At 40.7% G+C, this 113150-nt stretch overlaps 2 protein-coding genes across 3 annotated transcripts; one reads left to right on the forward strand and one right to left on the reverse strand.

The window, feature by feature from the left end:
- Nucleotides 1-12676: 12676 nt before the first annotated feature.
- ALKBH8 (alkB homolog 8, tRNA methyltransferase) lies at nt 12677-56189 on the reverse strand. Its single transcript, XM_059465886.1, has 13 exons — nt 56155-56189; nt 53090-53225; nt 52096-52236; nt 50016-50256; nt 48932-49063; nt 47972-48067; nt 46432-46536; nt 43402-43472; nt 26521-26627; nt 23354-23508; nt 22269-22534; nt 14585-14734; nt 12677-13392 (listed from the first exon to the last, which is right to left on the reverse strand). Exons 3-13 carry the CDS (start codon nt 52225-52227, stop codon nt 12823-12825), a joined length of 2025 nt encoding a protein of 674 aa, XP_059321869.1. The 5' UTR covers nt 52228-52236; nt 53090-53225; nt 56155-56189; the 3' UTR covers nt 12677-12822.
- Nucleotides 56190-64654: 8465 nt separating this feature from the next.
- On the forward strand, nt 64655-108030 carry ELMOD1 (ELMO domain containing 1). 2 transcript variants are annotated; one of them, XM_059466592.1, is made up of 11 exons: nt 64655-64809; nt 80017-80111; nt 89921-90066; nt 90213-90241; nt 91418-91515; nt 96994-97123; nt 100190-100323; nt 101524-101592; nt 103938-103988; nt 105463-105596; nt 106436-108030. In XM_059466592.1, exons 2-11 carry the CDS (start codon nt 80095-80097, stop codon nt 106606-106608), a joined length of 981 nt encoding a protein of 326 aa, XP_059322575.1. In that variant the 5' UTR covers nt 64655-64809; nt 80017-80094; the 3' UTR covers nt 106609-108030. The 2 variants fall into 2 exon arrangements, with proteins under 2 accessions (XP_059322575.1, XP_059322577.1); XM_059466594.1 differs by having other exon boundaries at nt 64801-64990.
- Nucleotides 108031-113150: the final 5120 nt, after the last annotated feature.

Raw genomic sequence — 113150 nt, forward strand, 5'->3', positions numbered from 1 at the left:
CACACCAAGTGACCTCAGCCACTCCTCAGATGGCTTCTCCAGTCCCCTCACCATCTTCATTGCCCTCCTTTGGGCACTCTCTAACAGCTTTGTATCTGTCATATTGTGGCACCCAGAACTGCCCCCAGCCCTGGAGGTGAGGCTGCCCCAGAGCAGAGCAGAGCAGAACAATCCCCTCCCTTGCCCAGCTGGCCGTGCTGTGCCTGATGCCCCCAGGACAGGGTTGGCCCTCCTGGCTGCCAGGGCACTGCTGGCTCATGTCCAACTTGGCACAGACCAGGACCCCCAGGTCCCTTTCTGTGGTTCTGCTTTCCATCCTCTCATTCCCCAGTCTGTCTGCACATCCAGGGTTGTCCCATCCCATGCACCCAGGTGGGTTCCCCACGCCTTTCTCAGAGCTCACCAGCCTCACAGGTGGAGGTCACAGCAAATACCATGTCATGGCACAGCAGCTTATTGGAACCCTGTGCTGCTTGACCAACAGGACCACACAATCCTGCAAATGGCATTAAGGAAACTTACCTGCCCACCCACCCAGAAACCACTCCAGCAGTCACACTCGTACCACCCAAGCTGCTCTGGCAGCTCCACACTCCATGGTCAGACAAGGTTTCCTTACTGGCTGGACCCCAGGATTCTCATAACAAAGTCTCTGACATTTCAATCCTTAAAATAGTTTAAATCACAATACCACAACAAAATAACAGTCTGAGCTGGGTGCCTTCAAGGAAGGACCCCAAATGAAGAAACCTCAGGGCTGTTATACCCTCACAGTCCAAGCAGAGTCATGTCTGGAACCCTTGGCTCCTTCCTGTCCCTGAGTGTCTGAGCACCTGGCTGGAATCACACATCTCTGTGCCCTTTGGGAGTTTCCCAGTATCTTGGCTCAGGCTTCTCCCCAGAGCTCAGCCTGCAGCTGCACACCGAGCACTCAATGTAATCCTCAACATGGGGGATACTGAGATCCAGGCTCATCCCTCCTGCCAGGCTGAAATTCCCTTGCACAGACCCAGGCCTGCATGTCCAGACCAGCATTAAGAGAGTGAGCAAGGAAATGTGGCCCAAAAATGCTCACAGGCGCCAGAGCCATGCAGAGCCCAGTGCTCCCCACTGCTGTGAACAGCTCCAGGTGATCTTCCAGGCACTTTCTTGCCCAATTGCATCCACTTCAGTGCATCCATGCTAGACTGTGACCTTCGTAATGTCAGCATGCTGGCTGCTCAGAATGTGCCTGGATGAGCAGAGGGAAATTCAAAAACACGTGCTCAAGCACTTGAAAGTTGCAGTTGGCCAACAGTATTGACAGGGCTTCTATGCCTCTGGTGCAACAAATGTTTATCTGGGAAATAATTTCTTTGGGGTGAGATCAGAGCATTATTAATGTGTCTGACACCAAGTGTGTCCACAGCTGCCAAGTAATAACGTTCTTTAGGCCAAGGTCTGAGTGAAGATCTTGGGTAATTTGTTAGCTATTTACATGGGACAGTATGTTTTCAAAGTTATAACAGTAATTTAATCATCATCTCCATGGTGGTATTAAATGTGTAAATTGAATTTGCATATTTGTTCAATTTATGCTGACCGTTAACAGCATCTCAAGAAAACCCTGTTGTAGATCACCACTAGGAGTAGAATGATAACTGATAGACTTTCATAGGCACCATTTGGAAAAGCAGCATGTGAAACCTCTCCAGGGAGCCATTTACAGAGCAAACAGATGGATACAGAAGATGTTCCAGCAGGATTGACTAATGCTACTTCCAGTCCTTGGCTATATGCAGCAAAGTACACTGCTTGAGAGAGGAGAAGCAAGAAAAGAGCATGTTTGCCCCATTAAGGAAAGCCTCTTCTCTGATTGTGATGTGCTCTTCTCACCAACAAATTGGTTTCTTTCCATCCCAGTGCTACCACTTGTTCCAGGCAGGCAGCAGAGGATCTCAAGTGGGTGCTCTCTAACTCGCTCAGCACACAGCCAGGCATATGGGCTTAATAGATGTGTATTAAATCTAAACAGAAAATTGATAGTCCATGAGCTGAGCCAACTACTTGTGACTGAATCAGTTTAGGAAGTATTTGAGAATGGGAACAGAAAGTCTGAAAACTGTGGCATAACGTGAATAGTGACAGATGTGGACAATTTGGGAGTGAGAACAGGGAATGTATTTTCTACAGCAGAAAGTTACAGACAAAGAAGAGGATTCAAAGCACGGGATGAGCTCTTGCAGTGTTATGTGCTATTCTTCATACCATATTCTGTAACCCTCCATGTCATTAATAGGGTGGTTCTGTAAATTTTAATTTAAAACCATTTTCCAATAGTCCCGGTTTCAGGAAAGAATCTATGACACAAATACGCTCTAGAATCTCAGAAACTGAAGAACAGTAAAACATAGAAAGTTATATCTGAGAGCTGACTTTAATTTTGAAGTCAGTGGTTAGGGAAATGGTGGCATAATTTAGTTTCATTTCCTCTCCTTGTTCAAGGTAAGTATTTCCTCAAAGGAAGCAGGTAAAAACTAAAGTTTACCCTTATTTCTTTCAAGATATTAGTATGTCTGAGAGCTCCTCACAGGCTCAGAAAACATCAGTGAGCCTAGAGAACTACTTCTTGATATACCACTTTTAATGATCAGCTGGGCACCTCTGCTCAGTTGTCTAAATCTCTGTGCCAAAATGAAAAGGCTAAAAAACCAGTAATGCCTTGGAGATACTGATTTTTGATGAACTTTAGGGAAGAACTGACCTTTAATAGTGAGGTTTTTATTTTCCATTTAATGGTGAATTTTACATTTTCTCTGAAAGAAACTGGTGGGTGGCTCTCCAACTGACTTGTGTTATAAACCTCCATGCTTCTAACTTTCACTACGTGCCTTCAACTCTCAGCTTGATGTTTTATTTTTATTTCAAAAAGGTTAAATCCTCTCCACTCAGTGTGATCCTGTGCAGTTTTCTTTAAACAAGAGGCAAGGTTTCACTAAGGGGAAAGATGTTCTTTTTTTCCTGAGAATACAAAGTCTTTTTCCACTGTGATGCTGGAGAAAATTTCTCACCTCAGTTATAACAACACATTAAGAAGTTCTCATACTAAAGCAAAACAATGTCCAGTAAGATGCTGATAAGAAGACAGAAAGGGGACACACCCTAGTCAAAATGTACTTAGTTTCAGTTAATTCTCATTCTGGTAATTTTTAAAACCACCTAGTTTTCAGTTGCCATTGGGACTATTGAGCAGTCCTTTACATTCAGTTATGAGGCATTACTTAGACTCGGGGAATTTTCGTTGTCTTAAATAAAAATGTCAGTCCTCGGAGAAATTGCAGCAGAAAAAAACCAAACAAACATAGAATGATGCAATTACAGGGAAAAGCATATTTCTTTCATAGAAATTTCATTGTGTTTACTCAGGAGAAAATTAAAGCAACTGTGTCTATATTTAGTGCCGTGAAATGATAGAACACCTCACCCAAAAATCAATGCAGCAGCAATGCCCAGGTTATTAGCTGCTCTTGCCTGAATTGTGCTGTGAGTGCCTCAATTGTGCAGTGAGCACCTGAAGTGAAAAACCAGACGATTTTCTGCTGTCCATCAAGAAGAGTGCTCCTGGCAGCAACAAAAGAGCCCCAGTGACATTGAGGCTCCTGACAGCCTCGACTGGAAAAGAGAGCTCAGCTTGCAATGAGAACAAATGAAGAGGCTGTGGTGGATCGAACAATGATTCACCCCTTGTTCCATATTCAATAGCAAATTGTGAGTTGTCTGCCCCTGAGCAATAGTTATTTTGTTAATTTCCTCAGCTTCTTTGAAAAGAGATTATAATTTCGGCCATAGTTCAGCAGACCAGGGGGGTGTGGTTTAGAACATCCATTTTCACTCTCCCCACCCAAGTTTCATTACTGTAATAAAGTGAATCCTTTGTCTGGGAAATTCTCCAGTGACAATTTAGCAGTTCTGGGTTAGTGATTGGACTTGGTGATCTTGGATTAGAGGCCTTGTCCAACCTAAACAATTCTATTTTTCTACTAATAAATATTTTGTGAGGTAGCTGCTACACATGTGAAATAACTTGTTCAGTTCATTTCTTGGGAAGCATTTACATGTTTTGTTTGTTTGGCTTTTTTTCTTTTGAGAAGTTGAAAAGAGTTTTATCAGACAGGAAGTTCACAGCAAGGATAACACTCATCCTGTCTGTGATTTGTTGAGACTGGTAACACACCTTTGGGGAGAAATGACTACATCTTCTTGTGCCTGCTCATCTTGGAGAGGTCCGGAGCTGCACATGTCAGGGAGCTTCAGATCAGCTACTTCAAAAGTGAGACACAAATACTGACTCAAGATCATCTGGCTGGGGCAGGGGATCAAAGCCCTGGGCTTTCATTTATCAGTCCCTCTCCATCCGACCAGTGCAATAGAAACTAAAATACTCTTAGACAGACTTTCAATTCAGTGCAATGGGTTGGTTTTGGTTTTAAGTGAGATTAAAGCACATTTTTTGCTATTAAAGGTAGGCCAGCTCCAGAGGCCACGTTGTAGCCTCGTCCCACAGAATTGTATCAGCTCATTTGTTGCAAGAGCAGCAATACCTTAAAGTGATGTTGGAGACACTGTACAGAGTAACCACAGCCTTTGGCTGCTCTTGAGACCTTGGAGCTGTCTTTGTCATCTTCTCCTGCAGTGCTGTGGCTCAGTCCAACACACACTCACATGGGCAGCACACAGCAAACTGAAGGGACCTGCAGAAACTGTCCCAGCTGGACTGTACATGTGGAGTATTGCAGGAGAGTCTCCTCCTTTCACTGCAATATGGAGAATAAAAATAGTTGAGAGCATGTCTTTTTCTTATGAAAAGGTGAACACTTGTGGGAAAAAATTGTTGACACCAGTGAGGTCTTGCTCCATGGAAATGGCTCCAAGGCACTACAGCACCGTGATGATAATTGTACAGAGAATTTGACTGCCACACAGAGTGTTCATAATTGTCTCTTTCAGCAGCAACTTGAACAATTTACTCCTCTCCAATTTTCACCCCTCGATTCCTGAAATTGCTTTTCATTTTTCTTTGTGTTATACTACTCTATTTAGAGAGAAGGGCAATTTCATATCCAATTCTTGTCTTAGCCCTTGACCCAGAAATAGCTGTAAATACTGAGTAATATGCCTGACATCCCAAGTCACTGTCTTTGTCACTGTTCTTGACAGGAAACCCTCTGACAAGTGCGACACTACCAGCTTGTCTTCCACTCACCTTCTGAAGCACAAAGGCCCCTCCAGGCCTCTGCTGATGCTAACACACAGGCTGCACTAAGCAAGTATATCTCAAAGCATATGCCACCATGCTGGATACCACCAAGCTGGAAAAGAGACCCTAAGTGGAAGGACACTGGATTTCTTTTAGTGTGCTTCTTAAGCTCTTCTGTCCTAGAAGTTTCAGAATGGGAGAGACCATAGTATGTCCCATAGCCAAATTCCATTTAATATTTCCCCATGATGTGGTTTCAAGCCCTCACCCTGCCTTTCAGAAGCATCTCAGGGAGCTGCTGACACAAGCAAGATACAAACACATCCCTGCAGGGTGTCCTGCCAAGAGGGTGGATTCAGAAAGGGATTGTTCACACAGGAATAATGTCTTATTATGAAGTCTTTGTGCCTTGTAAAGCCAAGTGCTTTTTATACAGGGAAGATGGGCAAGAAGTGATTTTTGACTCTATGTTTCCTCCTGCCTGTTCTCCCAGGAGACCACTTGGCATGTCAGTCTGAACAAGTGGATTGACTCAGACAGGATGAAACTGAGAGGATTATTTGGAAAGAACAAAGGTGAGGCAAGAACTCTGGCCATCCTAACAAACCTCCTACCAGGGATATCGGAGTGATAAATCTAGCTGTGGCCTGCAAGCTGGCTCCATGTCTTTCAGGTTTTGTAACAGAAATGAGAGAGAATGGGAACAGCACCAGAGACTGCACAATTGTGTTTATTTAATCTGCAAGATATCAACAGAAAGAAAGAGATTAATCTCAGTGATTCCTCTAATTTAAAGCATACAGATAAGCTACATCTGCATAATCAGCATTTCTTCATTAAAAGGAATTGGTGCAAATGTTTTTCACTTCAGAATACCTTCTAATTTACAACCTTGCCAGATACAGCCTGAGACTCAAGAAGAAATCAAGATAAATAATTATTTTTTTCTTTTTTAATGTATTCTTAATACTCAACAGTTGGGTCAGAGGAAATATATCCTCTCATTGTGGTAGTTTGGTGAGAGGCATTGATGAATTCTAAATGAAACCCCCTCTGAACCTCCCTCAGAATATGGGATGAAGACAAAAGGGTCACGTAGGAACTGCTAGGGACTGGTTCTTAGATAAATGAAAACCAGCATCAGGCTAGTTACCAGATGGTCTCCTTATTAAAGGGCTTTATGTCAAAATCTTCCAGACTGTGATGCCTGTAAGAAGCCCAGAGATAAATAACTGAGGAGAGGATTTGAATGGGAAATATAAAGTGTTAGGATTTTCAAGGACTTGAGCATGTCATTACTTATGAGTCAAGGAGTTATTTCTGTATTGGTAAATTAGGAAATCTAATGTGGGTGAGAATTTAGAGGCCATGAGACCAGAGAGGAAATACATAAAGGAAGGTGAAAAGATGGATGGCACACACAAACAAGTCCTCAGAAAGGGCTGTTGTGCACAAAAAATTGATTTGCAAAGGAAGAAAGGGGGGGGGGAACCCAGCAGATTTGTGTTAATAGATTTAGAGAGGACAGGAGAATGTGTAAAGGCCATGTACTGTGCAAATCCCTTTTGGAAACTAAGCAAGAGGCAAGCAGGAAAAAAAAGAATGAAAAACAACTTCTCTGTTTCTTATCCTTGCCATCTTTAACTAGAAGAATAAGGCAGTGTGAAAAGCAGGGGAACTTTGAAATTGGAACTGAAGGCAGGATTTGCTTTCTAATAGCAGGAACGTGGGATTCACTGTAATTGTTCTAGCAGAGCTTCAGATATTGCCAGATTCTAACTTGAATTTTTGCCAGAGAGAGCTGCAGCATACTGTAAAAGACTGTGCTTCCCTGAGATGAGTGCTTTAGCAGTTCCCTGGTTGCAATTTTGTGCCTTGACTTCATCCAAGTGTATGAGGAACCTAACATTATGGACTGATGTGTGTTTGAGCAGTTGTATGTGATAAGAAACATGCTGCTTCATCTTCTGCTCTGCACAAGGCATCAAAGATTAACTATCTGAGGAGACAGGATGGTCAGCAATACACTGTGAGCTACTTTAATTGTTAGTAATTTCTAAACTCTCTCTAGGCCTTGGAATCACAGTTTCTATTTGGATCTAGAGTCTGAATAAGACATCACATGAAGAAGCACAAAATGATTTATAAAAATTAATTTATCATATTGATTTATTCTACTGACTTGTGCTTTGGTTCAATAGTTTTCCTTTAAATTTCAGTAGGGATATAAGACAAAGACATAGCTAAAAATAAATACATCTATATTGTTGTGATTGAAGATTGGTTTTCTTTTTTATTCTTTTTTCAGATAAAGTGCATCAGTTTTTAACAAAAGCAAGCTTGTCATGTTAAAGTAATAATACGGAGCATTTCTGCATTGCAGGGAGAAAATTATTTAATCATATTGCACTGACATATCTATCCACCTTATTTGCTTGTGAATTAGAATTTTCTGCTACCATTTTCATAAAATCAAAGGAAAAAGTACTGCTGTCATTGGTTGCTGTTTTGCTATGGTAAAGTATAAGCATAGACTGCTTAAGGGGTAGAGAAGAGTTTCATGTCAGAGCACTCTCTCCGTGTCCCTGATCCAATTTAAACAAGGATACCTTTAAAATAGCTTACAATACTGGTAAAGTTTCTGAGAATTTTACAGTATTTGCACACCAGTGGTGGCTAGCTGCAAGTGTAGAAATGTGACAGCAATACTGTACAAAATTATGTCAGACAGATAAAAACAATCCAGGGTCTTGCTGTTGACCTGAGTTGCAGTCTTCAACACAGGTGTCTTTTACAGTTCAGTGAGGTAGCTTGGCCAAGAAATTTGTGGATGGGAGCACCATCAGACACAAGAACATGCTGTCTGCATTCTTCAGCTCCATAGCAAATACCTGTTAAGGAGGCAGGTGAGAGAAGGAAAATGTTTCATTTGCAGCCACTTGAGATGTCAGGCATGGTCTTTCAGAAAGTTTGGACAAAGCAATGCAATTCTGATTCTGCCCCAAGAGGACATATACTAGTTAAGGCAGAGCAAGTTATCTGCATAAAAAGTTACGGTCCAAAAGCTGATGTTGTCAGCATAATCACTTCATATAAAGCACATTAACACACCTAAAAGAGATTTGTAATAATGAATGAAATGTCTTTCCCTCTTTTCTCCACAATAAATTATAGAAAACCATAGTGACACACAAAGTGATAATGACAAGAAATCCTTAATTGTAGCAGCAAGAAGAATACACAAAACAAAGCACACTGGAGACAGTAGCTATTGATCTTCTTTAGTATTTTCATTTATCATTTCATTATCATTTTCACTTTGCAAGTGGGAAGTGTTTCTGTGATATTTACAAGTGTAACAGAACTGGAATTCTAAAACTAAAAGGTTTTTTTTAGATTCTGGTAAACATGAAAATTTTGTTATGTATAGAAAATGGTATCACTCCAAATCTCTCATAATTTAAGTGATTGGGAAGGCTCCCCGTCCACCTAGTGCTGCTAGGGGAATAGTTTGCAAAACTCAGAACATTTGCTGTATGCAGTGACAGCTGCATGACATTTATTTCTGGCACACAGTTCCCCAAACGTGCTCATTGACGTTCACTTTATACAGAGAATGTCTGACATCTGTATTTGTACTTACATGATTAGAAGTTTCATATTCATAATGCTTCTGTGAGAGGAAGATGATTCCTAATCCTGGTATGAGAACAGGAAGCAGCTGCAGAAACATGTGATGAAGTGACCATAATCCCTATTCCCCATCCCTCTGTGTCACTGCAAGGAGTTGTTAGAGGATCAGAAATACAATTAAGACTGGGAAGAAGGGAAGGGTGGGAGAAGGTGTTTTTAAGATTTAGTTTTACTTCTCCTTTTTCTACTCTGGCCCATGATGGTGATGGGCAAGTGATCTCTCCCTGATGATATCCCACCCACGAGCCTTTCATTAAATTTTCTCTCCCCTGTCCAGCTGAAGAAGCGCTTGATTGAGTGACTTTGGTGGGCTCTTGAGAATACAAGAGTTCATCTTTTGCTCATGGTGCCAAGGCAAGTCCTTCGAGCTCTCTTAAGAGAAGCTGTGGTCAGCATTCAGCTTTTTGTGGCTCTCATTCAGCAAAGCAATGCAATCAGCATGTTGTCCCTTGCCATCTGCTGTCCTACACCTCTCCCTGCTAAGCTTAAGTTGAACACTTCCAGGGAAATCCAGCCTCTCCGAGGTCTGGAGGAGTTTTTGTCACGGGCTTGGCTGCACCAGGACATCAGTCTGAAGAATCTCTATGAAGTTAAAAGAAGTCCTCCATGTTTTGCAGGTTTCATTTCTTGCCTGCCCTGGAACAAGAAATCACTTCATGTCCTTTGCTTTAAGCCCAGGGCAGGACAGTGCAACACAAAATCTGTAACATTTAAAACCAACTATTGACCTTAAAGAGTTTCTTCTCATTACCACTTCCAGGAGGTAAAAAGGGGCAAGTCAGTACTGCAGAGGGCAGGTGTGGTTGCATGTAATTCTGTGTTGTAAATCTCTGCAATATTTTGTTAGCATCTACCTGCCCTCCTCCCTTGTCATTTTCTCCTTCACCACTTCATCCCTCTTGGAGCATCTGAAGAGACTCTGACTTTAACCAAAGAAATATTTCATAATATTTCCAGGCCTCAGAGGATTTCAGAGTACTTTTAACTTTTCTATTGTCTTTGAAGAGATAGCATGCCGCTGGGATTGTCCTCTGGCCCACGGCCCTCAGAAATGCCAGGAAAAGCCTCTTTGGTAAGGAATTATGTTCAACCCAGTCTACCTGTCCAAGTAGTGTTGCCCGACCTGGTGCTCCCCATGCCAGAACCTCCTTCCAGAACCAGGACCCACTGGAACTCATCACCCTAGGTGATGAGTTCCAATGGGTCCAAGTTGTGGAAGGAGGTTCTGGGCTGCCTAGGACAGGGAGAAGAACACTTTCTGCTCTGAGCCAGCATGAAATGGATGAAAAGCAAGTCACAGCATGAAAAGCTGCTATGACTCAGCTAAAAGGAATACCTTGCAGAAGACTGATGGTCTCCAAAAGACTGACAATAAAATTTGACTCTCCTCTCAGACATCCCAGGTGCTTCACTGCAGACCTGGTGAGAGGGAAAGGGACCTATTCATTCATATGGCAGTCAATAAATGATGTTAATCAGCCCAGAAGGCAAGAAATGCTAAGTGTGACCCCAGACACTGCCTAATGCTGCCTCTGCCAGGGAAACAGAGGGAAAGCAGGAAAGCTCTACAGGAGCCACAGGGCTTGCAAAAAATAGATCAGTGTTACATAAAGTCCACATTTAATTATTCCGGCTTTGTCTACTTGATGCATTTGAGCCCCAGGTTAGAACAGTGCTTAACCCTGTGTGCAGTCAGAGCCAGCAGTGAATTTGGAGGCAGCACCTCTGAGCTATCCTCAGTCAGAACAAGGGTACATTGCCTAATCAAGCACAACTGCAGACTGATTCCTAATTTGTCACACAAGGTCATGATATGGCAGCACTTCAGAAGGACTTTCAAGGAGTAATTGTTCCTTTACAGAACACTGTATATTCTTTTAAAAATGCAGCTACAGGCAATGTAGAAACCCAACAGCAGCTGCTGTGTGCTCAGCAGGAGTCCTGGCACCAGCAAACACAGGGCCATGCAGGCACAGAGCTTCAGAAATGTGTCTTCCTCCTTTATTCTATATAAATGCAATCCACATAATCAGAAATAATAGGGAGCCCAGGTTAGTGAGTTAGTCACTGCACAGACACCAGGCAGAGGCTCTCCCTGCCCTTTCTCACCAGTGACACACTGACATCGTGTAGAACTGGTTAGCTCGGGTGCCACAGTCCAGCTGGGAAAGGAGTGAGTTCTTGCACCCAAACACTGTGTCCCAGTACTAAAGCCAGCTCAGGCCTTTATGCAAGACATGTTTCCAGCTATGGGATATTCATTGAATATGTGCAAATCAGCCCCTGACCATGCCCAAGAGGGCTCATTGCTACAGATATGTTTCCTTTGTTGGCCAAAGGGAAGGAATCATTAGGACAAGGCTGCTGCTACATGTGCAGCTGAGGAATGAGACCTTCTTTCCCAAGGCTCTTTGGAAGCAGACAGCACACAAAGCACAGGCCAGGTGAATTGTGGTGGCAGCAAGCTCCTCTCTTACTGCTCTCGTTCCCCTTGGATTTTCTCCATTACAAGATGGGAGCCTAGGAGAAATGGTGACTGTGAGTAGGCTGCCAGCACAGCAGCCTTTAACTTGCACATGGGAGGCAAGCAGGAGTAAGCCAAGGTGTCCTTGAAGTCCCCACATGATTTAGGATGGGCACCTTGGTTTGAATGCCATTATTTACAGCACCACAACCTGCCAATACCGTAGAGCTTGCTACAATTACAGGTGATCAATCAATATAACAGCATAGTTTAGTAGCACTGGTTTCCACAGGCACAAACAGCCATTCATCCCACAAAAGCCAGCCCATTATTTTAGCTTCAGAAATGCATTCCAGGTGTCACACTCCTTTGGTAGCGCAAGAGTTGTATCAAATAAATTGCACTAGTCCTTGCAGGCCACAGCCAAAAGAGCTGCTCTGAGTCAGTCAGCCCAGCATCAGTTCCCCTCTACTCAAGTCCTTTGCCCTTTTGAAGTGTATTAAACAAAACTTGCTCCACTGCCAACATTTAGAGGTTGAAAATACCCACCAGAAAACCTGTGCCAATATTGCCTTCACTTTAATATTTTTCCCTTTTTCTCCTGGGAAATCTCAGTGTCACCCCACCCCCACAGCTCCTGATGCTACAGGCACAGAGATGCGCACTCTGAAATGCAGGTGTGTAGCAGAGCTGGTCTGGCTGCTCCAGCTGGGCTGGAACTCACACCTCACAGGAGCTTTCACAAACACTGCAATGAAGAGCTGAATTGTGGGTATTTGAGAGTCACGGAAGAGCAAAGCGTCTGTGCTATCCCCAATATCTTTTCAGTTCCCTTTGAGGAAATCATTATTACCACAACCAAGAGAGTAAATTCCAAACTGAAAGAGATCTGTCACCACTCACGGACACCAAAACAGGCAAGACCAAACTTGAGGCAACAGTTTGACTCTTCAGTTGAACTGCTTCATGTGCCAATCACTCCCTCCTCCCTCATCCACAATTTTACACAGCAAACAGCTCTGCCTTTCCTGCCCAGAGCTCCATTCCAATTAGCTGTGGACTGCAGGGAAAACACTGCAGCTACATCAATATAAAATGGTGTAACACAAGGGAGAACTAGGCCCTCTGTCTTAAAAGCTCAACATTGGTCTTGGTGATTTGCATGGGCAGTATTTTCCCACGTAATCCTCTTCACTGTAATTCAGAGAAGTAAAGCAAACACTGCAGAGGTAGTAGCTGAGTTTGGCCATTGTTTTGTTAACATATGCACACAGTGCTAGCCACTGTTATTACCTCAATGCACAATCTTTATTCTGCTATTTTAAAAGAGGCAACAGCTGCAGCCTGCATTAAAAATATCTTTCACAAAATATCTTTCACCTTAAAAAAACAAAGAAAACTCTACAGATAGTAGAGAAAGCATCACAGGCTACAACTTTTCTAGAATCACACACCAGTTTCCCTGATCATAGTAACTCTTTTGAACCCTCACACAATCCAGGGATCTGCACACTGCTTCCAGTTCCCCTTCACAGAACACATGGTAATAGCGGTGGAAAACAGGGCTGAGTTCTTGCAATTCTTTGGAGCCACCTCGAACCACCACTGTATCAACACTTTCCTCTTTCTTTTTTGTACCACCTTTCATGTGCCAGGGAACCAGCAAATCTTGAGAGTGAAAGGAAGTTCTGTTAGTGTGAACAGGCAGTCTGAAGTCTGCTGCTGGCTTGGCACCACAGCTTTCATCCTTCAAGTCATTAAGGAGTTGGTCAGAACATGCTGAGTCTTGGCTGCTGTTATCAGGCCCTTGGTCACTAAATGGTCTCTGGGCTATGTCAGCATTTACTTCCCTGTCTTTGTTTTTACTACCATTCTTTTCCTTAAGATATTTAGACTTCTGGTTTTTGTATTCTTGTTCCATTGCCCAGACATAAATGAGTGCTGTTCCACCAGGTCTTAGAAGCCGAACTAGTTCCCGGATAGTAGCCAGTCTCCGCTCCTGGAAAGGAAAAGCCAAAGTGTGAAGCTGCTACATAAATAAGAAGACAAGAGAATGGAATGGCAGGAGTTTCTCCTTACCCAAGATACAATAAAACTTGAAAAGGACGTGTTTTTTCCCACTATTTATTTTCATTCATAATATAGCCCATCACTGTGTGCAAGCCAAGACATTTTCCTAAACACAATTTCTTCATCAAGACATCATTCATGTCAAGCACTGGAATAAGGCTGTCCAGGGCAGTGGTGGGTTCACCATCCCTGGAGGTATTTAACCACATTGCCCTGTAGATGTGGCACTCAGGGACATGGTTTAGTGGTGAACTTGGCAATGCTGGGTTAACAGTGGAACTTGATGATCTTAAAGGTCTCTTCCAACCTCAATGATTCTACTAATCTCTTTCCATTTGAAAATAATTCTGTGCTGAGCATGATTTCTTGGACATTTCAGCCCACCTGGAAATGACAGACACCTTTTCAAGAAGGTGATTCAGTATTTAAAATCCCAGATTGAAATCTACCACACCTGATGATGCACAGGCTAAGTTTGCAGCTGAAGGAGTCAGACTTACAGCTTAAACACAGGTCCTCTGACCACACAGAGATATGTCAGCCTTCTCCAAAACAGAGTTCCTTCTACTTTTTTTTTACTGGATTTGGAAACATTCACTGCATTTATGGTATGGAAAGCTCCATGGGGCCCCTCTAAGATAGTCTAAAAACTTGTTACCATGGCACAGTTCCTGCCAGGAGAACCTTATCCAGCCCAGAGATACAGCAGTCTGGTGAGCAGTCTCCCTTTTGTTTGGAGATGGACAACCAATGCACAGATTAAAAAACACAAAATCACAAGATCTGTCCAAGAGCCCAATATCTGACCCAGGAAACAATAGATGTCTTTACTCACAAAGCAGAGCCCCCTTCTCCAGTGTCATTAATTACAAGCACATGAAAATGAAACCCAAACATAAGACCAAAGCTTCAGGGGGAGCAAGGGCATCTGAGAAGCAGGAGGAGAATGTGAACAGAAAGTCTAAGAAGCAGCAGTAGCTTAACTCTGCTCTGACCACTGCTTACACCAAATGCAAACCTTGGATTTCTTCCCATTGTGTTCTTGCCTTTGCTTGCATTGCAGTATTAGCAGCTCTGCACAGCAACCCAACAGTACAGTGGAGCAGAGGGGGGTGACTTACTGCTGTGGAGAAGTGGTGGATGACAGCAATAGAGATGCAGGCGTCACAGGAACCGCTGCGGATTGGCACTGACAGGGCATCACAGACAAACGCCTGGAAATGCTTTTCTCCACAAATATCCACCAGGTTTTTGCTGCGATCACAGCCAACCTAGAAGAGAAAATGTTTCATTAAGCTTTTCATGAGAGGATAATTACAAGACTGGAATATGATTTTCATTTGATGCTTATAGTAATAGAGTCATCACAGTCTCCTACTGAGGGAACAGAAGTGTGAGAAAATAGCCTTAAGAGGAGTATATAGTTCCCAGGTACAGACAAAAAGAAAACAACCCTGATGCAGACTGAAAACAAAGATGAAAGACTGGATGTTAGACAGCTCATTATAGCACCCTCATTTTGAACCAGCTTAAGACAGACCAGGTTTCAACCTAACTTTACTTCAAAATTCATTCAAGGTGTCTTGAAATGAGCAAAATGAGATGTGACCTAATCTCAGTATGCTCTTTTCATTTCAACTGCCATTTTTAACTTGACAACATTTAAAGCACGCAAATAGTGAACTCACAAAAGCTGATCTACAAGTTTAAACAATTATCCAGTGACTTTGGTGGTATCACTAAAGTATGGCATACAGCTTCAGTCGTCACCCAGGTTTTGTCATTTCAGTGGGAGGAAGTGCTCAGATGTCTTTCTCTTACCCCTCATTATCACAATGCACAAAAGATTTGAGCTCAACATAATTTTACAAGGTTCTATACAGTCCAGTGAAGTGACCCCTAGAACCATTTCTGAATACCTAATAAAACATTGGTTTTTTTCCCCTTTTAAACCCCTCAGTCAGCCCGCTATGTTTGCCCAGGGTCCACATCAAAGGCGTAAGACAAAACTTACCATCTTTGAAAAATCAGCATCTAGAAGTGTTTTTTACATGCTTGCATAAAAACAATTGATCAAAACACCTTCTGAAAGAAATAGTGAGGCATGTGCCACCCTTGCTTTCATGTCTGCCATGCATACTGAATACGCAAACCAAAGCCCTGCTACCAGGTTGTATACCAAACTCTGCATGTATCAGAATTATAAATTTATTAATTTATCATTTGTTTTCAATGACTAGCAACAAGTAGATAGTAGAGAACAGGTTCAGAATCCTAAATAATTACTGTTGACAGTGTTTATTGCATCTGACACTGAAAGAATACCAAACCGTCTTTGACGCAGGAAGAATAGCAAAAAACTCACCCTGCTTAATCAACCCAGAAGAGACAACAGCACCACCAAAATTAAAAACCTCTTTTGCAATGATTAATGAAAACATATTTATTTTCCATCATAATTTTTCATTTTATCTGTTCAAGTCCTTTTATCTTTCAGCCTACCACCACAGTTTTGAAGAAAACCAGAATTCTGCTCCAGTGAAAGCTTACCAGTGAGCTGCCTTCTACTCAGGTCCCTGACTTTTGATCCAAAGTAAATGAAACAGTTGTGAAAATGCCAACCTGACAATACAGAATAATCCTCCACTAAAACCTACAAATATGTACATATTAGCCAATTAACAATAAACAGACCTGAAAAGATCAATCCTAACATTGCTTTCTTCACACTCATTCCTTGGTCTCTTGCATTTACTGAAGAACTGAGTGAATTGTGTTGTTTATGAATTAAAAAAAGGAAACCCTTGCTTACTTGAATGCAAACAAATCCCCATCATTTTACACTGGCAGCCAGCTGAAGTGTCTTTAAATTACTCTGACAACCTGCATGTTAGTGATTGCACATCTCATTACCAGTACCTTTAACGACTTCTGCAATTAAGACATTGGCTTGCAGTACTTAATAATAAAACTCAAAGCATCAAATTCACTGCTGGCAGAAGGACGAAGAAGAAAACTTGGAGCTTCCACTGATGTCAAGCTTTCCCAGAAAGAACTGCTTTGGACCTCCACATCTAGAGTGAAAATGGGCTGGATAATGGAACACAATCCCCCGTTCCCAAAATGACCTTGAAAAGGACTACAATGTATGTTGATGAAATCCAAAAAACTGAGAATGAGAACAAAGGCATGACTGCCAGATTGCAAAGTTCTCATTTGCATCTAAATTATAGCAAATATTTTGAGGTCAGGTTTACTTGTATTGACATACTTTCTAAAGCAAATATAAATCCAAAGCAAAAAGATGCTGTTTCACAGTGAAAATGGAGACCTTGAAACAGAACACTTTGAACACACAGCTGCTCTGCAACAGGTATTCTAGGCTAAAACTTTACGTGGTTTTATATGTAAACAGGTCACTAGGTGCTATACATATATGCATAAATGGTGAACAAAAGAATCACCACAGATGCCTGGCATTGAGACTAGGTAACTTTAGCATCTTTCTAGAATTATCTCTAAGTGATATTTCAAAATAATGATAATCACCACATTCCTGCATTTTCTGACTTACAAGAAACATGCATTCATTAAAAACCAAAATACACTTGTTTCAGTCACTTAAAAAACCAATAAGGTAGCAAAAAGCTACCTTAAATTAGTCTATCTGTGGTTTTTATGAGTACAGAAAACATTTACAGCAAGGGGCAGAGATCCCAAACTCAACTTTTCCCAATACCATTACGAACCAATTTTTAAATTTTAAAGCATGAAAAAGCTTTGATTTGATGAAATTTTATCTACAGAAGAGTTCAAAGGACTGTTTTAATTGAGAACAGGCTTTTCTCTCTCTAATTAAATATATAATCAAAACATTTAAAACTAATCTCAAAATATAGCTGGAAAGCTTTCATTTTTGCCAGTTCATATCTCTATTTCCAATGCTCAGGACAGGATATTTAGTGTCTTTGCTGGCATCTCTTCCAGAAGAGTGGAGAAAGGCAGATGAATTAATATTAGTCCAGTGTCTAAACCCAGAAGAATCTAGTACATCTGTTGGTGAGTCAAGCTATATGTGTATGTTCTTAGGCTTTCTATTTCTTATTATCTATGATTCTTCTCAATCATTTCTTATACCTCAGCTTTCCAAATCAAATTCCTTTCTCAAACTCCACAATTTCTCATATATATCTCAAATAGCATGGCTGATTATTCAGCTGAGTCTACCTCAGCAAGTCCACCTCTCAGCAAGTCACTCCACACCTTTCAAAATTCCCATAAAGGAGGCTGGCTTCTCAGATTTTGCTCCAGACATCCATTCCCACATCCCTTTCTGAGAAGTACCTCTCTTCACCATCTCTTCACCACTATTTGTGATGTAAACAATGGCTCACAGGAGCTCAAGAGTGGCCACTGACAGTTACCGTGACTGAAATCCATTTGGATTTCAGGCACTGATTTTCAGTGTATAAGGATAAATATTAACTGCATCCAACTCTTACCTGAAGACAGGAAATCTGTATTAGTATATAACACCTGTGACTTGTCTAAGTGTTCAGCAGCTCTGTACTGACTTCCTGGAAACGGGTAACATAGGCATTTATGCCATCCTGCTCCTTCATGTTCCCATGCACCTTCACCTCCACCTTTACAGCAAGGAGTAGCTAAAGTAGATTTTATAAAATCAATTCAATGCAGTGGTTTGGTATAGATCACTGGGGGAAAAAGACACTAATAAATAGCTTGCTTTGTAGTTATGCTACAAATCTGCAAAAGATAAACCCTCTTACATGCTGAAAAAAAGATAAGTAAAGACAGGTTGAGGTTACCCACCACTACGTGTTTTCTTTCTATATTATCTCATTATAACTAACTCAGCCTGGTAGACTTAGTTCATGTAAGTATCTGGGAACCTGATTTATTCAGCACATTACAGAGCAATGAACAAAACGACATCTAATTCTGAAATACAGCCACGAAATGGAATTATGTCGCTCTCCAGAGACAAGCCTCAGCTATAACTGACAGCATGAGAAGCTCAAGAAACCAAATTACATTCCAGCAAACAATTCATCTGAGCCAGGCTTTCAGCATTGCTTTCATGTAGTGTTTTGCTTTTCCATTGTATGTAGTCAGGGTATCTCTGAAAGCAAAGTGCTGTGCCTAAGACATGGAGTTCATTTCTCAGTGACAGAGCAACAGAATCAAGTTGAGCAATTCAGCTTTTATTCTAGTTTTGTGCTGCTCTTGCCCAGTTTCTTCTGAGCTCTCTTCTCAGACCTCTCACCCATTTAATGACTCTTATTCACTGAGAGAAAAAAGCAGGAAAGGTTCATCTCTGTCACCCTTCAATTGCTAAGATATGGTGAACTTACTCCAGGTATACATTTACTAATTGGTTTTGTCCCTCCTGCTTTTACCCACTACTAAAAAGTCCTTGGGAGAAGAATCTATTCCCAATTTGTACAAACCCAGTGAACTAAAAGCCACCCAACTTTATGCAACTATACCACAGAAAATATTCAGTCTCTCTCCTCCCCACACCCTGGAAAAATCAAATTTTTATATAGTTCTAGTAGATCTCAGTTTGGGACAGTAATGAAGAAAACAGCGGTGCACATCTCAGAGCAAAAGTCTTGTGAAATATAAACTGTGTTACCAATTACCCCTGAATGACACACACACACAACAGAAATAGGAATATCTGTATTAAAGAAAATCATTCTGGCTCTTCTATTGGCATTTTTTCCCCTATCATCAGTACTCTGTCAAGCAGAGAAATTTCTTTATACAAAAACAAAGCATATCTACCCTATAGCATTTTCAGTTATTTGCCACTGAATTTCCCAGCAATTTATCAGTTCAATTAAAAATGTAAACCACAAATTTGAAAGACTTCCATGGCTTTTCATTCACGCTGTAGCCTTGCGAGGATTTTGAATGTTCCTGCAGAGACTTACACATCACCACACCTACCTGAACACTGGAAATAAGGAGACAAAGCTAAAGTGCATAGAAATTAATGAGATCATAGCAACAACATCAATGAAACCCTCGTGGTAATCAGGGGAATGGCTAAGGCTGGAACACACTGTTCCATAAAAAGAAAAGCTCTGCTTACAGAGATGATTATTAAGCTTCAAAGCACCTAAATAAAATCTGTTAAAATAATTCCCCCAAATGAGATTAAGGGAGGAGAGAATTGTGGAAAAACAACACTAAACCATGTCTCTTTTTTGCTGTCATTTAAACAATAACAAGGTGTGCGAGACAGAAAAAGTAATCTGAAACTGTTAAATTCAACATTTCTCCAGCCTTTGTGCTAGCTACATCAGACATGGATTCCATCTCTAGCTGATACATCCTTAATCTGAATTTGTTTGGCAGGGGATTGCTGCTCTCTCACTGTGTCAGAATAATGCAGCCATTACAGCAGTGTCACTTTTGCTGAGCACGGATGGACTCGTGCATTTCATTGTCACACGGGATACTCAAGTAGATGAGGCCACCTTTAATCATCCAGGGAAACTGAATCAACTACAACAGCACAGGCTGCAGTGGAGATGTTTTCAGACACTACCTGAAAAGTAAAACATCAAGAGAGCTACCCTAGCTGTGATCTACCAATAGCACTGCTACTTAAAGCATAAAAGCATATTGCTTGCCTTCAGGAAATGCTTGCCTCAGGTTTTCAGTACTTCTGAGTCAAAACACCCCAAGCTGCAGAACTGTGCCAGCAGTGCCTTTCCCAATTCCTACACAACTCCTAATTTCACAGCACTGCTTTATTGCTTCTTTCCCAACAGGACCTGGGCTCAGAGCTCCATTACACTGTGCACAAAAAAGAGACCTAGAGTTTACTAAGTTATGCCTGGATTTTATTCTTCCAACTAAACATGAGTAAATAAGGAAGAAAACTGATGCCCTGCATCTAGAGACCATTTCTTTTATCCCAACAATGCACCTGATACATAAAACATTCTGTAATCCCTCTCCCTCAGCTACATGATTAAACCACGGTAGGTGGAACAGCACTTGAGATACCTTGCCAAAAGTTTAAAAACATCTGTAAACACAATATACACAGGGTTTTCTTTAACCACACTTAGGCTGCTACAGAAAAAAAAAATCTGGTAGAAAGGAGGAGCCAAGCCCATTCTCCTGAGGCTCTGTGCTGACTTGTAGATGAAAACAACCAAATGCAAAGCCTAGAGTCTATCTCCATTTAAGAACCACTAGTTGTCACCACTGGAAAATAAAATGTCAAGGAAGGCCAACTGAATGAAGCAATTCCCAGATTCTATTTTTCAACTGTTTCAACTGCTTCTTTAATAGTTTCCTCCCTTTCATTGTTATTTTTTATGGTTTTTATTTCTCCTGCAGACACACATGAAATTAGGTAACTCCTAAAGTAACAGAGAGGATCTGGCTTTACTTTTACTGCCAGCCAATATGTGATCTTTCCTTTCCTTAGCTGTTAATTGTGTCTAGAAAACAGACTGATGCTGGCAATTTCTGAATACAGTATCTTGCATTAATTTCACTTTACAAGTCTACCACAAACCTCAGCAACTGCAATTTACCAGATCGATTCTAGGAGCAGTCAACCCTCATGATACTCTAATAAATGTTTCTCCTCTCTAGTTAGGCTTGCTGATTTTTCTTACAGCAGTCAAGACTGAAAGACAAAAAGACTGAAACATACTGAAATTAATAATTGGGCTGCAGCAGTCAGGCTGCAATAAAGATGCCTACTTATTAATTGGTTGATGTTGTTCTAGCCCATAAGAACAGTAAGGGAGATAATTTACTAATACAAACAGCATTGTAAATAACAACTTCTCTTTTTTAGCTGAATATAAATAACAGGACAGAAACTCCTGAAAAAGACAAACAACTCCAAGTTTTACTATCAATAATGAATGCCTTGCCCTACATAGAAGTTTTCAAGTCTGACGGATTTCAGAGTGTTACACAGGACAAACATGTGAAAGAATCAGACAATCCTGGAACGAAAGAGAGCAGATACCATAACACACACTTCTCTGAGATTTCTCTTGGCTTAAAACAAGGGCAAGTTTGACTCTTTTTGAATTCCCCCAAATAGGATCTTTTAAATATTTGCAGTGAAAGCTATCTTTTGGTTCATATTTGTACATACATAATCTTGTAAAACTGGACTAAGTACAGACTGTAAGACAGTGAAAGAAAGAAAATGAGAAGAATTATGTCAGAACTGTCTAAAAGTGAAGAAAAGGGAGTGAAAGGCCAGAAGTCTGTACCGAAGTTGAAAGCTCCCTGTGAATTTTATGTTGGCATATTTACTGGGCCTGTGCAAAGAGGCAGAGGTAGAACAGCCAAACATGACATCATTCACAAGTGAGACATGTCACCAGGCCACAGAGGTTATGAAAAATAGCATTGCCCATGAAGATTTCACCCACTCACCAAACAAATGAAAATTTCATTGGAAGCATTCAGATTGTCCAACCCTTTAATAAATTTATTCAACACCAATGACAAGAAAGGCTAAACCATCCATTACAATTTTTCAATCTGCTGCATCCATTACTATATTTCTCAACATATTTTGAATTATAAAGCAGCAGTGGCTTTGAAAAAAAGAAAAAGGTAAAGCACATAAAGAATACAAGTGGAAACTTTAGACAATTGGTACTTGATCTTGGACCAGGAAATAGCTTTCTGTTCTTGGCATTCTTGCAATGCCAGCTTGAACTTCCAGCAAGTGCATGACAGAATAAATACCAGAACCAGTGAAAACAAATGATAGGAGCTACTACTTACCATGTACAAATCCTCATTGATGCCAAGGTACTTCCCATTGCCACAACCAATATCAGCCACTATTGACCCTGTTGGCAGGGACCTGAGAAACTCCACAATTTGGGGCCATGGGCTGTGCCTGGTACTGCTGAAGTGTGTGGCAATCTCTTCATACACCTTGTGTACATATTCTTGCTCCAGCTTTGAGGCCTCCATCTCATTCTGGGGAAATGAGGGCTGCACTGGTCTCTGCTGTCCTTTCTGGCTGTCACAGACAGATGGGTAAACTAGATACAGCAACAGATACAAAATATTAATTTTAAATCAATTCCTCTTTGATTAAGAATATTTACTAAAATTAAATTAAAAGTGAAATATTAAAATGCAAAAAATGTTTCAATCCTCCTGTATCTTTCAAAAACTGAAACACAGGTCAAACTACATAAGTGTTTGATGACCTGAAAATAAGTAACCAGCCCACATGTACCAGAGGCTGTTTGCAGTGATCATTAATCTGCTATGTTAATGATGTTTATGTTCTCAAAACTGAGATAGTGCTCTCAATGCCAAAGACCACGACATCATTGCAATTCAGCTCTGAAATTCTGTTTTAAGGGCATAAATGGACTTCAGTTCCATGTATTCATTGAGCCACCTGTCTATTATTATTTCTACTGCCCTAAGGCACTTTACGTGGTTCTGTCACAGCAGATATGACTACTTCTTCTTCTCTAATGTACCTATTTTCTCAAAATTAGAGGCTCCTTCAAAAACAAAAAAAATCAAAACTGAGGAAAAAACTTGAAGAATAGTAATTATTTCTATTTTGTTACATTATTAAGCACTTGAAATGCCAATGACACAGAAGACTCCAGATTACTTGCCTGGCTCTGAAGCAAGCCAAATGCTTTTCTGTATAGAGAAACTCCAGCAACCACATGAATGCAAGCAATTCAAGCCATATAAAATGCTATGAACCATCCAGGAATACCTATAATGACTGCCAAAACTACCCAAAAGAATCAAATTATTTTCCCAAAGCAAAAAAAGCTACCTATTGGTGACAAATAGCAATTTTGACTTGAAGCTTGCCTCAAGACACTTACTGCAATTGCAAGGGCTTCTCCTCACTTTCCTGAATGTAAATGAAGTCCTTGTTTCCCTTCGATTTAATGTTAAATCCTCAACATCAGCAGTGATTGTTCTAACCTTTTGCCCAAGTTCTGATGCTTGAACAACATCATATTTTCTGGGTGTGATCCTAAAATAAAGAAACACAAAGTAAAGGAATAATTCCATTTGCATCAGAAAAAAAAACCACAATCCATCTTTGTAAGAAGGGAATCCCTACACTGAGAGAAATATGATTACAACGTCCTATTTAACATATTTCTGCCTCTCAGTTTTCAACTTATTCAATTTCAGAGAGAAAAGAGATGACACATTAATAATATGAATTGAAGTGTTGTTTAATTGCATGTAATTACATTTCCCTTCCCTCCCTCCATTTTCTTCCATAAAGCTTGATTGTTTATTTGTCTAGTACTTTTTTAATAAATATTTTTTAAAATATATTTATTTTTGTCCTGTTTTTGGCTGGGATAGAGTTAATTTCCTTCTAAGCATCTGTGCTAACAGCAGCAGTGCTGTGTTTTGGATTTAGTATGTGAATAATGTTGGTGACATACTGATGTTGCAGTTGTTTCTCAGTAATGCTTAGTCCAAGTGAGGACTTTCCAGTTTCCCATGCTCTGCCAGTGAGGAGGGCACAAGAAGCAGGGACAGAGCACGGCCGGGCCAGCTGACCCAAACTGGCCAGAGGGATATTTCACACCAGAGAGCATCCTGCTCAGTGTATGAACTGGGGGACGGGCTGGGCATCAGTCACTGGGTGGTGAACAACTGCACTGTGCATCTCTTGTCTCTCCTGGGCTTTGTTCCTCTCTCTCATTTCCTTTCATTACTATTACAAGGACTTCCCAATGTCAAAAATAAAATGCTGCCACCCCCTCTTGCTCAGCACAGAGTGGTTTTACTATTGCAGCGCCAAGGAATATAGTTTTGCCAAGTTATCCAACCAAATATGAAAAACATGACTAATGAATTTCATCAGAAAAGTCAGAATTCTACTTTCACCTATGAGTCAAAAAGAGAATACATCTTTTGTCCTCCTTGATGACACTGCATAAGCTTATTTCTAAACCATGTGTTTCCCTTTCACAGAGAACTGAATAAAAATGCTTCTCCTGTGCACTTTGTTAATGGGGTCAAAAGAAAGTCTCTAATTCCTTGGCATCCAAGCATACACACTGTAAACATGTCCAGATTAATTTCAAAACTGACTCTTGTGCTCTTACAATTTGACTTCTGAAGTGCAGATAAAAGGCATCACAAATGTTACTAAATCTATTTTGACGTTATGTATGCAAGTGAATTAGTTACAACTTCGTGCTGATGATTTTAATTTTGATTACAATATGACATTCTGGCGGCATCATGCAAAGCTTACTCCAGGTGAGTATCTTGACCCATTACTGCTTATAAAAACATATAGAAGAAATATATTTAGGAAAGGTGGACAAAAACCAGCACAGAAACCATTTGTACATGAGTAGAAAGTTCTGGGACCTTCATTTTCTATGTAGTTTATTCATGAAAGTTCTTGAAAGACAACAATCACTTGAAGGTACAAGGGAGTTAGGTAATAATCTCATTCCACGTTTCAATAGACAGATACACTATTCCAACTTCAGTGGCTTCTGGCCAGTATTGTAAGTGCCCAGCATGTATCCTTCTGCCTCCTGGGAGTGTGGTTGCCCAGGGCTGGCTTGGAAGGAGCAGAGCTGGTAGCCCTAGAGGAAGCTGAGGCCTCAGAAGGGGCGAGCCCTCCTTTCCCTGTGTTTAAATGGAGGCTGTCCCCCTGGCCCTTGTTCCAGTTACAGCCTCAGATGCATGCCCAGCTCTGTCTGTGCACAGCCACTACCCTGACCTGGGGCTGGTGTTCCAAACTGGCCTCAGCACAGCCCATGGAGCTGCCTGATGCCTGGGGTTGGGGACCGGCCACCGGCTTCCCTGGTCAGCAATGGCACTGACACGGAAACTGCACTGTGTTCTCAGAGCTGTACGTGACCTTTCCAAAAGGCAGCTGACGGTATTAGACAGGACAGCATAAGAAGATTACAATGCTGGTATCTGTATTCAGTCCTGTATGTCCAACAACAAGGGAGTTCACTGCCCTGGGCTTCTATACTGAGGCACATCAGAAGTATCAAGTGCTTTTTACAACTTTATTTAATTTAACAAGGGAATATACAGGTGGTATAGGAGCTCTCTAAAATTAACACTGTAAAGGTTATTAGGGATTTCATATTCACCTGTTTTCATAATACATATTAACCAGCAAAATTAAAAGGCAGAAAAATTTCTGCCAATAAAAGGATTTGGTGTTTAATTGACACAGAATGTAATTAGTGCCTCCAACTGACTGCTAAATCAGTGATGGCTTGGGTCAAACAAAGGAAGAAATGCTTACTATGGGCATTTCTGTCCAATACAGGGTTGCCATATGCTCCTGAAATGCATTACTGTCACACTCAGAGCTGAGCAAGGTTTTAGCCTTTTTGCCAATTTCAGCACTCCAATTTTAAGTATCTCCCAGTGGTGCATGATTTAAAAAGCATGTATTTAAATTCTACAATAAGCACAGCCTCAAGATGTATTTCAATAAATACTCTTAGCAGCGTCCCAAAACTGCTCAATGCACTCTTACCAGTAGTAAAGTGTCCCTAAAGTAGCTGGGAGCAGCTCAGGAAGACTCCCCTCTGCCACCCTCAAGCTCTCAGTGCAGGGGAAGTCAATCTTTTAAACTCTCAAGTCCCTCTCTCAAGCCTTTGGCATCTGTAATCTAATGGGGAAAGTTGTGGGCTGAAAAGAGAGAAAGGGAATGGTGACACTAATTGCACTACAATCAATTCTTTGCCAGCTCAGAGTCATTGAGAACTTTCACACTGCAGATGTGAGAATGATCTCCAACTGAAACTTACGACAGCAGCAGGAAACTACACCTCAGGGACTGGCAATTAGCTCCCTAAATCCCCAAGTTTTTCAATTTAACCTAAGCAGCATCTGAGCAGAGGAGTGAATTTGGATATTAATTATAAAACTTGACTTGATTTCTTTCAGGCAATTTTAAACACAGAGTGTCTTTAAAAAACCAAACAAACAACATTTATTACTCCTCTATTTTCAGCAATGCAGGGACTCTTACACATACCCATGTGTCCACAGGTATCTGGATTCTCCAGTCATCACCAATAAACTGCATCGGGGCAACATAATTGCCACTGTATGGCCATCAGGGTGTTTGAAATCCATCACAATCTAAAAAGAAACAAAATCAGTCACCATGAAAGAGCATGACTTCTAGAGCTTCATATACAAGCCAGGTATTCTTAAGTCCTAGCTTTGTTTGTTTCTCTAATGTGTTCAACTGAATATTACTATGAAACAGCTACATATTTCCTAGGGATGCAAAAGCCTCCAGGTCCCCTGTCCTAAAACTCCCTCCCTTTCAGCACAATGTTCAAATCTCAGGCAGTCACAAATATATGCATATAGAGATAATTATAATTACATAGTAATTTCTTTTCACAGTAAACACTTTGTAAGAACAGTAGCACTGTTCAATCTCTGTGTACCTGTGAGGCAGGAAAGGACTGCTATCCCACAACTAAAGGCAGCTGCATGAGAGGAAGAGAAGGCTCATTTGCTGTATCTCAAGCATCTGAAAATTATGTACCTGGACTAAGGCCATCAGCTACTGTCTTTTTGTGATGTCTACACAGAGAGACAAGTTTCTCCACAGGGTTATTCATGCTAGTGTAAAATGTAGAGCTAAGTGATGTGGAATGACCCCATGCCCTCTGGAACTGCCTATCTGCTCACAGTGGATGAGCTGAGACAATTAGCTCAGTAGATACATAACATGCAGATAAACAGTATTAGGTGAGAGAAATAATTTCCAACCTGCCCACATTCTTGGAGATTTGAAGCACAACAAGCACATCCCAAGATCCTGACTAACATGCTAACTAACAGACCATCCTTTTATTATCTGTCATCTGGCTTCCAGCCATGGCTATATACTGAGGTAACGCTTTCAGCTTTATTCCAATTTCACAGCCCAGAGGGCAGTGCTACATTTTGCTTCTGCTTGGGCTAGGAATGTTATCCTTTTACATTTCCCAAATGAGAGAAACTCTTGCTGTGGAAAATAAGGAGCAGGTCATTTAAGCAAGCCAAATGAGTTACAGAAGACTTACTGAAAAGGAAAAGTGGTCAAAACCTACTCAAGTCAGCAGTTCCTGGTACACTGGAGAATTACCACCATGAAAGTGTTGCCATCTGATTTGTAACCTACTAAGTATGCAATTTAAAAGCAGACTTACTCCAGTATGCCAGATTGAAACAAATTAGGCAGTTCTCCTTCTGCTTACAGATGTGCTTCACAAAGAAAAAGTGGTGCAACAATCAGTCATTCAGCACAAAAACCCAGCATGACAGAGACTGAATAGGCAAGACTCTTAAACACTACAAATTGCCACTAACAACAATTACTATTTAATGTTGTGCACACTGAAGCAAAGCACAGTGGCATTTACATTTTTTAGGGAAAAAATTATTTATGCTGTACTACCACTCAGAGTGACACAGCTTCTCCTGTTGGGCTATCTAAGGCAAAAAGTGATAAAGGTGACAAACAGTGGGGTTGGAAGGGGTAGAGAGATATCAGGGAAGAGAAATAAAGCATAACTATAAGCTCTGATTAATGATCATGAAATGCTTCAATAGCTGCACAAAGAGATGAATGGCAGCCACTTGCTACTGTACTCCTTCCTTCAGAGTTTGCAATTTCTTCTAGGAAACCTCAAAGAAGCATGTGGTGAGAAAGGAGAAAATACAGTGGACTTTACAAATCTCATGGGGATGCTGTCCTGTAAAGCATAATATCAACAAGTCTCTGCAAAAAGATGCAGCTGTCTGGAAAGGCAAATAAATCAGAAGATAACTAAACAGGACCAGCAAGTAAAGAAAGAAAAAGAGGAGTGAAGTGGTCAGATGAAATGGGTGAGATGATGCCTCAGTCTGTATTATGCCTCTCTGGCTCACTGCTGCTGGGGACATGAGTGAGGGGACAAGAGAGAGTCTGGGTTCTTCAGCAGTATGATATAATAAGAACACAAGAATGTCTAGATTCCTTCCTGGAAGGAATCCTGTTGCCCCACTGGCCCTCTTTCTGAGTCAGTAGTAACAAAAAAGCTCTATTCTTGCAGATGATATTAAAAAAAGGTACCTTATCCCCATGAATCAATGAGGAGACCTTTAATGGGTCCCCCAAGAGGACCTTGTTCCCTTTCACTTCAGCATGCCAGGCTGGTGACTCCATACGAAGTAGTGGGAAACAACAGTATCTCCAGCTCCCTGCCTTCTCTGCTGTTTTACCTCATTCATCTCCAATTCCTTTTCCCCCACCATCTGTGTGACCCCAGAGTCTCTTCATAGGAGATGTTCCTCAAACCCTGTCCTGTAAACAACTGTGCATCCAAAACAGAGGTTCAGAGTGTTCTACAGGCAGGTGACACCTTGGGAATGAGAGGCCACAAAACTATCCCCAGCAGCTGGATTTTCAGGCAGCAATGGCAGGAAAATAAACAAGAGAAGAGCCTGTTCCCCTGGCTGAATTTCAACAACACTAACCCAAGAATAAATACATTTCTGATGGTGCAGAATTTGAGGCTAAAAAGCAAGAATTCATCTTGGTGACATCTAGTTCTCATCAGAACAGAATCCCAGCTCTGTTCCAGCTTTTCTGGGAAGGGAAAGCTTCTGTACTATAATGTCACTTTATGTAGCTGCTCCCCATCTAACTGAATTTCATCCTTATGAAAAGCTGTGATGATTTGGGAAGGAAAACATAAACAAACTATTAATTTACTTGCAAATGGGCAATGACATTAAGTAATTAGCGGTAATTAAAAGAGTCAAAAGTCTAAATCCAAAACTGAATTTTTGCTTATGAAGCAGATTGAGGTCCTAAGCTAGAATATATTAAGGTTTTGCACTGATCTATTAACAACAAATTTGACATTGCAATTGAGACAGAGAATAAAATTTAAGGAACACCTGAAGAAAATTATTATAATTGCTATGTTTCATTTCTTTACCTAGACTAATTGCACCTGAATGCTTAAAAAACCAAGCACAAATACTTCCTCTGTCCTTTGTTTACAGCACAGGAAAGAACATTCAATCCAGAAGGATTTCTGAAGAACCCTATTCTTATCTCTGGCAAGCCTGCTGCTGACTGAAGTAGAAAACATTCCCACACTGCTCTATGTGTCTTTATCCTGGCAGAGCATTCTCAATTGTCACTGTCAAACACGCACGCACACAGAAGATTAACGCATTTGCTCCTCTTTTTAATTTACTAAGGACTTACAATCAATAAAGCAACTTTGCCACTGCTGAATCAATCTGCTTCATGACAGCTTTGCTCCACAGGAGCTATTTCCAATTACTATTTTTGTTTTTACCTATCTTCTTTTTTCTCTTAGATGGCAGAGTCAATAAAGATCAAATAGCTCATGGTGTATCATCCAAGGATTACAATCAAAACATAAAAACAGTGGGTGTTATATAAGTTTTACCTTTTTCCTTCCACTATGGAAAAAGTGAGTCAATGAATATAGCAAAAAACCCCAAAACTTAAAAGAAACAGCTAATATCTACTTGTGGTTTTAAATAATTTGTCATGATGCCAAGTTATTTAAGAGAAAATGTTCATGACAAGGGAGCACATGAACCGGTAAACAGCTTTCAAGGATGGCTAAACCTCAAAGCAAAGAGACACCCACATCGTGAACATTGTTCCTTGTGGCATAAAATATGGCAAAATGCAAAAATGAGAAAATAGTCCAACATAAGAAGGGAATAAAGTATCTTTTTGTTAACACCTCAGGGTGCAGAAGTCTGCACCACCTTTCAGTGAAGTGGTACTGTACTTCATGAAAGAGTAGGAGGATGAAGGTGAATGACTGATCTATCAAACAAGTAAAGATTCAAAGGCAAAACAGAAAAAATGCAGCAGAGCTATAAAGACAATGTCAATAAGAAATTCACAGCTACAGTGGGGATCAGCAATTCTTTTTCTAAGCTTTGTCTCTGATGCAATTTGTATTTGATGATAATAGACTACCTTAGACGAAACATACTCTAAAGCTAAAAAAAGCACAATGTGGAATGCTTCTCAAGTCTCTGACATTATTTACTGAATTTTCAGAGAGCAAAGACACATTATCAGCCTACATAACAGTTTCCCACATGTAAAACAGATGAAAAAGAATGTCTACTTCAAAGACAGCTGAGAGGTTTAGAGCCCACACACAGAGCTTGAACAACACAGTGGGGCTCTATGCAGAGACAAGAGCCTGCTGGCTCACACAGGATCAAGGCAATTAATTGGTAACATACAGCACCTTTCACTGCAAAAACCATGCTAAATTCCAAAATTCGGGACTCAGAAAATGCTGAATTTTCAAAGGAAAGCAATTAGGATTATTTTTCCTGAATAATCCACATCATAAGAAATTTACCTTATGTAATATATGCAGATATTTACATCATGTATCATGTACATACTCTGGCCATACTTCAGAAAACAAGTGCAGCACTGACAATCGTGATGATGAACTATTTCAGTACTGCCTTTCTCAAAAATCTCACAACACATGTGCAGGCCTCCCCCATATCAGATCTATACTAAAGCATACCATCTCTTGCTAAGCCTGTTTATCCACTTAGGCACTATGGTGATGTTGCTCAGATGCTTAATATACTTACTAGGCTTTCTATCTTCAAAAGTTGTATTCAATTTTCCATCCATGCAACATGTTACTATCTTCCTGAATTCTCTGTGTCATTTTAAGTATCTATGTGTTTCTTTCTCTTAATCAAAGTCTAGCATATAAGTGTTTAAAAAATATTTCAATATATGGACACTTCATTCTTTTATACCTGACGTCTCACCTTGTTATGATTTTCTTGCTATGCCCATGGAGTGGAGTGCATGCACTGAACAGCACACCAGTATCTCTGCCAGTTACTCAGTATGTCACTGACTCCATGATACAAATTCCTTTATTGTCTCACCTCTCTCTAAAAGATTTGTGTAGTGCACAAGAAGAGGAAAACTATTGCAGCTTTCAAGCTAACCACAGTTGGATGGAGGAGCTTCCAACCCTCTGCAGGCGTTGCCTTTTGTACCCAGGGAACCTCACCTCTAGAGGTTCACCAACACCAAGTCATGAGAAATTATCAGTCACCTTACTAAGCTGGATGCCAGCTCCTTGTGATGTCCAGCGAGGTGGCTGCTCTGCCCAGCCTTGGCAGAGGTTGGGATGCTGGTGGTACTTATGGCACTATCCCACCAACTTCTGCTCAAACTGACTCCTTGTTTCAAAAGCCTTTAAATATGTCAGTTCCTACTGCTCTAAAAGTATCAAGTTTCTTTTGTATGTCAGGACATTACCTGTGCTCTTTGCATCTTCCCAGATCATTACTTGTGTTAAAACTCAATGTTGTATATTAGACTCATATATAAAAGGCTTTCAACGCCTACACTAAAAGGCAATAGTTTCATTACCACTGCTCCCCCCTCTCTCTCCCCCAAGAGGTACAGATGTGTCCTTTCTGGGAAGTGCTATCTAACCCAAGCACAAAACCTTGGTGTCCTTTTGTGAATCCAGAGTCAGAGTCAGCCAAGTTCCCAACAAGAACAAATTTAGTCATTCTCACTAACATTTCATCTTCATCCTTTAATAAATTGCCTCCCTAGCTCTTAGCTTATACTCTTTTAGTACACAGAAAGCAAGAGGCTAATGCTGTTAGTTTTCATTTAATTTCTTTTACTGACTTAGCATCCTCTGCAGTATTTTCCCATTATTTCAGTGATATATCTTCCCTCACATCCATGGGTGCTACTACGCTGACATACAGGGAATTGCATCCAACTATACCAGGGCAGAATGTGCCTGAAATGCACCAAATCATTCATCTTCCTTTCCAAAGGAAAGGAAATTTCTAAGGTTTTGCATCTCTTGCTTTCGAATGGAGGACAGTTCAATGGAAGAGCACAAGAGGACTCCTACACATCCTGACCCCTTCCTTATTTACATGTCGAACACTGTACCAAATGTCCACCAAGAAACCACTAAACAAGTCCTTACAACACAGACACAGTTGTTCTGTAATAATCACAAATTTATATGCAAGTATAATATATAGAGGATCCTAATATTTAGGATATTTAGACGATCCTAATATAGAGGATCCTAAATGGATGTGTGTGGCAGCACATGGTCTATGTGATGCTGTGGAATATCTGTAATTTTCCCACCCATTTAGAAAAGTTCTCAAGAGGTTTTCAATATCTAAGTAGAAAGGGAAACACTTCAGCATTCAAAAAGCACATCTCACCTTTCTAAACCATTGATTGTATACCAATACCTATGGAAATACACACAATTCTCACATTTCTGAGGGTGCAAATACACATAAGCAGGACTCTCTTCAACTGTAATTTTACATCCATTCCACACTACCTGTACATTTATCATCCTGTCATCAACCATTGCAGGCTTTAATTGCAAGTTTTCTACAGCAGAAGCATTGTGAGCAACAGGGAATAAAGCCTCCATGCTATATAAACAATAATTGATACAGCAAAAACCAGGCTTTGCCTGAGTAATATTGCCAAACATGGAATAAAACAGGTAAGTGTAATTTGCAAGAAAGAGGACCTGAAATATTTACATTCAAAGTGTAGACTCATACCAAGTACTAGTGTGGCACAGACCCACCAGTTCTTGTAAAATAGCCCAAGTCCTTGCAGGTTTAATGTATTTCAAGGAATGGGTAAAATATGCTGCATATTCATTATCCCATACTGTGGAAAACCATCTTCTCTTACAAACACTGGGATTGTTCATCAAACCTAACTCTCCTCTGCAGCTCTCAGCTTTCTGCTTGGAGTGCTGTAGTACAGGAATTCAGGCTAACTTTAAGACTAGGGTGGAAACAGGCAAATCAGTTCAAGATTAAGATCTACATTTGGCCTTAGATTTTAAAAACATTTGACCTTAGATTTTAAAGATTTTAAAACAACCCAACTGGGGAACTGAAACCTATGAAATGAAACGAAATGTCTAAGCCAGCATGAGCTGAATTACCCCATAGGCTGGGCTGACTCAATCCCCACTGATTACAGAGGAGCTCAGGCATGCAGCACACAGGTACCCCTACCTGTAAATACTAAAATTTCAGTCTTAATCCTGGACTAAATACCATTGACAACAAATTATTTCATAAGGCATCCACACATGGATTCAACAGATGCTTCAACTCTGTTTAAAAGAGTCCTACTTTAATTGAAACTGAGTCCTGCACTATTATCATCACTAAAATCTCGGCCCCTATATACTGAGAAAGTTGCCTGGAAACAGTGTGGTGCTGAATACCTGTACTTCAAAGGGATGAAATGATGAATTTATGCCCTCAGAGTCTGAAACAAAGGTCAGCTAGTCCTTCTCATACCTGCATCTAACAGCTGTCCCAGAAATCATTACAATAAAAGAGAACTACCAGGATATAAGACGTGCAAACTATGCCTTCCCAAACTAATTCTTGCATCATATCTCATAAGGGCTGACAAGACATGGTTTTTCATCTATTGCTATAGAAACTACCATATGGCCTGTCTCTTAATCCTCTGCATCTTCACTGTAAAAGGGAAATCTACTTAGGAACAGAGATTTGGGCATGAATTTAAAGAAATTGCTTACATACATTAAGAAACCTCATTCCTTAGCAATCAAAAGCATATAACCCTCAACTCCCTCCCCTAAAAAGAAACGCAAAAAACCCCCAAAGAACTAATGGAAGTTATCTTCTTAGTTAACAATGTCTCCTGTGGCCACAAAGTATAATTCAAAACACTACTTGACACAAAGACACTTGTTTAAAATAATTTGAAGAAAATTGTTTTATCAATTACTCAATTGCTACATGTCACCCCACAGAGCTCCCACACATCTGACATATACATGTTATTTTAGAACAGGGAAAACAACCATAAAGGAAAAACAGATTCTGAAATTTGGATGGGAAGTATTCCAACACTGCTGATTTTCATCATAAAGGACATAATCTCTTTCTTCTGTCTTCTCCATCTGCTTCATTAGCACAATGACTGTCTTCTCAAAATCCAGCCAAAGTTACTCAAAAGGGCTCTAACCAGGGCCTCAACATCTGAATTTACAACTGACTGCATGAATGCACATGGCAGAGATGCAGGCAGTAACAGGAAGGGCAGGAGGAACAAGAACACCTCCCAAGGAACTATGAAATGTCCACTTTTCTGCTTTCTGCTGCACCATCAGCCTTGCTTTCCTCCAACCATTTCTCTGCTGCCCCAGCAGCCAGACCAGGGTTTTCCCTGCACTGCCCGTGGGCAGCACAGACAGGCTGCCTGCCTGCCTGCTTGCTTCTCTGCTAAGGGCACAACTCTCCCACTGACAGAATCCTTCTGCCAAGTGTATCAGCATCACAGGTCTGACAGCTCCAGCACACCTTAACTGCTCAACATTGCCAGCTCCTCAGCAAAAGTTTATCTCTACTGCAACGAGAGCCCTCTGGAGAAACCCCTCTCAAAACATAGCTGATAAGAAAAACAGAAACAGAACACTAAAGCATGCAGAATACTCAGATTTGTAGGATAGTATAAACGCAGACAGACTTCAAACCTCATGTGCTACCACTTACTGCTATTACAAATTCCAGTCCAAAGCCATGAGACACAATACACCACAGCAGGAGCTCAACAAGTTAAGTTTGTTTCTTTGCTTATAGGCTACTTGTGATGATTAGTAGTGACTGACTAGGCATTTCTACATGAAATTTGCCACAGTCTTAAAATAGGCTCCTAGGACAATAGAGATGACATCAACAGCTTAGGTTGATGATGACATCAACAGATTAGGTTTCCTTATTGAATTCCAAAACAGAAGTACAGTTGAAATGCAACACCTAAAGATAACTTTTTAGTTCACCAGTTCAGCCTGTTTGCTGTTAACTGGTAGCAGACACCAAGATTCCATTTCACACAGCAAATACTGACCTCCTAAAAATAATATGTGGAATTACAGTAACTTTCAGTGATGAACCTCTTGACAAAACAAAAAATCCTTTAAAAAATGAAGAAATTAGTAACTACTAAAAAGCAGCACAAAGGTTTCTATCAAAAATTTTAACTATTTCAAGAATGACAACTCAAAACCTGACTAAAAAACAACTTCAGCTGTAAAAATACCAGTTGAAATGTAAATTCAAATGCTCTGTTAGTTTTCATAGAATCACAGAATAGCTTGGTTTGGAAGTGACCTTCAAGAGCATCTAGCTCTAAATCCCCTGCCAGGGGCAGGGACACATTCCACTACACCAGCTCAAAGCAGCACCCAGCATGGCCTTGAACCCTTCCATGGGTTCATCCCTTCCAATGGGGCATTCACAACTTCCCATGTCTTACCAGCCTCATGGTAAAGAATTTCTCCCAAATATCTAATCTGAATCTCCCCTCTTTCAGTATCCATTACTCCAAACCATTCAACGATTACTCTACATTTTGTCACTACACTCCCTGATAAGGAATCCCTGTCCAACTTTTCTGTAGGCCCCTTTCAAGTACTGGAAAACTCCCCAGCCATCTTTTCTTTAGGTTGAACAATCCTAACTTTCTCACCTTGTCTTCACAGCAGAAGCTCCAGCTCTTTTATCAATTTTATAATCCCCCTCTATACTGTCTCCAAAAGGTCCTTGTCCTGCTTATGTTGGCAGCCCCAGAGCTGGATGCAGAACTCCAAGAGGGGTCTCATGAGAGCAGAGCAGAGGGGGAAGATCCCCTCCCTCAACCTGTTAACCACACTGCTTTTAATGGTCTCCTATCTGATGCTTCTTTTCTTTTATTACAATAACCTTTTTTTTCCCCTGCTGGAATAAATACAAACTTCATAGTTAAACAGTTAATTAATCTCACCACCACAGAAGAATGGTTCATGTATCATAGTGAAGGATACATGGGAGGCATGAAGTGCAAAAGAGGAAAAAAAAAAGGTTTTAATTTAAAATGAGTGGTACCATATACCATAGTATAAGGTTTTTCCAAGATTGTTACCTATCTACATTTTTCCTACCACATGAAAACCAATTAGAAATATGTAGCAATAGCTATGGAATAGCAAGATACTTTTTAGAGAGTACATTTGCTTCCCTGAAAAATTCAGTATCTGTATTTGTGTGTCACGGTAGCGCCTTAACAGCCAGACGTCTGAGAATTGAAAATGAAATGGTGCTGTCTCAGCATACAAAATAAGCACACTACAGAAACAGCAAATAGCCTGGAGACAACAGGTTCTGGTAAAACAGAATCAAGCTGCTAAAGGTATTAAGCAGAAGCTTTCCTTCATTATTTAGCAGTTATGACCCCAATTAGAAAATCTTAAGCCCTACTGCAGACTGCAAACATTTTAGAAAGTATTTCAGTCACAGTAGGTGCTCTCTCACAATCACACAAAAATAACTGGAACCATATGATATTTCTTATAGCATCTCAATGTATTTTTCTGTGTGATATTGAGTGGATTTAATTTTCAAATTCTTCCTAATTGCCGTTTCTTATATCTCTTTCCACATTCACTTTGGATACACTGCCCAGAGCAGTTCAGCAGACAAAGAGAATATTCTTCCACAACCCTTTCTCAACACCAAAACAGCTCAAACAAAACACAGGATGCTAAAAAGAACAACCAACTAACCGTGAAGAAAGCAAACTGTTAAGAACCAGGAGAAGCCACAGCTCTGCCTTCCCCCTCAGTAGCCAAAATAATGGACCATGAACAGGAAACAAAACCACTACAGAGAATGGAGAAAAGCAACTTCCCACTCTAGCAGACCCAGGAGAAATAGCTCAGCAAGTCACAGTACATTCAGCAATCAAAACACAGGGTGCCTTCCTTCCTCAGCACTGAAGTAGGAGCTACTGGGCTTTGCATAGTGGGGAACAGCTTTATGGAAAGGTATGGACTATGATAAGTTTCCTCCTTCTGTGGAGAGGAAGGCAGGCTGGTACCAATCCAACAGAAGGGAGAAAGGAGACCAACCTTTTCAGAGTTATTTATCTGGTATTGGCCTACTCATAGTAAATACCCAGCCTCAGACAAAGAGGCAGCTGGAAACTGTAATGTCACACCAATATGAAAGGGGAGCCAAAAAGAATATTTTTAAATACAAAATCTTGAAATATGGCTCTGTCATAGCTTAGCTTTGATCTTGTTCTTCCCAAGTAGCTGAGGAGGTAACAGAGAAAGCAACATCTCCACACTGCTGTCCTGTTTCTTCACAAATTACTGCCATACAGCTTCTGGGGAAATAATGCTACCAAATCATTGTTCTGAGGGCAATTCTGACCAAACCAGAATGCTCTTCTTGTACCATCTCCATGCAAATTGAAATTGGTTAGCAGATTCCTACAGTACTTGGGAAACAAATGCTTATCTACATTAATGGCACACAGTGGGTGCCTCGCTCTTGTTACCCTAGCTAAAACAGGATTTAGCCTATCAACAACCAAAGATGTTTTTCTTTACTGCAGGACAAGTTCCCTCTGAACAGTTTACATGAAAGCTGGGCTTTCAGGATCCTTGCAAGAGTTAAAATAACTCATAAGGTGGAAACATCAGCAGTACATGTTGGTATCTGTGAACAGAATCCTGTATGCAAATGGGGAAGAGACATCCAGCACAGAAATAAAAACTCAGAACAGAATGTCTCACCTTTCCCAAAACAGGCAGCTAGACTGTTGTATTTCCATGAAGGGGCTACAGGGTTTGTTACTTATCTCAGAGGGCATATTTCAATGTTCAATTATGTCAAAAGGAAGTTTTCCCTTTTGGTACTTCTTGTATCCCATCCAAGCTCAGTGACACTCAACCATGGTATGACATGCATGGACAGAAATAAACACACAGGATATATCTATACAGAGCAAATGCAAACAGAAGAGACAGATTTATGAAGCTTGATGCATTTAACTTGCAGTGCTCAGCACACCTTTCACTTGGAGCAGCTCCTCATTAGTTTTCAAAAATGAAATACCACTTTAAATGGGACAAACCAACTAAACTTGGCATACAATTATAAATTATGTCCATTTGGATTTCCAGCTAAAACTACTGAAAGTTGCTATTCTTCAAGAACCAATAAAATCCATGACTGTAAGACATGTTTCTTGAGTTGCACCTGTCTTACAGACTGGAAAAGCATGTTACTGAGCTTTAGGAATCCTACCTCATCTGAACAAACTTCTAAACTCAGCATTAGGTTGTAGTGATTAAAATTAGTATCTTCCATTTGGGTTTAGAGACAATTTGATTCTGCCAATATAATCTCTTTTGAAATACTGATGACTGTTACTATTTCACCCACTACCATCATCCTGCCAACCCTACCATAGTAATTCTTTAAATACATAAGATGTTTTCTGCCTTTCCTTACAAGAAAAAAAAAACAAAACAATATATATGTAAACAGCAAATTAAGCTGAATTAGCAACTAGCCAAGGTAAGCAGAGCAAGAGCTGGACCACACAGCAGTACCTAGTGCCTGTCTATCTTATTAAAGCTCATGCAAGACACAAAACAGCTGCTAACTGTCAAAGGCTGGGTACAGTCTAGACTTCCTAAAGGCTTCTCATAAAATCTCTCAGCTATTACAGAAACAGCTGCTGCTATACCAGCCACAGGTTTCTGTTTGTTAGCCAAGACAGATTGGAAATAGATCAACAGGTAAGAAGCAAAAGTGCCAGAAAAAGGGTCAATTATCAGACTGAGAGATGAGTAGAAGCAGCATACCTCATTCTATCAGTTCTAGAATGACCATACTCAAAGCTTGTTCAAAAGGTCTGGTGAAGCTTTTCTTTGAAACATTGCTCTGCTTTCAAGGCTTAAGAGACTCACAGGTTTTCTTTATAGATCAAAGCACCTAAGATCCACAGGCTAAGAGATGATGAATGATGAACAGAAGCTAGGCAGAAGTCAATGATCCATATGCAGCCCCCCCCTTTAACCCTGAGCCACAAATCTGGCTGATATCCCTAAAGCTTTCCTTCCTCAGACATTAGGTCAGGGCTTGGAGCATCACAGCAGTTCTCAGTGTTTGCACCAGCCTTTTGCCAGCCCAAGACACAGGAAGCAGAGTAAGGCAAGGAAAAGCAGAGCTAAGGAGAGAATGACAAGCCTGGGGCTGCTTCTTAGGAAAACAGGACATAGCAACATAAATCAGGATATTGTGCCAAACCAACATCCCTTTGGAGCAAACTGTGACTGTGCTTCGCTGTGTGGCAGGGCACAGTAGGTGTCCCACAGCAGTCTCAGATGCAGCAGGGCAGAGCTGACAAGGAGGAACTACAGGTTGTTGGTAACTTTAGATTGGGAGTAAGATCTACAGCCAGGAAGGGAAAATTCTTCTATGGGTTGGATATGTTCATAGCACTACTGAGCTCATAATAGAAATGCTACCTGTGTATTTCTAAAGTTTTAATGAATCAAGGCCTTACACAGCAGCATATGAGATGGCAAATTAGGAAAACTGGAAAAACAGAAATCTCAATACTGATCAAGCTCCTGAAGCACACCTGCGAAGAAAAATTCAACACAGGTTAAAATGAAGATTCTTTTGAGACAGCTGCAAACTTGGCCAGGCTTCTGGTGAAATACTGTAAAACTGCATATCTTTAGAGACACCAAATGGAGGCACTGAAAATAACACCTAACTGAAATAAAACCAAAATTCTCAACAGAAAGGATTGATCCCTGTTTTGCAGTACTTTGTTAAAATTTATGGATGCAGAATATGATTTGCCATTAAGTTTAATAAAAGATTGTTCATCTAAATTTACCACATTGCCTTGTCTTTCCTAGTATGACAATTTCTGAATAAAAGAAAGTTGCATTCAATAACAGAGCATTGAAACTGATATTCATTATAATTTCAGTTTATTAACTCCTATAAAGACAGCGTGAATGTGGTGATTTATAAAATGCAATTACGAGTCCACAGGACTTTCTAAAAGTCTCATTTTATTATGCAGTTTCCCACGAGATGGTAAAGAAATGGGTCACATACAGGAAAGATTAGCCTGAGACCCCTACTTTTCCTGAAGTATTACAGGACAAGACAAATCACCTTGCACTGCTTTGCCCTCTAACTATTGAGAAGTTTTTATAAGCTAGGCAGAAGTGCCAAGCAATAATGAAATTTTCCTCCTTCAAAACAAGTTAAATCCATCATGTAAACTCCTCAAAACAAGATGGATTGCACCAACCAGGGCCACCACTTGCCCCTCTGTGCCTCTTGATAAAACTGTTTCATGAGACTGAGATAGGAAAGAGGATGTCACATCTACCTTTTCACCTAATTTCATGCAGGTGTAAGAACCTGGATTGCTGTAGATTATCTGATGCAAGACAAACGCAGCGTTGTGAAGAATCATGTCTTTATTTTGCAAGATTGTTTATATTTAAAATGAACATATATGCCAGTAACTATTCCTTTTTCAACATAAATCAGGTTTGCAGAAACAAATTAAACATCACTAGTGGGCTGCCCTTGGGATTGACACCAGGGCTAGCGACCTGGATGATGGGTCAGAGCACACGTTCAGCACATTTACAGATAAAACTAGAAGTGGCTGATGTCAGATGGTTGTGCCACCATTCAGAAGGATCTGGACAGGCTGACAACTGCTGCCAACAGGAACCTCATGAAGTTCTACAAACAGAAGTGCCAAGTCCCACACCTGGTGAGGAATTACTCCATGTATCTTTACACACTGGCAGCTGATGAGCTAGAAAGCAGCTTTGCTAAAAATGACCTTGAGGTCCTGGTGACAAGAAGCTGAACATGAGCCACCAATGTACTCTTGGAGAAAAAAAGGCCAACAGCATCCTGGGTTACATTAGGAAGAGCACTCAGCTGGTAAAGGGAGGTGATCCTTCCTCACTTATCAGCCCTGGTGAGGGCTATCTCTTGTACTCTGTCCAGTGCTGGAACTGGACTGAGCTTCCCACTACAAGAACACCATGGACTTATTGGAGCAAGTCCAGGACAGGGCCATAAAGATTATTAAGGAATATCTTTACATAAGGGGATGCTGACAGAGTTGAGACTAACCAGCCTGGACAAGGGATAGTAAGGGTCAGAGAAGATGGCTCTTATTCATGTGTGTGAATAACTGATGGGAAGGAATGAAGAAGAAGGATGCAGATTCTTCCTAACAATGTAAATCAACAGGACAAGAAACAATGGACACAATTTAAATCCCATGCCATTCCATCAGAACACGAAGAAACAGTTTGGATTTTTACTGTGACAGAGGTCAAATACTACAAAATTTTGCCTACAGAGGTGCTAAGTCTCTGTCTGCATAAACATTCAAAACACAACCAGACATACTCTTGGACAACCTGACCCTACTTAAGCAAGAGCTTGGGCTACATGACTTTAAGAGATTCCATCCAATCTCATCAGTTCTGTGGGCCTGTGAAGATGATACAAAAAGTTTGAGTTTGAGTGGTGATAACTAAGTCACCAGGCTAGGAGGGTCTTTGTGTTTAGTCCTCTGTTCTGCCAGACTTCTTTTTTCATAAGCCAAAGCATTTATTGTAGTTATTAATTATCACAATCTGCCTAACTCAGATCCTGAAGGGACAAGCATATAAGCAATTGAAAGAAATGCTCTTTCCATTACTCAGTATAATGAGGCATTCTTCTTCCTTTTTTTCCTCTGAAGTGTCTGCCAATTTCCAAAATAGAATACAGAACCGGCTGGGTTGCAAGGTTATTTCTTTATGGCACTTTTTATTTAAATGTGTGCATTTACTGTTGAAGAGAACAAAGAAAGGACAAGACATATGGCTTTGTGCATGTTTTCCACCACATTGCAGCCTGATGTATTCAAGTAGGAAAAAACACCCTACAGAGAGAAAAATACAGAGAAGAAGAGAAAGACACCAAATGTTGATGCTGTATGTGTAAGACCAATTATTTATTAATAGAGTGTGTAAATTTGCCTGTGGTAAGATTTAATGGGAATAGAGAAGGGGGCTTTGCTCCTAAAATAGGTAAACCACATATTACTGCAACTAGTATTTTCATTTTAATATCAGATGAAGAGCTAGATGCACAAAACCACAAAGAAATCATAAAAAATTGTAGAAGTACTAGAAAGGAAAACCATAAACAACAGAACATTTCATGGGCCACTGGCTTGTTTAAATATATCTGTGTTTTGACTGCCTGCACCTGAAAAGTGCATTTATGGCCCATCAGGAAAAGGCACTGAAATTTGTGAGAAACCTAACAGGCTGCAATCCAATGCCTATGCCTGAAATATCTAGAAATGGTCCAAGTCTGGCTGTGTCCCTGGTTGAAATGTACACATTCCAGCCTTTTACAGCTTAAAAATGCTCCATGCAGACCACTTCCCAGAAAGATTTGTATTTTTCATGGGATTAAAATCACTGTGCTTTTGGCCATCTCTGACACCAGCAAGGTCTGAGGTATGCTGAGGCATGCTGCAATACAATAACCTAGAAATACACTGCTTATGGTGTTACATCAATGAAGTAAGAGAGCATCTGTGCCAGAGTCAGCCTTTTCATTGGAATGGAAAGGATAAGAAAGCCCAGGGCTGCAGTACTAAGGCAGAATATGTGAAATTAAAGCATGAAATAAAGATGAAGGAAGGTCAATGGAGACCTGAATGCCAAGATTTAAAAACTATTGTATCAATGATCTTTCAATCATTGTATCAATTAATCTTCTAGTGACACCATCATATTGCAGTTACTTATTTAATTAGCATATCATACCACCTTTCATACTTGATATTAAGTTCAGATGAATGTGGACAGACACCATGGAAAATCAAATGTAAAAACGGAACTTCTCAGTAAAGCATCAGACCACATGCAAACATTAAGTTTACCTCAGCTCCCAAACTGAGAGAGATTATTTCATCTTCAAAAGCAGAATGTGTATCAGTATGAGGAGGAATTCCTGTTTAAAAAAAATAACAAAAACAAACAACAAAAAAGTGACTACAATAATGATAATAATAATAATAACAACAATAATAGAGTGCTATCTCCATTGGCAAGCTCTATTTCTATGGATGTCCCTATGGAAAACTGGGATGTATGGTTGAACAAACAAAACTTACCATAAACAAGGGAATTGTCTCATGCCCAGATTAGATGGACACAATTAACCTAAGTGTCTTGTATAATCAGTAGAAATACCTAGAAGATAGTTCAGGTTACTCCAAGGCCTTGCTCATTCCTGGATGGACTCCCTGCTGCAGTGAGAAGCTCAAGCACTTTGCTCTCCTTGCAGGCAGTTTAGCTCTTAGAAGCAACATTATGGTACCTATGGCGATTTTGGACTTTAGTTCATCCACAATAATGTATTTCTTCCTCACTCCCTTCAGAGAGGAGTAATTTCAAATCCCTCTATTTCCTAAGCAAATGACTGCATTAAGAATTTCAGCTTCAGCATTAGGACCTGCTACCTCAGAAGCAGGCACTGCCAGGATCAAGTCTGCCTGTGTTTTGCACTTCCTAGGCAAAGCAACATCCCTGCTAGGCTAACCCCTGGGTAATACATCTGTTAGTGTGGGTATGAGTACACACACATAACTGAGAATTGTCAAAAGGACAGTCATTTTTAGGGGTTTGTTTAGATTTTTCTTTCATATCTGCTAATTGGAAAGAAACTGCCAATACCTGCAGCTTGCGTCACACATTTTAACGCTAAATGCTAGAACAGCAGTGTGCATGCCACAGCAAGATCTCACCACATGGTGGGGAACAGCAGTCAGCAGTGAGCAAGGGAGAACAGCAGACAGCTTGGGAGAACTGCAACTGCACCTTCCTCTGACCCACTGCAGGCCAAGGCAGACAGAATCATTCCCATACCATCCAAAATGAAACAGTTTTATTTGATTATCAAAAATTCTACCCAAGTCGATTTTGGGCTGTGTAGAGAATTCCTGAGTTGAAGACAATTTTTTCTGAAGTGTTATTCAGCTCTATAAAGCACCTTTATTATACAGCAGATTTTACATCCAGATGTAAATATTCTGAATTCCATTAGTTTCAGGGAAAACAATACAAGTGTTTTATGAGACCAACATTTAATCTGACAGAAAATCAGTGAGACTTGAAAACCAAGGACAGATAGATACCCGTTTGTTACAGCTCACAACTTTGCCTCGGTACAAAGCACTGAGGCTCTGCCTCAAGAGGCTCAAACTTGCACACTGAAGTCTGTGCAATTCACTGTGCAGCAGGAGAACACTGACAGCTCTCCACATCGTCATCAGTAATTCAACCAAGACCACATTGACCCACACATCTCATTTAATTTATCTTATATGTGGTCCCTCCAGTTTAGATACTCATAGCCATAACTCACTTTCCAAAATTACAAGTATAATTTCCAGGGAAAAAACAGCTCAGAACCAAGATGCAGGCAGTATCAATCTGACTGTGCTCTGTCCTCATTCATATCCTAATGATTTGCACTTAAGAAAGGGTATTTTGCCTTGGGATTGGGTTTTTGTTTGATTTTTCAAAAAACTCTGCTTCCATTCTTGATAGAAATCTACAATTCTAACTAATTTCCTCAGATGTCCCAGCCAGAAGTACAAAATGTATCAACTTAACAGATTGTCAGATACACAAACAAATAGGATCAGACCCTTGTTCAGCAGACACTCTAATAGCTGCCAGACATTAATTCTGAGAGTAAAGCCACTGTTCTTTCTTCCTAAGGACAAATGAGATACTCACCCTGGAAAGCAAGCCAGATACTTAAGCTTGATGACTAAGCTTAGCAAAAAGTACAGCACGTGATTTGTTCCCTAGAAGTGTGATTAGAAGCTTGTTTTTCTTCAGAAGCCTCCAGTTTGGAAAAAAATACAAAAATACAGTAATTCCTTATTGCTAGGATAAGGGAACACTGCTTGCATCATATTTAACACTCCATATATCACATGCACTAACATTATATCATGTGTACTAACAGCAGGAGAGTCTCCATTTCTTGGAGACTGTATGCACATTACAGGAAGCAATACAAGTTTGGAGTAAAAAAATCCACTGAACTAGAAGGCCAAATATGACTATTTATTCCTATATCTTTTTATAGTTAGTTTTCAAATCATGACCTTAGACTCAAACACCATAATTTTCCATAACCGTGGTATCAAAAACTGCACTTCTAAACCTAAGTTCCCATGTGGAGAAACCAGTACTAAAACTTTAGTTTTGTTTCAAAGCATCTATGGTCACAGAGGAAATACACTAAGCAGGTTCCTGCTTAAATCCTGTTCCTACTCCATTTCACAGTTAGATGCTACACTCTCCTGCTTTTTAGTGAAGTTGTACTGGTTTGGCTGTAGTTCATTTGCTCCACAGGTGCCCGTACGGTGCTATGCTTTGGATTTGTCATGAAAACAGTGTAGGTAATACATGGATGTTTTACCTCTTTCTAAGCAGTCCTTACACAGCATCAAGGTCTTTTATGGTTCTCATGTTTCCCCACCAGCAAGTCAGCTGGGGTTGCACAAGGAGCTAGCAGAGCACACAGCTACGACAACTGACTCCATGTGACCAAGAGAATATTCCATATGACCATATGAGATCGTGATCAGTAAGACTAAAGTTACTTCTCTGGTGAAGTTTACCAGGGATGTCATTACTCAGGGACTGAGCACTGATTGACCAGTAGCTGAGGAATTTTTTTGTATCATTTTCCTTCCTTTGTTTTGTTTGCCTATTTTTTTTTAACTTACTAAACTGTCCTGATCTCAAGCCTCCTCACTTTTATCTTCCAATTCTATCCTCTGCCTCAGTGAGGGGAGTTAGCAAGAAGCTGCATGGTGCCTAGTTCCCTACCAGGGTTAAATCCCTATATAAAATAGAGTTCAAAATTTTTGAGGGACAAATGAACTTACCTTGTCCAGGTTCATACTGATTTACAGTCAGTTGATCAGGTTTATGTTTGATATATCCCTGCTTTAAGCACTTCTCCAAGAATGGGTTGCAAATTTCAGGAAGACCTAGTTACAGAAAGAGAACTGTAAACAAGACAGGACAGCTTTTTACAATAAATATAACTAGGAAAATACATAGAAGTAGCTTCATGTACATGCAAGTCCATCTTTAATGATGATTACTCTGCATCTGCTGCTAACATACACATCAGAACTGGAGACACATCAGAACTGGAGGCCTAATCTTCAAGTCCAATATTCTTGAAGGTTTCAAAATTACAAGGGCCACTCTTCCAAGCCCTCTACATTCAGAAACAGAGTAGTCCTTACAAATGCAAACTGTAGTATCTCTACACATAAATAAAACCACATCAAATCAGAGGAAAGGTTTTTACCAATTACAATAAAAAAGTTGCAGTCAAGAAGCAAAATTATTATGCAAAGAGTCAGTTGTGCAAAGAGCTCCCTAAAAAATTTATTGCCTGGAAATCTGTTACTGAATTAGATTAAATATCACCAACAAATCTGCTGAAGTTAAGCTGGTCTTGAAACAGGAAAGGAAGGCATAGTCCTCCACTGAACCTTTGGTTTGCCATTTTACCTGAGGATTTGTTTGAAAAATCCTGCTGCAGGTAACACCAACAAACATGTTACTACTATCCCTTCCATGAATCTACTGATTTTTATCCTTGTTTTCTCCCAAGAAGTATTTATGCTTTTCTGACACATAAGATAGTCTGTGAGACTAGAAAACAATTCACATATCAATCCTCTTACAATGATATAGCTTCACAGTTAAAATCTTAAGATAACCAGAATCCTTCTGTTGCATGCTACATCCACCCCAGTACACATGCACCACCTTAAACACCTTCAAGTTTTACAGGAATTTAACTCTCCTATTTTGCTATTTTTAAATCTAAATCTATAAGATGACTCACTTGCTTTGCTCTGACTCACAGCTTTCAACTCCCAATATGAGTTATTGAAACCTTTACAAAATTGCTTTCAGAGCAAAGGAAATTTTATTTCAGTGTGCATGCATCCAGCAAGTTTCAAGCTGGTTGAGATAAATATATACAGCAACATACGTCATATCCCCCAAATAAATTAATATGCAACTTGTAACACATAATTGTTTTATGGAACAAAAAGCTAAAAAGGAATGACAATTACAATCCCAAAAGCCTTATTTGACCAGAGCTCAACAAAGGGCAGCAACCTCTTGCTCCAAGTGACTGGACAACAAGCTTAAAGCACTAACAATAATTTGGAATGAGTCTCAAAATTAAGAAGCACTTTTGTGTGGGTGCTTAAGATACAGCAAAGGCTCTCCTTTAACCAGACTCTCACAGCCATAACGCAGCAAGGCTTTATATAATGGTTCAAACATCAGTGCAAACTGATATATAAACTTTATATAATGGTTCAAACATCAGGCTTTATATAATGGTTCAAAGATCAGTGCAAAATAAGCACAGTTTAATAGGGAAGTTCTCACCTCCAGGTAATGGTTTGTCTTTATCAACATTATTATTATCATAGCGAAACTCATATCCAAAATGCTTTACTCTTCTATGCTTTAAAGTCTTCTGGGCTGTAAAAACACATATGTTTAAAGTAAGATTAGACTACATAAAGACTATATGAAACATTGCAGGCATTTTACCATGTTTCCCTATTCCATTCTACCTGTTAAGCCTAAACATTCTTTAATTAGCAGTTAAAATAGTGTATGTGACCCTTGTTCTTCACGCACACACTTCTGCTTATTTTCTTTTCTAATTCATCAAACATCACAGTCACTGCTGTTGTGAGTCAAAGGGATGGTGTTTTTGTATATGTAAGAAACAGGGAACACAAATTTTTTGAGCCATGCTTAATGCATCTTTTTCTTGCCCTGATCTCTGAATTTACACCTGATGAATACCCTACAGGTACATCAACATCCATCATTCTCATTAATCACCATGTTTCACATTAGCTAAGGTCAGAATAACCTTTTGCGTTGCTCCACGGAACAAATTTACACAGGAACTCCGAAGTGATTTCCAAGAATTCATTTAATGTAGGATTCAACTCCAAAAGCTCAAGTGAAACCATCCAGAATGTATGCCTCACTAAGTTATTTGTTTTACATAAAAGAAGACACAGCTCTTCAGTTGAACATCAAATTACAAACAGTCTTGTGCTTGGCACAAGACACATAGAAAAGACTTTAAATGTTTCTGGATGCAGATTTGTTATTCAAGTAAACCCATTCTAGCATATCAATTCAGATCTCTTGTCCCAAGGAACTGATCACTTGCAGGATAAGACCTAATTTCTAAAATGCTAAGAGTAACCACAGAATAATTTCTGACAATACATTTCCCAAGATGTAGACTTCCTGTAACCTGAAACTGCAGGAAAAAAACAACATAAAAGTATAGAATGTCAGGATTCCTATAGTTGTACCCACCATTCTGAGTATCTTCATCTGCTTTCCAGTCAATACTTTCCAACATCCTCCTTTCTTCCTCTGGAGAAATAATCTTTTCAATTACCACTAAGCCTGGAGGCAAGCTTGTAGGAACAGCATTTTGCAAGGAAACTGAGGTATAGGAAAAAAAGAGAATTTTGTCACTCTATTTAGAGAAAATAAAAACATGTATTCCCTATGGAAATAAAATTATTTTTATGATAATATAGCACAGCTGTTGAAATGTTTAGTGATACAATGGAGCCCTCATTGTGGTCTTATTTGGAGAAAGAATGATCCCTTTTTGTCACGACAAAACAGGGTAAGGCCTGAGATCTGCATCCAGCACTTTCTAAAAATTTTACTGCATAAGACAAACAAGACTACACTATTCAAACATAAAACTGCTTGTGGCTTTCCTGTAAAAATAATGGTAAACAGAATTTCCCAATCACTTAAGGTTCTACCTGAATTTCATATTAATTTTGTAGAATTTTAGTGATTCACCATATCAGCAGCTTCCACAGACAGAATAGTCTGTAATCAAATGTGTACAAATATGGAGTACAGAACAATACCTAGGTGAAAGCAAAACACCACTGATGTTGGGACATTCAGTTTGCTTTCCTAAGAGATCAAAAAAAAGCTATTTGCTAGCATAATGTACAGACCAACACCAGGAACCCTTTTTGCTAGACACTATGAAAGCTCACAGAAAGAGCAGCAGTTCTTTAGAGCTTATAATCAGCAAAAAAAAAAAAAAAAATAGGGGGAAGGAGGAAAAAAAGGATTCTGCAGGCTCCTTAATCCCAAAACCTTCATGCACAGTACTGAACGGTCAGGAAATTACTCAAATTTTTTTTCCTTTTGCTTACGAGTAATATAGTTGAAATTAGAGTATCCTAACCTGGAATACAAAGAGTAAAGGTTATTTTATGTCCAGAATCTCAGATTCTAGCTTTCATTTTCTGTGTCTACTTACCAAAACTAGTGTGCTTTTACCTACATTTACAATCCAGGAAGTAAAAGCAAAGGGAAGCAGTATGCAGGAAGCTGGATATATAGGAAAGCAGAAAAACTGTACCTTTTTCCACAAAATTAATATATAGAACAATGTTTTGGTCACAGTCTTCCAATGTTACTTCCTTTCCATTAAGGGCATTAAAGGCTTTCTTGGCTTCTTCTGTTGTTCTGTATTTCACAAATGAGTATGGTTTATTTGGTGGCATTAAGAGTGTTTCCATTGCTCCATATTCTTCTAGTATTCTGAGCAACTGCTGTCTACTCATCCCATTACCAAGACCAGCATTGGCAATAACCAGGCTCTAAATGAAAAAGAATTAAAAAACAAAACAAAAAAGAATTAGTGATTATTGTTGGTTCATTTAAAACCAGCATTTTACCAAGAGAACAGCACTATAAAAAAAATTAAGCCCATGAGCACTCTTTTATGTATTCTGCATAAGATATTTACATTTCCATGAGCTTGTTACACAAGGCTAATGCAACCTTTGCTTGCCCAGCACACAGTGTGGCTGAAAGCCTTGCAATCTCTCTCAGAAACACCTCCTCAGGTAATGCACACTTTGAAGTGGCATGTGTGTGACAAGTGCACTGCAAGCAAACAGTGGCACTGGCACACATAATTTTGATGGTTTCTGGAACAGCTGGGAAAAGTGTTCAATTAATTCAAACAACAGCACTTCACTTCTCTAAAAAAACAGAAAATGAGGTTTAGAACCAAAGAGGAGGGGCATTAAAAAACTGAGCACTGCTGTGATTATGCCTATTGTGAAGACTCTGTTAACATCTGCTCTAAGCTTTGCACCAGGCTGTCTGCCAAAGATCATATTTTTCAAGATTTACCTCATTATTAATTACTGCTATTTTCTGGAATGTTATTGATGGAGGGACTCGTGTATGAAGGACTTCCAGAGGTTCAAACCACTCCTTTCACCTAATCTTCAAAGACCCCCACTAAACAACTGCTGCAGCACATGCAGCAACTGATGATGTTAATTCAGAGATAGTCAGACTCTTGCACAAAGCCTGGAAGTATTTTCTATTTTCCTGACATAAATTTTCCACTAGCACTATGATTTTGTTTCACATATCATTTATTCAAATGTTCTGTCACCAAAAAGGACCTTGCTGGACCCCAAAATTATTCTTTGGATAGATTATTGATAATTTGGTACCTGGGACAGTTTCAAGGGGAACAAGTCCCAAATTACAGACCCATTTCCATGCAACACTAGAAAGACACAGTCTTTGTTCTAAATAGTTTGCAATACAAACAAGTTTGCTGAGTCATTAACATCTGTCCATGTGGTTTGAAATTTGAGCAAAAATTAAACCAATTTTTATTACAAAAACGTATAAAGATCTAACTGATGTTTCCATAATTGAATGGGAAGAATTTTCAGGATCAGGATGAACAAGCATAGGGTAAATGATACTGCTCTACAGTGTTTCAAGCCATTTGTATTTCCTCATAAATGAGAGAGTGAAATTAGAAACTCTGACTTCCCCATCTGTCTGCAAGTTCCTGTCACTTTTTGCTACACCAGTATCTGTGAGATCATTCTCTGATGTGCTGTAACTCTACTGTGGCAGTACACTACAGATCAAAAACCCAAGCAGCTTTCTGTTAGGTCTCTTTTCTGCAAGGAAAGAGAAAGCTGTCCCCATTTAAACAGCTGCAAGTCAGCCAACCAGCTCAATTCCCACAGAACCACAGCCTTAATAAAAACAAGATGGAAAATATTTCCAAGATAGACATATTTTTAATGGTGAGCTCAGATATGACAAATTACACTTGACAGAGAACCATGGAAGATATAAAGGTACAAAAGTTAAAAGACTGAGGAAAAAAAAAAAAAAAACCACAGAGAAACAGAATAAAAGTTTATCTACTTCAATAGCATTTCCAATGCTTCCTCCTTCCTCCTCAACCCAAGTAACTACTGTGTCAGGTTAAAAAAAAACACCTTATCCAAAGACCCTGAACTGCTGAAGTACAGTTCTGCTTTGAAATCAAAGAAGCACAGAAAACCCTCAATCTCAGGAAGTCCATTTTTAAAAACTGCATTTTACACAAGACACATGTGAGAAGAGAACACAGATAAGCAGCATTTTAACACTACCATCAAAATCTCAACTACCTGTGTCACATGGGAGACACACTTTATGCCCTCGTGTCTCATCAACGTATGCTGAGCTCTGACTTGCTTCCTCAATACTTTCTTCTTCATTTTCTGGACTTTCAAATGATCTTCACTGGTTTTAGCTTCCATACTGGTGTTCTGGAAAGCAGAAATAACAACACATAGTAAGTGTCCTGCTTGAAAAGGATCTCTCCCAAAAATAAAGCTTTAAAAGATTGCTATGATGCTTGATTTCATTTTCCTATTTTTCTCTTCCTCTTCACTCCTTTATTCACACTCACAGTATCACTAGATCCATTTGTGCATTTTAACCTGTCTACCCCTCCTGTTTTCATACAGTAATTTCAGCTAATTTCCTTCTCTCTGCAGTCTCTCCAGAATAGAACATGAGAAAAAAATAATGCGTGGAACTGCCATGAGACTCGTATGGTCTCAGCTTCTGAGTTATTCTCATGCCTCACCAAATGTTTCAGTTGGAGATGAAATGTTTGGCTTCTTTTATCTAATTGCAACCAAGTGTGACATTTGGCCAAACTTGCCTTTCTTGAGAGTAGAAAAAAGAGAGTAGACTTACATGTCCTGGAGCAAGCAACTAGGATGCTCCACACATCATTTACCATGTCTCCCAAACTTAATGAAAATCACATTCCTGTTGTGTGAAGGAACAGAAAACTGTGTACATATATATAAATATATATTTATTAGCCACTGAATTCATAGCAACACAGAATTTACCAATCAGTGAGTACTTAAAGGTCAATGGCATTCTCCAGGTTTTGCTGCATCTTTTGCCACTTTTGGTCTAACACTACATTGAGATCATACAGTACCTTCCCACATTTCTTTGAGCCTACATTCTTTTCCTTTCTTTTTTCTACTCCCTTCAAATCCAAGGGAGGAGTCTGGATCTCATGTAAGATTATGACAAAGCTCCCAGACATTGATGCAGTTTGACTTTGACTTTATCTGTCCCTATAACACAACCCCTTACCTGTATTTTAGAGGTATCTTCTCTTCTTTGCCAAAAATCCTCCTAACAGTATAGCTGGACAATGCAACTTCAGCTGTCTGTCCTATTCCATTCTTTTATCATCACGACCTGGCAACAATCCTTCCATCTTCTCTTCCTGTCAAAAAAATGGTTTTGTTTCAGTTATTTTTAAGGGAAAAAAACCAAAACAAAACTAGGTCAATCACCCCTATATGTAATTATTTAACTCTGTCAACTGCCCCAACAGTCACTTATCCACTTGCATGCCTTCTGGCTTGCAGGACAGCAGAGTTGCTTCCCAATACCTAAACTGCAGACACAACCATGATAATATGACAATGTACTACAAAAAAGGGTTAAGGTAAAAAAACCCCTCATATTAGTATTTGCTGCAACTTTGTGTTGAATGACTTAGCAAAAATGTTGTTTTAAACAAGCACTGATATGCTAGCAAAACTGTTATAAAATATTGACAATAGCTCAAAAGACAAATAGCTCAAAACAGTTCAAAGTAAGATTCTTCAACAGTGTTAAATACAGAGAGCAATGGTCCTCTTAACCTTCATTAGTTAAATAATGATCAAAAAATCTCAAACTTGCTTAAACCAAAAAAAAGAAAGCACAATGAAACACACACGCACACACAAAAATAACCCCAAAACCAAACAAAAAAAAAAAAAAAAAACCAAAACCAAAAAACTACTAAAAAACCAACATCCAAAAGCATAAGATAATTAGAAGCCACGGTAGCTGAGAGGGGGGAAAATAAAAGTCACATAAAAAGAAGCTTAAAAAATTTTATGAATTAGATTCTCCTAAATGCATCTAATGGGTTACCCTTACCAAGATTCAGCTGACTAGCCGGCTCCTTCAGCAAGCCTACTATGACAATGTGTGCAATTATAAGATTTCATAGAATTATAAAATTATTTAAGTTACAAAAGACCTGTAAGGTTGAGTTCAACTGTTAATCCAGAACTGCCAAATCTACCACAAAACCCTATGTCCCTAAGCATCACCACCTACACAATTGGGTGCAAAAGGCTTGTCCTGTCCCACCTTACTTGCCACACACAGGTGAACAAAAGCCCACATCTTTACAGCCTACACATGAGCAGGTTCCTCTGCAGAGAGTGTCAGGCAGTCCCAAACTACTCCACAGGAAAGTGACACATCTTTGGCTTGGTGAGTTTACAGAAAGAGAGCAAAAATACAGGATAGGATAATACTTTTGAGCGAAGCAAATTGGATTTGGATGCAAAAGCATGGAGGCTATGCACATCAGCCATACCAGTCAGACCACTGTCATGCAGCCTGCAGAACAGACTTGAAACTGAAAGGGTCAGGCCTCTTCCATAACATCTGTACCTCTACATACTGGAAGACTTCATGTGATCTCCGGGGAAAGCATTTCTGAGTTTAGTCAGGCCTTTAGTCAGGTCCTCACAAACACCTACATCCTCCAGGCAAAAGCAAAGAAGTCATGCCACAATATTTGTTAAACTAGCACAGAAACTAAAGCTGAAAGACTTCTTTTTATCCTTCCATAAACCCTGAACAATGGACAGCTGAGATGTGACTCAGCTGTCTAAATAGCACCCAACACTGGCAGAGATGACCTAGCCCACAACACTCAGCCTTTCACCTGCTGCTCAAGAAGCTGAAGACCTTCCTGATGTGCTGTGTCATGCTTGCCAGCATCACTCTGGTGCCTCCAGCTTCTGAAGACATCTTAAACAGTAATACCTGCATAGCTGAGACAGAATATTCCCTTGGTCTCTGTCTAAACTGGGTCTAAACTCTGTCTTGTCTTTTGCATGCATTACCAGTGGCTCAATTTGGCAGGCAACTCTGCCCTGATTTCTGAATAAAAGAATCACACTCAACTGTATAGAAGTAGGAAACTTCATTTTCTGGGATCTCACACCTCCTTTAGAATGGCCAGTATGACTACAGAAGAAAAAGGATTAATCCACTGTTAAATTTGTTACTGTTACCACCTAGTTTTACAACAAGTATTTTTAAAAAGCACCTCCTGAAGTTACACACTGAAAACAGTTTCCCCTTGCAATACGAGCTGAGGTTACACGCACTTTACAAAACTGGCCTGAAGCTCCTACAGAGGTTAATGTAAAGCTTTAATGCAATGCACGAAGTTTGTTTGCTGTAGGAGCCGCCTCTGAGAACTCAAGTACCAGGCGGGCGGGCAGAGCAGAGCGGCGGCTGTCGGCAGAGGGAGCGCCACGATCAGGGATAAGCCGCGATCTGTTACTCACTTATGGCTTGGTTTTGTGCCACAGTCACGCCACAGCAAAAATATAAGGACACAGTATTCACATAAACATCCGGGAGGGAAAAAATACATTCAGGAGGCCCTACGCAGAGATTTAAGAGCTCCAGCACTTGCCAAACGCGCCCGAAAGCACCAGCATATCCAGGCACTGGCATGTCCCCGCGGCTGTCCCATGCCACCTCTGCGAGGGACAGCCAGCACCAAACCTCCCACCGACACCCCGCACAACCCCGGGCACTCGCTGCAAACAGCAACGATAACAGGAATAACCTCCGGAGAGCGTCTTAGAATCACGGAATGTTAAGGCTTTGAATAGACCTTAAAGATCAACCAGTCCCAACCCCGTGCCATGGGCAGGGATGCATCCTTCTAGACCAGGTTTCTCAAGGCTTTGAACACTGCCAGGATTGGGGCACCCACAGCCTCCCTGGGTAACTTGTTCCAGGGCCTCACCACCCTCACAGCAGTATCCCTTCTTCTCTGCCCTGAGTACACACGGGGGAGGCTATAAAAGCTGTGAGGCAGACATAGAGACTGGCTTGGCCTTCTCCCCCTTGCACCACCTCGTGTGACAGGGACAGAGATGAAGCAGGAGCCGCGGCCAGGCCGCCGCGGGCTCTGCTCCCCGCACAGAGCGGCACGGGGGGCACGGGAGGGAAGGAGAACCAGCGGCACAGACCGCCTGCGTTCCCGCCGCCACCGCGGCTCTCTGTCCCCAGGCAGAGCCCGGCGAGGCCCGGGCGCTGCAGCCCCGGCCCGACGGGCGCGTTACCTGCAGGAAGCGGCCATGTCGGGGCGGGCACCGGCCCCGGCACCGCCCCCGCCGCGCCGTCATGGCCCCGCCTCGGCCCGCTGCCCGCGGAGCGGCACGGCCGAGGCGAGTTTCGCGGCTGCGGGCGTCTGTCGCTTTATTGCAGGGCAGAGAAGCCAGGCTCTGATGTTCAGCAAAGCCATGTGCTGGGTCCTGCCTTTGGGTCACAGCAACACCAAGCAGCGCCACAGGCTGGGGGAAGAGTGGCTGGGAAGGGCCTGGAGGTGCTGATCAGCGGCTGAAGGCCGATGGCATCCTGGCCTGGATCAGCCAGGTGTGGCCAGCAGGAGCAGGGCAGGGACCGTCCCCCTGTACCCAGCACTGCTGAGGCCACAGCTCCAATCCTGTGCTCAGTTCTGGGCCCCTCAGTGCCAGAGAGACATTGAGGGGCTGGAGCGTGTCCAGGGAAGGGCAGCGGAGCTGGGGAAGGGTCTGGAGCACAAGTGCTGTGAGGGGCAGCTGAGGGAGCTGGGGGTGTTCAGCCTGGAGCAAAGGAGGCTCAGGGGGCCCTCAGCACTCTCTGCAGCTGCCTGACAGGAGCGTGCAGCCAGGTGTGGGTTGGTCTCTTCTCCCAGGACACAAGTGACAGGACAAGAGGATGTAGTCTTAAGCTGCAGGAGGTTCAGGTTGGACATTAGGAGACATTTCTTCATGGAAAGAATTATTAGACCTTGGAATAGACTGCCCAGAGATGTGCTAGAGTCACTGTCTCTGGAGATGTTTAGGAAAAGACTGATCATGGCCATGTTTGATATGGTGGTGTTGGATCGAAGGTTGGATTGATGATCTCCAAAGGTCTTTTCCAACCTAACTGGCTCTCTGATTCTCTGGCAGCAGCCAGTTCTATGTGCCAAGATTTCCCAGTGACCAGGCCAGGGCTCTCTCATGGCACACAGCCATGTTTGGGTTAGAGGGACATCCATGCTGGGTGGATCCACGGCAGTCAGTATGGCAAAGGGAATAGGGTGAGCAGCTCCCTACAACCACCTTTCATGGACACACATTTGCTGTCACTGTGCGACCTCCTGTTCCTGCTCACTCCATGCTTCCGAGCTCCATTTGCCAGCAGGTCCTCCCCGTGCCACCTTTTCTCCAAGTAGAGCCAGCTTTTTGCCCTTCATGATTTAAGCCCAGAAGCACTGTGCATTCTCCTCCCATGCTAGATAAGATGTGTACAGGCTCCTCCTGCAGATACCACAGTGCTTATTGACAAGTAAAAATACATCTCCATTAACAACATTATCACTGATTAACCCACAAAAGAGTTCACAGAAATGGGGATTCTAATACATTTACCTTTGATGTTAATATAATCTCTGATTTAAAGTGTGTTAGCAGAAAACTCACTTCTTCTTTTTAAAAATCCCTTTTTTATAATTTTAATATTTTGGTTTATATTAATTTGGTATTAGTTTGATATTAATTAGTTTGATTTTAATTCTTTGTAGTTTTCTTAAGAAAAAATAAGTTTTATATAATAAAATCTTGGCTCTGCTCTATTTTTTTAAATTGATAATGAGGAAAGATGTTTTCTAAAGCAGAATATCATGCTCCCATTTAGTCATAGGTGAAAAATAAAATCCTACTGACTTTTCTCCGGAAGAAATTACACTATTTGCTATGCTGTTAGCTGTTTTATCTTGGCCACATTCCCAGGGAGAATCAAAGCATTTGTCAGTCCCTGGCAATCAACTTCATAGGATAACAAGTAAGCACTTCTATTTCCTTCAACAAACAAGGGTTACTGGTCTGTAGGTGGAAAGATAATCTTACTCCTTTTTATAGCAAAGCAAGCCAAACCGTGCTGTAGCCTAATGTGATCACACTGGATTTCCATTAATTTCAAACCCAATTAAAAGGGAATAGCAAGAAGATAGGATTTGCTCTACCAAATCTCTTGGTATAAGAAACTGCAGTTTAAGAATCATGACAAATAGGATATGTTTCAGGATAGCAGTTTGTTACAGAAATAAGAAGAAACCTCTTAGCACAAAATCCAGCTCAAAATCACCCGTGACTACTCCTGTAGAGAAGTACTGTAATAAAGGATGAGACACAAGATAAATTGTTTTAGGATAGTGTTCATGTCATAATTCAGCACTTGGACAAATATGTGTTGACCTAAATTCAAAATGTGCAACTGCTGCTGCTTGAGATAATAAAACTCTCCATAACAAACCTCTGCAATGCCAAGGGCTTATATTTTTCAGGACAAAGGCAAGGCTGGCTCTATGCTGCATGTCATTTTTATTCTGTGTTTGTGCTGTTCAATGCTAGATTTTCTATTTCTTTCTAAAAAAGAAAAACAGTCAAAAAAACCCAACTTTTAAAAGCTTGTTAGCAAACGCATAAGACTGAAAGAGACATGAGAAGTCTGGGCCCTGTTAAAATCAGTGGGATTTTCAAATGCTAGTGATCAAAATGCTTGTATACTCAAGAGACTTAAAATGTCAAGTAGTATCAGTATGCTTTCTGGTTTCTAAGCTTTAGCCTACATTCTGTTAATATCTCCAAACTTTTTCAAGCTTTTTTCCACAAATGTAAGATTTTAGAGTACTTCCGCTTTCCTTTAATAAAAAAGCTGCACTTTTCCTGAAATTTCAAGATTCTGTGTACAAAAACTTCAAGAAATACACTAAATAGCATAAACCTCACAGTGAAACTGTAATATTTGGCAACACTGCATTTCTGTTGGCAGGTTCACTACCACTGTTACCAGGTGTGATCCTCCTGTGGAGCAAGCTTCTTTAGCACCATGACACAGCTTTTTCTGAGCAGGGAGATTCCAGTTCTCCACCGGGACAGCTACAGACCTTGCCATCTGCAGAACCAAACCTGTCAGTGAATGTTTAGGATTGGACACGGGTTAGCTAAACTGAGCACTTCTGCTATGCCATGGGATTGCACTAATGAAGTTTAAGGCTGTTTATTAGAGGCAGGGAGGAACAGCTTTACCTTCTGTTGTCAAACACCGCAAAAGAATGCCTACATTGCTTAATGGGTGCATTAATATTGCAGTTGAGCTGGGAGCACAATCTGTAAGCCCCAATAAACAGAAAATCTTTGATCCTTTTCTGGTGAGTCTTCAGAAAATTCCTGTGAACTTTCAGGCATAAGACTGAAATTACTGTAATTATGATGTGTCTGCTACAAGTCTGAAGACATTTCATTATATGTACTGCCAGTGCAAAGAATCAGCTCTTGAGAGGTTCCTGCAACATGTGGACACAGAGGTAAAAAAACAGATAATTTCTTGATTTCATTAAGGAAGACTCCAAGAGATGTAAATTCCCTAGATACAAGTACTGGAAAGCATAATATCCATTAAGTTATCTCAAAAATTCCCAGTGAAGCTCCTGCCAGATTTTTCTGCTCAAATAAAACCTCTCAGTGAATGGTCCTCAGCCTTCAAAGTCCCACATGTACCAATACTAAGCAAACCATACATTGCATGGAATTGTCTTGTCCTCAGTTTTAGCTTCCTCTTGGCATAAACAATCTTGGTGACTTAGGGCTTTAAATCTTTCCAATGCCATGCAAGCTTTAAAGAAAAGATGATAATTCTCTGCTGAACTGGAATTGTTGCTTTCACTGCTGCTATAACTCTTTCTCTACAGTTCAGGCAAAGTTTAGGTGAGATCATTTGCCAGTCTAGCACACTTTCTGGGGTGTCAGAAAAGTAATATGGAGTACTGAAAGAACCATACAAAATATTGATTTCCCTCTAAATCATTAAACCCATCAACACATGGTGGAGTTTAGCTTTGAAGACAGAGTTGTTAGAAAGAGTCTCATAAAATATTTGTTTTCTCTGACATGGATACTGAAAATTGTCATCCCTTCAAAGTCTGCATGTACTTTACATTCTCTTCTGGTTCTTTTTGCCTGTTTTACATTAAACAAATAGGAAATATAATTTTTTAAATGCTGTTTGAACTATATTATACTCTTCTGGCCATAGAGTCAAAATCTTACAGTAACCTGGGAAAACTCAGTTCTGTCACAAACAATTAGGGTTTGGTAGGCATTCAGGAAGCAATGCGACCTTGCACAGGGATCCTCCCTGATATCTACACTAGGAAAACATAGTTTCTCACAGTTATAACTTCAGGGCATAAATGTATCATAAGGACAATCATGGAATAACAGGCTCTGATTCTGTCTACTTGAGCACTCAATACATTTTTAAGGATGCAGTGCTTGCAGTTTGGACACAATCTCTGAAGTAAATTTTTAAAGACACAGTACTGTTTACATAAGAGAACTAAATGTTGCATTTCCGTGCTAAGTGAGATCCTTGGTGCCCCCACTGCCTGGAGAGAATATTGCAATGTATTCCTTGGACTGGGACTCCATTCTTTCATCTCCTTTCAGGCATCATGTCAGGAGAACTCATTAGCTGTTGCTTGTGCAACATATTTACTTTCTTTATAAGAATAATAGCTGTTCAACCACAAGTTAAAATTTTCTAAACAAAAATATGGTCAGATGCTTGGGTCACCCCATTTGCTGCTCTTGTAATCAATTTTCATTACTTCTCTGGATCTATGTGCACACAACATATCTGGAAAACAGGAATTGTAAGCTTTTAAGCTGAATAAGCAAAAGAAGGAAAAAAAAGAAGATGGATCCAAACTTTGTGATTTTTCTTTTATAAACACCACTTGTCAGCGAGTCAGTTTGCTGATCTGTATGACATTTACATAAATATTTACCCAAATCACCAGGAGTTGTGAATCCTCATGAATCATTGTTGGTGAAACACTTCATAATCTTTGCATGAAGTGTAACACATACATTCAGAATATGGATCTAATTAATGGCAGAGGATGAATGAAAAGAATAGATAGAAAAAAAAAACAAAACACATCACCTTTTTTTCCCCCTTGTTAGAAATTGATTTAAAATTTTTCTGTTATAAAGGCAAATCTTTCTTTTCACACAGACATAATATGGTTGGTACACATATTGGTGATGATTAGGGCACAGTTTCTGCACATTCAAGTTTGTTCAATTTTATTAAGAGAAAAAAGCAAGTATTGCTAGTCTATAGTATTTGGAACTCATGTCTATATCACCATATTTTATTCTTTCTATGTAGAAATATACACCAGAATGATTTAAATTACAATATTACAACATTAAATGCTCTTAATTTATATGTAGACAAAGTCTTTTCTGGCAAAATTCTGGCAAAATTCTTTCCCTCAAGAAATGGGTAAATTAAATGAGCATACTGGCTGCTTCACTTAGCTGTCATCTCTCTAAAGGCTCTATGAGTAAGCCTGACACACTTCATCTCTCATGTTACCATCATCTACAGGCTTCTGTTAGTGTCACCCATGTTAAACTTTATGGCATCTTCAGTCAAAGAAATACAAGTGAAGCAAAGTCTGGGACTGGAAATGAATAAAACATCTAGAAGATTGGTTTAAAAAATTATCCTGAAGCTTGTGTGCACACAGCCCTAGTTGCTAAAATATCAGTGGATGAGAGCCATATAATTCACCATCACAGGACAGTCTGTATTTGATGCTTGTCCTAAACCAGGCACAAAGAACTCCCAGCTGACAAGAATCCCCTCAAAAGGGGCAATCGAGGAAATTTGAGAACAGCCTAGGAAGCTTGTCATTTATACAGAGTAGCCTATCTCATGCTGAGTGAAAACTAGAGGGATTGATGATCTGAACTACAGATTTTGGAAACTGAGGTAAGAAAGTTCCTTATGTAAACAGGGAGAGTTTTCCTATTCCTCCCTTGTTCTTTCTTCCTACATCTTTTGGGATTATTCCAGCAGTACTAGGTTTGTTAGGTAAAATACCTTCTTCCTCTTGTTGATTTTAAGTCAAAGAATACAAGTGTAGCTAAATGATTTCTGCCACCTCTATATTGTCACAAAATGAAAAATGCTACATGTTAAAAAGGAAACAAAATAATACTATAAAACCATTGACTAAAATATAACTTCTTATGGTGCAGTTAATAATGCTTGGGTGGCACATTGTCTGAGAAAAGTGCTGCGTGATATTAGTTGGGTTCTTTACAAGGACACAGCACATATCCTTGTTATCAACTTTTTCTTTATCAATAATTTCTGTAACAGCAAGAGTGTCTATCCAAAATAATAAGGGACTTGAGCTTTTGATTTTTCACTAATATCTGAGCAAGGTATGTTGCTATCTGGTTTTTCTGCTGCTTCTGTCACCTTCTTTACAATGCTAAATTAATCATGCAGGTGACCTTGCTGGTTTTATTAAGCACAGCAGGCTGTATGAGCTATTGCTGCAAAAGCGTGACATTGCTCAACTAGTGGGGTCCTACATCTATATTTTTCTAATATGGTTTCACTGCCACTTCTAAGTACAGATTATATTTCTGCTGTCATTCACAGTTCCTTTCATCTGCCATCAGTTAAAATTAGTTATGCTGTTAAAAGGAAGTACAGCATAACTGCTTATAAACAGAAGAACTTTTTATAATATGCTGGTTTGCCTCAACTTTCCATTAAACAACGATGCTGAACACAGAAGTCATAGCAACCTGAGCAGCTTCCATACCAACATATTGAGTGAATGGGTACATCAAACTGAAATTTGACAACGAGGATCTCAAAAAAATCCAGGCAAGTCTGAAATGGCAGACTACAGAATGCATGACTACAGTACAGCCATGTACCACTGCGTGTTTCCAGAGAATGGGCAGGAGGCTGTCTGGAAACTCCAAACATGTTGATCCCCTAAATTTGCCACAACAGTAAGAGAAGAAGTCAATAAGGCTTTCTAGCTCACATTTTGAATTCCTTAATATTTGTGAACAGGAGCATGTCATCCTGTAGCAAGGATCTGGCTTTTTATGTTCATGATTCATCTTGCATAATGTGAATGAATTGTCTTACAACTCTCTCTCTAGATTTATTTTGGGAAGCATAACCAAACTCTGCTCCTGAAGCCCCTGAAAGGTCCCCCAATTTAGAGTTTATTCTGTTCAGACATCTACAGACCTGCACTGGGTCCGCTGGCCTAGTGCAAGAGAAATTTCTGACGGGCACAGGATCTAAGAGCAAGGATCTGATGTGTTGGGGGTGGACATAGTTGTGATACAGTAACTAGAAACACTGCTCTAATGCAGGACACAGGAGAAAATAACTACTTTTCTAATTGCATTGATGCATGGAATTATGCTTGAAAGATTACTTCAGTGTGCAAAGCATGATGCAAGTAAGAGATGAGGTGGTAAAGCTGTAGTCTGATACCAACTGCTGAGTTGTTCCATTGAGTGTTGGACCTCATTTGCTGATGGACCACACCGTTGAGGTGGAGGCTGCTAGGACCTCCTCTGTCCCTGCCACTCCATCAGCCCTGCAGGACACAGCACCTGCCAGCCAGGTGCACCAGGTATGCTGATGGCAGCTGGAAGACAGACAACATAGCTCTAGCCAGGAGGAGAATTAAATACCAGTCTGCTTTGCCTTAAGACATGAACAGTGTTTCCTAATCATTAAATGTTTAACACAACAGCCCAAGTGTTTTCACCATACTTCTTGAATGTGACAGTTGATTATGGGATCAAAATAACTGAAAAGGGAGATTCAGAAGAAATTAAACCATGTCCCTGAAACAGGCATGCTGAAAGCTATTTTCAAATTAGGCATAGAGAACACTTAGAAAAATAGGTTAATTAGCATTTTCAAAGGACTTCTGAAACATGAAGCTGTTGGCTAATGTCGGGATGCCAATGTGGCCTGACAGGCTGCTTGCAGCTTCAAAGGAACATCTGGACAGATGCATGCAGCAGTAAGGGTGAATGAAACACAGAGTACTTGCCTACTGGCAGTAGATACTGCACTGGGCAACTTTAAATGATTCTGTGGATGCTGCAGACAACAGTTGTTATTCTCCTAGAGGGGAGAGCTATAAAAATAGGATGACATGCCTATGATCCCAATTAGCTGACTTCAAACTTTGAAGATCAAAAGCCTTCAGGATATACTGCTGGGAGAGAAAGGACACTGCTTGCCAGGTCGGTGGGATGGGATATGGAGGAAGGATACTGGCTCGCTGAGTACTACCCCAGCTAGCCGGGACCTTAACACCGGGGAGATGCTCCCCGCTTTCCCATAGGACCTTAACCGTACCACTGTGGCTGGACTACCCCAGTTAGCCGGGACACCGATGACATGCTCCCAGCTTTTCCGTAGGACTTTAACCGCACCACCGTGGCTGGGCTCCCCTGAGCGCAGACAGGTATCGCCTTTCCTCGGCAGGCGCGGGGAGGACGAGGCGGGGGGAAGGTCCCGAAGTGCAGGGATGAGAGGTGCGCCCTGCGCTGGGGGCCAGGGACGGACGGCGGGCGGCGCGCAGGGAGCTCCGGTGGCTCCCCGGCCCCTTCCCCTCCCTGCGGGGCGGGCTCGGGCCCCGCCGCAGCCTCCCCCCGCGCTCGCCGGTAGGCGGCACCGCCGCCCGCCTTCCTCCGCCTCCTCCTCCTCCTCACCTTCGCCGGGCGCCGCGCCGGGTGACCCAGATCGCGGCGGCGGCTCCGTGTCCCTCCCGGCTGGAAGGACGGCTCGGGACGGCGGCTGCGCTGCGCTGCGCCGCGGGCATGGAGCGGCGCGGAGCGGTGAGTGCGCGGCGGCGGCGGGCCCCGGCGGCGGCCCCGCGGGTCGCTTAGCGACGGGAGGCGGCTCCGGGCATCGCATCGCAGCTGCCTGCACCGCTTCCCTCCCCTGCTCACCGCCCGCCGGTGGGAGAGAAGTTTTGCCCCTCTGAACGCGGGACGCTTTATAGAAGGACCTTGCGGTGTAAGGAAATTTGGGGGCGCTGAGTGGCTTGCACATTTAGGGTATTCGTAGTTGATTTTTAAAATTTAATTTTAATTTTTTTTTTCTAGCGGCCCCATCCTTTATAAGTGCACGGAGGAGGCCGGCACTGGGCGGCCGCCAGGCGCACGGCTCTGCGGCTCCGCAGTGGGCTGCGCACCCTGCCCTGCCCCGCAGCCCGCCCTGCCCTGCGCCGCCGGCCTGGCTTGCCCCTCCGCACCTGGCCCGAGCTCTGTGCGCCTCAGCTACACCAACGTGTGCACATGACAATGATGGCTTCTTCTTTCCATGGCACTCTCTTCTTCCCCGCCTCCCCTTCATCCCCCCACATGGTCATTGTGTATTGAAGTTACACTTGCTCCGAGTTTATTCCAGGATTGATGGCTTTGATGTTTCCCTTTGTCCTCACCGTTTCTGCTTTTCTTATAATTTCCTTTAAAATGGCTAAAAGAGAATAGGGAAAGTGTATGTCAGAATGGGGGCGGTGGGGGAGAGGGAAGAACAACACCTTTGTCCCAATTCAGTCAACTCAACAGTCAAATCACAACAAGCTGGTTTTTTTGTGACAAAGGCATTTGAAACAAAGAAGCCATTTTAGAAACTGAAAGAAATTTATTTTGTGGCTTGCATGCTTTAGTCAATCCAGGTTTTCATTCTTTTCTCTTATCTTTCCCCCTGCCCCCCTCCTGCACTCCCCGTTATTCTAATTTATCCTAAAATGAAATAGAATAGAAAAAATAGCATCTCTAAAATCCTGCATCATTCCTGTGCTCTTCAATAGGCTTGCTGATTGCCTTCTGTTCCAAACGTTTCATTGCACATTTTTAAAGAATGTTATTTTGTACTCGTAGATCGATGAATAGTTGAATCAGTTGAGTGTGATAAGAACACCTCATCTCCCTGGGAACAGCACAGCAAAAGCCTCATTATGTGTAGTAATTTGGTAGGTGTTGCATACTTATATCTATTTAGCAAAGTGCAGGTTCAGATGAGACACTGATTCTTAGGAGAGCCTGCTTTTCTCTGACTGTCTTTAAAAATGTGGGCCACCGTGTTGCCAAGCTGAACAGGTGGAGTTACATCTAGAAATATCCTTTAACTTGTTCAGTTCTTATAATCTGCATATTATTTTAAGAAATATTTCAACTGAAACTAATGCAAAACTACATTGCATAGCAAATGACTTACCATCAAGGCTAATAGAATCTTGCAGACAGGAAGCCTATGATTTTCAAGGGTGAAATCATGTGACAGCATCAGATGCTGTATGTATCACTCTAAACAGAAAATGGGCAGAAGATGATTCCAGGAAAGCAGCGAACAATGGGAAAACCGTGCAATGGAATGCATTCGTTAACTTTCCTGCTGGCTCACTGACACACAGTGAAACATGTCCTGCTAGTGTAAAAACCTGCTATGGCTGAGCACACAACCACAGTGTCTGTGAATCCCCAGCCTGCTCAAGTTTTGAGACAGAGCTTTAGTAACCATGGGACAGCATCACATTAGCTTCACTGACATGTGTGAACCCAAGAATTTCCTGTGATCAAACATCTTCCTGTCACTCTTGACAGGGAATTGCAGCCCCCTGAGCTAAGCTATACTTAAGTGGTAAACTTTTGGGCTATGTTGCATTAAGCGATTATTTTGTTATCTATCATCTTCCCTGCACAAACAGACTTGCTGCTGGCTGCAGGGAAAATGCTGTTGCACAAATGCTGGCATATGTAGGGCTCCAGACTGCTGCTAGTATTTAAATAATCTTGTATTTTAAAGTTAGGCTGTGATCAGCCATAAACCAATTTAAACAAAAATTATGTTCAGTTGCACAGTCAGGGCATTATAACTATACAGAGCCAGGCAAGCTTTATTTTTCCCAAGGGGTCACTTGAAGTGTTAGCAGAAAATTGCAAGAAGAACAAACTTGAGTTGCCTGGAGATCAAATCTTGTTGGATTTAATGCTCTCTGGGTCATAAGACTACATTTAATTTTTTTTTATGAACATCTGCTCAGCTTTCTTGATTGGAAAGCTTCTTTCATTTGACATTCCTTTTAAATCCTTTGCTTGGTAATGCAGGGCAAAGGACTGCATGAAATACATTACTGTTTGAATGCAAGCTTTGGGAAGGAGGCCTGAAAAGTAAACTCCAGAGGAGAGCTTACTGGAATACTGAGAAGGAAACCAGGTGGTGAGATTCCAAACACACAAGAAAGATAAAGTAAGGAAAAATAATATGAAAGATGAGGCTGATGTAAAGAGATGTGGAGAATGCTTGTGGTCATGCAGGACTGTGGCTGTGGTTCAGGCTTAGCATCCTCAGCATCCATCTAACATGATTCAGGCTCAGCCACCTAGCTGAGCTCAAGTGCTGAGCTGTGCTGTACTGCAGGATTTGCCAAGCCTGAGCTGGAGGTGGAAATTTTGCTTGCTCCTGCCAGGCAGTGGAAAGGGAAGTATGACAGCAGAAACTGTGGGAGCAGCTTCCCGAGTCACTACTTAGTGGTACGTGGGACTGCACGAGCGCTCCTTTCCAAGGCAAAGCAAGCATTTTGGTGACAAACTGACCTGTCTGACTTTGCCTTGAGACATGGATATGTTTACTAGTGATTTGGCTTGCATCTGGCTTGAGTATCTGACACATCCTCCAAAGACTTTCTCTGGTTGCCTTGAAGTGGTTCAGGTCTCAAAGCAGTCTGGCTGCTCTGAGCTCTCCCGTTGAAACTGAACCAGGACTTCTGCTTTGGGAGTGTTCCCATTCAGTTACTGAGCCTTTCGTGAAAGATATTGGTTTCTTTCAAGTACCTCCTAGCTGCAGTCTAGTGAGCAGTTCTCATCCACTTTAGCATAAAACCAATGAAGAGCCCCACACCAACTTCATCAGCTTCAAGTGTTTCTGGCAGTTTGTTTTGGAGTGCAGTATCCTGCTCCTCTGCAAAATGTGAGCAAACACTTCTCAGCTTTTTGTTACAGCTGAGAGGCCCTTCAAGAAGATAGTTTCTAGCCCTCCCAGTAAAGTACCTGAGAGAAAATTGGCATAGTGTTTTTACCTCATCCTAATCTGTCTACAGGTCTGCAAGCTGAGCACTCCAGGCTAGTTCAGATAGATACAGCCACAGACCTCAATAGGAGCCTGGGGAACAGGAGAAATATAGGAGCTACAAAGATTGGAATTGAAAACAATTGACAATATAAGCAGGTGAAATTGAATTTGTTAGAGCAAAGTTAGGAGGTGAAGTAGTGGTCCTCAGGATTGTGTCTATAGGAAAATGTGTACCTGTGAGTTCTTCCCTCTCTGGTAAGAAATTACTTCACAGGCATTTTTAGTCTAAGTATAGATGTCTACACTAATGTTTCTCAAGCAAATCTCCTGGCTTTTGTTCTTCACCTTTTTTTGTGGGCTAGTCTTGGAGCACCTGAGAATAAATAGGTGAAAATGTTTTGGAGCACACCAACTGCAAGCTGATATTCAGCCCCAGGGACCTGGTTGGAGCTACTCCAGCATCTGTATAGGATGTTTTGTTTAAAAACAAACTGCCTTCCCCCATCCTGTGCAGTTTCAATTTCAAGTGCTTGGCAGCAGCATTTCTCTTGGTCTGTGCTCTGCACTGATGTAGCTGTAGCTCCTGTAGTAGCTATGTATTTTGCTTTTCCAGGGAAGGATACTTAGGTAAAATAAGGGACAAGACCAAACCCAAAAGAATTAGTTATACAAAGTCCTGTCTCCACAGCTCTCTGTATCAATCTTTGTAACTAGGCCATGGTCAGCCAATGTTTTCTGATGGTGCATCAGAAAGAAGGGCAGTTTCTGCAAAGAAGGTTTGTTTGGGACTGTGTACAGCTGGCAATCAGTTTCCCAGACATAGGAGTTATTCCTTAATGTATATACACCATCTGCCATTTAAGCCCCTATTGTATGCCTGTGGCCATGCCTGTGTCTGCCAAAAGTGAATCAGTAAGTTTCCTAGGACCCCAAAACTGATACTATTGTACTTGCCCAGCTGAGCAAGGGCTTCTGTAGCTAGTTACAGATTGTTCTAGTGATGAAATGAAGTTTTCTAATTATGTTTATTTCTTCTTTATTTTTTATTAGTCTTATTCATATATTTGAAAAATAGAATTAAATCTCTACCTTTCATTATCTTCCAGGATGACTTAGATGTTGAGACTTGTCCATGGCACATCAACAATTTGTTACTACACTGATAATACTTGCACAGTCATGTGGGTGTGTAGGTGATAAAAATTGGGCCCCTTAGTACAAAGCTGTTCTGTGGTCATGGAAACTACAGTCCTCTTCCGATAGGCAGTTATAAGAGCAAGCCTCTCATTCCTTCTCCCACTCTGCTCTCACAAAGCCATATACATATCAACATTGGCTTGGATGTGTGCCATCAAGCAGGTTGTTCCTCTGAAACACTAAAATCAATGTGGGGTTTGTTAATTTTGGGCTTGGTAGGCCCTCACACTGTCAGTGTTAAAGCAGCCTGAGGAGAACAGATGGGTTGAAGGAGGAAAAAAGGAGTTCTTGCTGAACTGAGTGAGGAAGGGAAAGAAATGGTGGTGCTCCCAGAAGATGACATGGAAAACAGGACATACCATAAGCACAAATTAGGAAAGGGCCACACAATCTACTCCCCAGTTTTTCAAGTAGGACTACAACTATATCTCCAATGGCCTGAGATAGTCATGTTCTTCTTTGAACCTCGTTTGTCCTGACCAACCTGTGCTATATTGTTCAGGTTACTGTCTCAAGGATAAGATCAGTTCATGCTACTGAATTATTATGGGTGTATCTGCTGCAAGGGTTCTGGAATTGTTTAATGTAATTTCTTTTAGAAGTTTTCCTATCACTTTACACTTACTAGGTTAAGAGCGAGACTATAAGAAATAAAAGTATGCCCACTTTTTCTAAGAAAAAAAAAGACACTGAAGGAGGAAAATTTTCAGTGTTAAGTGTGTTTCGGTGTTAAGTTAAATTTTCAGTGTGTTAAGAATAAATGCTTTATGGCAATCCTGTCAATCATCCTGTCCTAGTCTGTTGGCTCCACTTTGTTCCTCTTCCTCCTCAGTAATATTGCAGGAACAGTTTTCAATGGTTTTCATGTTTCTTCTTTCTCTTGTCTTCCCCACATGCTCTTCTCTTGTCTTTCCAGTTTTCTACTATCAAATTTTTGCCAGCATCCTTTGCTGTCTGAGAGTGGGCACCCAAAATAAAGTAAAGGTCTGGTTGAACTAAGCAGGAAGCAGCAGACTGAAGAGCACCGCAGCACCTTGCACTTCCTTTGTCACTCACTTCACTTTCCTTCTTGGTTGAACAAATACATTTTGTACAATTACTACATAAGAATGGTTCCTATGCCATGCTTGTTTCATACATCTTGCTTAACAGCTGGTGTAAGTTCATTGACCTTCAAACCATTCTTTCCATCTTGACCTTTTGCAGGTCTTGCTCGCCTTTTGTTGTTACTTTGTCCTGTCAGTGTGGTGTTTGTGTTGATTTATCCCTCATTTTTATGAATGTCTCTGTCTCCAAACTCCATCACAGCTTTATTTCTCCACTGCTTGTAGAAGCAGTGTTTGACTTTGATGCTGCTTGGAGGTATCTTAAGCTACAGAAAGGTGAAGGAAGGGAGTCTTAGTGCATTCATTTTTACAGTTGTTCACAGCTCTTGTTAATAGAAATAAAAACTTGATAAGATACTTGTGACTCTTTAAAGTTGAGCTGATATACTGATATGCTGGAACATAGGCCTGTCTGGACAACAGATTGGATAGATATCTGGAGCAATATATATGTATATATGGTTTGGGTTTTGGGGTTTTTTGTTTGTTTTGGCTTGGCTTTTTTCTTTTTCTTTTTCTTTTTTTTTTTTTCTCGTGCTGCCATTCAAAAATTTTCCTTAAAGGAGGGCTTAAACCTGGTTCAACCAGAGCATGGAGTTTGCAATACAAATTAGAGAAACTTTAGAAAAAGTTTCTAGTTTCTCTCATAAAAGAGATGATTTCTTCCACTTCTGCTCACTTCAGACATTGGTAAAACCAGAGCAATCTACCCTGCACATGTCCTTCTGAGCAGCAAATGCATAACCAGAGCTTCCAACAAGGTCATGTACTTGGAGTTGTCCTGATTTCCTACCTCCTGGGATGTAGAACATCTCACTGATCAGCAACCAGGAGATTAAATTGTAGGCCATGAAGTTTGCAAAATAACTGCAGTGGGATTTTAGATCCTCTTTTTTTTTCCTCTTTTATTGTGGTCTTACTGCAGGCAGCAAGCAGCTGGTGCATAACGTTATCATAGAATGCTTATGGTTTCACAAGTGTTGTGCTTCATGACATCATCTAACTGGCTGACTGCATGGGAAGTCATCATTCTTGAATCCTGTTTTAGTAAAATGGCAGAAGGAAATGCAGAAACTCTCATGGATCCTACTTGTTCTACTCTTGCATATCTATCTCTCAGAGCTCTGTGGAAAAGTTGCCACTTCTATGCCAAAGTAATCTGGTGAAATGATGGGAAAATGGCACCACAGTGGTGCCAAAATGGAACAATATTCTGTTAGATCAGTATGAATTGTGCCTGATCTTTACCAGATTCCTGGATAAATAAATTGATTTCTGCTTCTCTAGCTCAAAAGCTTAGTTTGGCTTTTGTCCTGACACCTCTGGTATCCTTGTCTTAACATTTTTTGGGGGGAAGGGTCAGTTAACAAACTAAATCTCAGTCCTTAGTTTTACATGCTTTCAGGCTGATACTTGGGGTGAGGTTGTATTAATCTGGTGGCTGAGTTAACTCTGCTTGATCCAAGAAAATATAACAGATGTTGGAAAGGTGAAGGAATGGATAGAGCAAGAATCTTGGGTGTGAATCTATTGACATTGCAGGTCTGTATGTAGCCTGTTGATAGGATGATGTTTCTTCCCCACAAACTGCTGTTTGTTAGGAGTTAATTTGGCTCTAAAGCAAGTCTAGACTTCGGGTAATTTTGGTGGCAAGGGAATACTTCATCTTTGCATTTTAACTTGTATTCTCCACTCATCTCTGGGCAATGGAGTGGAAGCTGGGAAGGGAGGGAGAGCAAAAGCACATCAGTCATTCACTTTTTTAAATAGTAATTTTGGGGTTTTTTCCTGATACTTCTGCAGTAATTAGTCTGGGAGGTAGCCAGGCAGCCTCTTTGGATTTTATGTATCCAGCCTTGTAGGATTTGTTCTAAACTTGAAGGATTTTTGCTACAAAGTGTGATGTTTTATTTAGAACACACTTCCTTGCAATACAAGCTGTCTTACAGCGTGTCTGGCAACAGAGCAAGTTGGCCAGAAATATTCTGCTGCAAACCATGGAGACACATGTGAGCCACCCAGGTGATGCTGCTGTTCTCCTGGGTGAACTCCTTAGTGGTCAAGTGAAAGTTCATGAGAAGTGACTAAAAATGACACCTTTTTATAATGTATGAAGAAGGGGGGTGGAGGAAGTTGCTATGCTTTAAAGACTGTTTTCAAGCATGAGAACTCAATTTTTAGCTGATATTTCATTTACTCGGTGCCTTTCTGGATAAAATACACTTTCCTCCACATGTAAAGAGCTTGTTAAGGATGGACACACTGTAGACAGAGAAAAGACAAGACAATACTTTAATTCCTGTTGAATTAGGCATCTGATTACATTTCTAGAAGTTTAAATTTTCTGGGTTGTGGAGAGCTTGCTCTTTTTTTTACCTTTGTGTTTATTAATAGAAATAGAATTATTAGTATCCAGCAAAGTCTTCACCAGTGACCTAAAGTGACTTCATAGAGTTTTGTTCTTTCTTTCCATCTTTCAACATTGTAGTAGAGCAGAGCTAATAGAAATTGGAAAAAGAAGATTATTGTCACAGTTCTGCATGCAAAGTGCATCTGTATGCATGAACATTTCCTTTGCTGGATTTCTGGGATTTAGTTTGCTTTGAACAGTCAGGTAGTGAACCCCAGCCTTTTTCTTTTAAAGGGCAGAGATGTACAGTGAAAGGTGGAGATGCTTCTACAGTGCTGAGTTCTGGTTTGATGTTAACCTTCATCAAACTGTGGTTTGTCACTGAGCCAAAATCTGCAGGTAGGCTGAATTGAGTGGTGTTAGAGATAACTTGCCATGTGAGATTTGACAAGTAAGTTCTCTTGAACCCAAATACAATCCTACATTACTCTCTCTTATGAGAACTTTAAGACCCTCTTGATCCTTCCTTATATTTGTAATGCTTTGACGAGGCAGTAATGGACTGAAATGCTAAGTTAGAACTACAAAATTAGAGGTTTTCAAAGCACTCTGCTGTAGCTTGAGAGAAGCTGGGGGTTTTGTGCCCCCTGACTCCCCAACTCTGTTGATTTTAACCTTTTATTCAAGCCTCTTTTTCTTTTTATTGCTTAATTGTGTGGTATGTGCTTATGCTCACAGGACAAAAATTCACTTAAATTTTACTTCATATGTAGCCTTGCCCTCGCTCTCCTAGTGAAATACAGAAATGTAAAATGTCAGTGTGTGATGGAGATTAGAAGTGGAAAAAAATTTATTACCTGTGACAGTGTGACTGAAGTCAAGTCTTGCTTATTAGGGTAATCAGTCAAGTGTGACATTTTGTTCCAAGATTTTCCTCTAAAGAATGCTGGACAGGCTGTTGAATACAGCCTGATCTTGGGCACATGGAAATGAAAATACCCTTCTGTACTGAGATGGGGAACTAAGCTCACACAAAACAGGCATCCACTTTTGATCTCTAAGGTGAGTCCTGCCAGTGGCTGCATTCCTTGGAGACAGTCAAAGCCACTTCTGAGCCAACATAAAACTTCTGAACTGCATGGAACAGGTGACCTGTTCTTGAGAGCTTTTCTAGCAATGGAGTCGTTTCCCAGGATGTCCCCTGAGTTGGAGAGGTCTGAGCAGTGTTGTTGCTATAACATTCAAAGACCTGTAAATGATTATGCTGTAATTGACATGAAGATCCTCTGTTTTTACTCATTTGTTTAACACACTTGAAGTGATTTCTATGCCACCTCTGGGCATGAATGCAAGATGGAAGATGCAAGTAGATGTGTGTCTATTCCATAGGATAGCTGGATAAACAATACTTGCTTAGAATTAGAATGGCTTACTAAACTGGGGTCCTAGAGTTGTTGGGGTTTTATTTGTATTTGGGGTTTTATTTGTATTTGGGGTTTTTGAGTGTTGTGTGTTTGTCATTGTCATGACTCTTGTAGATTCTCATTCTTGAATTGTAGGACCATAATATGACTTGTTTATGGTCAAATTTCATGGTGGAGGCTTTTCGTGGGCGTGGTGGGGAGAGATGAGAGAGGGAATGATTTTGTTCCATCCTAAAGGTAAGCTTGTTTCTTGGGAAGCATTGCAAATTATACTGAGAAGTGGGTAGCTTTTAAACTGATGAAATAGCAGGCACTTGGGCACCCTGTCAGTGGAATCTCTATAGCAATACAGTACTAAGAGTATTTGGGTATAACATGGGATATTTGAGATAGCCCTGTGAGAGTGACTGTGAGGGGAGCAGAGAATCAAAGGCTGGAAGGGACCTCAGACTATCTCCTGCCCTACCTCCTGCCCATAACAGGGTCAGTTTTGAGGTCAGGCTTCTCAGGGCTTCATTTGGTTGGGGCTTGAAGCCTCAAAGTGTCTCTGAGCAGCCTGTGCCACTGCCTGACTGTCCTCTCAGGAAAAAAATTTGCATCATATCTAGGCTGAACCTCTCCTGTTTAAGTTTTTGCCTGTTGTTTTTCCCCTTCCCATCCTGCACTGCTGTAGACTCCATCTCTTGACTTTTCAATGACATCCCCACAGGCACTGGAGGTGCTGTTATCTCCCTCCAAAGCTGTCCCTGCCTGCAGCTGAACAAGCCCATCTCCCCCAGCCTCACCCCCATCATGCCAGTGGCCTCTGCTTAGCTCTCCTAAATTTGTTGGTGTCTTTTGTGTATTGCTGGGGCCCCAAACTAGGCAGTGTCTAAATATGGCCCAGAGTGCCGAGCAGAGGAAGATAATCTCTTCCCTCAATCTACTTACTGGCTCTGCTTGTGTTTGTGCAGCCCAGAGTGCTCTAGTCTGTCTTTGCATCCTGCTGGCTTCCAGCCAGCTTGCTATCCTCCAGGACCTCAAGGGATGTTTCATAATGTGTATCAGCTATTCTTCCCCTTTCCAATTCTAGTTATCTTACATTGGTGTTCGAGATACAGAGGCACTAACATTCCCATCAACAAAAGAAAAAGGAATGTACAGTAGCAAAACGCTTTTTGTAACATAAGGCTCAAGCCTATTGTCCCTGAGAAATAAATAAATGTAGGCTATCAAGGTGAATGAGGAGTAGATGCCAACCCAAGATACCACTGGAAAGAAAAGTGGAAAAGTGGCAACCTGAAATCAACATTACAGTGGTGGCATGCAGAAGAACATACTTTAACACATACTTCAAACTGCAACAACTAAAAGTAAATTACTTGGTTTGGTTTTTTTTTTTGTAATCTAATGATCCACATTAACAAATTGTCATATCCAGCCTGCTCACATTAACATTTATGATGTTTTTTTCTTCAACACACCTATTCTTTCTTTATAATTGGAATATACATTTTAAAGTGTTTGCAATATGCCAAGTTGCAAATACCCATTAGCTTGCAAAACAGAGATTATGAAAGAAGCTACTTAGGGTTTATATTTTACTCTGAAAGTATGGTGATTTATATTAAATAACACAAGTTTTCCTGGCAGCTGTATCTGCAGCTTTATTGAAGACAAACAAAGCAAACCCCCAGCTTTAGATAAAGAGGTGACGTTAAAGGCTTACTCTTGATTTCTTTAAGCCTCCAGCAACTGTTACCCTTTCAGATTGATGCATGTTTTGCTATACAACTGAAAAGATCATAGAGTCACAAGAAATTCAAATAGTTGATGTTTATTTAAGGAAAGCTTCATTTATATTTTGAGGCAGATCTTGCAATAGTTTTGCTGCTGTATGTGATTATAGTAGTATTGCTTCTTTTCCAAGAAAAGCTGTGGTTAGTTTTAGGAGGGGAAGCTGCTGTCTAGTGTAAAATAAACTGGATGAAACAATTGGCAATGAATGGGTACGTGGGTGTGTTGTTGGAGTGAGTAGGAAGCTGCTTTGTGGAAGTGATAAAATGGGATAAAATCCTGCAAGCTGAGAACGTGAACATGTGGGAAACCCATACTTCATCCTCACCCCATCATTCTCAATATAGAACCTTAGAACATGCATGAGTCCCTTCATGTCAAAGAGAAAACTTCAAACACTGACTGTAGAGGCTTTCTATAGTTGTAGGTTCAAGCTACCTCTAGGGAGCTAATGGAAGATTGCTAACAAAGTCAGATCTATTTGTCTTTAGACATATCAGCTGCATGACTTAATATCAGAAAAAGCTGGAAAACTATTTACAGAAGAAAAGCATCTTGAGTATTCATTAGTGAAAAAATTGTGCGTATATCATGAAGCTGCAATATTTTCTTAAGCCATAAAAAAGCCCACAGCTACAGGTTCGCATGAGTGAAACCATGTAAAAGCACAAACTTGGGCTCTGAGCAGTGGGTGGATGCTGTGGCCAACTGGCTGCTCCCCAGAACCTGCTGGCTCTGGGTGTCCTGCTGTCAAGTCTTCAGAATTTTGTATTTCAGCTATCCACTCCATAACTGCTGACAGCTTCTCAACTGAATTTATAATTGTTGTGCCCTTTCTTTCAACAAACTCATAAGCATTCATTAACAAGATTATCATTTGTAAAGGGGAATCTTTTTCTCATGTCTTTCTTTCCTACAAGTGGACCTTGAAAGCCTTCCTGATCAGCAGACATCCAGCTTGGTGAGGAAGGTCTTTCCTAAAGACAACAGGAGGCTGAAGTCAAGTCCTTCTCCCTAAATAAAAATGAATATGTGACTTTTTTGTTTGGGTTGGATTTTTTTCTAAGCACACCTAATGGCAAATGAGTCTTTTTGTAAATTCTGAATTGTTGATAGAACATATCATTCTAAGATAGGGCTGTTCTTCCTGTTCACTGAGATGCTATAACAACCTCACTGGAAATAAAGTTTCACTTATGAGAAATCTATTACATTTTGAGATGAAAAGAGATTGGTAGAAATTAGATCTTCTGGCTCTACCAGTTTATGAATAGTTGAACTTAGCTGTAAATTGTGGTAATAATCTTTCTTAAGAGTTTAAATACTGTTTTCTTCACAGAAAATCTTTACTGAACTCCTCTAGAGGATCACTTATGGAGGTATATGGAAGCAGGAAATGCTGCCCTCCAGTCCTGCTTGTTTAAAGATGACTGTAAAATCTCACCTGATTAAATTTCTCAGTTTATCCTGGGTGTAAATAGCTTAATGCCATCTGTATGTGTGTGTTCACAGAAGTGAATTGTTGCAAGAACCACAGAGCAGAATGTTGATTTCTGTCCCTGTACTTAGCAGATGACAGCATTTAGAAATGCTGTCTGCCATACACAAAAACTAAACTTTTTGCCTTATGAACCAAGACAGCAGCATTCCTGTACTATAGATTCCCTGTAGTTTTGTTTGAGCTGGAAGTCTTGCCTCTAGATATTAGAGTCCTCTTTTTAATAGAGTCAGGTGGGATTTGATTGCTATGTGTCCCTGTGGAGGAAACTGCTTTTGAGGCCGTGGCCTTCCTATGGACCCAGTTGTTAGCTGGGCTTGTACTGTAAGGAACTGGCTCTTGAACTTGTACATGAACTCTCTCTCCATGCTGAAGGGTTTTGATATTGACTTCCATGGCATCAGGTCTTCAGCTGTAAAGTTTCTTTCTGTAGACTTCCCCACACGCATTTTAACAAAAAAGGAGAGAGCAAGGAAAATTTATTCTTGTAATTTCAAGTGTGGGCTTTTGAAGACACCCAAAATAGGCACTTTTAACCACTTGTCATGCTTGTTGTGTCATTTAGTTTTTCTTTTTTCAGTCAACTGCCTTTCTTTCAGTGGTCTCTGAACAGCTACAATGATGTTCTAATTTTTAATGAGCATTGAGAACAGATTTGTAATTTATAATTGGTTGGAGCTGGTAACTATTCTTGAAGAGATAGTATCTTGAAGCTCCTACCATGCCATGCTTGTATGAGCCATTTCTGGAGTTGAGACAAGTGGAATTTCTCTTCACTTTAAAGCAGTAATAATAAAGCAGCATAATTTTCAGCAAGGGCCTTGGTCAGAATCAAGAAGGAGCTGACCTGAGAGACTGAGAGTAGCCTGCACTTTTAGAGGGGGTTGATTTGACAGCTTCTGGCACTTCTGGTGTGTTCCTTGCACTGATGCCCTTATGGGTCAAATTTTGTGGTGGAGCTTCCTTTGTTCAAGTTGATGTTAAAATGCTGAGACTCAGCTGTGAGAATCTTTCACAAATGATATCTTTTAAACAGCAAATTATTAGACTGGAGAAGGGGAGCAGGTTACATCCCCTCCAGTTTTTGCCTATCTCCTGTGCTCACTGCCACAGAAGACCTATCAAAAGCTGTAGCAGGAAGTGTTTAGAGCCTGCCTCTTGTGTTCATTAATGAACCAGAGTTAGCATCTCTCTGCCCTTGCAAGCAGGTGTCACTGCAGCCAGCACCAATTACAGCAGTATTCAGGGGACAGCAACATGATTCAGCCAGTCAAAAACAATACAAATGAAAGAAGCTTTCACAGTTCAGGGATTATATATTTTTAGCAAGCTGTATGTGATATAATCCAACAAGATAGCTGTATTTTTCTGAACTTAAATACTTGTTCTGTTCCTGTCAGCAGGCAATAGCAGAATACAAAACTTACAAGTTACACAGAGGAAAGAATATGAGAACATAGTAGGGCAAGATTTTTATCCCATCATTGCTGATAGGTCTTGCAGAAGAAAATAGTTCTTGCAGAAGAAAATTGAAGTTCTCTAGATTTCTAAATTTGTGACAAAAGAGGTCAGATTTCTTAAGGCCTTCAGTACTTTTCAGCCTGCAGTGCTAAGGAAGAATGGGTTCTTAAATGATTTTTAACAACAAAACTTTCATTCAGGCCTTTGTGTATGGTTTGTACCAGTAAAGAGTTTGAAACCATGATCTTGTTCCCTCTCAGTGTTGGATTAAGTTGTCCCAACAGCAGTTGCCCCTGTGTAGCAGTGTCCCATTTTCTGGCAGCAAGTAAAAATCTTTTACTGCCTTTTACAGGACGTGAAGTACAGTAATTTGAGATGTCTGCATCTTTTAGTCAAGTATCGCTTGTATATGAATACTTAATTTTAGAAACTTAAAGTAAAGAGGTGGTGACTGGAGAGAGTCTGCAGTACACAGACAGGGTTGTATTTATGAAGTTTCTTCATTAATTCTTCCTGTTCTCCTCTGCTGGAACTATGTGGTAATTATAATGAGCATTAACCATAGGACACAAGGTCACAGAACCAATGGGCAGCCTGGGCAAGTGTATTATGGGAGCTCTGAATTCAAGAAGTGTTTGGGCAATGCTCTCAGGCACATGGTGTGACTCTTGGGGTGTTCTGCACAGGATCAGGAGTTGGACCTGATAATCCTTGTTGGTCCAACTCAGTATATTTTATTATTCTATTATATGTATTATGCAAATTCTGGTGAATAGAAGACTTCCAACAGCAGAGTGAACTGAGTGTCTCTTGAAGCTGCTGCTTGGGAGTTGAACCAGACAGGTGTTTGAAGAACACAAGAAGCATTTGAAAATATCTAGGTAATTCTTCAAGCTTTATCACTCATTTCTGTATTCTCAGTCAAGATTTTTACTTCTCTGAAAAAAGACATGGGTAGCATAGTCTGGTCAAAGTATGTGCTCAGGCTGGTGTGAACACCTTATGATTTTTCATTTTGTTTTTATTGACATCAGGTTTTTTCTTAATATATTTCCCTTGTATTTCCATAGATGTTTATTTCAAGAGCAATTTTAAAAAACTGAAGTATCCCTTTTTCTTTCTGTCTGTAAAATGTCTCAATTCTATTTGTACAGCACTAATATCCCCTGTGAAGAAGAGGTCTTCAGTGATCAATATATTACGGCTCTAGCAGCACAGACCAAACCATCACCATGAAACACTTCCTGAGGTAACTGTTCTGTATTTTCTTAAAAGTGTTGAATTATTCCAATTACTTTTATGCTGCAGTGAGCTAAATGTTTTAATTGTTACAAGTATTACAGAAGGTGTAAACTAGATTATACTAGACTGCTCTCTGTTCACCTAGATTTCACTATTTAATTAAAGCTATTTTAATTTAAATTTTCTTTTGCTGTTCTTTATAGAAGCATAGAATGTGGGAACTGTCTTGTGGGATTGGAGCAGTGATGTATCAAATCAGTAGTGCCTGATATGTCAGGGGAAAAGAGAAAAAATAATAGCATAGAACCATGCTTGGAAAATGTCAGGTTTTTTCCTTCCTGCTCTTGTCCACTGTCTGGATTTTTGGAGTGTTGTTTGTGAAAGCAGAGATGCTTGCTGATGGTGTGCAAGTGTTTTTGAAGCTGATCATGCCCAGTTTGCAGGAGAAATGTCAATTACTTGCTCCCACATATGACTTGCAGTTGTTCCTCTATAAACTAATAATAGAATGGGGGACTTGCAGACAACAGATGTAGGTGCAGAAAGCCCATGTTGTTTTTGTTCTGTAGTCGGTGGGGGAAGTTGAGCACTTCTCAAAATTAATACAGATCAAGAGCTCATTTGTGTATAAACCAAAGAAATCATATTCTGTCTGTAGGGGAGGAACCTTTTCAAGAGGACTAAAACATATGCTTCTGTATAGAGCATCTGTCACTATATTTTTCTCCCTTTTTAGACTGTTTATAGCAAAGAAGCTTACACACTATGGATATCAGCACCATTACCTCTAGGCTGATCATCTGTAATGATTTTGCTGCCAAGACAGACATAGCTAAATTATTTATGTGGAGTGTTTGGGCCAGCTTCCTCATGTATCTTAAACCAGCTGCAGAAGGGCTCTGTAAGAAGGACATAGACAGATTGAAAGTATAAAGCAATGTTTGCTAACATCCACAAAACACAGCCAAGGCTGAATTGAGCCCTAATTTAAACATTAGTGTGCTCACCACCTTATAGTCACCAGCCAGGAGGGAAAGAATTGACCCTTGCAGCTCTGTGGCCCAGGTCCTGGGTGGTCACAAATCTTCCACCAATTCCATTTGTACTGGTCCAGTGACCTAAAAGTTCACAACTAGCCTGACTAACATCCGTGCACTGCTTTTTCCCTTTACAATTTTGTAACACCTCATGTCAGAGCCTTTGTTCTAGAATCCTGCTAATTATTTCCTTCTTAATATTATTTCCTTCTTAATATATTTCCTTCTTAATATTATTTCCTTCTTCTCCTGCCTCTATAATTTTTACGTTTTTTCTCTGTACAGACTTGTTCAGACGCCTGACCCAAGGTCACAAATTGATGCCATATGGGATTTGGTTCATGAGTCCCTCATAAAGTGAACTCTACCATCCTGTGAGAAGGGTGGGAGCCTCTGTCTAGGACTGCAGAGGGTGTTACACTTGCTCCCATAAAGGTCTAGTATTTTCTGAACATAAAGTAATTTTGCTCCCTCCTGATGGAGAAGCTGAGCTGATGACAACTTCTAAGCTGCCAGCTCTCTTCCTGTTAAACTATCTGTTCTGCTCACCTTTGCTCTCCTGGCCCCTTGATGATTTTCTCCATGTTGGAGAGAGAGTGCTGTTTTGAATATGTAGGTTCCTGAGGCTGCCATGGGGAAGCTACCTTCTGCTTCTCTTCATGTTTTTCCTGAAGTCAGTGAATCCTAAAAGACTTGAAAGGTCTCAGTGGTGCTAGATTCTCTTAAGTAGTCAAGGTAGATCTTCTGAAAAACAGTTGTCTAACTAAACAGGACAGTCTAGGACTTCGTTATGGAAAATCCAGTATTCAAAATGCTGAACAGAAAGTTGGATTAAGGGATGGGGTGGAGGAGAGTACAGGGCACCAAAAATATGAACACCGTGTTGAAATAGGAAAGCTATTTCTATTTACTTACAAGCATCTGGATTTTTTTATATTATGTTAAACCTTTCCCATGAACTGATAAGAGAACTACCCTCCCTGTATTCTGTAAATGTAGAGGAAAGCCAAAGAGACTAAAAGAAAAACCCTCCAAGGGAAGCACTTACTGGGCATAATGAGTTCTGCTCTATGTGTTGCAACCTGCAGTTGCAGGTTTGTGTGATGGGGAATAAGTGAAGTGTGGGACTGCAGGGACATATATGGGCAAGACAAGGTTATTAAGCCTTCCAGCTTGGAAATGGGTTGGAAAAGAAGTTAATATATATTGTGTCCCCATGTTTGTGTGTAACCAATAGCAGCACCACTGGGGAGCTTAAATCATCCTTAGCTGTTTGTGAAGATCAATGCAGGGTTGAAATTTGGAATTCTGATTGCAGGGACTGCTCAGTGGCACAGTGTTTTCCTTGTTGCACAACCTGGGACAGACACCAGAATAGCTAATGCTGATGGCATAGATTATCTTTGTGGTTAAAACCAATGACTTTATTCTGCACAAACTGCAAGTCATTTTGTTGATTGAAATGTGGAAGTTGCCGTAAAACAGACATCAAGAGGAACAGGGCTTTCATCTCTGAAGTTATGATAATCTTGACTTTGCTTTCTAAGTGGTGACAGTATTTTACCTCTAGCAACTTCATGCAGCAGATACTCACCTGGAGACCCAAGGGGGACTTTGAAGAGTGGATTTCAAATCCAGCTTGTTGTTTAGTGAGGTTGAAAGCTCAGGAAATCAAGTCCTTTCCCACTGCTCAGAGTAGGGTCACCTATAACAGGTTGCTCAGGACTGCATCCAGACACATTTTGAGCGCCTGTAAGGATGGAGATTCTGAAGCCTCTCTGAAAAACCTGTTCCATTTCTTTAGAATAATAGAATTTCTTAGAGCCTTTTAAGATCATTCAACCCAAGCATTAGCTCAGCATAGTACCGTGTACCACTAAACCATGTCACTTGAATGCCACATCTATGTTTCCTTTAAGTATCTCCAGGGATGGCGATTTCACCACGTCCCTGGGAAGCCTGTTTCAATGTTTGACAATTATTTTAGTGAAGAAATTTTTAATGATTTTCAATCTAAACCTTTCCTGGCACAAAATGAAGCTGTTTTCTCTTGTGCTGGGAGAAGAGAATTACCTCGACCTGGCTGCAACCTCCCTTCAGGCAGCTGCAGAGAGTGCTGAGGGCCCCCTGAGCCTCCTTTTCTCCAGGCTGAACACCCCCAGCTCCCTCAGCTGCCCCTCACAGCACTTGTGCTCCAGACCCTTCCCCAGCTCCGCTGCCCTTCCCTGGACACGCTCCAGCCCCTCAATGTCTCTCTGGCACTGAGGGGCCCAGAACTGAGCACAGGATTGGAGCTGTGGCCTCAGCAGTGCTGGGTACAGGGGGACGGTCCCTGCCCTGCTCCTGCTGGCCACACCTGGCTGAGCCAGGCCAGGATGCCATCGGCCTTCTGGGCCACCTGGGCACACCCTGGATCATGTTCAGCCACTACTGACCAGCACCTCCAGGTCCTTTTCCAGCAGGCAGCTTCCCAGGCACTGCCCCCAGCCTGCAGCACTGCCTGGGGCTGTTGTGGCCCCAGTGCAGGACCTGGAACTTCGCTTTGTTAGACCTCATGCAATTGGCCCTGGCCCTGTGATCCAGCCTGTCCAGAGCCCTCCACAGAGCCTTTCTACCGGTAGTGGATCATCACTCCCACACAACTTGGTTGGAGAAAGAGTCTGTCTATTAAACAGTCCAGTAGCTGGAGTAACCCTAAATCTCTGAATTTAGACTCTTATGTTCATATTTCCAGTTCAAGGCAATGTCTTAATGAAAACAGTTGGTCTTTTCTTTTTCAGCTTGTCTGATATGAATAATTTCTGACATCTGAAATATTACTTATGAAAAAATAAAACTACTTCTCAGTTAAATACTTAATCTTCCAGGGCTTTCTCATTTTGGCACTCTGAGAAGTCTGTCAGCAACACTTCTACTTTGACTGTAATTTATCTTAAACATCTGAAATAATAGCAACTTGGAGAACCAACTGTAGTAGACAGGTTTTTTTCAGTAAATCCTAGAAATCTTACATCTCTTGCTCTACTGCAAAGCAAACTGTAAGCTCTAGCAGATTTTAGTGTACTGGAGTCATCAGATAAAATGAAAATCAAATCAGCAAACAGCAAGAGCAGTGAATGTGTGGAAAGCTGCTGTTAAAAACTATTCATATGTCTTCCCTAGCTGCCACAGTGAGTTGCTCCTATGTCTACATGGGGAGATGAGGTGGATTTCAGTTGTCATGTCTGCAAAGGCACAGAATGAAAGCAATTTCTTGTGTTTTAAAGGAGTTAGTAGCCAGTCTGCCTATGGCAGAAATGGTGATTGGTACCTCACTTCTTGGTTGAGCTTGTATACACACTGTAAACTATGCACATAAACCAAAGATAGTCAAGTTAATGAGCTCCTACCAGGGTTGTATCACTTGCTTACTCGCCCATTGGACAGCTGATCAGCCATGACTAGTGTGTCCTTGACTTCACAAACAGTAATTAGAATTCTCAGAAAGGAAATACTGATATGTAATGCACTCTTATCTGAGATTAGTATGTTCTTCAGGAAGAAATAGTTGTGTAAAAATCTTCAGAATCCATAGGACCTAAGACACAACAGACAGAAAAGAAAATGATGTGTAAGTATGCTCAGTGACTTTTATTTCATTATTTTAAACAATTGCTTTGGGGGAGAGGATGAGGGGTTTTTTTGTTTTAGATTTGGATCTAGGGTTTTAGGTTTTGGATTTGTTTTGTGTTTGGGTTTTTTTTTTGGTGGGGCTGGGGCATTTTGGCTTGTTTGGGTTTTTTGTTTGTTTGTGTGGTTTTCTTTGGTTTTGGTTTGGTTTGGTTTGGTTTGTCTTTTTCCTTGTTTCAGCAGTTTGCTTGCTTTCCCCCAGGTTTAAGTCCAGTAAGTAGCATTTAGTATCTAGATGAAGCTTTTATTTTACCCAGAATACCTATGTTTGTTACTAGCTCTGAAAATACTGAGATTCTGAAATTACTGAAGGAGGGAATAAACACTTTCATTAGTTTCATGCACAGTAATTAATCTCTACTTCCCTTCAGGAAGTACTTCATGTTGCAGCAGACATACATCTTGATATTTAGCTGAACAGATTACACAGGAAGGAGCTTCACAGAAATATTAGGCAACTTTGGAAAGTTTTGCATAATTTTGCTTCTGACATTTTGTCATGGAGAAGGCTGTGCTTATCTCCTAGAGGTTGTCACCTTTAAATAAAAAGCCAGATTTCATGAAAATGTGATGTCATACTGTCATTGGAGAGAGATGTAAATTCTAATAACCATTGCATTTGCCATTGTAATCGCACTGTCCCAGCATCAGCTGCGCTAGTCGAGAGCAAACCTGGAAATCCCTTGTTGAAAACCACTTAAATCTTTCCATTTGCAGTGCTGGGGTGTGAAGCAACGTGCTCAGTGCTCTTGGCTGGTTGCTGCCATGTGCTTTCATTCCCCAGGCAGAGCAGCACGTGCTGTGGAAAATAGAAGCACTGTCTCTGCTGCAGCAGTACTCTTACTTTGTGCTGGCTTTGGCTCTGCATTTCCCCCTGTCTTGCAAAGATGTGAGAAATTGCAGAAACCCCTTTCTTTGTCTTCTTTGTCATGGAAGAGAGCACTCCAGAATCTCTTGAGCCCCATTATTGCTGATAGAGATTGGGTGATTGGTTTTGTCATGCACCATCCTTGGCAAGGAAACTGAATGTTGATTTGACATCTTATTATGCAGTTTTTTCTTTATTTTGCTTGAGTAAATGTTCATATGAACTGTTTTAATGCATGTATAAACACAAATATGCAGGTCTATACAGCTGCTTGGAATACAGGAGGGGAAAGGAACTGATTGATTGGATTGAAATAGGAAAGAATAGAGTGTGAGTCCCTGAGGAACACCTTCATTTCTGTCATACTTCTGTTCTTAGACCTCTCCTCTGAGGATCTGAAATAATGCTGTACATGACCACATGAACTATTTTCTGTGCTGAGAAACCTGCAAAGGCAAGCAGGTGGGGGAAAAAAAACCACAAAACGAACAAAGAATAACAAACTAAAGAAAAAAAACCCAACAAAAAAATAACAGAGCACAGAGGATATTGAGTGGAGAAGAGGTTTGGAATTTAGCTCTAAAACAAGCCAGAAATTAATGCCACTGTGCCACAGTCAAAGCACATGGCTGTGCCTTTGGGGGGTTCATGTTCATTGTATGCTGTGTTTTGTTTTACAGTGCATAGGGGCTAACATAAAATCTGCCTTGCATAATCACTAGTGTGCCTTTATTACAGGATTTCTGCAAGCAAAATTCCCTTTTATAAACAGCTTGTGATACTTTTTATGTCTTTCATGTTACAAATGGAAGGTTTCAACTATTGTAAACTTGAGATGGATGAGTGATAAGAAACTGAAGGTACCCACAAAGGTTGACTTTCTTCTATATAAGCTACCTAGTCAAAATTAGTGTGTGTTTGATTTATTAGTAATAGCTGCTAAGTATATTTTAGTGAATCACAGAGGTAGTGTTTGTGTGCTGTATTGTCTTGGTTTTAGTAGATGCATTTTTATTAGTCTTTGTGCAAACCACAGCCAAAGCAGAACTTTGGTGGAGAAAGTGGTTGCAATTATGTGGTCACAGCTCTATCCCACTTGCAGTTTTTCCTTTGATTTGCAGATCTGTCATTGAGCCTAAGGCAAAAATATGTAATTCAAATGCACTGATACTTTCCCTCCTTTAAGTCCCCAAACTCATCACAGCACACAGTATTCAATTATCCACAATATAGTACACAAAACATTTTTCATGAATTGCATTGTCATGTTTTAGCATTGAAGGCAACAAAGTATAGGCATGAACTTTCTTAAAGCACATCTGTATTTTACAGGAGCTATCTTGCTCATGAGAAGGAAATCTTACATGAACTGTTAACATGAAGTTAAATGAGTCTTTCCATCTTCCATATAAATGATCTTTCTGTATTTTTTTGCTCTAAAAGAGACCTAACATTTGGAAACAAAGCAGACCAAAAGAAAGCAACTCTAATTTCTACTACAAATACATGATGAAAATTCAGGACTCTGTTTTACCATATTCAGCCTTCCAGTTTGGTGTTTTCCTGTGCTTTTAGCCCGACTACAGAGCTGAGTTGTGCTGATGAAACTAAGGATGGCTGTAGGTTATATTTGAATTCCTCTTCTTGGTCTTGTGGAAGGTGTCCTTGCCCATGGAAGGGGGACTTGGAGCAAGATGACCTTTGAGATCCCTTCCAGCCCAGATCATTCTGTGTTGATTCTGTTATTCTACTTCTGACTGTTGGAAACTTAAAGAATGGCTGCTTGCCTGGTCATGGCCTTGCCTCCTGCTACCTGGTGATGTTCTTAATACTGAAGGTGATAACCTGCTGTGAAGCACAAATTAACTCCTCACAGTAGTGTGTGCTGACATATCTTGAGTCAGGAATGAGGGAGTACCCAAATACTTTGATGTCAGCTCCTGAAACTTCTTTCTTGTCTAAAACTTGGTTCCATAATGGGACTGATTCCTCATTCTTTGGAGGAATCAAATCAATTGGTGTCAATTTGTTTCTAAAATAGAGGCTTCCTGTTAAATAAAACCAAGGAGGTTTTCTGCATACAGGCATTTGGGAGTACTAAGTGAATCAACTGAAAGTCTAAAGATAAAGTGGATGCTTTTAAAGCATTTTAAATACTTGTGTGGATGCTTTCCATTTAGATATAAAATGTCTTTAGTTCCCATAGCTTAATCCCCCTTCAAAGCTTAAACCAACATAAAGCAGATTAAGCTCCTGTGTGGACCTTAACACATCTTAATTCATCTTCCCTTCCTTGAACATCCTTCTACAGCATGCCCTTCAGGAAGTTTTTAGGAAGTGATGGAGCTCTTCAAGCTTTATATACATACACATGCATATTTATAACTGATTTGAGTATCTGGAATTCAGTGTTTTGAAATAATCACTGCAGTCTATTGAAAAGCATAATAGAGTCTCCTAAGAAATAACTGTCCTTTGAAAGCATCAACTACAGAAAATAATGGGCTAATGATGAATATGCATACACACAGACTTAGACCATAGTGGACCAAATTGTTTGTGAATATTTATTGGCAAGCTCGCATATCAAAGTTGTATTGATGTTTTCATATAATGTAATCACAGAATATGATCACAGAGAGTTTGAGATAGGAAGACACCTGTAGATGCCATATAATCCATCCCCCTGTTCTAGCAGAGCCACCTGTAGCCAAGGACCATGTCCAAATGGCAATGTTCCTACTGCTAGTTCTTTGCAATTTGTCTTTTATGAGATGTGTTTCTGAACCCAGGGGCTGGGGGTGGATCCATGTGGTGGATCCATCCTCTTCATCCCAGGAGGTTGACAGATAGTTGGGTGATGTGGCAGGATCTGTGCCATCATAGCCATAGAAACAAGAAAGATAAATTATTTCCAAATAAGTTGTTTCCCATTAAAATATGGGTTTGGGGTGTGTTATGTAATTGTGGTAGCCATATGTAGACTTTGGTAGCAGGTGTAATGCTAACCAAGTTTAAAATGGAGTGGTTTTCATGTATGCAGCCTTTTTCAGGCTTTTGTAGGATCCCAGCTGAGCCTGGGAGGGACCTTAGCAGGTCTCCAGTTCAGCCTCCCTCTCACAGCAGGGCTAGCACTGAGGTCAGACTGGGCTGCTCAGGGCTTCTTCCAGTCAAGGATTAAAAATCTGACAAAGGAGACTGCACAGCCTCTCTGGACAACCTGTGCCACTACCTGACTGTCCTTGAGGGGAAAAGCTTCTCCTTGCAAGGCTGATTCTCTTGTGTTTCAACTTAGAGCTGTTGTCCGTTGTCTACTGGCCCTGCAGGATTGTTGAGAGCCCAGCTCTGTTTCCTTCAACTCTTCCCATAAATGCTGGGGGCTGCTGTTAGATCTCCCTGAATCTTTGCTTCAGGTGGAACGAGCCCAGCTCTCCCAGCCTCTCTTCACAGGGTTTGTGCTCCAACCCTACCATCTTCACTGAGATACACCCAGTTTGTCAAAGTCTTTCTTCTGTTGCTGGGACTCAAAACTAGTTGCAGTAGCTACATAAGGGCTTTCTTGGCTTACTGTCAGTTCTGTACTTTGAGGAATTGTGTGGCATCACTGCTAAGTAGCAGCTGGTCTTGGGAAGAACTGGCAGTCCTCAAGACCAAAGTCTGTATTATAAGAATCAAAAAGTTCTTAAACACCTTTTCTTCTGCAAGGGGAGAAGCTTTGATTGCCTTAGTTTTCCTTCTTAGGGACATGACATGAATGCTGTCAGGATGTCAAGTTTGTCAGGATAACCAAGCATTCTGCTTGGAGCAGGTTGTTGCTGAGGCAAAACTAAGCTAGGGTGTGATGAATTCCTGGATTCTCAGCATCCATTATATCAGGGTGAGCTGTACTCCCTTCTCATGTAGCCCTGTTTCCCCAAACTGTTAATAGGAACTATACAGCCTTTTATGTTGAGAGGACAAAGAGTTTTCCACAAGTACCCTTTTAAGACTCTGGAGTTTCCTTATTCAGTGCTTCTAGCTGTGGTGCTTTTTGTGGAGGGTGTTTTGTTGGCTAATACTAAAAAGCCCAATTTAATATTTACTGGCATAAATGTTTGTAGTATGATTGATTGCTGCTTTTGCTGTGAAGGTGCCCTTAGGCAATGGGAATTTGGGGTGAGGAAGTACTTTCTGTTTGGGTGGTGAACATGTTGAAACAAACTCTGCTCCAGACTCTTATTTTCAAGCTTCTTCTTTTGCCAGGATGTTTGTCCAGGTATGCCTGTACTTCTACTGCAAATGCTTGTGGCGCTGCCTGAAGTTCGTGGTCAGGAAACTAACAGGTCAATGTGAATTGCAAAGGATCTGTTACAACACCAAACCTGGAGCTGCCAGAACCATGAAAATAGGTAACTGCAATATACTTAGTTCTGCATGCCTTTGTAGCCTTCTGCATATGCTCAAAATTGTATATTGTTACTAGAAATAAGTTATTAAATTTATTCAATGTAAACATGCTTGTCTGACATGATGCTTTTGAATACTTCCCTTACAGAGGCATCCCTGAAAGGTTCAAAAAGTAAGGTGAGTGTAAGATCTCATTACTCACCTTTTCTATGATGTCTTGTGCTGTTGTTTTGTTCAGTCTGGTGTTTGCTCACCCCAAAAAGTCACTTTAAGGTTTGATATGATTTTACATTTTCCACTGAAGGGGTCTTGTGTCTGCAAAAGGAGTTGATCTTGCAAAGTTGGGCAGAGTATCCTGTATTCCAGAGATGGGCCCACTGTGGCAATGATGGAATCAAGGGAACAATTGCCATGGTGCAGGTCATGAGAGTGAAGTGTTGTAATTTAGGGGTTCTTTGTTTGATTCCTCATACTGTCTTAGAATATCTGTAATCTGCAGTCAGTTGCTTGCAAATTTAGAAAAGTCAGGGGTTTTTGTCTGGAAAGCAACTTTCCCAGCTTTGTTCTCTCTTTTCCTTTTAAATACATTGACGGAGAAAAGCCTCTTTCACTTTATCCATGTACTGTACCAGTGGTTGTGCTAACCTGAGTTGTTCCCTAAGGCATTTGTGTGTATGTTAAATAACATCCTTCAGCCTTTACATTTCTGTCACAAGAGTCAGTAATATTGAAAACCTTGCCTCACCATTAACAAAAATGAAGTAATTTAACTCTTAGTTCAGCATAGTGGTTCTAAATGTATTTCTAGCACAAACAGAAAGGCAAAATCTTATTTTAAAACTTGCATTTAAGCAATTGTGAAGTTTTGAGACAAAGCACAAGAAAATTCAACCCCTTAAATTTTCAGATGGCACGTTGGTTTTTGAATACTGAACTTCTGGGGGCATTTCTACAAATAGCAATTATATATGACAGAAAAGGAAGAAATTTCGCTGTGTTACTGCAGCATGTTGGGAGAGGGAATGTTAAATGAAGGCTGTCAATTCCAGTGTAATTAGGTGGATGGTCTGAAGCTGCTTCTTGGTCTGCTCTGAGGTCTTTGATCATCCTCACTGACAGCCACCACAGAAATGTGATGAACTGACTACAAGGGCGAGGGGACTCGAGTTCTTACAGGGCAAGGGCTCTGAAATGAGTCAGAAGGGTTCAATTATTTGGAAAGATATGTACAGGGGTTGAGTTGGGTCTTCTGGGCTCTTAATGCAGAAGCTTTCAGGCATCAAATTTACCACTGTTAACTTGTTGAGTAATAGGTTCTGTAGGAATTAATACGTGTTTAAATCCTCTTTTTAGCGGCTCCAAACATCAGTAAATGTTCACCCTGATGCTATTGAAAAGACGATAGATGACATCATGGAGCTGAAAAGGATTAATCCCGATGTAAATCCACAGTAAGTTCATAGTTTCCTTATAGAGCAAGTGGGTTTTCCTCAGTTCTTGGGTCCATGGAGAACTTGTTCTCTATAGTTATTGTGGTCCAGAAGTTGAAAATGAATTCTGTCTCTCAGCATAAAATTCTAATTTTAGCTTTGCTGTCAAAAAACTATGTAAAAATGAATTATTTTTTATGGTTACTTAATAAGCAAGTCTTTTATCTACCTGATTCTGTCTTAGTTTCTTGTTGATGCATGGATTTATGGGGGTCACTTCCCCAGGGATAAAACACCACCAAACCACAGGTCCTGGCAGGGACAGTGATGGCTTCTTAGAAAGGCTCAATGCTGCCTTTTGAGTGGGAGGAAACCATCTTGTTTTAGCTGATACAGATGTATGCTGGTTTGCATTTTAAAACTGCCTTTAATTATCCAAACAGAATTTTTAGTAATGCAACTAATATTTACTTTTGTAAGAAGAGTTTGACTACCAACCATTAAATTTACAAGTGTGTATTTCAAGAGTAGGTGATGATAACACATTTATGGTTGCCTTACCTTGTTGTGCTTAAGGCACAAGATATCTAGGTCAGGAATCAGTAGGAGGAAAGTTGAGAGCTGTATTATCCAGGTGATCTGTCTGAGGTTCACTCCTCTTCCCAAGCTTGAAGTTGGTATACATAGTTAAAAATGGGCATCCATAAATTGTTAGCTGCTTTTCTTTAATTGGTCAGCAGCATCAACAGGTAAGGTGGTCCCAAGGTCTTGCTGCAACAACAAAACCCAAAAGCTAAGTTGAAAAATTATAATTTATTTTGTCTCATTATAGGAATCTCCCTCCCAGCCCACTCCCCATTAAAAAGGGCAGTAACTGGGTGGTCTGAAAATGAGGCTCCACTGATCATAAAGGAAATAGAATACACTGCCTCTCTCTAGCTTGAGAGACAGCTCTTGTGATGGTGACCGCAGCCCCAAGAGTTGAAAAAATTGTGACCTAACCATTAAATAAAGGAAGAAAATACGAGAAGCAAAACAAAGAGAACCCCTCATTCTCATAGGTGGGAAGCCCTGTGAATTTTTTCTGGATGTGAGCACAGAGCTTTTCCGGGTTGTGTCCTGACCCAGCCCACATGCTCTTCAAAGGGAGGGTGATGAAAGACCAGCTGCTTCAAGTGGATGTGAGGCCTTTCTGAGAGGCTGCCATCTGAGGAGGGCATCACAGCCCTGATACTCTTGTGTTACACAGCATGCTGTCTGCTGAAATTCAAAAATAAAAACTCAGAAATTAGAGAAGGTGATGTCTGAGGAAAAACTGCAGGATGTAAATGTGCACAGCTCAGAGCTTGGATTGTGGACATCAGGAACTGCAATGTTTAGCAATCAGGGTGATCCAAGTGCTCACTTCTCAGTGTTGGGCCCTTGGGCAGAATGATTTCAGAAGAAAACAAGAAATTAATTATTATTTTGTATAACACGAGAGATCACCTTTTGATTCCCCTCATGGCATGCCTTTGGCCTCTGGAGAAATGTTCTCCTTCAGAAGAGAGAGAGAGCAGTCATGCAAATGACTTCTCCTTGCTTGAAATCAGGACCCTGAACATTAGGTTACATTTTTAAGGATCTGTAAGAGACCCTACAAGAGAGCTGGAGAGCATGCAGTGACAGGACAAGAGGGAATGGATTCAAATTGAAAGAGAGTAGGCTTAGATTAGATGTCAGGAGGAAATTCTTTACAGTGAGGGTGGTGAGGCACTGGAACAGGTTGCCCAGAGAAGTTTTGGATGACCCATCCTTGGGGGTGTTTAAGGCCAGGTTAAGTGGGGCTCTGAAAAGCCTGATCTAGTGGAAGGTGTCCCTGGCCATGGCAGTGGGGTTAGGACTAGACAAACTTTAAGACAAGACTAGACAAACTTCCAACCCAAACCATTCTGTGAATCTATGAAAATATTTTTAAAAATACCGCACAGAGGAAAAAAATAACCCAAGCAAAAAAAACACCTGAATTATCTTTTTTTTGATCCAATTGGTGTTCATATGCTTAGCACAGGATAAATGCTTGTCTTTAGACTAGAATATTTGCTTTCAATATTTTACTGCATTTGAGTCTCTCATCCCCTTTTCTCCTTGCTCTCCTTCCCATTTGGTAAAATATCTTCTTAAAGCAGTGAGGAATGTGGGCCTGAAATGTGCAAGATGAGGTCACATACGTAGATACACACTCTGCCACTAAATTGGTCCTTATATTAAATTAATAATATTTCTGCTAAACTTCAGACATCTGCACTGAAGTTTTACATGCAGCCATTTATTTTATACTGATGTTTTCAACAGAAATTTGAGCAAAAGCAGGTCAGCTGCTTTTTTAGACATGATTAAGAAAAATCCAATGCCTTGCCTTCTCTTGAACCTAAAACACCTGTAATCCAAACAATCTTGTTTAGAATCTCTGGCCTTGTGTTGGATAGCAGAGACTTGACATTTCCTGGGGTAAGGACAAGGGGACGTGTCATAGTGTATGTGTTTCTGCAAATCTGTATGCAGTCATTTTTGTTAATGTGGCATCTTTGCAGAGCTGAATTAGCATCACAGGGGTGCTTGCACTGGCTGTTCTTGAAGGCTGTGGGCTGCTGTGATCTAAAGAGGAGAAGGCATCCCACAGTAATTTTCCTTTATCAATGCCTCTCAGATAAGTGTGTGTATATAACAGTAGGAGCGAGCAGGTTGAATAACCTGGTGGTGACATGCAGTCTACACAAACTATGGAAGCAGACATAGAATCACAGAAAGGCTTGGGTTGGGAGGGAATTAACGATGATCTAGTTCCCCTACTCCAGTTTTGGTCTTGCCTCCATCTGGTGGAGCACCTGGAGCTGAGTACAGTGGGAGTGCAAGCCCAGGTACATTGCTCCTGGGCTCTGAGAACAGCCACAGCCAGCACCAGGATGACAAGGAGAGGATGTGGGACATCAGCACCTCACCCACATCCTGTGTTTGGCAAGAATAACAAAGCATTAATGAAAAGGAAAGGGGGGAACCTAATTTGACCCCCACCCCCTTACCAAATAACATTGTGTGGAACTTTTGACTGCCTTTATATAAAGTGCAAAGATGGTTTACTTTGAATGTGTCGTGTACCTTATATCTTAAAAACATGTATTTTTTTTAAATATAAAATTGCTCTGCTTTGCCATAGCCTATGTTCTGCTGCTCTAAACTGAGGCTATAAAGAAGTTAAAAACATTATGGCTGTGATTTAGTGATACTCTACAGCATTTCACAGTCTGTCAGGCTTTTCAGCTTTCTTTGAAATGCAGCCTTTCTGTAAAATTGGAGGCTATAGCTAGTGAAGCATGTTAAAAAAAAAAAAAAAAAAAAAAAAATAGAAAAAGCCAAAAAACCCCCAAAAAAGAAACAACAAGGGATGGAAAATACCGTGGAGGCTTTTCTGTCTGAAAGGGTTATAGCTTCAAATGGGATAAAATTGCAGCATGAAAAATGGACTAATGCTGATGTCTCTGATTCTGTAGATTAACTGTAGAATCATTTAGGTTAGAAAAGGTTTAAAATTCTGAAGTCCAACAGTTAACCCAGCAGTGCCAAATGCACCACTAATCCATTTCCATAAGTGCCACAAACATCTGAAAGATGTACATGTTTTTTAGATACCCCCAGGGATGGTGACTCTACTACTTTCCTTACTTTCCTTCAGGCTGTTTCAGGGCTTGACATTTTGGTGAAGGAAATTCTCCCCAATATCCAATTTTAACTTTTTCTGGGGCAACCTGAGGTCATTTGCTCTTGTCCTATCACTTGTTACCTGGGAGAAGAGACCAACACCCATCTGGCTACACCATCCTGTTAGGGAGTTGTAGAGAGTGCTGAGGTCCCCCTGAGCCTCCTTCTCTCCAGGCTGAACACCCCCAGCTCCCTCAGCTGCCCCTCACAGCACTTGTGCTCCAGACCCTTCCCCAGCTCCGCTGCCCTTCCCTGGACACGCTCCAGCCCCTCAATGTCTCTCTTGTAATGGGAGGCCCAGTGCTTTGCCTTGCTGAATCTCATACAATTGGCCTTGGTCCATGGATTCAGCCAGCCCAGATTCCCCTGCAGAGCCTTCCTGCCCTCCACCAGATCAACATTCTGTCCAACCTGGTATCAGCTATGAACTGACTGAGAGTGCACTTGATCCAGATTATTAATAAAGATATTAAATAGAACTGGTCCCAGACTGATCCCTGGGGAATGCCACTAGTGACCAGCCCCCAGCTGGATGCAACTGCATTCCCTACCACCCTCAGACAGATTTTTACCCAGTGGACAGTGCACCCACCCAAACCACAAGCAGCCAGCTCCAGCAGAATGCTGAGGTGTCAAAGGCCTTAGTAAAGTTCAGGTACAAAACATCCTCATCCTTTCCCTCATCCTAGGCAGGTCACCTTGCCATAGAGGGACATCAATTTAGACAAACAGGATCTGCCTCAAAAGATAAGCAGTGAAAATCCTTATGTTCAGAAAATTTGAGAGTATTACAGAATAAACAAAATGTTTCAGTGTATCAAGCACAACAGGCAAGGAATATGCAGCTTAATATCAGTGCAGCCTGTGTTCCACAGAGGAGTAAGGGTGCACTTAGCTTGCCCTCCAAATTCATACCAGGTGTTCCTGTAATTTTACATACTATTAAAGGGCTTATTGCCATATATAAGCAAATATTTCTATGAGTATGGCAGTTGCATACTGCATGGCTTAGATTTTGTATTATAAATTCTTAATGTAAAGCTGTTGTTTGGTGAAGAGTTTTCTGGTGGGTTTTTTATAAGTTTGGTTTAGAGTTTTTTGAGGGTAGTTATTTCATGTGTGTTGGGTTTGGTTTTTTTGATGATGCATCAGAAAATGTAAAAAGGAAACACAAAAATCTGCATTAAAATGAAAAGAGAACTATTATGATGATTCTTAACATGAGACAAAAGCCAAATCTGCCTGGAGGCAGATCTTTGAAACTGTATTACTTCAGGCTTTTGGCTTCTTTATGCTAGCTTTAGTGGCACAGAAGCAAAACAATTATTTTTAGCTTTTTGCTGAGTTTTCTTTCCCCCCTCAGCCTTTTTCAAGTTCTCATCTCTGATCCCAGGAAATTGTTTGAAAAGCTGTCATTGGAATGAAGAGAAAGATACAGTAATGTGCTTGTTATAGGCATTCAATGCTGCTGTGTATAGTTATAATGTGATTTCAGTGTGAAAAATCACTGTTCACGGTTTTAAAAAAATCCCAAATATTATCATCTAAGGAAGAGACTAGATGAGACTGTGCCCTTCACAATGCCTTGTATTATCAATGTCATATTGATCTCTTGGAAATTGTCCTGTTGCAACTGAAGTGTTAGACTGCCAATTAACGGATGTAACACTAGTCATGAGTATCAGCTGTGTGCATACACGGCAGTGCTGTTTCATGGCTATACCTGACTGAGGTGGAATATGTTGCTCTCCCCACCCTCAGGTTGGGAGTGTCTCTCCAGGCATGCCTGCTGCAGATTGTGGGCTACAGAAACCTCATTGCAGAGGTGGAGAAGCTGCGCCGAGAGCCGTACGATTCGGAGAATCCACAGCACGAGGAAATGCTGCTGAAGGTAGGCACTCAAGAGGTGCTTGGGGGGCGTCCTTTATTCATGTCAGCTCCCAAGCCTGCTTCATAAACCTCTTTGGAACACTGAGAGCTGTTCTCACCTTCCTCCATCATGTACCTGTTTTAAGATAAGACTACACAGCCTTATAATCTGGTCTGGGTGTAAGACCTGCCAAGCAAACAGCTCACTCCCTGGCTGATAAATGCATTTCCCTTGGCTGGACTATATCTAGGCGCTGGATAACACAGGTCTTAGAGCACAGAGCTGTTATCTGCAGTGAGCTCTGGAAAAGTAGTTTTATGTCCTCCTTCAGTACACCTTTCTCCAACACAAGAAGGTATTTTTCTCTATTAACCAAATTACAAATTTATTTCTTCAATTTAATGTATTTTTGCAGGGCAATGTCTGTGTATACCAATGGCAAACATCTATTTTTTATTGTGTGGAATGGAAGAGTGGGAGTTGATGACTTACACATTTATAGTTACCAAATGTATTTTCAAGTGAAAACAAAATGACACTATTCTTTCAATGATACATGGAGAGTCAGGAAAACCATAACAATTGGTTTTTACTTCCTTCATGCTTTCAGGAAAGCCTTGCACTGGAGCAGATAATAAAAGCAATTTCTCTGTCTTGAAGCCATAAGCAGAGAAAGAGCTAGAGAGTTCTTATATTAGAAAGAAATTGAGGAAAGAATAAAAGTCTGGAAAACAGCCTAATAGCAAGCCCTGGTCCTGATCCTGCTTTAACCATAGCTATTGCAGGACACTTCAGAGAAATGCCAAGAAACAGAATAAGTGATAGTGAGCTTTTTGGCTATAAGCAAAATGACTTCCTAGAAAATTTTCAGAGTTCTTATAAAAACATACTACCTGTTTGGTTGTGGGGGGTTTTCTTTTTCAATTTATGACAAAAAATACTGAAGACTTTAACAATACCAGATGATGGTGAAGATGTCTTCCATGCTGTAGCTTGCAGTGCAAGCCTTTGCACAAGTTACAGTGAGAGCTTCTGGAAATTTTACCATAATTACTTGGTCTTCCAAAAATCCCAGTAGGCATATTATACAAGCACTGTCAGATGCAAGTAACTACTTCTAAAAATGCCTCAGATGGTCAGGGTTCCTGTTGGTGTCTGGAAAGCTGCCTTTAAGGTTTGCCTGCTGATGGGAGGTGGGAGTCTCACCCAGGAGTGCTCCAAATCCAGAGCTGCCCTGAAGGAGTGTTCTAACCATCAGGTAGACTTGGGCAGAAGGACTTCTCCTGTTCAAGTCCTGCTCCTGTGTATCCAAATGCACAAATTTATGGGAGTAGAGTGAGTTTTAACTAAAGAGACACACAGATTTACCCATTGAGGAAGCCTGTGTCTTGCAGGTGAGAGATCCAGGTGGCAGCCTACAGTGTTGGCTGCTGAAAATACCAGGCACCTCACTGCAGATTAAAGAGGGCTTTTGGCTCCAGGAGAGCATCTATAAATACCCTAAATACAAGAATCTACGTTGCCCAGAGAGCAAGTAGGGTCTGGGATCATAGGTGAGAAGGACCAAGGAGCTGGCTGTAGCCTCTCCCCACCATCCAGCCTGAGAATCATGTCAGCAATGATGTGTAGTCATGTAAGTGCTTGAAAAACATAATTACACAAGCATAAAAGCAGAATGGAACTAAGCATTTGTCTGAGGAGAGATTAAACAGTGCAGTTTATGCGACATTATGCAAAGTCAAAATGTTGAAAAAAGTATCAGTTTCACCTAAGTATTAGCACTTGTTTACAGCAGATGTTCTACTTTTGCAAATGCCAAATGGAAATATGTCCAAGGGTTTAATTCATTTTATAATCCTCGCTGTGTAAGAATAGTCTGGTTGGTTTTCATTCCTTCTAGATACTCTGCTAAGTGATCTCTGCAATGGGTAATTCGGGTTCCTAATGGCTATCATTTATTCATGTTTACCAGGAGAGCACTTAATGAATGAGAGAAAGATTAACTTAATGTGATTGTACTAATGATTAATACTGTATTTACTGTTGATGGATGAACATTGGTTTAAACAATGATGCTTTATACAGTCGTTACAAAGTGAAATCATTAAGATTTTAACCTTCCCAGGGCACTTAATTTTAAATGCAGTTGCTAAAATTAAAACAATTTCTGTTTTTATTTGGGAAATGTGCACACAACTCTTTCCCTTGGGTAGGCTTTGTCTGAGTGATTTTCTTGCGGATGTGCTCACCAATTCATGACTGGTGATTAATATACTTTCTTATTCTAAATTCTGATTTCTTAATACACTTCAAAAAGGGTGAGTTTGTGATATGGCACATGAGGTGTGCATAAAGGTATGCATTTGTCATATGTCAATTGAGGCTGCTTTTAGGTGCATAGCAACATGATATTTAGGCACTAAAGTTGCTGGACCAGTGCAGTTAAAGGGATTTATTCCAGCTGATGATCTGGCTTGTTAAATCACTTCGGACATTTCTTTATGTGAGATCAATGAATGATTCTTCCCTTAGTTAAATATGATGGTACACATGCTATCCTGGTATGGATTTTTTTTTTAATGTTCTCCAATTTGCTGTTCAACACCATGGTAGCCAACTCTCTTGATTTATAACCTTTCCAGAGACTTGCAAAAAAAATGAAAAAGAGAAAAGAGAAAAAATCGCTGCAGAACGTTAGGAACTCAAAGCTGCTCTGCTGCACTGTCAGTGATTTACAACCAAATTCCAGCCCATTCCTGTCTCTGTGCTTATGGAGGTAGACACCACCTTGATGAACAAAGCATAAGCAAAACAGGTCTTGTTAGAGCAGCTGTGATAAGGGCAGAAAGGCCTTGTAGGGCTGAAATGTCTGCAATACTTCAGAGCAGTTTGGGATTTCCCCCCACAGACACTCATCCAGAGGAACTCCATTTGATTTTGTGTTTGGGTTGCTGGGATAGAAATGCTGGGATACTGTTCAGTGATCAGAACTTAGCTTGGTTTAAAAAGAGAAAAAAAATTAAAAAAAGAAAAGAAAAAGCTCCACTGTGTGGAAACTTCATTATGTTTTACCTGTAATCTTCCTAGTTGTGGAAATGCTTGAAGCCGAATTCACCGCTGAAAGCTCGCATTTCGAAGCAGTGGTGTGAAATTGGTTTCCAAGGTGACGATCCTAAAACAGACTTTAGAGGAATGGGTCTCCTGGGCTTATATAACTTGGTGTAAGTATGTCCCTCTGCAGATGGGTTTACTGGGGTCGGAAGTCATGAAAAGCAGCATTACTTGCAGATTTTAGCAAATCTGTGGGAATAATTTATAAAAGTGCCAGGGACTTCATATTAAGCAAGTGAAACAATTTATTTGCTAGCCTCATTTTTGGAGTGTTTCTCAAAGGGGTCTCCTTTCTTTCAGTATTCCTAATTCAACCTTGTAATACCACTTGCTAAGCCCTTTTTTTAGTTTCTCTGTGACACAGCAAGTTAGCACTCTCTTCCTACCAGAAAGAAAGTGTAAAGTATATTTTCATCAGTATCTAGATCTCCTTAAACAAAATGCCCTGGAAGTATGTAGGTGGGAGGGTTATGTTACTGCTCAGCTGCTGTCTTTGGGAATTTCATGCTGAATTCTTAAGCAAAACACTTGATATGCAGTCACTGATGGTAGATTTAAGTAGTTTGACTACTACTTCAATTTCTGTCGATACTCAAAATTAAGCAGTGAGTTTACATCACTTTTTTCTTCCAACTCATGCGCACCAGGTGTTAATGCCATAGCTGTGCTTTGTAATTTGGGAATTGACTAATGCCTGTCATTTTCTCCAGTAATTGTATTTGCTGCATGCAGTTACATAACTTGGAAACATTTGGTAAAATAACTTCTCCTTACAAGGCGAAAAATAAGTATTTTCTGCTTTTACAGATTGCAGGACATAAATCATCCTCTGTCCGTATGTTGTTCCCTAGTAAATCTCAGTTGAGGATCTGGACTCTTGGCTCTGGCTTTGAACTTCCATTTGAAATTAATCCCTACCATGTATTTAATTTCTTAGTCTTCTGTGACGACTCTTATCTTGCTTAATGAATCTGCCAGATCAAGAGGTCTGAACTGCTTTTTCCTGAGCTCAGCACCCGACATGCTCACAAACAACTGATTTTCTGTAGGGTGGGTGGAGAGGAGACTCTGCAATGCACATTCCCTAAACCCATATAAGAGTGCACTTGGAGTTGGAGGCTGCTCTAATCTTTCAGTTTGGGGGTCTGAGTGGCAGTTTAATGAGTTTAACACATCAGATGCTACTCATACTGTGTAACACATGCACCTGCCTTTAGAAAGGTGTGTAGAGACAGCTTACTATGACTTCACATGCTTTTTTTGCTTTTGTTTCTTTTTAAACAATTCACCCTAAACATATATGTCTGCAGGTATTTTGCTGAATGGGACACTGAGATAGCTCAGCAAGTTCTCACTGATTCTCTTCACCCTAAATACAGGTAATGCTTGAGACCAGAAACAATAACTTGAGAGAGCACTCTGCTGGCTCTCTTTGAGGAAGGGGGCTGGGGTTTTTTCTCTTTGTTGGGCATGTTCTTGGGTATTTCCACATGCTGTCTGTTGAAAAGTACTGATCCTGAAAGCTGATCAGGTGCAAGAGGTAAACTTGTATGCCAAATCTTGGAAATAGTTAAATTTAGTATTAAATGATTTCACTTCTGATTTCAAGTAATTTTTGTATTTTTATTTACCTTTATTTTAATTTGTTTGTGTTTTTTCATAATAAAGGGAAGTCACTAAGAAGGAACTAAGGTATTTTTTTCTTTTTTCTAAGTTTTCTGAGACACTACATGTAAATAAAGATCAAACTACAATTTGGTGTGTTATAATCCTAAAGTCTTTGTTGCAACACTGGGAGATCCATGTTCTTTCCATTAGACCCAAACTGGGCAGGGGAACACTGGGTATATATGAACATGCTTATATATCAAAAATGAAATCCACCTTGCTTGATATTGTTAAAGTGACTGACTTGATAATCATAAGTAGTCTATGCCAAATATTTGTTAGTAGAGCTGAAAAGCCCCTTTATTTATAGTCACATATTCTGTCTGCCTTGACTAGTGGTGGTTCCAATGTGGTTACTCCATTGTCCTGGCTGTTCAGAGATCAGGTACCTGCAAGTGTCACAAACTGTGCTGTAGGTAATTTGTCAGTAAGAGACTCCATAGTTATTGGGGAGTGGAGGCCTCTTAGCCAGTTACATAGAAATCAGTTCCCTGAAAAGACATTTTTCTTCTGCCAGTAGTGTTAGATATCCATAAAGCTGGTGCACACCTAAATCCTGAAGCTTTTGATCTCCTCAGGGTTCTTGTTTTTTTTTTTTTCCTGTTGAGTTCCTAGTGATAATTCTGTGACAAAAAGCCCTTGGAACATATTAGTGTGCTTCATTTGCATGTTTGATTACCAAGGGCAGTCTTGGAGTGCAGTGTGAGCATGTGCAATTTCTGTGCCTTGACAGAGCATTCAGTAGAAGATAGATGCTGCAGGTGATGCCCATGGTGATCTTCCTGGTGTGGTTGCTTAGCAGCTGTGCTGTTTTCTGATGGGATCAATGGATTTCCTATTTCAGTTGAACTTTTTCACTTGCCCACATCCTATGTGTGCCACATTTATTATTCAGTCTTTACCTGGGGTTTTCTAACTGGTGTTATTCCACAGCCTACAAAGATGGTTCAGATTTTAGAGGATGAGCAAATAATAGGGTATTCCTGTCTGCAAAGTTATTTAGGAGCTGAAGTTTCTGTCCTTATGCCAGCTAGTAACCCTCAGGTCACAATGGGTGTGAACCTATTAGCATCTTAAGTAATTATTGATAACAATTTTTATATACTATATTTACATGAAGCTCAGGGAATTGTTTTTAGTGTAATTTATACTTACTGAAGTTCAAGAATAGTCTAAGAACAATGCTTTATAGACACAAAGCTGTCTATAATTTGGGACCTAAAGCTTGCAAACTCTGATTTGCCTTACTAGGGCAAAATTTCCACAGCCATGTCAAGGCTGTAGGCTCCTGGTTAGGGTCAGTTCTGTGCCTGCCTTTAGCTGGTTTCAAATGCAGGCAATGATTTCTGCTAAACTTGCTCATCTCAGTAGATTCAAACCTGGTTAGTGGGATGTTGGCTGACTGGTTGGATCACACAGCTCTTTTAAATTGTTGAAGAGCTGAAATTTAGTTAAAAATGAATCTGTTCCCTGACTAATTTTATTTCAGGAAGGCGTCTTCTGTGTCCTTGAAAAGCACTGCATTATTGTGCCAAATAATAGGAAACTCTGTTCCTTATCTTTGGCTGTTGAGTGATTTCTAATTTGGCTGGTCATAAAAATTTACTGTCAGAGGGGTATTTTCATGTTTGCTGCCTCAGGTGAATCATGCCTCATCATCAGTGATGAGTATCACGAATATCTCTGAAAACACAAAAGAGCTAAAACCATCTTTGATTAGTTAAATATAATTTACAACTTCTTGTACAGCTCAAGCTTACTGAAGTGGTTCACCTTTGTGGTCAATTTAGAAAACAATGAGTTTTTGCTGAGAGCATAGGTGCATTTTGTAATGGTGAGACCAGTTTGTTGGCAATGCTGTAAACCAGTTACTCATTTCAAGTCTGTTTCTATCAATCCATTCAGCCAGAAGGAGTGTTAAATGGGATTAACCATATCAAAGAAGATAAAATATCATGTTCAGGCAATAATATAGCATCAGAGAAGTTGAAAGAAAATATTTGTCAGTTAGTAATGTTTGGCAATATCTGGATTTTAACTATTTTTTCTTCCTCAGCCAACTTAGCAAAGCTGAATGGGAGAAGAAAAAGTTTGATAAGGCAATTGGGTAAGTTTAAAGACCTTTTTTAATATCCTGCAAACACAGCAAATAACAGTGATGCTATATATTTGAGGGAGAAAAGTTGTTTCCTAGTTCTTTTTTAAAAGAAATTTCTGTGAGCATATGTACATCTGCCACACCTTGATTTTGGTCGAAGGTTACTGGAGAAACAATTCAAGTTACATTCAGAAAAAAATAAGCCAAAAATTTTGTAGCAAGGAGAAGCTTTCTTTGTGTGCTATATATAGTGTGGTGATTAATATCTGTTTAATTCTTCTTAGCACATGACATGATCAAGTTTCACTTCTTGCTGTTGAAGCCAGGTTCAGAACTGCTTTTAGGAAAATATAATAGCGAAGAAATAGTACTGAGGGTTTTTTCTTCTTCAGCAGTGGGTTTGGTAGAACTGCATTATTCATGGAAATGGAACAGGATGTTCCTTCTCTAAAATACAAGATTTTACTGCCCAGATTTAATTTTTCTGTGAAACTTGCCATTAAGCAAGTTCACTTCATGCTGAAGTTAACTTCTGGACTTCTGGTTTGTTTTTTTCCCTCCTGAAATGCAAAAAAAAAGGTTAAAGGAAAAGAAAATATTTCTTTTTGCTTGATAGAGGTAGTTGAAAAAATACCCAAGACAGTCTAGAGAAGACAGCTGTCTTTAGCTGAGAAAAAAAATTAATCACTGAATATCCAAACATGTTTGCTTTTGTGACGGAATGTCCATGTGAGTCTTTATGTGCTTTCTTGGGAAATAGTCACTGCTAGGAATGTCAAGTTCTAGGAATGTCAACCAGCCTTACAAGTTAGCTTCCAGTTTCTGAGTTTTGTTGTGCCTTAATATACTTCACTTGTTAATATCTCCTAGCAGGACAGAGTTTGCTTAATGAGTCTGATTTTCTTGTTTCTGTTTCCTGCAGGCTTTGATTTAGGATTTTGCCTGTTTTCTGGCCTTTGTCTCTAGTTCTCTTTTAGGGAGAAATCAGAGGTGACTCTGCTGGATCCTTTTCACAAACTTTTTAGCCATATGAATGTCTTTTTAGGACAGGTTGTTGAAGCACGATGTTCCTAACTATGGGTAATGAGTTCCAGTGGGAACTCCAGCAGTTAAAAATAACAAATGATGGGTCACCCTGCAGCCGTGGCCACCGTGTGGAGTCCTTGCCCTGCTTCAGAGGCGAGTGCAGGAGCACAGGGAAGTCTGTGCTTGTTCTTATTTTGTAGGAATTAATCAGTACTGTTCCCCTGAAAAGGCTGGCACAGTGATGAGACTCCTGTTTTTACTGTGACCACGTATTTCCCAAGGGAAATGCTGTACAAAGCACGCAGAATACATGTTTTCCTTGATTTGCACCCCACACGCACCTTGGAAATTCACAAAGGAGAGAATTAATGCATCTCAGTAACAGGGTCATCAGTGTTCCTTAAAATGTGACAAAAGAAGGTGAATTCTCAACAAAAGTTGCTGCTTTTCCTTACAGCTACTCCTTTGCCATTGTGGGCATTAACATAACAGACCTTGCATACAACCTGCTTGTGAGTGGGGCTCTGAAGACCCATTTCTACAACGTTGCTCCAGAAGCACCCACGCTCACCCACTTCCAGCAGACCTTCTGTAAGTGCTGGGTGGGAGTGTGGGGCAAGGGGTGGAAATGCATAATTGGTACTCTGCTAACATACTACTGCCCATAGTTTAAAAAAAGAAATAAAGTCTTCTGGCACAGCATAGAGACTGTGCCCTCCTGTCTCAGATGCTTGGATTCTGCTCTTCAGCTGTGAAGGAGGCCACTACCAAGCCAAGGTGTAAAACAAATTAAGAAACGCAAACAAAAAATGCACTAAGCACCTTACCAAGTGACCTTCCTGTTTTTTAAATAATAAGAAAAAAGCAAATGTGCTTTAAGGAGTGTCTGAATATTGTTTCCCCTTAAATCCAACTGTCATATGATACTGCGTCTACATTCCAGTGTTACTCCCCCCCCTTCAGCAGAGTTGCAGCTCCACCGCCAAAATAATGTTTTGACAGCTCTGTCCCCTGTATTTAAGCATCCCTGCTGCAGCAGAGGCCTGCTATTCATCTTTGCACAGTGGGAGTAACACTTCTAATATTTTTCAATGTGTAGGCAAGGAACTGATAATGAGCACTTGCAGCATCTTTCCCTCTTTTTATACTCCCTGGTTTTGTGTTTCAGTTTGTGAATCCATATGTCAAGATGACTAGTGACTTATTGTATTTATTGTGAGAGATTCTGCCAGTGTGTGTAATATTCATCCAATTTTGGCCTCGTCCAGAATAGGTTTAGTCTTGTTCCTGCCCAGTGTCATGAGGTGTCAGATCTCAGTGAAAAGGATTCTCTTTGCAGATCATAATTATTAGTTCCAGGCTAGTTTCTAATTTTATATGTCATCTTTACATGCAGTATTTATCTCTTCTTCCTTCGTATTGTTTTGTAGGCTATTTAATGCATGAATTCCACAAATTCTGGATTGATGAGGATCCACTGGACATAATGGAATTTAATCGCGTCAGAGAGAAATTTTACAAGCGAATCTTGAGACAGCTACAGAACCCAGAGATGGCTCTGTGTCCTCACTTTGCTGCATCAGAAAGTTTAATCAATATGTAATTACTCAGTTGATTTAATTTGGAAGCACTCTCTCACTCTTGGTTTAGATCACTGTTAGACCATCACTAGCATACTGAATGACCATGGCAATCGTGTGCATGTTTTTGGCACAGTGTTCATCTATTTTTGTCACATGATCCCCTTATGCTTCTCTTGCTGGGGATTTTTCATTTTAAATGGGTGCTCATATTGCCTCATTATGCAGTGTTACCTTCTGAATTGATGTCCAGATATCAGAGTTTTTCTATTTTTTTAGACTTTCCTCATAATTCAGCATTGACAATTGAATTGTATTTCTCTAGCAGTGTTTTTGTATATGTGGAATAAGTAGCTGGATCTTGTATTGTGAAAGCTTTTTAACTTCTCGGTATGTTTTAAGATAACTACTGGCATTTCAAGCAAAATATATGTTTGGACCTCATCTAGAAGATAATGTAATTTAATCTAATTCAAACAAACACATTTAAGTCCAATTTTCTCCATGCAACCATTATATGCTTAATGCAAAATTAATGAGGCTTGTGAGATACAACTTTCAGTGAGAAGAGTTTATGCAGAATTATGATCAAATGCATGAATACCAAATGGTCTGGTGATGCTAACACAGTGAGCTGTGAGCACATTCACAACTAAGAGATACCGGCAGGGGCCAAAAATTATAACATCAGGCTGTTGTCACCAACACCACCACACTGAGGCATGGTCTAGATTCCTGCACATTCCTTTGGATATGCAGAGGTTGGTGCTTTGTGTCACACGTTGGAAGGCAACATGATTTGGTCACGTGGTGCTTGGTGAATTCAGGGAAGCAAAATTATTTATCTTTTCTTTGAACTACTGAAAATGTTGCTTTGGTTGTTAATTCAGTTCCTAAGAGCTGGGAGAAATATTTGGTTAGAAGGTTTAGAACAAAACTGCTTGTGTTTCCCAGACTGCTTATAAAAAAAAATTCAAAATGGCAAACTGCCTTTTTTCTAAAACCATAAATGAATAAAAGTGTTTGACAATAAGATTGTGTAGTATACTGAACAACATCTACCATGGCATTTCATACCCATGGTATTTTTTACCTTCTAAGCAATCAATTTTAGTATTATATGTTTGTGTAAATCACTTGCATATGGAGATTAAATTGAGTAGTGTCTAACTACTTGTGAATATATGAATAAATTATACATCATTCTAAACTGAAGCACTGTGGGTTTTATTTTTGAGATATGCAGTAGTACAGAGGAAAAGTGTTTTACTTAATGGATGAGGTAAAATGTGTTGTAACAGCTCTGTGGTATTCCTGAGGATGAAGTGTGATCACAACTTCTTCAGATAAGGTGCTTTATATCGTTTTAGTTACTGCTTGGGCCATCACTTTATTTAACTAAATAAATAAATGAATAAATGGAAGTACTTCAACTTTCTAGGAAACTCCTTGGGTTTAAGTTGTCTCATTTATTTGCTAAAATGTAAGCTGGGGGTCAGGACTTCTCTACACGGCTGGAAACTTGCACTCATGGAGTTAATCAGCAACATTTTATGGGTGTTGCAATAATTAGTCTTTTCCAATGAATCTGGAAATACGGAACTGGAAACATTAACATTTACATATTTTGCATGGGAATACAAGGAATAAAAAATATGCATGTTCAACTTAATACCATTGATTTTGGAAAGTGATTATTTATAGCTGTTAGGTCTCAAGGACTTTTTTGTGTGACTCTTGAAGCTTCTAAACTAGGTTTCTAGTAACAGTTTTCATTGTTTCAAGTTTTAGGCTCTCTCTTTCTTTCCTTGTCCCACTCTGACTTAAATATCTTCTGCAATTTATTAGGTTACTGGTTTATTTTTAATAGTCTGCAGTGGAGTTCATGAAGTTGCAGGGGAGGGAGGGAAGGTTCCTGCTACCTTCTTACTGCTCTGATCCTCTCAGGTGTGCCTTGTCTCAAGATGTCAACTTCAAATAAACCAGAAAATGTCATCTGGCTCTGTGTCAGATTGTATCAGTATAATCTAACTAGTTTGGGTGATTATTTTTCCTGTCTTACAGGAAGATAGATTTTATGAAGTGAAAGTGTGAAATTCCTTCTCCTGTGGAGCCCTTGCATGCTGGTGCCTTCAAATCTTCCTGCCCGCTTGTGCTTCAACTTTGTCCTGTGCTTTTGTTCCCAAAATCAATGTCAAACCTGGAGCAGAGAATATCCCTGGTGGGTGCCCAAAACTGGCTGGGCATGCTGAGGGAGGATGTCTGTGGGGCACGGCCTTCCTTCCTCCCCAAGAATGACCTCTTACAATAATATAAACCTAAGCGTTTTTTAAAATGTTAGTATTTATGCTTTCACTAGTACAGATCCATACTGACCTGTGAGCAACTGGATGCTGCTTTCCCTAGGGAGGAGAAAATTAAAGAAATGGTTGGGGGGGGGGGGGGGGGGGGGGGCAGGTGTGTGAAGTATTAAATAGTTTTTCGATAAAGAAGAATCAATATTTATACTCAATGCAGGGTGCAGAATTTGGTTTAATTAAGTGTAAACAAGGTTTAGGTTGGATCTTTCCAAAAACCTTCCACAGCTTCATGGTTCTTGCATTTCACCAACCATCTCTCTCAGGCTCATGCCTAGTCATGTTCATCTCAGGCAGCGACTCCTGCCCAGGCTGCAAAGTAAATGGTCACCTTCTTTTGTAACAAGTAATTTTTCTCAGGCAAATAATTCACATTGGCAATGCCATGCAGCCCAGGTGTTGTTTTTAAAAGGCGCAGCCATGTTGTAAGTCTAAGCTGCTACTTTACTGTATAAAATTCAAGACAACCTGCTGAAGCTATGCAGAATATGCATTGCTTAGAATGTGTATGGCTTTAGGTCAGAGGGTGAAAATATAACTGATGAAGGTATAACATTGGGAGATTGAATGTGTTAAAATGCAGAAATATTAACCTTGATTTGTTTAAAGGCGGGGGGGAAAGGGCTAGGTAGTATTTGAGTTCTTTAATTCTGTATTCATCCTTTTATAATGGTGCCTATATTCTTCTCTGTTACACATTCAAGCACTTCCCATAGCACAGCATTTTCTTATCCCAGCTAATGTGTATTTAAATTGTTACCAGGGCTCCTTTAACAATATCGGTGGGCATGGACTTGTCTTCAGTAACCTTGGTGCTTCAGTAACCTTTCCATTCACATGCTCCAGAGCCTCTGTGGAGCTGGGGCTGTGAGAGCCCCAGGATCTGTGCCTGGGGGGTTGATTACAGCCAGGAGGAGGAGAGCAAGTGCTACTCCACCTTCCTGACACTCTTTGGTTTGTTGCTTTTTTTGTTCTTTGAGGGAAGGAGAAATATTTTTGCAGCACTTCTAATTGGCTCTTTTGGAAGGTAGTTTTTCAAATGCTGCTGCTGGTGGTATTTCTATATGCTGTTTTTAGAAGCAAACAAGGTCTACCTTATGTATACAATTTTCCTTGGATAATTTTATCTCCTGACTGTTTCCTGGAGCAGCACTGAAGCTCTATTGAAAAATTTACTATCATTTAGAGGGTAAAGGAGATTAATTTATTGTCTTTTTTAATGAAAGAGCAATCTCTAAAAGCACCTGTGCCCACTATGAGCCCTGTGGGGCACAGACAGCTGGTGATGATTTAGCAGACTAAAACACTTTGCTGCAAGCAGGGCATTTTCAGCATGTCTGCAGCTGAAAAAAGGTGCTGTTAGACGGAACAGGATGTATGTGAACAGAGTGCTGATGCTCAGGTTAATTAACCCAGATTTGTCTCCACTGGCCCAAAGAATCACTGGTAGCATCATAATACATTGGCTTCCATTATGAGGGATCATCATTTCTTTCTTAATCCCTCCCTTCATGGATTGTGATAAGCTTTTAACATGCCATTTGCTGACCTGTCCCTTTTTGTCAGAATGTGACCAGAGATTTTTGACCCTTCCACAGGAGTGACCAGCATGGCAGGGTTGTCCCCTAGTGTGGTATTGCAGATTGTTGTCATTCCTGCCCGAGCTCTAGGGGAAACCTCAATCCACAGCTCCACCACTTGGATGGATCTGGCTGAGGTAGGAACCAGCTGGAATAATAACTGGAGAGCAATTCTATAACTGTTAACTTCATGTCTTTGGCAAGTGCTGTAGGGGAAATAGGGAAACTCTGTATGCACTTTGGAAAATATGGTAACTCTGATTATACTTACTTCTGTCCTCCAGCTGGCTCTTAACAAGCTTGACATCATCAACATTTTAACATCATCGTGACCATTTTGACATCACAGGAAGACTTCTCTGGAACTGTGATTTTCAGAGAATTGTTCTACTTTGAATCTTGTAAACTACCCTGATTTCCACCTCTCAGTCCTCACTTGGAAATTGTTCCAATGGGAGCTCAAATTTTGCACTAATGAATCCTCTAGGCTATACTGAGACAAACAGTAGGGTTCCCCTCTCTACTCTTGCATCTGCAGCATGGTGCAGCTAAAAATCACATAAATTATTAAAATAGATGTTCTGCAGAAAACAATCCTGAAATGGATAAGGCAATGAATTATTCATTGTTTTCCTTGGTTTGCAGCAGAGCAGGTTTTCTGTAAGACTTGCCAATGATTAGACAGGACTCTTCCTACCAGATCCTAGAGGAATATAGTAGGACAGGCTTTGTGCTTTCCCCTGTGAGCAGTGCACATAGAAATCAGGTCATTACTTATTCTAGCAAAGAAAACTGTTCTACTCTATATAGAACTATAATTAGAAAAGAGATTTAGCTCTAAAACCTCCAAGCAAGAACTGGGGTCAGCAGCTGAACTCCAAAGGAGCTGTGAGGAAGGGCAGAGGGCTGGTTACTAGGCCTGGGCTCCAGTGTGCTGAAGGACTGCCAAAACTTTAGGTGGTGTATTCCCAGAAAAGCTTACAGCTTGGAATGAGGGAGGCCAGCAGGATAGGGAAGCACGAGGCCAACACACACCAGCACAGCTGGCAGCTCAGCAAAGCAGATCAGCACAAGAGGAGCTGGAAAAAAGAGACACGAGGTCTCCTATTGTACCTTTTACAGGCAGTATTGCCCAATTGAAAGGGTAACCAGGGAAGACACGTGCAGGTGACTGTGCAAAACCTAACCCAAGGACAACAGGGCATGGCGCTGTGACACTGGAAATGAGGACAGACATAGGAGACCCCAGCTTGCGCACTGCACTGAGCTCTGAGGTCCACAACACAGGGAGGACACGGAACTGTTGGAGCAAGTTCATAGGAGGGACACCAGGATGGTTGATTAAAGGGATGGAGCTCCTCCACATGAAGAAAGGCTGAGAGAATTGGGATTGCTCAGCCTGGAAAAGAGTAGCCTTGGGGTGACCTAATTGCAGCTGTTCAGTACCTGAAGGGGCCTACAGGATGGAGAGGCTATTCACAAGGGGGAATGGCTTCCAGATAAAAGAGGGAAGGTTTAGATTAAATATTAGGAAGAAATTCTTTACTGTGAGGGTAGTGAGGCATGGGAACAGGTTGCCCAGAGAATTTGTGGATGCCCCATCCCTGGAAGTGTTTAAAGATGGGTTGGATGCAGCTCTGAGCAACCTGGTTTAGAGAAAGATGTCTCTGCCCATGGCAGGTGATTAGAACCAGATGAACTTTAGGGTCCCTTCCAGTCCAGGCCATTCTGTTATTCTGTGATCCCTGGTGCCTACCACACAGATGAGAAGAAATTCTGTGATTCTCAAAAGAGACTAGTCAGGAAGTATCAATAATATATATATATATATAGCCTCGATGTAAAGCCCTGAGGGGAGGCTAAGGGCCAAAGTGGGGTCCTTGGTCATGGTCCAGAGACAAGATAGGATTGTTCTCCTAAGATAGAAAGTGCTTTATAGGCACATCAGCCTATGAATGAGCAGGCAGCCTATGAGCCTGCCTGCTCACCCCTGAGAATCTGCCTGACGTGCTGGATGGGGGAACACCAAAGGGGCAGGATGCAGAAGACCCAAGGATGCAGTTTGCTGTCTCTCTTTGATAGGGGAATTTGTGATGCTGACTTGGCTCTGGGTGGTCTCACACGTTCCTTTAAGCTATTGTGATTAGCCACCATTTGCCTCTTCACTCTCTCAGTTTTCCATTCACATTGGCTGGTTGGTTTGAATTTAAGGCAACTGGCACACAATTGACCTCCAGTTTCCATGCCTCTGGCCCTTCTCACATGTTTGTCAGCAAGCCATTTTGCAGAGGATATGAGTGTCACTTCTCCTCAGCTCTGTGGCCAAAAAAGAACAGAAAAAGAAGAGTGGGGGCAGGGTGCTCTGAGCAGGCTGCTCTGGAATGTCCTGACCTGGTGAGCCCCCTCCTCCTCCTGCCATGCCCTGGCCCAGCTTGCAGGAGGCCACTGTGACACCAGGGGTGGGAAAGCTGCTCTGAGCTTGGCTGTGTCAAGGCTGCTGTCTCCAAGTGCTTTGTGCCTGTCTTGAGGGCTGTGGGAAAAGGACATGAGCACGTGGCTGCACGGACAACCCAGGGCTTCTCTAGTTAGCTGCTGATGGTGCCTGGGGTTGTTCTGCCCCTCAAGCAC

Source organism: Ammospiza nelsoni, chromosome 2 (genome assembly GCF_027579445.1).
Source record: "Ammospiza nelsoni isolate bAmmNel1 chromosome 2, bAmmNel1.pri, whole genome shotgun sequence".
Classification (NCBI taxonomy): domain Eukaryota; kingdom Metazoa; phylum Chordata; class Aves; order Passeriformes; family Passerellidae; genus Ammospiza; species Ammospiza nelsoni.

Coding starts and splice junctions, on each gene's coding strand:
- ALKBH8 (XM_059465886.1), bottom strand. CDS start 52,227: ATGGAAGCTAAAACCAGTGAAGATCATTTGAAAGTCCAGAAAATGAAG. Junction 26,628..43,401: donor CTCTCAGTTTGGGAGCTGAG/GTAAACTTAATG, acceptor GTTTCTTTTTAG/ATTGTGATGGATTTCAAACA. Junction 23,509..26,520: donor AGATACCTGTGGACACATGG/GTATGTGTAAGA, acceptor TCTTTATTTTAG/GATCACACCCAGAAAATATG.
- ELMOD1 (XM_059466592.1), top strand. Junction 103,989..105,462: donor AAGTTTGATAAGGCAATTGG/GTAAGTTTAAAG, acceptor TTTTCCTTACAG/CTACTCCTTTGCCATTGTGG. Junction 105,597..106,435: donor CCACTTCCAGCAGACCTTCT/GTAAGTGCTGGG, acceptor ATTGTTTTGTAG/GCTATTTAATGCATGAATTC.